At 41.9% G+C, this 144179-nt stretch overlaps 1 protein-coding gene across 3 annotated transcripts; it reads right to left on the reverse strand.

Moving 5' to 3' along the window:
• Positions 1 to 15696: 15696 nt before the first annotated feature.
• CDH11 (cadherin 11) lies at positions 15697 to 98628 on the reverse strand. Of its 3 annotated transcripts, none has more exons than XM_053952887.1 (14): positions 98602 to 98628; positions 97674 to 97825; positions 58326 to 58447; positions 36795 to 37190; positions 34612 to 34906; positions 33736 to 33855; positions 33168 to 33335; positions 30762 to 30949; positions 29035 to 29288; positions 27692 to 27828; positions 27356 to 27477; positions 26134 to 26251; positions 20005 to 20256; positions 15697 to 18684 (listed from the first exon to the last, which is right to left on the reverse strand). In XM_053952887.1, the coding sequence occupies exons 4-14, from the start codon at positions 37020 to 37022 to the stop codon at positions 18188 to 18190; spliced, it is 2379 nt and encodes a 792-aa protein (XP_053808862.1). In that variant the 5' UTR covers positions 37023 to 37190; positions 58326 to 58447; positions 97674 to 97825; positions 98602 to 98628; the 3' UTR covers positions 15697 to 18187. The 3 variants fall into 3 exon arrangements, with proteins under 3 accessions (XP_053808862.1, XP_053808860.1, XP_053808863.1); XM_053952885.1 differs by lacking the exon at positions 98602 to 98628 and adding an exon at positions 98154 to 98198; XM_053952888.1 differs by lacking the exons at positions 97674 to 97825; positions 98602 to 98628 and adding an exon at positions 85799 to 85854.
• Positions 98629 to 144179: the final 45551 nt, after the last annotated feature.

A 144179-nucleotide genomic window follows, 5' to 3' on the forward strand; every position in this document is an offset into this window, starting at 1 on the left:
TGGCTCACGGAACCGAGGGTGTGTCGTAGACTGAGCTAACCCAGGGTAAATACTGCGCACAGAGGATGAGTCAGGAACGTTCCCAGTCCCACAGCCACTTGCAGGGGAGGCTCAGAGAGGTCTGTTGGATGTAGAGCGAGCTGTGCTGGCGGCTGTGTGTGACATCCTCCAGCACAGCCTTCCCTGCTGCAGGAGCACTCCATTCCCTTGGCCTGGCTGCTTCAATCCTCTCCACAACACAGAAAATGAGTCTGACCAACAGCCAAGTGCATTCCAGAAATAATTGTTAATACAGCAAAGAGCATAGAAAACAACCAGAGTCTGAACAGCTTCCAGACCGCTTCAGGAGAGCATCACTGGAAGACCTTGGAAGATAGAAGAGCGTGAGCAAAAATCCTGACGTGGCCCCCTGTAGCTTTCCAAATCCAAAACAGACTTAGAACTCCAGGCTGCATCCAGGCCTTCACAAGTGTCACATCATTGCTGGAACTGATGCAAAAGTTTAAAAGCTTTTTAAGTAACTTTAGTCAGTTTTGCTCACGTTTGCTCCGTGGGAAGGGAATTGAGGTTTCTTTTCAGAGGACTGGTCCACCAGATGAGGTCTGACCTGAACATCTCAAGTAGCAAAAGATAACAACCATCAATGACCATCAGCTCCAAACATCGTTGGCGCGGTTGAAAAAGAGAGAAAAGTGGTCTGGGAAAGAGAAGAAAGAGGACCTAATTAGTATCAGAGGATCCATATGCAATAGGAAACCTAATACTAAGAACTGCGCAACTTGGGACCAATGAACATTGAACCAATGAATTTCTATGGATTTTGACTGTATAAAATATGTGAAAAATCTGCTTAAAATCATGTATCATGGTATGATTTTCTCTGCACAATGCAGGCCAAGTGTGGATAAAATTATTTCTGTTGCATGTCCTGGCCAGAACAACACCCTGGCCAGAATAAAGTAATGCCTAACACGAAAAATGTTTAGATTTTCTAACTCTAAAAATGTTGTTGGAGAGTTTTTTGTTTTCCTGCAGTTTTGGTGATACCATCAGACCTCATTGTAGCACAAGAAAACACTTGCTCTGGTGTTTTGCTCACCAAATAGAAGTTGCCTGAGGAGAGAAGACATAAAAATGACTGGTACAAATAATTTCATACATAATAGGTGACAAGACAGAGACCTTCATGAGACCTTGTGTAGCTTAATAAAAAGACTCTTTTCCATCTTTACTCAAGCCCAAATATTTTAAGATATTCAGGTCTTTCATAGGTATTTGGTAGGATGAGGAGGGAAAATAAATAGTCCCAACTCCATTCCTCTGATCTGAGTAATCTTGGTGCCTCTCTGGTGCCCCTTTGGAAATGTGGCTGGGTGTGGGGGTCTGTACTCAGAGTTAAAGTGGCTGTCTGAGGAAACAAAATGCTTACAGGATCTGCAAGACCCACAGCTGTCAGATGCACAACCAAAACACAGATTACTGGAGCTGTGTGACAAATACAGATTCTTGACATTGATGGGCATTTTCCAATCACATATTGCTTTCATCAAAGTATTCATGGCCCCCCAAAAAGCCAAACACAATGCTTTACAAAAATCAAAACATTTCTTTTTGACAGATTTTAAACATATCTCCCTGCTCTTATTTGCATGAGATTTCATTTGGAAGTTTATTTAAAATTCAGGTAAACTTTCCCTTTGAACTGTACAAAAGTATTGTTGAAATAGTGAAATCCGAAATGAAGTGTTCAGTGCGGATCAAAGTAAAGGCTTCAAATACATATTTGTCCACCTCCCAAACTTTAAAAATATTGTTCTTACAAACCTATTTTTTTTTTTTAATTAATGAAAAGCAAGGCAAAAACATAATCTGAAGGTGACATGGACAACCTCCTGATCAAACTCAGCCAGAAGCTCCCACTGCCACAGCACTGTATGAACATCTCGCACTTGAATGACTGTTAAAAATTACCTTGGAAATGCGAATTTTGGTAACTTAGCACAGTTAGGTGCTCAGAGGGCAGTTTTCCCTCTTGCTTCTCTGATGGTCGCTCTCCCAGGCTACCACCAGAGCCTCATTTGTCAAAACTCCAATTATCCAGTGTGTTAAGCGTTCCCATTCCTGCAGGTCTGTGGGGTGCAGAGCTTTGGCATGACTCGGAACCTCAGGAACAATAATGCTGCACTGTTTTAGAGCCACAGAGTGCTTTAGAGAGGAGCATTCTACCCTGCAACCCCCAGGTGATGTCAGCCTGGAATTGGCCCTTGGAGCAGCTATGGCAGAACTGGGAACACAATGAACGAGAGTCATTGGAACTGGTGCTGGAATAAAAGCACTTGTAACCAAGAATGTTCATTTTATTTATATATATATGTATAAAGCACCTCCACATTTTAAACTAATGATGACTTTTAGGCACAGTGTAATTACAGCACCAGTGCGAACCCATATGTCAGCCAGCTTTCAAATGGAAAGGTTGTGCCTACAAAATGAAGCCATATATTGCTATTAATTGAAGCAGTTGATTTCAGTTACACAATATTAGTTTTAATGGTGGGACTCAGAGAAAGTCCAAGGATTTTTTTCTATTGCTCTGTGGTGTTACGGTGGCACAATTTAAACTAAGCTGAGAGACACTGGTGCCAGCAGGGTTGTGAATATAAGTGACTTTCAGGGTGCTTGTCTGTGAGGTGACATCAGAATAACCTTGGAGGAATGGTCTGTCAGCACTGCTTGCACAGCCAGAGCAGAGAGGATTAGCAAGAGAAATTTTGATGAGGGTATTTACTACTAATGACTGCCTTCAAAATTGCCTTTTATCTGCAGCTTTTCAAAGCATTTTCCATTCATTAAGCCTTATAAAACCTTTGTAAAATTGGTAGAAGATATAGAAATTCAGATTTCTTTGTGCCAAAGCACACAGTAATACTTTGACAGAAAAGGGCAGCAGTACACACTGAACATTATTTAAAATAAGAATTGCACAATGTTACAGAGATGCTATCACTCTGTTAATTAGAGTTGGACCAGAACAGGGGAATAGTCCTGCTCTTAGGAAAATGATGTGGAATGATCAGTAAATAGTCGTCAGGGCTTCTGTTTTGTGTAGTAGCAGTGAGACAGATGTATGTTATGCAGTGATATTAAAAAAAGTTACGAATATGAATGTGACCTGTTCTTTTATTGTAATGAAATCTGCTTCCCGAACTGCCATCCCCAAGAGATAAAAGCAGTGAGTCAGACCTACTAAACCGCTGAGATGAAAACCCTGAGATTTAAAAAATTATAAAAGTAGGGTCTTTTTAAAGAGCCTTTAGAGTCAGTTTTTGTTTTCTCTGCAGCCAAGAAAGAAAGAAAGAAATAAAGAAAGAAAGAGAAATAGAGAAATCTGAAGACACATCCACAAAGATGTTCAGTCTGGTAGTGTTCAAGAGAGACCAGAACCAGTCAGCTGCTGTTTCAGAATGTGAGGGCTGGGAAGACAAATGGGTATTTGGACACTCTGTTATGGCAGTCAGGATAAACAAAGATTTAGATACTAGGTTTTTGGTAAGCTCTATTTTTCCTTCCTTCCTTCCTTCCTTCCTTCCTTCCTTCCTTCCTTCCTTCCTTCCTTCCTTCCTTCCTTCCTTCCTTCCTTCCTTCCTTCCTTCCTTCCTTCCTTCCTTCCTTCCTTCCTTCCTTCCTTCCTTCCTTCCTTCCTTCCTTCCTTCCTTCCTTCCTTCCTTCCTTCCTTCCTTCCTTCCTTCCTTCCTTCCTTCCTTCCTTCCTTCCTTCCTTCCTTCCTTCCTTCCTTCCTTCCTTCCTTCCTTCCTTCCTTCCTTCCTTCCTTCCTTCCCCCCTGCCCCCCCAAACATTCCCTCCGTTTCTCTCTGTTTCTCTCTACAGAAATTCAAACTTTTTCAATAACAGGTTAATTCTTGATGTTGAAATTCTTCCTTCCTTGGAGTACACCAAAAATTCAGCAGTTGCTATAGGAGCAATGTTTAAGGGCTACCAATAGCATTAGTCTATCCTATAAAAACACAAGCAGTTTAGTAGTTGAAGGCTGCCAAAAGATACAGTAATCTGTTGGAAACCTAAAGTTCTGTGCACGTGTCAGAGTGAGTCAATATACATTAAATTAAAAAAAAAAAAAAAAGAAAAGCAAATTTTTTACTTGAAATGACTTGTGGAAGGAGCCTCAGAGAATCTCTGAATATTTTTAAAGGGAAAGACGTAACAAATAATGCACAGGATGACTTGTAGATTCAGCCCTGCCTGCTCTGAGGGCCGCAGGAATTCTGTGCATCTCTGAGTGGCAGCTCCTCCCTGCAGGGCTCGGAAGAAGTGGTAAGAATGAAGGGTCATCATCACAGTGAGTAAAATGTTGCATCCAGCTTGGGTGGTTTCCAGAAAATTCTCTTCTTTGGTTCATTTGCTTATTGCTTCACCATTTCTGCTCATTAAAACATCCAGTGTGAAACTCAATATACAAATAAATAAATAAATAAACTGATAAATATTCCGTGATGCAGAAGGCTGGATAAGAGCTGGCACACTGAGAGTTGAAGAGGAGGGTGCAAGAAGGCTCTTTGCAGTTCTCCCCCATAGCTTTTTTAATGGCTGGTGGAGGCAACCTATAGAAATTTGCTCTTTGATTTTTGGACAGTGTGAAAATCCCCACTAAACTTGTGTAAAGGCCTGACTGTGTCCATAATGGTTGTAATAAGATTGCTATAAAAAATCACTGAAGTGTTTTCTAGATAAGTCAGTCTGTAAGCTTAGGAAAAAGTCAGATTTTTTTGTTTCTCAGGGATATAAAGCTGCAGAATTGTTGATTAAAGAATCACTTGGTGGGTGAGAAGTACCCTCATTCCTGAGTGCAGTTCAGTTTGGTCATCCTGATTAAAAAATTCCCATGCTGCAGTGTTAAACCAATATTTATTAGTTGATTGTTTCATATATATATTATATTAAATACTATTATGTATAAAATTAGGTCCTCCGGGGGTTCCCTGGGTTCCCAGCCAGTCTGGGGAGTGATCCTCGGCTGACCGGTCCGCAGGGAGGGGTAGATGTAACCCGGAAAGCTCCACCAAATAAAGACGAGACGTCTCCCGAGCAGCAGGATCCGAGAAGTTTATTGCAAGGAACAGCAACCTCTCGAAGGGAAGGCTGACTCTGGGAGCCCAGTACAAGGGCGGGACCGAGAATATAAGGGCAGAGGGATAGGAGTGGCTAGGGCACAAACCAACCAATGGGTAAAGGGTAGAGGGGAGGAGACGGGATGGGGTGACATGTAATGAACCAATCGGGATACAGGAGAGGAGTGGCATTCTAGCAGGGTCCAATGGGATTAACAGAACAGAAGAACTTTCTAGAACCGGGGAGTGTGTTAAGCTTTGACAGACAGCCTCAACTGGGGAGGGAAACAGCATGTGATTGACAACTTTTTGCTATATTGAAGTTGCCTCCCAAGGGAGGGCGGGGACCCCTCCCACAACATTAATAGTTAAACTACTATTAAAGAATAGCCTGGCCTTTGGCCATTGGAATTCACTGTAGGATTTTTTTTCACTCAGTTTATTTCACAGCATTTTGGATTATTTTGACACGAAACAAACAACCAAGCAAATAGAAAATTGCTTAATTTCACAAGAAGATGGAAACTTTCAGAAAGGTTCATGAAGCACAGATCCTTGTACAGGGAGGATCTCGAGAATTCCTTTGGGAAAAAAGGATACCAGATTTAGGCACCAAAGAGCTTTGAAGTCTTTAAAATGGTTCTTTCATAAGCCGCTGGCACCAAGCTCAGTTAAAGCATTGAGCTAATTTTTAATCAGATATATGAAAAAGCATAGAATAAGAACATGGATTTTTTTCTGAGGCTTGTTGGTTATCAGAGTAGTGCTGGAAAAAAGGCGGCTCTATTTCAGTGTTTAATGTGCCTTAATACTACATGACCACAAGCCATTAGGTTCTTCATCTCATAGGTGATTAATTTCCAGGGAACATATGTTAAGAGAATAAAATCTATCCCCAGATTCCCTCCCCAAAAGGTTCTCACCAGGCAATGTCAGTGTTTTGTATTTACTGACACAAAAATGAAAAAAAAGAAAAAAAAAACCAGATGAAAAATCAGAAGAATATTTTTTCAGCAAAACTAGTTTTAGTCATTAGAGGGAAAACAAATATTTCCCAAAGTTCTGTGAAGCAATATGGTGGTGATGAGGAAAAAAAAATATTGCAGCTAACTTAATGTGAGCATGAAATGCATCATCACTGTTCCCTGACTTCTGAAACTTGGTAATGCAAGTTCATAAAATGACTATAACTTCTTAGGCAAAATCCCTATGTAATCTCCTTTCAAATAAGCAGAAATGTCATTATGTTGCCCCTTTCCTGCTTTAAACAGACAGCTCAGTGCTCAGGCTCATCTGTGGGGGCTGATGCTGGGCCTGGGACAGGAGCAGGATGGGAAAATTGTCTCAGACTCCTGAGAGAATTTGGCTGCCAAGTGCTAACAGGTCTTCACTGACCATCTGTAAACTGAGTTTTATTCCCCTCCTCCCCACCCAGGCTCAGGCATCTTCTACACTGGGATGGGTTTTCTTAGGGCAGGATCAGTGATGAATGGACATGGTTATCCACAATCCTGCCAGCTCCCACAGCTCAGCCCCTGAGCAATGCTGACATTCCATAACAAAACTATTGCCAGGATTCTCTTCATCTTAGCTCTACCTTTTCGCTGAAACTTTTCACCTGCTTTATTTCTGCAAAACTTGATGTTCTTTGAAAAAAAACACAGAAAAATAGTCTAAATAGTTTATATTTGACAAATTATGGATGTTTGTGTTTGTGTCTGTCCAAGGCAGATCTTTAGTATGAGGTTTCAGTGCTATCTCCAGATATTGAGTAAGGACAGCCCAACAGGGCTTTCAAGTTATGCCAGTGCAATTGTTTGAAAAACTATGTACAGCTAAATCTGTCTTTAAAACTCCCTGTTTATTGTGTAAGCTTTCAACAGATGGACCTAAATATCAGTATTGAAGTAATCTATTTCACCTGTCTCATTAGAGAATTATATGTAAGAGCCATAGGAATGTAAGGGTTATATAAAATTGTATTCACTATTTATGTATTATTGTCTCCAACACATATGTCCTTTCCATATGGGATGTTCTCACTGTACAGAACATGGTCGCTTCCAAGTATAACTCAACAGAATCACTCAACCTTTGATTTTAAAACTGTGATCATCCCCACTTCAACAGCCCACACTGGGAGGAGATTCCAGATTGGGGAGGGGGGGTTGGGGGAATGGCTGCCAATCTGAATGAGGAGGAACGTTGTCAGATGGCAGGGAAGTATTTGTATGAGTTGTATTAACAGAAGCACTGACCTTTACATACTCCAAAACAAGCCAGATGGGCCTTGGATCACAACACCCATTTGTCAAGCAGAACTCCTGTATCTTCTCAGGCAGTGTTCAAATACGGCCAGGAGAAGTCTGAACTCAAAGATCTCCCCTAAAATGCAACCCTGATGCAGCAGAGGCACACCAGGTTTTGAGGTAAATGCTACTCAAACCATCAAATCCTAGGCAATATTTTGTTGCATAAATTTCAGTCTATCCATTGTCTGGTATGGAAAACAGATGGGTTGCAGTTTAGCTTTGCAGCAAGAATCCAAATTCAATTCTCTGGCTTGCTCTTAAGAGAGTTAATGCAAGTTGAATAATATGCACTGGCAGCCCCTATAACCCTCTGTGGTTTTCTTTTCCTTGGCAGGGCGCAGCCATTCTGCATTAAATTTGCACATGGCCACCTTTCTCCCTAGAGTAACTCCAGTGGTTCCTCTGACCATATTTCTAGTGGATAAGGACCCTACACTTCAGGAACTTTGCCCTCACAGACAATCTCCATGCTCCTTGCAGCTCCTGCAAGTGAACCAGAGTGACCTGCAGAAGTGAGCCATGATTTAGTATTTGCCCTGTTTATTCATTAAACTGATGAGGGTGATATTCTGCTCCTCTATGACAACACTGATCTTTAACTGAAACAAATTGAACTTTCTTAAGGGAGAGAATACACTGAGTTTTGGATGTTTGCGGCAGAGATATTAATAGAGTTCTCAGGGTGGCAAACAACACATTTTAAATGGAATCTAAAAGAGATCAAGAAAGAAAACACCATATTTCAGGAAAAACAGCAACAACAACAAAAAATCCAGACAAATTGAGCATGTAACCTTTGTTGTGAGTAGAATGAGTAGAGCAAAAAAATTACATTGGGTTTTGCTTGGAGAATCTGGAGGAGAGGAAGAGCTCATGTGTCAGAACTCAGAGCTAAGAAAACACCACAAACATTGCAGTCTTCTGAGTTTAAGTGATGATGGGATTCAACCTGACAGACTAATTTTGAAATCTGAGTTTCCATCTGAGAAAGATGGAAACTCTTTGCCAGATAAATAACTCTGAATTTGGCCAATCAGGAACAAGAGCCTTCTTCCAGCTGGACACTGCTGCCCTGCCATTCCACTGTGGGCACAGAAGCTTTCCTGAAGTAAGGACTGGAAAGATTTATCCTGCTTTTGGTTTTCTGACCTGCCTGACTCTCTGCTCAGACAGCAGTGATGTGCTGAGCCCCAGAGCACAAGAGGGTTGGGAAGGAACCCAGCAGAGAGGGGATGAAAGTTTTCAGGGGTCATTCTTAAAGATCAATGAAAGGGCTTGTGAGAGAAAGGGATTTTAAGAACTGCAAGGTAATATTTGAAGTCAGCAGGAATCTGGATTCTTTCAAATGTTGCACCCTCAACAGACCTGCAGGGCCTGTCAATGGAGCTGGTCCCACTCACCAGGGTGTAGAGCAGCCCTTTGCTGTGGTACAGAAACCAACCTACTACCCATGACTGTGTGTCCTCTCGGCTGTGCTCTGTAGCTGGGTCTCCATCATGGCCATGCATCAAAGTGGTGGCTGAGGTGAGCATGGAGGCCTGAGTCTCTCTCACTCCCTCACACATACTCAGATTATCTCGCGTGCCTTGTTGGCTTTGATTTCTGGCCCCATAGGACATTGAGCCAATGAGACCAAAAGCACTTTGCCTGAATCTTTCCTCCTCCCACTCTTTTCTGAAAGAGTTTTCAGACAAAGAGTAAAGCTCAGGGAGATCAGGATGGTTTAAGGTGAGCTCCTCCTATTTCCCCTGCTGTGTGGCATTTCCAGGCAGGCTCCCTTCCTTAGAAATGCTTCTATCCCTCTGTTTCCTGACTCCCCAGACGGAAAGATGCTTTTTCTGGCTGCAAGGTGGTGGTTTTGGTGGTGTGGTCACAGCACATCATTCTCTTGGAAGATGCAGCTCTGCATTGGTTCACCTCCACTGCTGCCAGGGCAGCCCAGGTGTCCCATCCACTGGGCAGGGAGCCCTGCATGTCTTGTCCATCAGTGGCTATTCCAGCTTGTGATTCCCAGGGATATTTCATAAATGTTGCCCTCAGAGTGTGCAGCCAGCACAAACTGGGAGCAGAGGACAATGACACCTGCAGGGTATGAGGGAGGTCACAGGAAAGGAAATAGCCTGGGCTGGTGGATTCCAGCAATCCCCACAGCACCAACAAACAGAGCAGCTAACTGCTCCTGGGTCTGGCTCACCTCTGAAACCCGTGGTGGGAAGGGGCCATGTCTGCAGTGAATCGCTGGCATCTGGCTTCCCACATTGCATGGGAAGGGTTGGTTTAGGCTCTGAGTTTTACAGGCACAATGTGTCTAATGCTCTTTTATTAGCACGACTCCATGCTGACCTCCATGCTAAAAAAAGCAGTGACTTTAATTTCATCTCATAATCCACCAAGGGCAAATAAACAGTCAGAAATTCTACTCTTTCTTTTTCCCCAACTCTCATTAAAACTGTGGTCTCTGTTATTACCATACAGACATTTTGCATTAGTTTTTTCTTACAGTCAAGTACAGATGCCCTTTTTATTTTGAGGCAGAGTTAATAGCAAAGGGTTTTTTTGCTAAAGTTTCTGATTATCTGCTATGGCTGAGAGCACTTTGCCAGCAATAACCTTCTTGGAATATTCAGGGTTATGCACAGCTTTTAATTCTTTAAAGAGTTTATCGGTAAATAGCTTGTGAACACTACGATATCACTTGAAAAACAGCCAGCAGACTTCTGAACCTGCCTGTCCACTTCTCCCTCACCCAGCCACTGGTCCAGCATCAGGAACCTGAAACTGCTGATGCAAAAGTCACATAATGGATTTAATTTAGGGGATTTTACAATGAACCATTGGACACATCACAAGCCATGCCCCATGTCCATGCTTTTGGTGCTGCTGTAGCTGTGTGTTCTGTAGGATATCTCTGTGCTCTGTAGGATATCTCTGTGCTCTGTAGGATGGCTCTGGGTTCTGCAGGATATCTCTGTGCTCTGTAGGATGGCTCTGTGTCTTGTGGGAAGGTGCTGGCCTTGCTGCTCTCACTTGGAGGTGGCATAAGAAAGTGGAGGTAAGAGCAGCAAGAAAGAAAAAGAGATCCTGTTTTATCTATGTGCTGGAAATGCCCAAGGCCAGGCTGGGCAGGGGCTCTGAGCAACCTGGTCTGGTGAAATGTGTCCCTGGCCACGGCACGAGGTGGGAATGGGATCATCCTCAAGGCCCCTTCAACCCCAATCATTCTATGATACTTTGATACAGTTGCTGGACAGTCAAGGCTGACCTTGCTGGAGATTTACAGTGTCTCTCAATACAACAAATTTCTGCTGATTTTTTCTTTTTTTTTCAAAATATTGTAAAGCAGCTCCTATGTTGTTTTTTGTTGTTGCTGTTTTGAGGTTTTTTGTGGTGTTTTTTTTTTGTTTGTTTGTTTGTTTTTACTCTTACTACAGTTGTGTGTATTTTTACTTAGATGAGTGAAATAGTCAGTTGTCTTTGGGTGGCCATGAGAAAAAATCTGCCTTTCTAGTGTTCTTAGTGGGGGACTTAGGTGTTATTGGAGGAATTTTCCTCATGAAAGGAATGGTTCTTGACACCAGGCACTCCAGAGTAGTGTGCAGTGCAGTGACAGCCTGGGTGGGCCCACAGAGTGTCCATATTGCTTCATTTATGATGTTTAAACACTGTGTGACACAGCAGCCTCCAGGAGTGTGGGAGCACTTGGATTCCAGCAGTGCTAGCTCATTACACTGACTGTCCTGAGTGCTACCATTTACTCACAGTAATAAACACTGTGCTAGAGCGTGTACACAGGATCCAGGCTCTACAAAATGATACAATTATGAGAACTGAACAATCCTGAGAGACTGTGCTTAGTGAAAAACATTTGCGGGAGCATTGTATAAAGCCACAGAAATGGGCAGTTCTTGGATGTCAGGAGACTTTCCAAGGCTTTTTACCCAGATAAAACTCTGATAGAAATTAAATATCTGAGATTAACTATGATTCATTAGTGAACAAAACTGCAGAACTTGGGGCCCATTTAGTACCTGAGCTCCTCTAAGACTCTTAACAAGGGTGAAGGATGGCTGGATGAGGACAGATCTTGAAGTGTAGATTTCTGCTAAATCAGTGGATGAGATTTATCAGATTTCCAGTCATTTCCCAGAGCTTCTGCCAGCCCCAGCAAACAGCTACCCTTTCATTCATTGTAGCACTAGGCACTAGAGACACATAACAGGAGAGCAAATCATGTTCTCTAGGGTTTTACACTTTAAGGCATCCAACTTCCCATTTTAGAAAGAAAAGAATGAAAACAAAAGTTTTGTTTCTATGTCTGACCAACATACAACAGGTCTAGAATCAATAACAGAAAATGTTCCTGAAAGGCCCAGCAGACGTCAAAGAGATAATGTGAATTGTCCATTAACAGTAAGTCATTATGGAACTTATTAAGTGAAGCCTTGGGACCGTCATAGAGCCTAAAAGTTGACATAAATTTTTTATACACATTGAACTTTGCTAAATGTGCTTGCATTTGATTAATGATGACTTTCTTCAGTGCACTAATAAGAAGAAGGAAAATGTGAGCTGGGGCTGCAGCAGGGAAAATGGGCTCCTGCAAGGAAGGGCAGTATTGGCAGCAGGAGAACAATGGGGCTTTCTAGAGATACCCTGCCAAGCAGGAGGGAGTTTATTACTCCCTGAAAAACTGCTCCTTAACACCCAGAGACAGGGTACTGAGCACAGCATGAAAGCCAATTTCGTAATTGTGGAAGTAAAAGCATCATAGGTCCAAAACACTGGTGGAAAAATCCACCTCCCAGCCCCCTAAAGCACTCATATATCGCAAAGAACAACAAAAAACCCCAACCTCAGCCCCTAAAACCCTCCATACATCACAAAGAACAACCAAAACCCCACCCTCAGCCCCTAAAGCCCTCATATATCACACAGAACAATGCAGAAGAGCTTCATATTCAGCAAGAGAGAGGATTGGCGTGTCTGCAAGTCCTGCTGGAAACAGAACTGTAGGAAATTTGCCTTGGTGCAGCCAATGCAGTGAGTCATGGACTCATATGGAATGATTTAGTTTGGAAAAGAAGACAACAACAACAAAACAAAGCCTTCACTTGCAGCTAGGTCTGTACAACAGCATATGGATTTGTTGAGTTAAAATAAACATGTTTTTCCCTTGTTTGGAAGTAGAACAAAAAGGGAAAGCAATCAGTAACCTCAGTCCAAAGCAGTCACAATGTCCGAGGCTCTTTCACTAACCACCAAAAATGCAAGGCATGCCCTAAAATTCAATTAAAATTGAATTCTTAAAAAACACTACAGGGTGAGTTTTTTGGGGATTATTTTTAACTTTTTAGTTTTAAAGTTGCTAAAGGCAAAACTTTTAAGCTTTCATTTTGTTTTATTTTAAAAGAGCAACCCTTTGAACAAGAGTCTGCCAAACAGCCTTAGCAAAGAGGACTCAAGATGAAGTCTTCTCCCAGCTTAGATAGCTGAGCAATCAGGTATTTGTCCTGATTTTACAAGCACAAAAGGAAGAAGAAATGCAGAAAACAAGAGATGCGGCTGGCTATTCCATCTCCTGGCAGCGTGGGGTAGAAGGCAATAATTGTTTCCCCATCACCACCAGCTATAAATTTGCCACTCCAGAGCAGTTTCCCCCCAGCCATGAAATGCTTTATCCACAAACCTGGTTGGTGTCTCAGGTGTTGCTCTTCTTGATGCAGTTATGAACTACTGCAAATGGACTAAACAAGTACAAAAAACAAAAGTGGGGGTAAAAGTATCAGGTTTTGAGTTTGGCAGTTAAGAGAACTCACAAGGACTTTGAAAATCTCAGGTTCAATTCCCTGCTCCGGATAATATTTATTTATAAAACACAAACCAGCTTCATTAGGAAATCTGAAAGACTCTTGAGAAAGACCTTCGCCTGACCTGGAAGGAGTTCTGAGAGTCACTCACAGTCCAAGCAAGTCTCTCCCTCTTTCTCATTTTCTTTCCATGAGGAAGGATGAACTGCTCCATACTCTCTGCAGAACACCCCCCCTGCCATGGATCAGGAGCTGTCCTGAACATCACATCCCCCCAGCAGGAGAAGGAGATCTGGGCCATCAGCAGAGTCCCCTGTGTGTACACACACATGAAGTTCCCTTGGCAGGTCTGCTGCAGCTTCTGCCCCTGCTCTGTGGGACAGAGCAGGACAGCCACAGTGGATATGGCATTTGCAGCTCATTAAGGGAGGGACTAGCAGAGACCTGGAGTTGGTGAGCAGCCAAGGCCCAAGATTTCATGCAGAAATACAAGAAAAAATTTTTCAAATGACTATGAATCCATGAATTGGAGTGGGTTAAAATTGCTCTATGGCTTGAGTAATTGTAGCCAGTCCATCTCAGTCAGGTTTGAAAAGGCCTTTCTTATCAAACACAGAGATCAATGATAATAAATAATGGAAAACTTGGGCACTTGCATGCAGGCAATGGAACTGGGTCAAGATGGTTGATCCCCAATTTCAGGCTATAAGAGTGAAACAATAATAGAGCTCCAGAGATCTGCAGCTCACTCCCTGAAAAGCTCACTCAGTCCCATTCCCAAGCCATTCATTTTGCTTTTCTCTTTCATCTTTTTCTTCTTTCTCTTTCTCTTTCTCTTTCTCTTTCTCTTTCTCTTTCTTCTCTTTCTCTCTTTTTCTTTTTTTTTTCTTTTTCTTTTTTCTTTTTCTTTTTCTTTTTCTTTTTCTTTTTCTTTTTCTTTTTCTTTTTCTTTTTCTTTTTCTTTTTCTTTTTCTTTTTCTTTTTCTTTTTCTTTTTTTTCTTCTTCTTTTTCTTTTTCTTTTTTTTTTCCTTTTTTTCTTTTTTTAGTTTTCTTTTTTTTCTTTTTTCCCCTTGATACAGAATGTGATTCTGATGCCAATTAATCAGTTTTGGTTAGTAGCTCAGTATTTGGTTCAAAGGGCAAAGGGAAAACTTGCGTAAGTCCTACCTGAATTTTTGCTTACTGACCCTTTAATTACAAAAGTAATTCTGACAATGCAGCTAGACGGGGAAGACATACAAGAATTCCATGCTTTTGGGTCCCTAAGATTGTCCCTTTGTGAGCCTTATTTAAAGTCCTACTGATAATTTTATCTCTGAGCTTATCAGCAGCAACATGGTAAATTTCAGCATTTTATTTTGCCAGTCAATCAAAAACATGGAGCCAACAGAACCTGCAAGCTCTTTAAAAAGCTTTTCTTATCTCAGTTGTAGCAGTCTCTGGGACAGGATCTTGCCCCAGATCACAGAAATGCTGGTGGTGAGCTCACAAGCTTGTACCCCTTAACATGTTACCAAAGACTGCTTGACATTGTGGCAGGAACACAGCAGAGGAGATCTGAGAATTCCCAAACAAACCCTCCCCTTCCCTATCAGTGCAAGCTAGGAGAGCTCCCTTAGCAACCAGCCCTGCACTTGCTTCCCTAATTGCTTCTTGCAGGAGGAGGAACAGCGTTACAAAGCACTGCAGAGACACCGTGGCACCTTGGCCTTCTGCTCTTCTGGTGACACCCAGCTAGACCAGGAGCTGAGCAGTTCTGCCAGTTGCAGCTCAGGATTTGCTCAGCTCACTAAAAAAATCCCTCTGGTAAGGTCAGGCTGTCTGTTACTGATGGTGTTTGGAGGGGTGTTGTTGTGGTCCCTCAAATGATCCTCAGGCAAGATTTGCAAGAGGCAAAACTGGCCAAAGCACCACCTTCACTTGCCACCATCCCCTGACTTACCTGGCTCAGCCGTGGTGATCCTCCTTGTGGTTTGGGTTTTCTCCAGACCCACTGAGGTTGTAATTAACCTTTCAGTTGTCTTCCATGGATGTGAGGCTTTGTCCTTGGGGAAGGCAGTGCCACTGCACTAAAGTAACTGGAGTGGGTGAATCCTTTCCCAGGTGGCCCAGATCTTTGGGAATGCTGCGACAACCTGTGGCCCACAGCCTTCTTGGGTGTGTCGGGACTAACTCGGAGCTGCCATGGTGGGCTGGGTTTTACCAAGCTCAGATTAAAGACCTAAGGCTCCCGCAAGTGCCGTGGTGAAGTTCAGCGCAAAGCAATGTCTTGTTGTGGTGCCAGAATGCATTGTTCATCCAAGGTGCTGCCGACAGTCTGGAGTGAAGGTAATTCCCAGCACTTCAGGGCTGGCCTTGGCTGAGATTAGCAAGCCTAACTTAAAAAAGCACTACCATAATTGCATGTTCACTGGGAAGGGGAAAAATAATCAAATGAAAAAGGACAAAACTAGCACAGAAAAAAAAATTTATTTCCAAGCATCTACGAGAGTGGTACAAACGATAGAGACTAAAACTCAAAGCATTTGAAACTATTAAAAAATGTAGCTGACAATGTCCTTCTTAAAAATTAAACATAAAGATGTAGAAAATGCAGTTATTAATTCTAAAACTTGCTCAAAAGTGAAATAAATCCAGATAGCATCAATGACGATGGAGTCCTACAAATTACCTTTTTTAAAATTTTATTTCAATTTGATAATTTGCAAAGTGATACTTATTTATTTTCTCTTTTTTTTTTAATGTTTATTTAAATTTATAATGGAGAAATGTGCAAATCTAGCAAAATATTCTTTGGATTATAAACAGAGAAAAATCAACAACCAAAGAAATTTGAACCAAGTTAATAATAAACTATAGAATTATATAGAATGCATACAGCTATAATAAAGTGAAATATTACAATAAACACTGTAGAGCAAATCTGCTAATTTAGCAAACTTTGCCTTATAAAACATAGGGATATAATGTGACAAGTGAATGCGTTATGGATATAGATCTGAAACATCAGTCATCCTTTTAAGGAGTTAAGTTTTAATCTAACTACATATATGGGGGGCGGTCTTCAGAAAAGCAACACACCAACAAATCAGTTTTCCTCTCAGATCAAGCAGTTTGGTACCTGACTGCAAATGAAGGACAGGGTCTGTAAAACAAATGTAGGAAAATCTAGTTAATAATTTTTTATTTATTGCCTCTTCCCATATTGCAGCTGCTGATTTCTGACCCTAAACAGCCAACTATATTAAATTCAGCAGAGGTACAGCTTGTACACAGATGCACAAAATGTTGATGTGCAGAACATATCCCATCCCTTGCTCCTTCTGAACTAATACTTAAAAGAAAAAAAAGTTATAGATCCCTTTTTGGATTAAAAACATGCATTACAAAGAACAATTCTGAAAGCAATTCTGTATTTCTGTTGTCACAAATTAAAATATCTCCCTATCTGCAGATGATGCTATTCTACTGCAAATTAGAAAAAAAAAAAAAAAACAGCCAAACAAACACCCCACCCCACCCCCAAAAAAAAAAAAAAAAGAAAAAAAAAGAAAAAAGGAATTAAGTACCAAAATCTTAATTACTACTCAGGTAAGGTAATTATCAGGTAGAACAGTCCTTAGGGAAGTCACAGCTAAACTGGGTCAGATTTCAGTCTCTAGAACCTGCAGAAGCTCAGCACAGATATGGAAACTCACAAGGATGGAGTAAAGTGTAAGCACAGAGTACTCCCGTCCACCCATAAAGTCACTCCTAAAGCCTCGGGAATCTCTAAGATATGAGATAAATGCATATTACATGGGAAATATTGAAAAGTATTACACTTAATCCAGAAAACACAGTAGGACTATATGATGATTCTTACTGTGTTCTGGGAGCAGCCACAAGCTGTAGATAGAGAGGGTACAAAATGTTCACCAGACATTACATTTGTTTTAATCTAAAAAACATTTGTAAAATGTACTTGATTTTTAAATAATCACTTAACAAGGCAACAAACCAACTACAAACACATAATAAATAAGGCTATTAAAAGGTCACAATTGTAGTAAATTAGTCAGAACTATAAATGGGACATTAGAAACACTATGTTTTTCCTTATATGCTTAATAACCAGAACAAGAATTAAAAAAGAATCAGTTTATTTCAAAGTCTGCTTCTTATATTGAAGCACATATTAAAGCAACAGTACAATGTTCATAAAATATAAGTGTGATGCTGTAACATTTCTTACATGTCAGAATACTGATATTTGTATGTATATATGTATACTAAAATAAGAATTTAAAAATTGTACAAATAGATACATTAAAAATGACATAGAAATAGGGCGCCTCCCACTGAACAGAGTTTTTATATCTGGCACGTATTAGTTTAAGATGAAAGAATAAGCAAAAAGATTTACAAGAATCAGCATTAACAAGTTTGATGCTCAAGAGACATAATAATTGTACATTGTACTGTACATACATCATATGGGTTTAAGCTGGCTGAATATTATATATTTCAAGTTTAAAAATGCACTACCATATAGAGTGTCCATAGTTTAAGGCGAAATTACAGCTCAGAACTGTTATCTTTTCTAATTTGTGGAAGCTTCTTTGACATAAAAGATTTAGATGTTCATAACACATAAAAGATTTCCCTTATTTGTAGATTCGCTTTTAGCATTTTCCTTCATTTAAATATTTCGCATTTCTTAAGTGGGTTTTTTCCTTCAGTGAAGCTGGCAGCCAACTTCAAGATTTGCCTTTTGTAAGAAAAGGTACTTCACAGTATTTACCACTTTCATGTCCTTTTTTATCAAAGGAAACCTCTCTGTCAAACTTAAATGTTTAAATGAGTTTTTTCTTGATTTTTAAAAAAATACCTGCTTACATTTCCTCTGGATTCTTCAGAACTTCGGACACAGTTCTTAAGGCCAAATCTTAAACTTTATTGTTAAGAATCATCATCGAAAGTGTCTTTGGAGCCATACAAGTCTGCAAGTTTCTTAAATCGAGGTCCCCAGTTTTGTAGATAATCGTAGTCCAAGTCAGAATCTGTTGTTGCTGATTCCAAGGAGCTGAGGGACCCAGCCACGGAGCCCCTACCCTCATAGCCATAGATCTGGATGGAGTCATAGGGAGGGGCAGTGGGGTCATTGTCAGCCTCCTGTATCCTGGTGTTGATGAAATCATCCACGTCCACACTGTTGGGCACGGGCCGCAGCCCCGGCCTGGGCAGGTACTGGTACTCGGGCTTGATGTCCTTGCGGGGGATGAAGCCGTTGATGCCGTCGGGATTCTGCAGTGTGGCGATGTCAAACGCCTCTGTGTCCTCCTCACCTCCGCCCTCATCATCGTACGTGATGATGTTCTCCCGCACGTCTTCCTCCTCAAACACAATCAGGGGCTCTTTCTTCTGCCTCTTCAGGGTTACAAACAGCACCACAATGACTGGGGAAAACAAAATGCGGGTTAGACCACACTGTCAAACAGCAGCCCCTTTGTAAGTAATTATTGCATCCCCGAGCCCTCGGCTTTCTGATGGATTGTTGCAAACTTCGGCATTTTTAGTGCTCCTTGCTAGGAAAAAACAGAGATGTTTGTATGCAGAACTAAACCCACTGATCTGAGGCTTTCTGTCTGAGCTGCATGCCAGTGCTCTTACTAATTGCTCATTACTGCAACACTAATTCAAGGGAAGTGCTTGTGGGGCCCCCAGTACTGCAGAACACTGTGACACTGCCTTTGAGCAGCCCAAGCACATGAATATCTGCAACAAACCAAAGATGAATCTTTATCCTCTCCCGTATGCCCAAAGATTAACTCTAATTCCAAAGTGTCATTTCCATTAAAATGGAATTTTTTTAAGCAACACCTCCAAAGACGTATTTGTTTTGCATTCTCACTTCAAATTTCTAAAAAATAAAGTATATGAGAAAGGAAACACTATGAAATATTACAGGGAAATTAGAAAATATTGTGTAATTTTTCTTCCAAATCATCAGGAAACATTTTGCAGCACTTTCTTAAAAGCAGGTCTTCCAAGCTACTCATCTGTCTTCAACACAAGATGGGTTTGAGGGAAATAGCTGGCAGGAGCCATTAATCCTGGCTGACGTCAATAAGGAACTTGTCATCCAGGGAAAATCACAAAACTTAGAACTGTATGCTATGACCTCCTTTAAGCAGTGTCCCTGATTAGTAGGCATCAGGCCACAGGAGGACATTCTCCAAGCACATCTACACAAATTCACTGGTGTTTGCTATCGAAGATATCACAGAAGCCCAGAATGGTTTAGGATGGAAGAGACCATAAAGCTCACCTCATTCCACCCCCTGCCATGGACACCTTCCACTGTCCCAGGCACTCCCAGCCCCAGTGTCCAACCTGGCCTTGGACACTGCCAGGGATCCAGGGGCAGCCACAGCTGCTCTGGACACCCTGTGCCAGGGCCTGCCCACCTTCCCAGAGAACAATTCCTAATTCCCAGTATCCCATCCAGCCCTGCCCTCTGGCAGTGGGAGCCATTCCCTGGGTCCTGTCCCTCCATCCCTTGTCAATTGTCTCTCTCCATCTTTCCTGCAGCTCCTTCAGGTCCTGCAAGGCCACAGTGAGCTCACCCTAGATCCTCTCACAGCCAGGCAGATCAGCACTCCCTATAAAAATAAAAGCTAAAAAATTCAGATTCATTTCTACATCTTGGAGCTGAGGGCAGGATATTTTTTTTTAACACAAGCCCAGACAAGCAGCAAGGAAGGAACATTTTTCACCTAAGAGAATGACGATGCAGGCCAGGATGGCGATGAGGGCGCCAGTGCTGAGCCCCGCGTTGAGGACGTAAGCCTCGGCGTTGCAGGACAGCAGGGAGCCACTGCCGTCGCAGCCGCACACACGGATGGTCAGTGTGTTGGTGCTGCTCAGCGGGGGCACGCCGCCGTCACTGATCACGATGGGCAGGAGGTACAAATCCTGCTTCTGGCGACTGAACCCTTCCCGTCTGACCAGCACACTTGCTGTGTTATCTGGTTGAAGAAGAGAGAGAATCGTTGTTAATTCTTCCACAGGGCTGTCCTCTTAGCCAATATTGAAAAGGAAATTATCTCGCTGCAAAGGCTCTCAATTTTCTGGGGCTTTAGCGTTATTTCTACAGTAAAACAGTAGAAAATGCTGCCTTTCTAACAACCCAAGAGCAATTACAGGATTATATTTAATTCATATAGCACCACACTCAGTTTTAATTCTTTAATTAACACAAGCAACTCAGGTAATCTCTGTCTGATAGTATGTTTTAGTATTTGTAACTTTCTGAGAAATGCACAATATTTTTTCAGCTACCCAAATGGCTGGACCTTCTTATTGCTGTCTGATCTGGTTTTAGTGTCTCTCCAGAATTAAAGCTTTCAGTGGAGGGGTAAAACCCATATCTCCCTCATGTGTTCTTGGCATCACATATAAAAGCGTGGTAGACGCTGTCCCCAAATGGGCTCTGATAATGAGACTTCCACCATAACAAAAGCCAATATTTGCTGTGTATGAGCAAATTTGAGCCTTGTTGTTTCAGTAAGAAATGCTGAAGGTAACAGCGCTTTATCAGAATCTGGTTTTCACCCAAACTTCCAAAGCCAGAATTCAGAGAGCTGGATCATACATGCACAGTATGTCTGGGCACATTTTGAATCACATGGATGTGAGGAAGAATTAAATCACAAAAACAAAAATGCCCTGAGTTGGAAGGGACCCACAGGGATCCAAGAGTCCAACTCCTGGCAGTATTGCTGTAACTCTATTCCCATTGTCCTCACAAGAAGTGACCTGCCATGGTGCAGGGGACAGAAAACGAGCTGCCATCTCAGCACAGGACATTTTGGATGGTCCTGCATACTTCCTCTGCCTTAAGCCTTGGAAAGGAGACAGTGTGAGATGACACCCTGGGCTGAGGCAGCCTGTGCTTCCCGCTCTCAGTGGAACACCAACAGGGCTCCCTTGCTGTGCCCCTCCTCTCTCTCTTAGCTCAGCCTAAACCAAAGTTTATAAAAGTTGTAAACATCCCAAAGTAAATAAAGTGAAGTAATCACATCTGTGGTTTTCAGCCCTTCAAAATCCAGTTTATATTGAAGATTTATTCCATACAACCTTTCCTGGCTTGCTATGTTCTTTATTTTTCACTGTATAACAGAAAGGGGGGAAAAAAAGAGCAGTTCTTTTGTCTGCTGAAGGAGGGCTGTTCACCTCCAAAGGTATTCACTTTACTGCTGCCTCAGGCTTCTGCAGATTAATCGTTTTCCTGTTGAAGAGTCAGCATAAATCCCAGAATTTAATAATGCAAACCATAAAACCTCTCCTAATGATCTAATCACTGTGATTCCCATGGAAATCTTTGAATAAATTATACCCAAAGAGAAGCATTCTTGCCTTGCATTAACCACCCTTGCAGGCAGTGCCTCTGATGTAGGACAAGGTCTGAAACTGACCCCAAATTTGGCCAATCTATGGGATGAGGAGGAAGTTTGCACAGCTTGACTCTCCCAGGAACTTCACCAGAAAAGATGAATATTTAAGGTGGAGCTGTTTGTTACACACCAAATGAATCTATCCCCCATATCTGCCCCTGTCCTGCCAGCCCACACCCCTGGTGCCCTGAATGGCCACCTGGGCTTGACAGAACTGCTGCTTTTTGGTGTTGAGCCTCACAAAAACAGCAACTGGGTAGAAAGGAGCTTGTCAACTTCTCCTTTGCACAATGTCACATTTGCTAAGGACAGAGACACTGATAAAGATCTGATTATTACTTGTGGCTCTTGGAGATGTCCCATGTCTCCCTCAGTGTCTTCATAATCTCCTGAAAGTTTACATGCACTATCTAAACTTTGAGGCACAATTTTTTACAGGAGCTTGGTGATATCAATGTCTGCATGACAAAAGCCTTATTTTAGGACTTTAGATTAATGGGCTTGTATCACTTTGGTACAAATAGGAATACAACATCTAATATCTATTAACCTATCAGCTAACTTAAACTAATATATTGATCCAGAATGAAATATTCCCCAGAGTCCTCTAAAATGCACTTAATAATTCATTTCCTCAATGGGAGAACCAAGATTTTCTCCATTAAATGAAAAACCACAACAGAGCATATTATCTTGTAGCAAAAAATATGAACATTAACAGGGGCCTGAGCTACAGCTGCCTCAAGGCTGCAAAGGCAATGTGCAAGGAATGACAATACCATATATTCATATATACAGTCTTTGGCTATGCATTTTTTAACATATATTTTACTTTTCTTGCCTTTTGTCAGCTGAAATAGCATTCCTAGTTAAAAATAAGAAAAGGCTGGCAAATTATTCAGCTGTTATACAGACTGGCCTGGTCCACTGGCCTGCAGTCACTTACACTAAAAAAACCTGATTTTGATCCAATGGCTGATTTATCTGTTTTAATGGGAAGTGATTTTTGGTTTAACATAATTTTTTAAAAAGAAAAATCCAATCAACATGCCTGGCTAAAGTGTAAAAAGAGCTACAATACATCAAGTCTAAAAGGTCATTTTTTAAACTTTTCCTGTTACTGTTTATATTCACTTCTCACATTTAGAAGAAACATAATATCCATAAGAGGAAAAAAAACCCCTTTCTTACCTAGAAAAAAGATAACATATAATCCCAGCTAATATTCTCATCCTTGCTTTTTTATTATTTTCAAGACCCAGGAGTAGAACTATAATCCTGGTAAAATGGCATTTTTTAAGCCAACAGAAGTTAAATGTCAATACCAGCTTAAAGCTATTACTTAACACATATGGGAGCTACTTGACTGTCAGTCCTAATGAACACAATGGGGGTTAACACAAGAAGGAAAAGAACAGTCATCTCAAGGCCATTCCCAAAATATCACATTTTTCCAGCTATTATTGCCTTGGCTATCCAGTATTCAAAGATGTTGCAGGCAAAGCTTCCCTGTGCTCTCCATGAAATCTTCACAATTAGTAGCTAAAATTGCATTATTCTTGGTGATACTTATACTGATCTCCCTGACCTTTGATTTTTGTCTTTTTCTCTAGTGATATTATTGATGATTTCCATTTTTTCCTGTGTGCATAGGCAAATATAGCTTAGTTTTTGGGGGCTTGTTAACACATAGATTGTGTAAGGAGGATTCTAGATTACAGGAGCTGACTGCAGTGTGAACTTTATCACTTATATGAGGTGTGAGAGCTGATTCAGCTAGAAAATGAAACAATTTCAGGGGTCCAGCTGTCTAAAATCTTTACCTTACCAGGAGTTGCAATCACTGTGTATAATCCATGGCAACATCCTATGACTTGATTGTTTGTGTGTTTCAAAATTTTCTTGTTGAAAAAGTGTGAAGCACATGTTTGAATTTGAAAAGTAGACTTTAGTCACTGATTTTCAGGAGCTCACAAATTTAATTTCAGGCTCTGTAAAGCTTTATCTTGTGAATTTGGGACTGCAGCCGTTCCAGTAATGCTGGGCTGAGGGAGCTCAAGGAAAGGGCATTTCAGCACAGGACCCAGCAGGGTAAAAGCAGGAAATCCATTCACTCAGAATCTGCCTCTTTGCTGTGAAGTGCCACGAGCCTCTGCTGCTGTTTTGAAGGCCTGACTTCAGTGGGAGCGGAACTGAGCAGAGCCCAGGCAGACAGTGCTGTTTGTTTATGAGCTATAATATAAGGAAACAGTGCAAAAGTAATTCTGTGTTTTATCCCAGCGTGGGCTAAGCCATTATCTCATGTTTTCCATGGGAGATGGGCTCAGCTGAAGACTTGGTAACACAGTGGGCTATTAATAGGATGTAGAATGTGATTATGCTTTTTTGGATTACTGCAATATGTGATTACTTTCAGGAGCTGGTAAAAAGAAACTCTATTAAATGATAATTATGGGACGGTATTCACTTTAAAGTTCTGTAATAGGCCCAAACACTGGAGTTTTCATTAACTGTTCTCCACAGTTAATAAAGCCATTTTTTCCCTGAAAGTAGCAATTCCCTCTGAAAGTTGTGGCATGGCTTAAAGAATACTCAAACTTACCACTGAAAAAAACAACTTTGAATGACCATGGACATTATTTGACTTGCAAATGGTAACACACTATCCCTAAGAAGTTTTTTTACATGGGAGTACACAGAATTTTAAATTTTTTACTTTGTTCTAGTATAACTTTTAAAAACTCACAAGAATTTGTAAATTAACAACATAATTGCACCGAGGATTGAACAAAATGAGGGAAAGAAAGGATAGAAATTAATGAATTTTCTCAGCCTATTCATTTCCCAAAAAGAAAATTATGTGGGAAGATTCAATCCCTTAATACTATCTTGAAATAACCTTTTGCATTATTGTCAGGTAGAAACCTTACATTAAACTGACACCATAATTTCAACTACAACACATTCTTATCTGGGTTAATTTTGTCAGTAACAAATTTCTGCTTATGGAAATGAAGGATGAATGGGATTGGCTGGAGTCAGAAACCATAATACCACTCAGAGTATCTCCACTCTGAGCTGTACTTCCTTTGCTAGATTATAAAATAGAATCTATATTCAGTTTGATGTGGTGACCATAAAATGTATTTTATAGTGAAACTTGGCCTCTGGGTCTCAAGCAAAGAATACATGCTTATTTACTCCTCTCTAAAAATACACCCATGAATTTTTCAAAACTTGTGTTTTACTGCTTTAAAGAGAAGAAATATATGCCCTGCACTGACTCCTTTATGAATTGGTTATGTATGTACAAATGTCAAGCACCAGGCAACAGTATTACTTTGATCAGTCAGGAATAACAGAGATTTTATTTGGGAACTCTAATGATAATTGCCCTCCCTTCAGATGTGAAGAGATATAAAGTGTGCCTCAACAGAATAGTTTTTACTGAAATCATGTATCTGGATTGTGTTGCCTTTTGTACTTCTGGCACTCTTGGATTCATTATTTAAGCCAGTTCAACCAAGTTTTACTTTTCAGAAAACAGTCAAGTTTCCCTCAAACATTAAAGCTTACTAATCAAAATCAGTTCCTTAGAAGCTGAAGCAGTTTTTGCCCTGTGAAGGGAAATAAAAAATGAACACTGAATCAGAATATAATGAAATAAATGGAATAAATATGTATAATGGCCAAACCTGTCTTTTTTTTTTTCAGTTTGCCCACTTCCTCTGGCTCTCTCAGCCTCTGACAAGTTCAGGTCACTCATGGTATTATGTTGTGATCAATTGAATTTTGACACTCACCCAGGCCTGAGGTTTTTTGCTTACAAATTTCTTATATCTTGCCATCAATCTGGATGCAAAGCTCTACTTTATTTCATGAATACCAAATTGGCAAAGGGATCAGGATATCCAGATCCTGAGACAACCAGTACAGGTATGTTCCACAGCACAAATCCCCATTTCATTTCCTGCACTGGGCAGTGATTTGATTCCATTGGGAATCTAGCCCACATCTCTTGTGATCCATAATTTACAAAAGCTGGCAGGCACAGTGGTGAACAAATACAAGCAGCCTAATAATTCATGCTGTCCCAGCTAATTTTAGGTTTGTCTAAATCAAGGACATCTGCCAGTTCCATTTACTGAGTGTTTGACAGTGGTTTTATCCTCTTCCTGGGAGATAAAATGGCAGTGGATTCTTCCTGTTGGGTATTATTATGTAATTTAAAATATGCATTCAAGAAAATTCAAGTGAGTTAACAAACATCCCACTTTCCCAGGAACATACTTGCAACTCAGCTGTATGCTTTTGCCTTCCTCCCCTAAATCTTGGAGAAAGACATTCTGCCAAAGTTAATGACGATGCTTTTGCATGACATTACATTGGCCATTAGTTCTACTTTGTCATTTCTTTGGATTCTGGTAGAGTGGGAATCTTCACACAAACCTCTGTTGTCTCTGAGTGTAAAATTTGGATTATGAATAATTTCAGGTGGTAAACTGAAGATAAATCTTGGTCCATTGGCCGAGTCATCCTTGTCATCAGCACTAATTGTAATAAATTGCTGTAAAAGAAAAGCACTCAGTAAACAAACAGCTCCTTCTCTGGGTACATCACATACAGGCAGCATTCTGAGACAGTCCTTGAGTAAGAATTGTAAAATAGCAGTAACCCCCTCAAATACAAACATAAGCAATTAGAAACACAGAGCCAACTCCAAACTACAACAGGCAATCTTTAATTACTATTGCATTAACCACCCCAGAACTACAACTGTAAAAGCACACACCTTCAACATTCTTATACACAAATATGTGTTAATGGTAACACAACAGATTAAATAAAATTCTGCAGCAAACTCAGCAGCTAAGAAAGTCTCTTACAAACTGCTGCTCTGACTGCAAAGGCACAGATCATGTGCAGAGCTGTATTTCCCTATGATCCTAACCCCTCTTCCTCACAGACTGCAAGGAATAAATCTGTTGGCTAAACTCTACAAGCACTGCACTAGGATTCTTCCTGTAAGACATTGAATATTTCTGTAATATCCAAACGAGTCTCACAACTGGGAAAGCTGCCCCCAGCTGCACTGGCCCTGTGCTGGTGGGTACTCCCACCCAACACCAATCCCACTCCATGCACAAAGCACTCCATGCACAAAGCACAACTGCTGATAGCAGAAATAAAGTGCCTTTCTGAGTGCTCAAAGCTTTCTGGTCAAAACCTCAAAGCAAATGTTCATCTATTCGCTCTCATTGGAGCTGACAGGACAAACCTGGGCTAATGCCCTGAGGGAAAAGCTGTGTGTGCAGGGAGGTGGAGGGAACAGGGAAGGTGGTGGGAAAAGGGAAGGTAATGGGAACAGGGAAGGGCCTGGAGGAAGTGGTGGGAACAGGACATGTTGGGAACAGTGAAGGTGTTGGGCACAGGAAGGTGGTAGGAACAGGAAGGTAGTTGGAACAGGAAGATGGTGCACACAAAGCCGTGGACAGAGGAAGACGGTGGGCACAGGGAAGGTGGGGCAGGGCAGGATGGTGGGCAGAAGAAGGTGGTGGCACAGGGAAGGTGGTGAGCACAGGGTGGTGGTGGGCAGAAGGAGGTGATGGGAAGAGGGAGGTGGTGAGAACAAGGAAGGTGCTGGGCACAGGATGTGCTGGGCAGGCCATACCTGGTTGCTTCGGGCATTCTCACACACGAAGGCTTCATAGGCAGCGGCAAACTTGGGAGCATTGTCATTGACGTCAATGACCTTGATTGCAACGGGAACTTTGGCTTCCTGGTGCTGTTTGTCTGCAGGAGAGGCAACACTGAGATGAGACAGAAGCAGGAAAACCCCTCAAAACAAAAAATTTCCCAGCTGCATCCAAGGAAAGATCAAATATTGGAAAGATCAAATAAGCTGAGGTATTTCTGCTGAGATTTCTTGCAGTTTATCAAACTGAGACAATTGGAGGATTACAAGATTCATGCCACTGATTCTAAAACACCTCAGTGAAATACTCACGGACTTCAACTGCGAAGACAGAGATATTATGCCAAGCCATTTCTTCCCTATCCAAAGCCTTTATTGTCTTGATATTGCCATCTTCTGCATTAATAACAAAATATCTTTCAAGGTCGGTGTGTCGATCAATTGAATATCTAAAGATTGAAAGCCAGTAATTAGAGAAAAGAAGGACTTAGGAGCTTCATGCATCCAGATTTGTGCAATATAATTATTATTTCTAAATATTTGTAAGTAGTACACCTATTGTCATCCTCAATATGATTGTCAAAAGGACGATATGTGTTATTTTAAAAGGAGAATCACCTGTTTGGTTTCTACATTTAGAAAAACAGTACATCAGAATGTTTGTAATAAGTGAAAATGCTGGTCTTTGAAGTCTCTATATCAAAGGCCTAATATACTCTTTATTTTCTTCTCTTATAAAGCATGATAAAAATATCTACTGAGATATTTTTTCTCTTCTGTTTCATATTAATCTTGTTGATCTTTTAAGTCTTCCAGTCTTTGGTTTACTCAGAATATTAATTGATCATACCAATTTATCAGCTGTTATCCACTCTCTGCACATTTGTACAGCTTTATTCAGCTCTGACTTTCATAACTTCACATTGAAATCCTTTGAAATGTTAAGTATACCCACAAAAGAGGTCTTCATAATTTCAGTTACACTGAGAACATGACAAATAAAATTAAACTAATAGAAGGGTATTATAATATAAGAATTCTTTACTATGAGGGTAGGGAGACCCTGTCACAGGTTGCCCCGAGAAGCTGTGGCTGCTCCTAGCAGTATCCAAGGCCAGGTTGGACACTGAGGCTTGGAACAACCTGGGGCAGTGGAAGGTGTCCCTGCCTATGGCAGGGGTTAGGAATGGATGAACCTTAAGGTCCTTCCAGCCCAAACCATTCCATGAGTCTGTGATTCCAAGACGATTCAACATAACTGCAGAAAGCAGGGGTCTCTGTGTGCTTCTCTTTAACAATTAACACTTAACAATTGCCCAGCCCAATCCATAATCTACATCTTAGACTTTGATGTGCTGTTATCACAGCATTGATTTTTCTCAACATATCAAAGTCTAAGATGTAGATTATGGATTGGGCTGGGCAATTTAGAATAGAGTCTACCAAAGATGCCCTTAAGTATATTTTAATTAGACATAGCTATAGTATGATACAGGCTTTGAGAAACTGGCAGCTTGTGGAACAGGCACAAAAACAATGCTGGATGGTTAAACTTTCAATATTCTGGGTGTCTGTAGATCTGTCACGCTGTCTTCAGAACTTGCCTAACAATTCCAAAAGCTAATGCTCAGAAGGAAACAGGAAATCCAGCAAACCTTATAGCACTGTTGGCAGCATCCGGGTCTTTGGCATGTACTTTTCCAACCACAGTACCAGATGCTGCATTTTCCTGTACTTCAAAAATGTAACTTGGCTTCAAAAACACTGGTGGTTCATCAGCATCTTCCACCGCTATTTTCACTGTCACCGTGTCCTTGAAGGGCCCGTTGCTGATGAACTTGGGGTCAATGTGGACATTGGCTGCCTCCACCTTCAGGCTGTAGGACTTTTTGGTTTCATAATCTAAGGTCTGTGAGAAACAAGAGGACAGTGCATTCCGGAGTCAGGGAAACCAGGCTGTAAGAGCAGCAGGCAGTGCCCCAGTGTTCAATGACATCAAACAAAGGTGAGCGTCTGTCAACGAGCTTGGACTGAAATGTGTGTATTTAAAAACATAAAGACTCAGATGGAAGGAGCTACATTCTATGTATGGAGCAGCATAGGAAGGCACACAAAATATCACCACAGAGTCCTGGTCCTGCTCTTTGCTTGCTGTATCACTGAGGAAATCATCTGTACTGGAAATACGAATTTTATCTCCATCCAGCCTTCCAGGCAGCACAAAAGTGCAACGGATGGGAAAGAAGCTCCCACATGAGCCCTGGCTTTATCCAGGCTGGCAGGCATTCCACGTGGATGTGGTTTGAAGTGCTCCTGGGTGCACCATGAGATAGCACACTGATAAGTTAAATTATTTAGGTAGTGGGGAAAATACGAAGATGGTTTGCAGTGCTTTCATTCCTGCAGTTCTTTCCAACCACAGAACTCATACGCTTTCCAAAGAGGAGGTGAAATAATATCCCATGGGACAAGTCCTTTTGGGAGTCTGATCAAAGCCACAGCACCTCTTCACCTGCATTGGCATGAAATGACTGCAGGGTTGCATCTCAAAATGATCACTCAGGTGCCAACCACAATTCACAAAGTATGTTAACACCAGTGGAGTGGAGTGACAGCTCACTCACATTTCAAAACACACAAAAAAATCCACTCCCACCTCTAGAACAGAGACAGAAATTGAACCAGGGAAGTTTTGAGCAGAGGAGACCTCTGGGTCCCTCTCTAAGGGTCTGCCCTAAAGGGCAGGGCAGGGTTGACCAGAAGTTGACCAGGTCTTCTCCTCTGAGTTCTGATTATCTTCAAGAGGGATAAATAGCTCAAAGATACAAAGGGCAAAATGATAATGCTTCCATAATAATAAGATTTATGTTCTGTAATTTCCAATTTAAAATTAATTTGATAACGTTTTCAAAGCTCCTGCTGACGGGCTGTGTGTGAAATCCCCTCTGCTGCTTTTCCCATAGCCTGTGACTCCTTCAGAACACTATTGTGGACAATGCACAGCTGAAGAATTCAAACTATAGGGCATGAGGCTTTTCAGACTGAACATAAAGCAACAGTGAATGTCTGCTACTTATCAGCACTAGGCAAAACTTCATTAACAATGAAGCTGATGGCATCATATTTTACCGTGACTTTTTATTATGAATTCATTTAGTTTGTGCAATTAATCCACTGTACAGTATTTATGTAACTCTTCTTGGTTATTTTCTTCCATTCCAATTCAGCTAATGGGGAAATGGAATATTAAGAGTTAATCACACCTTGAGAAATGAATTAAGTGAAATTTGCATTTACTAATTTTAGCTTAGGTAGTAATCCATTATTACCAAATATTTTTTTCAGCAACAAAAAACACTACATAGCAATAGGCATCACTCACCTTCTTAAGCTTCACAACCCCTTCCTGAGTCTCATAATCTGTGGTGATTTCAAACATGTCCATGCCATCTCCATCAATGATGCTGTAAGCCACCAAGCCATTCTCCCCAATGTCAGGATCTTTGGCCTTCACTCTCCCCACTTCCTCTCCTGGGACAGCTGCTTCCGACACTGACATCTGGTACACACCTGGGCCAGGGAGAACAGGGAGAACAGGCATGTGCCCCAAGTGAGCAAGCTGCTCCCCACTTGTGTGTTAACTCTTTGAACTTGAGAGTTCCAAAGAAACACAGTGATTTTTGGCATTTTCACTCCTCTGAAGGAATGTTGTGTTGTGTTGTGTTGTGTTGTGTTGTGTTGTGTTGTGTTGTGTTGTGTTGTGTTGTGTTCTGTTCTGTTCTAAAGAGCTTTGAGCAGCAAGTCAGCTGTGAAACCTTAACCCACATGGATAATGTGTAGAACATGACCTCCTCCCTGTTACCCCTCTGCTCAGGGAGTGACTTAAAAGGACAACTAACCACCCAGCATGCAGAAATTGTTGTGGCATCAAGGCTACCACCGATAGCAGAGAAGTTATTACAAAAATGGAAGGAAAACTCTCTCTCTCACGTGACTCATGGTAAAACCTTCACCTCCGTTTCTCATTTCTGCCCATTCATTCAAGAGGCGTAAATTATATACAGTGAATTGGATAAATCCTGTATGCTGTGCTGGCTAAAGTATAAATCTGCTGCTTTCGATGGCTTGAATTTGGAGTGTGAATATAGAGCAACAATGATTATTAAAATTTCACATCACAGAGAGTATGTACCAATTTGTATGTGATTTCATGGCAAACAAAAATGGCTTTCCCACAGGAAGTTCCAGTAGGAAAATCATCCCCAAACATCCCACAGGTATTTCCCTGGGTATTCAGGGACCCCAGAGGAGAGCAACACTGTTCCTGGATAAATATCTTTCCAACAGTTGTCTTTTAGGGACTACTGATTTCAGAACTTTCCCAACCCCCTCCAGAGTTCAGATAACATAACCTGATCCTAAATATATAAATCTATGTCAGCATATTCTGACACATCATCAGCAGTAATAAATTGGGGAGAAAAAAAAATTGATGCTAAAATAAAATAATCTAATTTATTCCCTTTTGTAATTGCTCCTATTTGCTCCATGGGCACCCTAGGAACATTAGGAGACTTACACCAGGCAGGGACTTGGCTCATTAACCATAAAAACAATTGCCACATGTCATTGAAATAGGTCATTAACTCCAGTTACAAAGAACCCAAAATTTAAGCATATACCTGATTAGCAGCTTGAGCAATGAACATTAAAAAAAAAAAAAAAAGTAAAATAAGAATGAAAATATCACTAATTTGGCTGTTTATACAGACCCTGCTTTTGAGTTACAAAGCATTCCCAAATCAGATTTAACCTGGGGGTGAATAATTAAGTAGAGGAACTGCTTTTGGTCATTTCTGATAATTTAACATGTTCTTGCAAAACACTCAGTGAAGGAGCTTGAATTCATAGAAAAATCTATAATTTGATTGAGTTAACAAAATATTGTATACTGGGGTCCCAGGTTATGATGTGGAGGGAAAAGGCTTGTTCGTAAGGTACATAAAACCTGATTTTTTATGATTTAATCCTTTTTTGAAGGGTAAATAACGCTGACACAGATTTTTGCATTCAGTTCTTGCATGAGAAGCCAGGGAGCTGCAGCACTGGAAGAAGAGCTGTTAAAGCTGTTAGAGGGATGGCCACGGCCAGGACATGTCAGGGTCAGAAGTGCTGCTCAGAGGAGAAACATGGGCTGAGACGGCTTTGAGTGAGTCTGCACTGCACTCAAAAAAACCCCAAAGCCATGCAGAGATGAGCTGCAGAACAGATGTGTGGGCCCACTAATGTACTGCCACCCAGCTGTGAAGGCTGGGTCTGGTAATGTCAGCCCTGATTAATTTTATATGTGAAAAGTAAATTGCTCAGGTATAAAAAAATTGCTGTATTTGACCTCCATTAATACACTTCAACAATTAAAAAATGTAATTGTGCTAAATTTAGTTTGTTTTGCAATGGTAAATATGAGTCTTGAAGAATATATGCATATGTCTCTCTGCTCATGTAAGTTATAGAGCATGGCCCAGTAGCTTCAAAAATGAAGTGTAGGGTCAGAAATCTTTGCAATTTAATGTTGGCCCTAAAAATGTCTCACTTTTCAACACAAAGCAAATAATCCAGACACTGAAGTTCCATATGTTACCAGCAAAAAATGAGTAACTAATACTTCTTTATTCACGTGTGGTACAATAATCCATCAGTTATTGCCTCTTCAAGCCTTGGGTGTGTCTGATACTTCACAAACATGGGTCCTGGCAGGAGATGGGAGAAGGATTTTGTTGATACTCACTCTGTGGGAACTTTGGTGGGTTGTCATTGACATCTGTAAGCGTAATTGTCACTTTGGTTGTCCCTGAGAGGCCTCCCATGTGTCCTCCCATGTCCTTGGCCTGTATCACTACATGGTACTCCTCCTTGGCTTCTCTGTCCATGTTGGGAAGGGCAGTTCGGATGATTCCTGAAGGCACAAACAAAGGTGGCATACACAGATTTAATGCAAACCTGGCTGCTGCATTTTGAGTGCATTAAACACAGCAATATTTGCAGTGATGGTGGATGTTTTGCTTTCCCTGAGCATTGCTGTGAGGAAAGCAGCCCTAATATTCCACACAGAGGACAGGCCTGGAGAATTACAGCTGAGTACAGAACCAGCCTTTTAATCATCACAGCATACAGAACACACAGAAACAACACCAGCTTTCTAGTGTAGAAGCTCCAGCAAATGCTAGGAGACCAAGCTGCAGCAGAGCAGGAAGCTTTGCTCAGACACAGCAGCAGCTGCGTCCCATCAGTACATTCAGTTCACTTTGATGTGCTCTGGTCACGAGGTGCCACTCAAAGAAACTGTTTAACAATACCTGTCTGAGCCTCCACCGAGAAGTAGGGTTGACCTTCAAGGATACTGTAAACCAATTTGGCACTGTTCCCATAGGTAGGGTCATCAGCATCTGAAGCTGTTACCTGAATAACTGATGTGCCTAAAAATGGAGAGCAAACACAGGAGGGAGAGTCAGAGGCAAACACATCTGGAAGGACCATGCAGAGATGCTTTCAGTCACACAGCAGAGCTGTTCTTAACATTTTTTTTTCCATGTTTGGTAAATGAAAATCAAAGTTACTTGACAATTTCTATATGACAAAATATACTCATATGATCCAAAAAGATCTGTCAGCAGCTGTGATGGGGATTAATGCTCTAACCAGTGAAGATATAAAAGTCAGCAGTCACCCTGCACCGTTATGGCTTTTCCCCTCAGTAGTTTAAGCCTTATATTGCTTTTGTCATTACACAGCCAAACAATAGAATTTTCCCTTACATTTTTCTCAGTAAGTTTCAGACAAATCATTCCTGTAGAAATCTCTGAGACAGACATAAGCTCAAATAGGAGATGAAAATGGAATAGATGGTGAGGCAGTAACTTCCCAGCTTTATTACACAGCTCTGCCAAAGGAATGATCTTTGTGTTTACCCCAGAGGATTCACAATCCATAAATTCCAGGGGATTCTTATGCTCCTTCCTAGGAGGAAAAATAGTTCTATTCTAGGAAGGTCTCCCAGTTAGGAGCTGTGCAGGGTTTGATTTGGCAGCAGATTAAATACATCAAGTGAATGATGGCTGAACACGAAAGTAAATTTTACTTCCCCAAATCCTTGACAATAAGAATGAAATAAAGCTAAGATGTCCTGACAGTGCAGCACCTTCCACAAGGGCAGTGCCCTCCTGAGCACTCACCTACATTGGATCTCTCGGGCACATTGGCATGGTAGTTTTCATGGAGAAACTCGGGTGGGTTGTCATTTATATCTTGAACTTTGACAATGAATTCAGAAGGGGGTTCCAAAGGTCTGTTTGTGTTCCTGTCCACAGCCTGAGCTGTCAGGGTATACTGAGCTCTCTCCTCCCGATCCAGTGTCTTGGTTGCATGAATGTTCCCTGATTTGTCATCAATAACAAAAATGATTCCTGCTCCTTCACCTGAGAGAATGTATTTAATGTTTCCATCTCCAGAATCAATATCTGAATGAAGCTACAAAAGGAGAAACAGACACATCTTAACAAGGGAAAACACATTTCCTGGATGTGCTTGTAAAACAAAGAAGTGCAGGAAATTGCTATCATTTCACAGTTTTCAACAATTGTGGCTTCCATCAGGCAATAATCGACATTCAGGGACATGCTGTGACCACAGGTACCCTGCATCCAGGGCAGTGCCAGCCCAGACATGCCTCCTGCCACATGCAGGACTCTGCTAAACGCAAAATTTCAGATTTAAGGAAGAGAATAGATAAAAAGATGCTTATAGCAGGTTCTTTATTCACATGAAGTTGGTGTGAGTAGTAATTTTTACAAAGATTTTGTACACTTCAGTGAACCATGTTCTAGTGGGATACATGTAAAAAGCTGTTAAATGTCAAATGGGATGAGTTAAGTGATAAATTAATGAGCCGAGCTGTGCCCAGCTGTGCAAGAAGGCCATGGGCATCCTGGCTTGGAGCAAGTACAATGAGGACAGCAGGACCAGGGAAGGGACTGTCTCCTGTACTGGGGGCACTGCTGAGGCCACCCCTCGGGGCTGTGGCCAGTTCTGGGTCTCCCCATTCAGGAAGGACATGGAGGGGCTGGAGCATGTCCAGGGAAGGGAACGGAGCTGGGGAAGGGGCTGGAGCCCCAGGAGCAGCTGAGGGAGCTGGAAAGGGGCTCAGCCTGGAGAAAAGAAGGCTCAGGGGGGCCCTTGTGGCTCTGCACAGCTCCTGACAGGAGGGGACAGCTGGGGGTTTGGGCTCTACTCCCAGGGAACAGGGACAGGAGGAGAGGGAACAGCCTCAGGCTGGGCCAGGGCAGGCTCAGGGTGGACATCAGCCGGAATTTCTTCATGGAAAGGGTGCTCAGGCCTTGACAGGGGCTGCTCAGGGAGGTTTGGAGTGCCCATCCCTGGAGGTGTCCCAGGAAGGGCTGGAGGTGGCACTCAGTGCTCTGGGCTGGGAACAGGGTGAACATCGGGCACAGCTGGGACTCCATGGGCTGGGAGAGCTTTTCCAACCTGAATGATTCTGGGATTCTGTGTTTGACAACTAATTTTTAATTACACCCTCTCTAATATAAAAGAGGCAACAAATGCTTACTAAACATTCTTAATTCCAAAACCAGTGCACATTTCAGTTTGATGAATGAGGGAAACATTGAGCCAAATTACAGATTTATTGATTTTGTATTGACAACTACAAATTGAACCATTTTAAACGAGAATACCCAGCATGGTATTTGCTGACATTGATCCTGTTTCTCAGGTCCTTTTGTGGTGGGGTTAAGTCAACACCGTTCTGCTGCCCATTTAGAAACTGGAAAATATACTGGTTTAGTTACCTGTTTATATTTTATTAGTGTTAGACAGTAGCAGAATAAAAAAAAAATCAGTCCAGGATATGTGTACATACACATGTGCACACAGATATTTACCTTCCTCTATACATAGCCCTCAATATATTTAACTGTACTGATAATTTGAAAATGAGAGGATAAAAAGATACCTATTTCACTGAGTTGCTGGGTTAGATATTCAATTTTTACTTGCTGTTTTTAAAGACCTGAGAATGGTATTCTTGAGACATATTTTTCCTCCTTTTGTTGGTGTGGTTCTTGGTGTTTTGCTGAGTAACAGCCTGCATAGCTTCATTCAAGGACTGCTGAGGTCAATGGAAATAATTGTATTGACTTAGGTTGTATTTTGCTTAGCATTTAAACTGAGCTACCAGAAAATGAAGAAGCAGCTTATACAGCACAAAGGCAACAACAACAACAACAGCAACAAAAAACCACAAAAAACACCCACAAAACTGTGGTAAGCACAAAATCACCTCAAAAATAATAAAAATTAAGACTATTAATCAATGGCTGAAAAAGGAATTCTTTCTTACCCTTCCTACCAGCACAGGATCTGGTCCTGTGTACTCCTCTATAACAAAGAACTGGTTCCACACCCAGCCTCTCTTGGAGCGGTGCAGGACTTGTCCTTCCTTGCCCTTCTCGTGGTGCCCGTGCAGCGAGGGCCGGGTGCGGCCAAGGCGCTCTGTGGTCAGGCCGTGGCTGTAGCACAGCACCCCCAGGCAGAGCAGAGCAGCCTGTAAACAATGGTCCTCCTTCATTTTTGGTTAGTGTGTAGGCGCAGGAGTATCCAAGATTCTACTCCTTCCACCTCGGAAGTCACAAAGTCTGGGGCCACTGAGGAGTTTCAGACCAACCCTTGTGCACATAGGATGGCACCACGCATTAAACACATCACCTTAATGCTCTGCAGCTTCCCAGCTCAGTTCCTGGAAGAAGGGAAAATGGAAAAAATCGTCAATTCTTTGAGGATCTAGTAGGGTTTTTTATTTAGCAAAACAAAACTAAGACTGCAAAATGGGTAAATATCAAGATAAGAAGATTAAAATAAATACATCAATGCTGATGAAATCCTGAGTAATGATCAGATTTGGTGTTTTGCTGCATGCAGCTGCCACCTTGCAGAATCTCCTGGCTGGCTGGTTTGGCCACTCAGTGACTGGAAGTTGAAAGACAGATAGGGAATCATATTTTCTCATGATCCTTTCAAATAGATTTAGCCCAAGATGCGAGGTAACTGTAGAAATACCTAATTTAGACCTAATCCCTCTTTAGAGCTTAGATATAAGTCTTAGATATAAGCTGCTAAGGTAGAGGTTCCAGATATAAGGGAGATCCCAAGACTTATCAGAAATGCAATATTTCTCCACCAGCCCTTTCATGATCAACACATCCTTGTGCTGAATGTAACCTGTTTTTTCTGGGCAGGAGCAGGGGCTGGCAGACCTCCAAGGAACTCCAGTTTGGATTTAAACCCGGGAAGCACCTCTGAGGATCAAGGCACCATCAGCATTGATTGCCAGTGTGATGCATTCAGATATTTTTAATAGTATAACAATTGATTTAACTATTTATTTCTACTTTCCCTGGATGTTAAATACCAGGATTACATTGATCTCCTACTTTCTTATACTTCTTAAAACACTTGGTCAGATTTAATATTTGAGGGAGAAAATGCATTATACAGTGGAACCCAAACTAACAGCCCTCAATCCATCACAAAGGCCACTTTCACTTATCTCTGGGGTATGTCCCAACATATTCTCCTTGAATCTTTACACAGCAAATTTTACAAGGTCCCTAAAATGTTTGGTTAATTTTTGGTGTGATTCACTTTACTCTTCTGCAAGATACTGATAAAAATCTTGACGTTATATTTATACAGGCAAATGTATAAATATGTACCACCATCAACTGTAAAACATAATGATTTTTAAATGTGAAGTAAGGAGATTTTAATGGCATTTTCAGCAGAGAAAATGTGAATATAGGCAAAAGCTTGAAGCTAAACACATTCTGTAACTCCAGCCAAAGACAAACATCTCACTAGTCCCAAACCCACTCATTTGGGGTTGTCTTTCTCACATCCTAAGCAGTCATGTCCTCCTTCCACATTCCATTTACAGTTACATAAAAATGCATTGGCTGACAGGGGTTCATGAATAAGGAATGACATATTTTGGTTGATTTCCTCAGAAAAGACCAGCTTTCAATTTTATTATACTGAAAACTGAAATCACCTCAATTACAGCACCAAACTAGCTCCAACATAATGAGTGAAATTACATTCTCACACATAGATGGAAATACAGTCTGGTTTTCCAAAGCATATTTATTAAATAGATTTGGTGTATCCATTTGACTTTTTCCTGTTGTTACATGATGACACATTACAGATTACTCACACCAGCATGGAACACATAGAAAGGAAAATAATCCCTATGATTTTGCTCAGGAAAATGCTTCTATTTTGACACAACGTATGCATGTGAAGTGTGGGGCATTAGGTCTGTGGTTTCTATTTCATGTCTCCATCTTGCTGAGGGGTAAAAACAACAAAAGGCTTAAATGGCGTGAAAACTGCGATTTCACCTATTTTGGAGGCTTGTTTTGCACCCAGTTTTGCATAGGAAAAAAAAAAAAAAGGTTGGGATTTCTGCTGTAGGGATCGCTCATCTGCAGTAGTTAGAAGGGATTGGGCTCCTAGAATGTTATAAAGAACCTACATGCTCTAAACATGGAATAGGAAGATATTCCTGCACAGCTGTACATTTCTAAACATGCTGTGGAAAAAAAAAAATCTGTAAATAAACTTCTTATGTTAATAGACTTGGGGTGCACTTGAAAATTAAACTCACTGATAGTCATTCATCATTAGCATCACAGAATGATGTCAGCTACAGAGACAAGTAAACAAATCTCCCCACTCTTCCCCAACTCCTCAATACTGTTATGTAAACCAGTGAACACTTTTTAAAGCTGCTTAACCAGAATGGCAGAACCAAGTTGATACACACACTGCTTATTATCAGCTCTTCAAGTGTGAAGTGCTGGAAACAAAATGTTAATCACAGATCCATGCTTATTTACTAACAAGGATTTAAAGCAAAAAAATGCTTGTTATCTTTTGTTTTATCCTGTCCATGTACAGAGATGAAGCAATAAGGCTCCACGTCTTCGTGCTAAAGAAAACTGTTCTCTCTTATCTATCACTTCAGAGAATGCCAGAATCTCAGCATGGTTTTAGCTGGAATGGACCTTAAAGCCCATCCAGTGCCACCCCTGCCATGGCAGGGACACCTTCCACTGTCCCAGGCTGCTCCCAGCCCCAGTGTCCAACCTGGCCTTGGACACTGCCAGGGATCCAGGGGCAGCCACAGCTGCTCTGGACACCCTGTGCCAGGGCCTGCCCACCCTCCCAGGGAACAACTCCTGATTCCCAATATCCCATCCGGCCCTGCCCTCTGGCACTGGGAGATATTCCCTGGGTCCTGTCCCTCCAGCCCTTGTCAATTGTCTCTCTCCATCTTTCCTGCAGCTCCTTCAGGCCCTGCAAGGCCACAGTGAGCTCACCCCAAAGCTTCTCCTGTCCAGGTGAACAATCCCAGCTCTGCCAGCCTTTCCTCCCAGCAGAGCTGCTCCATCCCTCTGCTCATCCTGCTGCCTCCTCTGGGCTCTCTGCAGCAGCTCCAGGTCCTGGCTGTGCTGGTCCCAGGGCTGGGGCAGCTCTGCAGGTGGGGTCTCACCTGAACACAGGGGCAGAGGGGCTGCCCTGCTGCCCATGCTGGGCTCAGCCCAGGGCAGGGGGTTCTGGCTGGGTCAGGTCCTTCTCAGGCTAAAAACAAGTCCCTCAGGCTGTTTGCAGCAATTGCTTCTGTTTTGGGTTGTAAAGGCAAAGGGCTCCATGCTAGCAGCAGTTCCAAGCTGGCTCTTTAGGCAGTGACCCCAGGTAAGACAGGCTGCCAGGAAAGCTGGAGCTGCAATGACGTGACCCTGGCCTCCTCAGGCCCCTTCTCCCCTCCTGGAATTCATGCTCTGCTCACTCACATCGTGTTCACTCCAGCAGTAAAACCTCTGACTCCTATCCTCAGAAAACCTAAAATAGCATAAATCAACAGGCTTCCACTGAAGGCTGTGAAATTACTTAAATTCAAGCCAGCTACAAGCTGGATTTTCATAAACTACTTGTATTCTAAAAGACAAGGTGCACAAGATGCTCTTAAGTTAAAGCTAAAATAAACGTCATTAAAAATGAAGCAATAGCTTTTACCAAAAAAAAAAAAAAAAATCCCAAATATCTTTTTTCCTTCCTTTATTTTCCAAACAATCTACTTAAAATATTTCAAATATTTCAACATTAACTCAACTGCTGAAAGCCTACAGTTTCCTTCTACTTCAAGCAGAAAACATGGAAAAACAGCTAAACAATTTATAAAGCAATTCCTTTTTCTCTTGGGGAAAAATACTTCATAATCCTGAGGCTTTGGAATACAGATGTGAGGATGGCAATTGTTGCAGCTGCTGGGCTGCTGCTCCAGTGAGCATCTGAAAATTCTGTGTGCAGCACTTGGATTCAGGCACTGCACAGATTTGTCAGACTGATTTCCCATGAATGGTTGCAGCCTTTTTGTAAGTCACAATCTTTGAGGCATTGGGGTATCTCTGCCCATAGGTTATAATCCCCAACTGCAGCAAAGCCAGTCTCAGTGAGCAGTTGACCAAACTGCAACACTGCTGCTTCTAGCTGGGACAGAGTTAACCTTCCTCCTGGTAGCTGCTCCATGGTGTGTTTTGGATTTAGGGACATGGTGCTGATAACACACTGAAGTTGGAGTTAGTGCTGAGCAGTGCTCCACACTGAGTCAAGGACTTTTCAGCTTTCAGCAGGCTGCACGGGAGGCACCAAGAGCTGGGAGTGGACACAGCTGGGATAACTGACCCAGCCTGCTCAGAGGGATATTCCAGACCATTCCACTGTGCTCGGCACATAAACTGGGAGGAGCTAGCCAGGTGTCTCTCAGGAGCTGGCTTGGCAGAAGTCTGTGAGTGGTGAGCAACTGCAGTGTGCATCACTTGTTCGGTATATTCAAATTCTTTCCTTGTTGTTATCACTATTTCCTTCCTTTTCTGTCCTATTAGAGTGTCTTTATCTCAACCCATGAGTGTTCTCACTTTTACTCTCCCAAATCTCTGCCCCATCCCTGGGGAGTAGCAGGGAGTGAGCAGTGCCTGTGTGGTGCTCAGTTGCTGGCTGAGGTTAATCGACAAACATCCTGATTTTTTTTTTTTTTTTTTTTACATTATTTAGAATTGCGCAAGATATCACTTTGAAATCCCAAATTTTCCTATCAAATCTGTAAGAAAAGCTGTTTCCCTCTTCCTTGAGCATAGTGGATCCCAAGTTTCATAGAAACATAGAATATCCTGAGTGGGAAGGGACCCACAGGGATCATCCGGTCCAGTTCGTGTCCCTGCCCAGACCCCCCAACAATCCCCCCAGGATCATGGATCCACCCCTGTCCCTGCCCAGACCCCCCAGCAATCCCCCCAGGATCATTGATCCAGCCCCTGTCCCTGCCCAGACCCCCCAACAATCCCCCCAGGATTATGGATCCAGCCCCTGTCCCTGTCCAGACCCCCAACAATCCCCCCTGTCCATCCCTGGTGTCCAAAGGCTCCTGGAGCTCCGGCATCCTCGGGGCTGTGCCCATTCCCTGGGGAGCCTGGGCAGTGCCAGCACCCTCTGGGGGAAGCAGAACCTTTCCCTGCTCTGCAGCCTGAGCCTGCCCTGGCCCAGCTCCAGCCACTCCCTGGCTGCTGTCCCTGGCCCAGAGCAGAGCTCAGAGCTGCCCCTGGGGAGGAAGTCTCAGACTGCTCTGGCTGAACCAAGATGGACTTAGACGCAAAAGCATGAATTCCATTGATATCTTTTAACTGTATACAGATGAATGTTGGCAATTTTGGTATTGAATAAGAGTGTTATCAGGGGTAAAGGGTGAACAAGAGTTAGTCAGCCACCACACAAGGTCTGATCTCATTAGCAATGCACATGAATGCAGTGAAATCCCTGAATATCATTGGATGCATGCAGAACAGAGAAATATTTTAAAAGTCTAGTCCACACTCTGAAAAAAAAACTTGCATGAGGAGGTGTATACCAATATGTCTGCATGGAAATAAAATGTGTCCCTAAACAATTGTGAGAACAGGCCTGCTGGGCATTTCTAGCTGCACAGACAGCGTGGCTGTGCTGTGTGCTTGTAGTTGTTAATGCAAACCTCACCAGTTTCAATTTTAACATAAGAAAAATCTGTTCTTTGACTGTTGGAAAATAACACCCATCAATATTCCTAATGGAAATATGCTGTTCATTTAAAAATTCAATAAAGAACACAACACCTAAAAAATAATATATCCATGTCCACGTGGAAACCATATTGCAAGAAGCCACTCTGCAAAGTCACTGTGCTCCACACAGCTTCACACAGATCTGAATGACTGCTCCAAGATACCAACACCGAAAAATGAAGAGGCGGCAGAGATAATTTCAATGACAAGAGCAGTGGCGGAAGTGAAGTCTAGCCAACTTTAAATTCCTTTCATTATTTTTATAGCAACAATAATCCCCAGCATTCATGATGATTTCCTGTGTGCTATTAAATGACCATATGCCAAATTATAATAGACTAAACAATTTTTTCTGATTTGTCTAGGCCATAACTTCTGGATGATGCATTAAAATAGCAATTGTTCTCAGGGATACACTTGGCAGAAGGCAGCCAAGATCACAGTGTTGCAGTATAATAATGGATGATTATGTTCTGAAATGTTTTGCAAAAGTGTCATGTAAATATAGCAAACTCCCAGTCTAAATGAGATTTTAGCTGTAATTAGAATTAGCTGAAAAGATGAAGGATTTATTCTACCATAATTTTATCATCAGACAAGGAAATGAATAGCTTTTTAATGACAGAATAAATATTGGATCATATTAGTTCTGGAGTTGAGAGTGCTTGAGTTTTGGGCAGAGAGGTGGAGGTAGGGCACAGCGGGAGGAGCTCTGAGAGGCAGGGAAGGACCTGCAGTGTCCAAGTGATGTCCCCAGCTGGGCAGGGACCTCTCCCCATGGGATCAGGCACTGCAAAGCTCCCCAGAACCTGGACAGATTCCTGCCTCTGGCAGTGGGGCTGTTCTGAGCAGCCCCAGGGCTCCCACTGCAGGGTTAAACCTCAGTGTTCAGCATGGAGTGTGTACCTCCCCTGGACACTGCAATTTCCATGGGCTCCTGGAAAACGAGCAGCTCCCATGGAAAGCAGGGGGGGAGCAGATCTCCAGATCCAATAATCAGTCGAGTCACACTGGTTAACCTTTAGGGTATATCATAAATGTAACTTTGGGAGTTTTTCATAAAACACACGAGGTGAGGGATGTGGAAGAGTTCTGTGCACAAGGGTTCCATTCCTCCTGTTCATTGATGAGTGTGGGAGGAGTTCAGCCTGTCACGGATCTTTATCCTCCTGCAGATTGCTCCATGCAAACCCTTGATGCCTACCAGTTTTCAAGAAATTTGGTGTATATTAATAAGAAAAGATTTTTGAAGGATAAAAGTTATTGTTGAAGAAAGCTATTCAGCCCTAACCAGTCAGTCTCCCACATTTAACATTTAATTTTATTTTTTTCCTCTTTAACAAAATGTTGTTCTCTTCCTTGAGTAATTTCAAGAAAATTACATAATAAAGTAAATTGATAGCATATTCCTTATTGTGTGTGGAACAAGAAAAACCAACAGGAATCACTACCTTGCACATTTAACTTAATTCTCTCCATTAATTTTTGATTTTAAACTGTTCTGCATTATCAGACCAATCTTTGAATAGTTTTTAGCTTGGACTTCATGATAAACTTATGCAAAAGAGGGTCTCTCATTTTATTTACACAAAATAACATTATGATATCAAGATCTGATTTGCAGCACATTCAGTTGCATGACACATATGGCACAGCCAGTTCTTCAAATAAAACCTTTAGTCCTTAAAACAACTGAAATTTTAAATTCTAGGTGTGCTAAATTTGGACAAGACTCAAATGAGGATTATTGCATTTTTCCACTGTAACTAGAAACCAGGCTGAATTTACCCTAAAGCAGAATTAAGGGAGGTGCAACACTGCTGTGACAAAATTTGCAAGGCATTCTTTAAAAGGACATCTGAACTGGGAGATGAGACAACATCAGCTGTCAGCTGTACCCCAGCAGTTTAGGGCTTCCTGTGTATTTCCAGTCAGGAAATCATCCCACTGGGTGGGATGAGTTTTGCTTCCTCAAATGAAGCCTCTATCCCAGGGCAGCACTGGGACACAGCACCAATACAGTTCCCTCTCTCAGTGCCAGCACCATGGGCCTCACTCATCATGTGTGAAACAGGAGAATTAAAAACTGAAGGACTCCCTCTGCATGAAACTGACTCCATGCCTGTGAGCAGCCCCAGAATCTGGTCATGTACATCTGTGTGTGCTGGGAATCAGGCACCAGCAGTATGGAATGACAGGACAACTGATAGAGAGAAGATTTAGAGCAGATATTAGGGAAAAAATAATTGTTCCCTGGGAGGTGGGCAGGCCCTGGCACAGGGTGCCCAGAGCAGCTGGGGCTGCCCCTGGATCCCTGGCAGTGCCCAAGGCCAGGCTGGACACTGGGGCTGGGAGCAGCCTGGGACAGTGGAAGGTGTCCCTGCCATGGCTGGGGCAGCACTGGAATTGGTTTAAGGCCCCTTCCAGCCAAAACCATCCTGGAATTTTTAAATAAAAGCCAATGTGCATTGGTCTCATGTAAAATGTTTTGTTTAGATGACAAGAGCTCTGATCTCTATACGTTCCTGCTGTATATGTAGCTGGTAAATTTCATTTTTCCCAGTGTGTGATTTCAAAGCAGACCAGCAGCCAGTAACTCCCTGTGAGCCCCTCTGCAGCTCTGGGTCCCTCTTGCTGGAGCACATTCCAGGCCTCACTGGAGAGAACAGCAAAAACCCCTCAGCTGAATGCAAATTAATATAAAGTTTTCTGTGCCATTCACAAAGCATAATTAGTCTTACGAGACAAAAGTATTTAGTCCAGAAAAGGAACTTCTTCATATTTAAGGATACCTGAGGGAAAAAAATTCACTTAATTATTGCACTGAATAATGAGAACCTCACACTCCCCCAGTTCACGTTCTATGTTTTGTATGGGAGCACTTTACACTGCAATGTAAAGGATTAGAATTTGAGGCTGCAGTTCTGCAGAGATAAGTGTATATATAACTTTATATTTGGTGAGGAAACAGCCAAGATTCTAGAGGTATCCCACCACAGAGGAATTCTAGGTCATGGCAAGATTTGTATGTACTAAATATAGAAGTGAAGTCTTTACAGAACTGGTGATTTGCATCTTGACAATAGAAGTCGCTTCAAAAATGCTAAGCAAGTTTTGTAGAATCCTATTCTGAGTTCCGTAGAATCCTATGAAAGGAAATCTTAATCCTTCGCATTTTTAAATTATGTTTTATAGCAGTGTATTGGATTACTGAGATGTTTAAAGCCAATAATCCCCAGTTGCTCCAAAGAAGAGTTTTTGAAATGTAACCACATTTTCCTGTAGCAGCATTGAGACTCAGCATTACAAAACCATAGACAAAGCCAGAAAATGATGGCCCTTTGAAAGCAGAAGTCATTGTGCAAGGAAGAGGAAGAGAAATAATCTCGTGAGCAGTGTGATGTGCTATCTGTTAGCACCCACCTCTGAATTCATCATGGAAGGAGGGCATTTTCCCCAAGCTTTGATTTAATTTGTGCTCATTAGGGAGGGGTGAGATTGCCTCTTGCTGTACCTCATATAAAGCAGGGGAAAGCAGGAAGACAACTTAGTACATTATGGAGTGAATGACACAGAAATAAGCCTGAGAGAGTGATATTAAAAGGATTGGGAAATGAAAAATGGCTGTAAACAGAGTTTTACATTTACTTGCTGCCCTGGGGAGATCCACTTAAGATAAATGTGACAGAGGCTGTCTGGTTTTAAGCATAAACTCTACAGGAACACAACCAGCATAAGAAAGGCAGTCTTATTAAAGAACATGGTGATTGATAGAGTCATTTCAAGTAATGACTAAGCTTTTGGTAGAGTTTATTTTAAATAGTAATTGTGTTCTTGTGCTTCTCAGACAAACTGGAATTCTCATAATTCCTGGCATGATCCAAGGCCAGCAAGGCTGAAGCCAAGCCCATGCTGGTCTCAGTCATTTTATTATTATGTAAGTGGCTATCAATGACAGCCTGAGGAGGACACAAATGACAACTAAAGTCAACTTACTTGCAACTACTAATTCTGTATTTACATGCTAAACCAACCCTGAATATTTTTCCCCTAAGAATTGATATGTATGAATATGTGAATAAAATTTGTGCTATGACTGATAGTCTCTTTGCTTAGTGCCAGAAATGAGACAGAAAGTCAAGATTAAATGGTAAAAACCTATCAAAAACTAACGTCTGCAGGCAGGTCTATTGAGCTCCCAAAACAAGGCAGACAGAATTCCAGCCAGCAATTCATTTCTGCTCAGATCCATAACCTCTTGCTGAAGGGCTGGCAGCCCCCTCAGGAGCAGAAATCTAAATTCATTCTGTGGTTCTGCACTTACAGCTTCATTTCCAGAGGCAGCTTCAGCAGTGCTGCCCAAAAGCTGGACTACTAAAGCATCCTGGGTGGTCTTTGTGTGGCCAGTGCGTTTCTCGACAAAACATTCTTCAACTTTGAATGTAATCCCACTGGACTCCTCAATCCCCTTGTCCCCTTCAGTTTGGTCTCCCTCATGCAGGAAAGTTCCTGATGAGACTTTCCCACCATGACTCATTTAGAGAGGTTCACATTACAGGCCCTGGAACATTTATCTTTACTCAACAAGTTAGGGAATTACTGAGAGTTCCCTTTACAAATACATTTGCTAAAAAGAGAACGGTGAGAACTAAATGACCAGTCAAAAGCCTTCTCCTTTCCCCAGCTTTCTTGGAGCTGCAGAAGGAAGAGCTCAGATCCTTTAGCCATGCCTGTGGAAGGTTCTTCTTTTGATAGCTTGCTTAAGTATTCCAGTTTAGTGCAGATTTCTTCCATAAAGAGCATAAAAGCCACTTTGAGATTTCTGAATGAAAAATTGAATCAATAATTAATTTTTGCCTAGGCAGAGATTGTCTGTGAGGAGACCAATTTTGGCTCAAAAGTATGAGATAACAACCTCAGAATATTCAAACACATTCCTAAAGCAGCCTCAGTGGCACTAATAAAGGAGACCATCACTGTTTAAATACCTAATGGAGGCTACAGCTGAAAAGACCAAATCTTCACATTTCTATTAATATTTGCAACCTATTAAATCACAAGATTATAATTAAAACAATGTTTGCATGAGTCTTTTCTGAGATGCCTTGCTGTAATTAATCACCATAGAATATTTCCATTTAACCTAAGAAACCCCAAGTACACAAACACAAAGAAAACACCACCTTCATTAAAACAACTTCCTTTTGGATTTCTGATCTGCTCTGAGCACAAATCAGAGGAATTATATGAATTTTTAGGGTTCATAGGCTGTAAGGCATAATTCCCAACTTATTATTGTAAACCCAAAAATCCAGCAACATGTGGTAGGATGATGCAATGAGATGCTAAGCATACAAATAAATACAATAATAGCACAAAAAAGACAGGCACAAAAAATAGCACAAAAAAGACAGACTGGTGTCAGCTTGCAATTAAAATTTGTTTTTCATTCAACTGATCCACTAAAAAAAAAGGGCAAATGATTCAGCATATTTTCCATAAGGATAACTCATTTCAAGTTAAACCTGTTCATCACATTTTTCTAAGTGATCACATGAACCACAAACACATCCCACACCTGGCCTGGAACTATTTCTGACCTGTAATTACAGATGATGGTGGCAAAACATTTCATTTCTGTTCCTGTGACAGAACCAGTAGCAACAACAGATTTAAGGCAGTGCCTTGCTTTAGCTGGAATGATGTTTGGTGTCATTGTTATCATGCAGAAAAGGCAAATTTTAAATACCCGAACTGATATTTCACACAGTTTGTCGTGGGAAATAGGCCAAAAATGGGCATTTTAAAAATTAGATTAGTGATATTCATAGCTGAATCTCTGAATTAACTTTATTAGAAGTCTTTTGGAAGTTCATTAGGGATTTTGAGGCTATAAATACCTTTTGTCACCCTTACTCTGGTGCCAAGGGCAAGCCTTGGCCTTAAGAGTACAATCACCAGGTGTGGTGGGGTGTGTCTGCAGGTCCTAGAACACCAAGCTCATGTCTGCATCTTGCACCAGCAATGTTTCCTTTAACCAACCGGAGATGATGAAAGTACTGGAGTGGGAATGAACCTGTGTCCAGTCAGGTAAAGCTTCACTTTCCACATCAATAACAATTTTCTCATTAATGAAAATCCCTGAAGTGCCCTTAAAAATGAATTTGGGGAAAAGAAGGAGGAAAACTGAACATTTGGTAGGACTGCTGGATTGAGAACAGTTTAATTTTTTTGATGAAATGACATTAATATGAGGCAAGTAGAAGGGAAAAAATTACACTTATAGAAGTGAAATAAATCCAAAACCCTAGTATTAAAAAATGACATGCATGTACAAATATACACATAAAAATACTGGAAGCTCCATTCACCAGAACAGCATTAAGGATTTTTTTTTTCTCCATGTTAAACATGCCCTTACATTCAGCTTATTTTCTACCAAAATGTTCTTTTCAAAATGTTGCCAGGGTGATATCACTATTTCAATCCAACCAATTTCCTTTGAAGTCTCCCATAACAGTAATTAAATAAATTGCTCTTGTAGTAATTATGGGGCTTTTTTTTTTTTTTTTTTTTTTTTTTTTTTGGAAAAGTAACTATTAGGTTAAAGAGAGATGAGAGAGTCTGTCACCAAACATAATCTTTCTAGAAACATTGGTGCTTGCTACATTTATTGGAAGAAGGATGGAAATGTCAACCTCCCAGCTGAAATAAGCACTAAGCTAAAATGACTGCTGACAGTCCTGGGAGTGCAGAGAGAAAGAAAATGGAAGTTGTGTCAATAGAAAGCTTTTAAATTCTATGTATTAAGCCCAAGAGGGCTGGTGAGAACTGGAAGGCCAAATTGCAGTGTTAAAGCAAGTGGATGGTGAACAAGATGAAGGGGATGGAGAGCTGAGGACTGATGATCCAGTGGAGGGCACAAAATGGAACAGTCCATAAATCCTTCGTTTTGGAGCCCCTGGGGACTGGGCTGCTGCAGTTGGGGAGGTTCTGTGTGCGGCCATCGTCAGCTCCAATGCCTCCCTTCTCTGCTCTGGGAATTTGATCAGTCCTGAGAGAGGCAAAAGAGGCTTTCACAGCTCCACAGTTTCCAAATGTATAACTTTATGTTCCAGCTGTACTTTGGCTTTGGCTCCAAGTCAGGCTAAAATTGCTAGGTGTAGCATGTCGAGCATCTCATGAATTTTTTTGGTTTGGTTGTTTTTTGTTTGTTTTTTTTTTTTTCCCAGAATAAGTTATTTTACCTTTGCTAGGGATTCCCTTTTATTTGTGGGGATTTGGCCTTCATCTGATAAGCAGCACTGATTTCAGAACAAACTTAGCTAACCCTCATCTTGTTCTCTGGCTTAGTCTGGTACCTCACACTTCATGGAATTTAAATTCTGGTGCTTGCTAGTATTGTTCACATTGCAAAGAACATGGAGCTTTCCATTTAAAGCTTTTCTTTTAATTCCTCAGCTCCGTTTTTCTTTATGTGTGATACTGAAACACCCATCCTCCCTTTCCTTTAAATCTCTCTGGGATATGAGATAATGTTGCATAAGAATAACCCACATGGATCAGTATCTGAATTTATTTATGGAGCCTTTACCATATCCCACCCAAGGACAGTGACACAGTGCTTGTCTGCAAGCTAAACCTCTGCTTTCTCACCACTTTGAAGACCCAAAGACAGTGTTTTCAACTTAAAAGCTCACAAGAGTGAGCAAAAGGACAATAAGAAATAGTTTCCTGGAAATCCAGTGGTCAGAGGGAATAAAGCACCAGACAGGCACCAGCTGGAGAAACTGGATCTGGGGATTCATCCAAGAACAGGGAACATCTTTCTGAGCAGACAGACATATTTCTTGTTCCAATGGATGGCTGACAGGGTAAACATTGCTATAAAAAACTTAACATGATTTTTTTTTTTTTTAAACTCTTTGTGCAAATTTTGTGAACCCCTTCTGGCTTAAGCTTCAGCAAGTGAGCTTAGACCCAAGGAATGGCAAATCCATATTATAAGCAGGAAGAATAATTAGGAAGGTCACGCACAGGCAGTTGTATTATGTTTGCAAACACAGCTTTAACTAAACCCAACAAATGATGGTGTAAGAATGAAATTGCCAATAGGAATGTTTACTAAATGCTTATTTAATAATGGGGCTTAAATAAATAGTGTAAAACATAATTTTCCACATGTTAATGTGAACTTTTTAAAATTTCAGCACCTTGTAAGCCCTTAGGACAGTGTCGCCGTTGTTTGTGACATGCCCAAGCTGGAATGAGCTGCCAGCACAGGCAGCAGGACCCAGCTGGATTCTTAGGCAGCATCAGCTTTTGGCCTGCCCAGGCCTTGGGTTTGGTTAATTTATTTGGCTGTAAGAAGTTATCTAAGGACCAAAGGGCTATTGCCTGTTTTGCTTGGGCTTTTTGCTTCACTCAGGATGACTCCATGCTGTAACACAGTGAGTTTTTGTGTATGTTTGAAATGAAAGGGTAAAAATAATAATGCTCTGGTCCATACACAGTGAACTACCTGTGCAGCCAGGAGACAGCAAAGGAGGAGAGAGGAGATCTGAAAACTGGAGAATAGTGGGGCTGGAAACTGCTCCCCACGGCTCAGCCGTGGAACCACTGCCGTCTGGGAGCTGCACAAAGCTCAGAGAGAGCACAGGGAGCAGAGGGTGCTGTTCAACACCCACAAAATCACCTTTCACAGCCACACCTGCTGCCATGTGCCCTACAGAGCTGAGGGGGAAGCGCAGCCTGAGGAGCAGGTTTGCAAACTTAACAGTGACTGGAAAAATAATGTTACAAAGAGAACAATGGCTCTGGGTCCAGGGAGAAGGATCCATCCCTGAGTTCTCTGTGATAAGGTCCCACACCCATCCTGCCTCAAGACCTCTGCTTGAGGCAGCTGATGGTTCCTTTCCATCAGGAAAAGGCAGGGACTGAGAAGCTCCTGTGCACCACTTTTAACTGTACATAACTTGTATAAGAGCTCAGTGTGGCAGAACTGATAATTCTTTGGTTAGACTCTTTAGAATTTAGGCCAGCAGAACGTTCTTGGCTTTTAATTTCTGTTCTTTTGGGTTAGATGAGCTCAACAAGCTGCAGCAGATTAAACTGGTGGCGACTTCAAGGACTCTGGACTGAGACCTGGATGTAACTCCACAACTGCTCAGAGGCAAAGCACTCAGCTGGACAAAGGGAATGTGTCAGCCCTGTGTGAGCTGTGCAGAGGAAACAGAGGGAGCAGCATGTGGGGAACAGAGGTAACCTGAGTAACCCTAACCCAACAGAGCACCAGCCCCTGCTTGGGAGAGTGGTTTTGACAGCTGTTAAAAAGTCATTACCATTCTATTCTTTGCTGGTAAGTTTTCCCACTTAAACAATCTCTGTATTTGTTAAATATAAAGCAAATCAAATTACTACAGACCTACAAGGAGAAAAGTGGTCATTCCATTTATTGAACACACAACTTTGGTGTCATTCTGCTGATGTTGGGAGCAGCAGAGGGGTGATAACCAGTGAGTCAGTGGCTTTACTGGGAGAGAGCACAGCACAGTCTCTGTTGAGCTGTCTTTGGGGTGAGCCTGTTCTTGGGATGGGGCTGTTCTCTCCTGGGCCTCACACATGGCAGAGGGGGACAGGAGACACAGGTGGCACCTTTGAGCTCATGAACAGGACAGCAGAGCAGTGAAGGTTGCAGCTGGCTCCCAGCCTTGGGATGAACAGCTCATTAGTGAGTGCTAAATGTTTGTGTGAGCACGTTTCCTGGATTAAATAGGGAATATCTTCTACCCAGCGTGCTGCAACTCACACATGCTGCCTGCAGTAAGAAAGCATGAGAACAGCTTGGGAGGTCAAGGCAGAGCCTTTGGCTTGGTTGGTTATTTTTGCTTCAGTGCAGCCCTGGTTCACAAAATACAGCTGATGGCACGAACCCGAGCCAGGACGGCCAGGAGGCCTCTCACAGTGGCCAGGCTGTGCAGCTTATGTAATCTGCTTTTCTGTTTTCGGGGGAGAGACGGGAGAGTTGGAGGCCAAATGGCCAAGTTCTCCTGTAAAAGAAGGGATAAAGCTGCAAAAGTACAGGGGGCCAGACCCCATGGCCATGAATATTCAGTATTTTAGGCTGTTGTTTCTAAAGGAAGATCATGTTCATAAACAGAACCAGAAAATACCCTTCAGGGTCAGTCCTGCTTTTGATTCCAAATGTTATGTTGGCTCAGACTTCCCCTTTCCTGGCCTCTCCCATTATCCCATTGAATTCATCAGGAGGCTGTGGCTACTGGCCAAAAGAAACGGGTAATGCATCCCAGAGCCCATATTCTTTGAAATATCTTCTGAGACAGGAATTTATAGCATCAATATAATGAAACTCAGATTACAGCATTAAAGTCTGAGTCTGTCTGCTTGCCACACATACCAGAATTATACAGAAAATTTGAGCCATGGAACCCTGAAGAAATTGGGGAAAATATGCACTCCCATCTAGAGGGAGGCTTTAGGACTTGGTTGCACCAAGTCAGAGAACGAGTTAAACCACATTAAAGAACAGCCTCAAGCAAGAGAGAAATCACGCATGATGCTACATAGGTAGCAGCAGCAGACCTGAAAGAATTGCCATGGAATGACAAACACTTTGGCTTTGGCACACTGAATTTAGCAAATTTAGCCTGGTCTAGAGCAGTTGCTACCTTAGATAAGAAAAAAATAGGATCAAGTCCTGACTCCATTCTCATTTTGTCCCTCCTGACTGTGACCAGCAGTGAGAGGGTTACTTTCTTGCTTTAAGGTATCTGTTTAGTGTGTTGTATTCTATGCCATTCTCTTTGATGTTATGTTTATTATTATGCATTCAATGATTATCAAATGGGTGCTTTCTATCCCAAAAAATCCACATTATTCTCCTGCAGTAATTACAAGTATTGCTTTTATAGACCAGAAACTGGACAGCTTTTTCCTGTAAAGGGAGACTTCACCTAAAACTTTGTAACAAACCTTCATTTATGAGAGACGGGAATCCTTTTTATTCCACTACATGAATTCAGTGGGCTGCCACGGGCCAGTCATAATCTGTTATTGTTTCCCTACAACCTTGTACTATTAATTTTTCTTTTTAATTAACTGTCCAGTCTAGTTTAGCTGTAGGAGTTATGATGGAGCTGCAATAGAAATGGTTTATGTCATGCCTTTGTCAAAAAGCTTTCCCCTACAGCAGCAGAATGTAATTGAAAAGCCATTTTAAAATAAAAGTAACTGAGTGGTTGCAAATGCAGGTTGTCAGGAATGGAGAGGGAAAAACCTTTGCATTGCATTAGATTTTACCAATCACTACTTGTGTGTCTTTATTAGTGTTTACACAGATGAGGAAAGCCACAGAAACTGCATTTGCTGCGTGGTTATATCAGCAAGTGTTCCTGCAAGATACATTCTTAAATTTTTCTTCAACTGTGACTAACAATGTAGTAATTGGCTGGGTTAAACGCTCAAAAGAATTAAATACACTAAATTTTGATTTATTTTATGGCATACAGAATATGTCAATTTTTGAGACAGCAAACTAACATCTGAGCAGAATTCAAATCGCTTTTATTGCATATGAAACCCTGAAAGGCTGAGTGCACAGTCATCTTTTCATATGTAATATATATGTGAAAGGCAAACTATGTAGTTTTTTCTTGGGTTTATTTTTCTAGCCCTGGCTATGTGTATTTTTTCTTGGAGACACTATAGTAGAAATTTTAAATATGCTATTATTTCCTCCTCACCATCACTATTAAAACACAAAGTGAGCAACTGTATATATATATATATATATATATATATATATATATATATATATATATATATGTATGTATGTATATAGGTATACATGTGTGTGTATATATACACACTGTATATTTATGTATTTATTGTTAAAGCTGACAACAGTTTTATCCAGAAATTCCCATTAAAATTGTTTCAGAAAGACTCTGATTTAGCTTTTAATTCTCACTTTTCACCTTTGAAGTAACTGTGGAACTTTTGCCAGTTCGTTGTATCAGAGCACAATTTCCAAGTATTTGAGGTTATTTTGACCCAGAAATGATTGGAGTTTTGGGGAGTTTTTCAGTCAATGGATCAATCTTTTACTGTCCTTTCTCCTCTACTGGCCAATCTCTACAGCCTGTGCAGTGCAAGTTCCTTTGGGAATCTCATCCTGGGGCGGGGATTTCAGGAGTTTCTGGTTCCTTAGCCCAGCCAGGCTGCTCCAGATCCTGCTCCAGAGCTGCACCCTGCAGCCCAGGCATGGCTGGGATTCCCCAGAAAGCTGGAAAATGCAGGGATGAGTCTCTGATGACTCAGTTATTTCAGGATTCAACCAGGAACAAACTTTTTTTGACACAAAAAGCTGAATTTCAGCTCAGGTACATGTTAATTGTTTTCAAAAACAAATCACTCATTTCAGCATTCTTCTACATTGAAGATTCTTTCAAGGCAACATGGAAATAATTGTCTATTAAAAAGCAGATAGGAAAACCTTAAATGTCCATGTTAGTAAGTACTGAGACCACAAGAGACAGGATAGTGTCAATGTATTTCCCCACTTGATGTCTTTGAAGCCTTTGTAATTTCTAACAAAATAATCATTCTTCTTTGGTATCTGTGACCAGAATATGTCTTATAATTATCCCAAAAATGTTTCCAAAGGTTTTTCAGCTCAAATAAGGTCTTGAAGAGAACCAAAAAGACAGAAGTAATAAATTCAGACTCCATCTCATTGCACAGACTATGTAAAATGACACTTACTCTTCTTAACAGTTCATTCTCAGGCATTTCTTTAAGAGCCACCTGGAGATTCCCTGTACTTTGGAGTGTCATCCTACTAAAATCAAAGCTTTTGCCCTCACATGTGAGTCTATTTCATTTAGAATACTAATATCCATCCTAAAATACATGTGATGAGCTAATCCTGCAGATACACTGAGTGTCTGTTCTCTGGGTTGACACTGAGAATTCAAAATTCAGGTTTTAAAAACCTACAGAAGTGGATATTTGTAGAGAAGCAAAGTGAAGATGTGAGACAGATAAAACAGGCAGCTGGAGGGGGAACACTCTGCTCTGACTTACAGGCCAGGTTCAACATGCAGGACAGGGATTCGAAGTGCAAATTAATTTTCTTTCCACGTGCCATCTGTGCAAAAACAAAACTATAGAGGAATTTCATTCCAAGACCTGCTCTGTGCATCAGGAACAGCCTGGTTTTCCCATTATGGTCTTTCTACATAAGAATGGAATATTACATATGAAAGAGGCAAAGTATGTATTATACAGCACTAATTTATATATTCAGGACGTGAACTTCAGTTTCTCATCCCATCTGATGAGCTCATCACAGCCTTCCAGGATCTGAGGGGGCTGCAGGAGTGTGGAGAGAGGCTCTGCACCAGGAGCTGCAGTGCCAGGGGCAAGGGCAAGGGCTTCACTCTCACAGAGGAGAAATTCAGTCAGGTGTTGGGAAGGAATTGTTCCCTGGGAGGGTGGGCAGGCCATGGCAGGGATGGCACTGGGTGGGCTTTTAGGTCCCTTCCAACCCATTCTGGGAGTCCCTGATTTTATGATTCTATGAGAGAATTCTTTTTTGGGGTCCTGAGGACCCTTTATTCATGTAGGATGCTTTACAGAATAATATCATCATAGGGAAGTGTATCTCTTATGCTTACCCTCAGTCTCTCTTGAAATTCAGTATCTAAAATCCAAGCAGCACAGGAGGAAAATGTCCAGTCAGGATATTCCCAGTTCCTGTAGCTCCCTGGTCACCTTCTGTAGTCACTGAGCCAAGGCTGTGTCACAGCCCCCAGCAGCTCAGCAGGGCCTTGCTGTCTGCCCCACTGCTCTTTGTTCCATGAACAATAGTTAAACATGAATATTTTACCTTCTCAACTCTTGTCATTATCCAGATACTGTAACAGGAAATTTGCATTCCTGAATAAGCACAGCTGGAAGTAATTTAAGAAAGATCCTTCAAAAGAAGGGAAGAGAATTTAGGAAGCATATGGAGTCATAGGTTTACATGATAATCAACAAAAGCAGCTCTTGTTCCTCCTCTTTTGCAGGGAGACACTTCACACTCCAAGCAGAGGGAACATCCCACAGTCTCTCTGCAGGAAGCTTTCTTTCACAAATTATTTGCTTTAACTCTGAAATGCAAAGAAGTCTATGAAAAAAAAAGACAACACTTTGTCAGATAAAACTGCGGTAGGAGCCCAGTTAAAATTCACTTATCTCACGCACTAGTGAGAGTGATGGGCTGTTTTCCTTTAAGCATATTCCTCACAGTCATTTAATTTCTAAAAATTAAGTCCGTTTAGAAGTAGCTCTGAAGTCAAGAACAAATGGAGTAGAAAGGGGCCTGAACTAAACCATGAACTGAAATATTAGAAAATGCTAAAAGAGGCAAAACAGTGGTGAAAAAATTCATGTAACTGTGCATGGAACAGAGACATGCAGAAGTAACTTCAGATATTTTTCTCTATGTCTTCTTGATACCCAGGAATGAATTTGAAACCTAGTCAGGAAGTCTTCAAACCAAACCCTCTTTAGAATCATTCTGTTGAGAAACTGGATCTGAACAAGGGCTGAGCACTGATGCAAAATATGGCTTTTGTGGTCAGACAGGACCAGAATCTGCCTCTGCCATTGCTCAGGAGTTAATTCAACCCAGTGCTGCTGGTGTCACCCAGCCTGACTGCTGCAGTCCCCTCTCCAAATCTGAGGACACCACACACACACATCCCATAGAGCTGCTCACAAGGATGTTGAAGTGTTGGTCCATTTGGCTGCCAGAAATAAGATCATTGTCATTTAAGGACATTTTCACAGAAATGGAGCATCTGTTAAGCAGGACCTGAGCAAATTGAATGTAGAAACTGTGAATGAGTCAGCAAGACAAAGAGCTTTAAAATCCTGGCATGGTACTTTTTATCCCACACAATTCAGGTGGGCTCATGTCTTTGATTCTGTAAAAATGATAGTGTTTAGCTATTTATTATCTATTACACCTAATCTGTTTCTGTGTTAAACTTAGAAACAAACAATGAACGCTCCTGTAAGTGAGCAATTCTCACCTCTGTGGAATCAGAGCAACAGCACAACTGAAAGTCACAGGGAATTTGAAAAATTAAAGGCATCAGAGCAGCAGATCCAACTATTTTTATGTCTAGAGTTTCCCACACTCTGTACTTCCACACTTACCACCTTCTCTGAAGCCTGAGGGTCACCACGAAGGTCCTTTCCCAACCCAAGTCTGAGCAGTTATACTGAGCTCAGAATATCAGAGTCCAAACGTGGAATTAAGCACTCACTAGAATAAGGAAAGTATGAACCTGTTTGACTGATTACTTCCAGCTGTAAACTAAATATCAGAAAAATTCTTACATTCCTGTTCTTCAGTGCTCCACTGCTGTGGATTTTCAAGTGATACTTTGATATTTAAAACAAGAAATTCAACAACAGGGATTCAAAACATGTCCCTTATCAAACTGTACTGTAGAGAGGGAGAAGGATGGTCTGTGTCCTACAGCTGACAGCTATCAGGAATTCTGGTTAAACTCTTTGAGGGATCAGTGCCTGCAGAAGTGTTCCTTATATTGCACAAACATTGTAGACACTGCAGAAGCAATGTCCCAGTCATGGATCCCTGACATCCCTCAGGAGATCACAGGGCTGGGTGCAGGACTTACCTTCACCCACTGGAAACCTGCTGCCAGTTGATGTAGCATATTCCACACATCTGAAATGCCACTTCAGGAGCTGTGACACCTGTCAGCCCTCTGCTGCCACTCAGCCACTACTTCAGCTCTGGCTGCAAAGAAGGAAAAAGGACATTTGAAATCCAAACCATTGGTGGGACCATAAAAAATGAAACTGAAGCCTGGCCTATAAATTACCACAGCAGTCTAAAGACAAGAAATTAAATACTACTTATAATTAATAAATAGCCTTTACCTAGAATCACAGAAGGCCAGGTTTGGAAAGGACCTTAAAGATAACCCAGTGCCACCCCTGCCATGGGCAGGGACACCTTCCACCATCCCAGCCCCGTCCAACCTGGAATATTTAAGACTCACTTTTGCTACAGTGTTCCCATAACTAAAATGCTTGAGGCCATATCAAAATTCTTTCACATATCTTTTGTGTTATCTATGGAAAAAATCTGTTCTGGTAACATTATCCAAGACCAGACACACTGTAGTGAAAAAAGGAACAGCTGCAGATGCCATTAACCAGCAAGATGTGCTTTGAACATTTCTAAGTGCTCTAAAGGCGTATTAGAAAATTAGTGGGTTTATCATTATGATGGCAAAGGGAGAAGATTATTTTAGGAAGTGGAACTGCCACTACAGTAGTGAAAAAAATACGTAGGAGAAAACATCTGAAGCAAAAACAAACAAACAAAAAAACCAAACCAAACAAAAAACAACAAAACAAAACAAACAAAAACAAACAAACAAACAAAACCACAAAACAAAACACCCCCCCCCAAAAAAAACAAACCCCAAACAAGTAAGAGGTGCCTCTGCCTGTAAGAAGTTCATCTACAGCTGTTTCAATGGTTACAATTCTTTCACAAATGGGGCAGGAAGTTGAATCAGCCTGGACAAAGGGAGCAAAAACAAAAAGAAACCTGCTGAATCATTTCTCATGGCAAGTCTTGAACTTAAATTGGTAAATTAATGATGGTCACCATTTCCCAGAGCAGTCATCCTCACACCTCATAATTTCACATCTCATCATCCCAGGTGTTTCTGACAATGTCCCCACACAAGTAAAATATAGATAAAATATAATTAATGTGACTGAATGCAAAGGAAATACTCAGTGTGATCTGTTGTTACCTACGGGTGCAGACACTGCATTCCTGAGGTTCATTTGAGACCTTGATAGATACTTAAACAGCCCTAACTGTATTCTAGGACTAAGATCCATTCCAGCCAAGGAAACCAGGCTAGATTCCCTAGTACCTCCAAATTTATTAACTGCAAATTTCTAGAACCAATTATTAAAAAATAGCCTCTGTAATTTGGGCTAATAGATCCAAGTCAGTAATTTTCTGTAGTGCTTAATTGTTGAAGATACATCATCTGTATCAATCCTTCATTTTATACCTACTTTTCACCCCTGTTAAACCAATCAAGTTTTAATTGCAAAAAACCCAGTTCAGCAGCACAGGTTGCATTTCAGAGTTCCCAGCACAAGTGTTGAAAAGGAAACAAGCATTGATTGGCTATTTTACATTCAGTATTGCACAAACATATTTCACTCTTGCTCCATCGAAGGAAGAAATAAAGTCATGTGGCTTCTGTGGCTTCTCAGGACTGCAAATACATTGAGTCCTTTGTAAAAATTTGGGATACACGTGCCATATAAGCACATTCCTTGACAGTGGATCTTGCTAAGGTTAAGCTCTGTGGAGTGATGATTTGTGTGATGACAGAGCCACTAATATAAAAGCACTTGGTTGCTAAAAGTAGTCCACACATTCATGCTATGAAGTACCTATGCCACTTTGAAATATATTCATTTTGCAATTTTTTTTTCATAAAGGACCCTTTTGAACTAATTCACAATTCATATGAATGACTGAAACAGAATAAACTCCCTCCTTTTGAGAATTGATTCAATATCTTTACAGAAAACAACATATTTATGGATGACTTTGCAGCTCAGGACTCCTTTATGCCTGAGACATTTGAATTTGCTTGGATAAGGACTTCTCAAAATATCCTCTTAAATATCCCTATCATCCAATTTTTTAAGCTCTTCTTTTGTTTTTAAAAGCTTCAGAGATTTGATGACAGACACTGCCACTCCCAACCTGGCCTGCAGCTCCATTAACTTCTCCCTGTGCATCCTCCTGGCCGCCAGTAAAGGGACCAATCAGGGGACCACGGAGTGGGCTGGGCTGCAAGCATCTTAAAGAATAATAGATACTAAATAACAAATAATCATTTCACTGCCAGTTACAGCCTCTATTCTGCAGTCACACTGCATTGCAACAAATATCAGGGGTTACAAACTGATACTTTTTGCAGCATTAACCAGTGTTAGAAGTAAATAAATCTTCATATTAACATCAAGCAGGGAGAAACTCCTCTAGATGTTAATTTTCATTAAAAACATGGTTTGAGACTATTTCCATCCTTGTGACTGTAGGCAGAACAGTTTAGCTGAGTAATTGATATTTAGGGGTCAGATACTATTTATTTCTTATTACCATTTAATTTATCAGATACCTATTACTTACTGTATAACATTTTTATCTTCCTATTTTCTCTGCAGCTAAATATGCCTTCAGGAGTTCTAATAATTTTACAACACTTACAAAAGGGTGAAAAGCCAAGGCCCCCCCCTCCCCGCAACTGCTGTATTTAAAGAAGGCTGTTTCAAAGTCCAATTACAATTACAAGAAAACTTAAAAAAAAAAAAAAATCCATTAAACAGTTCCAATGCTTCAAACAGATTTGCCACAGTGGTTCTTTAAACCACACGGCCCAACAAGACTTTATGGGGCAAAAGAAGCTGTGGCTTCAGGGCTGGTTGATGCAAAGTGACAGGCGGAGCAGTTTGGAAATGCGGCTGGGAGCGGGGCAGGAGCCCCGGCCCATTGTCACTCTGGCAATTATTGCACAACGCCTGATGGGAGACGGGCCTGGCCAGCAGCTGAATCCGGCATTGTCCTCGCACCATAAAAAGATTTGGGAGTCTGAAAAGCAGAGGAACGGAATCTCACAGCTTCTTAGAGTACCCTCTGAAAGGGCCATTGTAACATCATCATAAATCCTGGGCTCCCCAGGCACTTGACAACTAAAGCAGTGGACAATAGAATTCTTGTGCTGGACAAAACGCTCCTTGTCTGCCAAAGAGTTTATCTGCTTCATTTACAAATGTCTTTCATTGTACCCAAATAATTCCCTATTACCAAAACGATTAGGAACAGCACTAAATAAATATTCACAGCTTTGTGGGCCGTTTGGCAAAGTGAATAAACCAATACAATCGAGGTGCAGGCAAAATATGAGATTTATGCAGAGAAAACCCAAAACATCCCCAAACCTCTGTTTATTTTCATTTTCCCTTTTCCTGATGTGCTGCAAACACATTTGTCCCTCTAAAAAACACCCAGGTACATTACTCTTATCAAAAGAGATGAAAAATATTAGAAATCCACAAAGATCTCAAATTATATCCACTGTGCCCCTAAAATTAAATATTTACAGAAGAGCAGTTCCAGAAATAAACTTGGGAGCATATCTGAGAGTTTAATGAAATAGAGACAAATTGCTCACAATTTTAAAAGGATTTAAACTGTGGATTTCTAACTACATATGTTTAGGTCCCACTTACTGAGAAATCCAAAAGCATCAGGGATGAGTTTCTGAAATGAAATGGTGCCAGATTCTTGCAACTCCTTTCAAGCCCAATGAAAATTCTGGTAAATATCACATAAATTAATGAAAGATATTAAAATATTCCATATATATGACACTTCAAAAAGCATTTCTAGCACAGTCAGAACTCCATTGCCTCAGGTTTCCACATAAATGATTATTTGATTAAAATTTACTGGAGAAGTGCCTATGGAAACACAACTGACACCACACACAATGATTAAAGAAAAACCCTAATAATCTAAATTATTGCTCAAGCAAAGAGTGCTGATCATATTCAAAGTGCCAGAGACATCTGCATGGCTGAATTAAAACCTGGAGAAGTCAAAACTGCTTGACTGAATTATTGACCATAAACTACTTCTTGAAATCCAATACATGAACAAGGTTTTTTACATAGCCCAGGCCAATGGACTGAGTGGCTGAAGGGCTTTTTTTTCCCCCCTGTGATTAATTATTATAGGACCACAAAGAATGCAGGTATTCATAACCTATGAAACAGATTACTCATATTAAATATTCAGAATGTATGCAATAAACAACAACAATAGTGGTAAAATTAAAAAAAAAGAAAAAGAAAAAGAAAAAGAAAAAGAAAAAGAAAAAGAAAAAGAAAAAGAAAAAGAAAAAGAAAAGAAAAAGAAAGGAAGCCAATGTAATTTAAAATAAAAATGATCAGGTTTGAGCTCACAATCACAAAGGTTTAGGAATATGTGAGCTTTCCATGGTTCTGTCATGAATTTGCAGTCTGGACCTGCCACACGTCACTTAACCTTGGAGCCATTGCTGAAAGTGAGCAAAGGCACACTATAAAACATTTCACCTCTGAAAAATGCACTAATCCATATAAAACTCAGAGGAAAGAGGCTGGAACTCAGAGCTCCCACATGCCAGCTGAGGATCTCCGCTGTTTGGGTGCAGAGCTTCCTGATTTCTTCTCTCACGTCTCTCCTCACTGAATAATTAACTGTTCTAAAGATGTAGGTATAAGTTCTGTCTTAAAATAAAGTTTAAACTTGACTTCCCCAATGCTGTTTTTTGGTGTTTGCTGCTCTGTGCTAGGCACTGCCCAAACTCCCCTTTCTCCTGAAGCTGGATCATCTGTATAAATATAATTTGCATGAAATTATTATGATCATTTCTGCAATTTGCATTTTGAAGGAACACAGCTTCAACAAAATTTGCTTCCTGTCAGCTCTCTGAGTTTTATTCTAGGCCTACTATACCCCACAGCACAACACCGTATTTCTATATGGAGTCATCTCTGTTTAGGTATTAAAAAAATGGATCTGCACTGGGGTTTAAGTCTTAGTGTACAACAGGGATTACTTAATCCTTCTGGAGAACTCGGATCTGGGGGCCTTGACCAGGGTGAGCATCCTTGGCTGTGTAACAATTGCTCCTTTGCTAGTCATTATCTTAGTAACTAAATAAGCTCATGCTTGGAATCACCTTGCAGGAGAAACTGTTTTTCCCTCTGATTCCAGGCAGCTGAGCCAAGCAATGGGAATCCCACAGTTAGCAATCAACAGAGCAGCCCAGGATAATTCAGGTGGGAAGGGGCCCTGGAGGACTCCTTGTCCAACTGCACTACTGAAAGCAGCTCCAAATTCAAAGTTCATTTAGGTAATTAAGGCTGTCACTTAATTAATGTCCACAGCTGACACCAGCAGCACAACCAAGGTCTCTGTGTGGACATGGACACGTAAGGGTTCCCCATCTTGTGCTGAACGATGGTCAGGTGCAAACGTATGGAACAAAGCAAAGGGCAAGAACTGCAGCAGAAGGCATAGAAGAGCAATTTGGATAACCTGCCTTCCCCACACACACCTAGAGACACGCCTGTTGGCAGGGCAGGGTAAATAACTCTGATTTCAGAGCTGGGGGTGTTTTCCCTGCCCTGTGCTCACTCCTGAGCAGCAGGGACAGGAGCACACACTGTCCCTCTACCACCACAACCCTGCAGCCCCTGAGGTCAGTTCTGCTGCTTCTGCTTCCGAGGCAGGGAAGTGTTAATGCCTGTGTCCACACACAGGGCTCAGTCCTGCAGGAGCTGTTCTCAACCCAAGAAGCCTGACATAAAATGAGGATCAGAACCAGAATTTGACTCAAAAAGTTGTACAGCCCTGTACCTTTGTCCAGAAGGAAAGCATGTCTCCACTTGAGGGGGATGCCACAGGGGAGAAGGACAAAATGCAAGAGCTGCAGAGGTTTCGCACAAACAAGGTTCTGTTCTAAGCAGGTTAACAGCCTGTTTCGCTTTCTTATGAGCTATTCTGACTTTTTACTCTGCCCAAATATTTCCTCTGGTGCTCCTATCCCATGTCCACCCACACTGCTCTGGCACAGGCAGGGAACCAGGAGAGCAGAGCAGCTCTGCCAAACCTGCCACCTCAAAACCCAGCTGGGAGAGCACAAACCAGGCAGAAAGGAAGCTCCGGAGCAGAGCAGCTCTGTGCTCTCATAAGAGACAAAATCACATCTCAGTGCTTTGCAGAATGTTAACAGTCTGCAGACTAAAGCCCAAATCTCACCCATCTGAGGCCAAATTACCCAGCAGGACAGCAAAGGTTCGTATGGGCTCACAAGGAACAAATTAACCTCTCTCCAAAAGCCTTCTGCAAATCACATGAGTGCCCAGTCCTGTGCTCACCCATACAATATGACTTTATCAGCTTTTTCTTGCTTTTGGGTCACAAGGGCCTGGAGGCAAACGATGGGCCCTGGAGGGTGAAGTCTGTATTAATTATCCTCATGCTGCTGCAGTCCCATCCTACCCAGGTACCAGGGATACAAGTGGACTGGGAGACCTGCAGGCAGGTGTGTTCTGTCATTTTAAATATCATAAATCAAGCCCTCTGTTTCAATGTTTCCAATTTCCTTGTGCTTCCTCTAAAATCTAAATTTGGAAGCATTTTGGATCCACAGCAAGCAGCTACAGACTTTTTGTGCATACACACTTATACAGATGTATATGCATGTAAATAAATATGAATTAAAAATTATACAAGTTTTTCATGCTTAAATAAATATTTCTATGTACCACACTATGTAATTCAAATTACCTACATGTGGGAAAAGCACTTCATTTGTACTCTAAAAATTTGACTTTTTATTTTTGTTGTCTAACAGATTCTCTCAAACCTTTGTTCTTGAGCCGCTACCAGTAAAAGGCTCATATATATTCTCTCTTGGAAAAGCAAATTCTACATGCAGAGCATACCAAATCAGTTCCTGCCAGTGCAGCAGGCACACAGAGCTGCTCTGAAGCCTTCTGAGTCACACTGGAGCTCAGCTTCCACTGGCAGCAGATGTCAGACACCACGGATTGGGAGCTTGTCAGCACTGAAAAATTTTTATGGCAAATTTGCCCCTACAGTTTTGGGGTTTTTTCTGGTTTGTGTCCTCCCCTTGCCATTTTCCTATTCTTTGGTGCTTTTTTTCCACTAAACATGAATGGCCAGATCCTTCCTCTAGAGCAAATCCATAGCAGAGGCTGTTTTCACTAGCATTTGGTGCTCTATTTATATTAGCTTTCAGGAGGCCGTTCTCGATTTCTTTCCTCTGGCTTTCTTCTGCTCTCTTTTATCAATCTCTTCTAGTGACCTGAAAAGAAATCCTAAAAATTGAGAGCCACTGAAGTATATGCTGAATGCCCCCATTAGTCAAGCTGTAGGGGACACTCAGCACAGAAAATAAATTCAACTAACCTTTGGAAAAATCTTTATATAAATGTTCTACAAAATCATCCTGCTGGTTCCAGGTCCACTGGAGACGCCCAAGGAAGAATAATTCTGGGACATCAGAGATACCATAAAGGAGAATATCTAAGAGTCTGTCCAAGAGTCTCAAGAGAGACAGAATTCTTTGGTCTCAGGGACATTTTTTCCTACCTTCTTCCTTTTATTAATAAATAAAGAAAAGAGGAGTTGTTCAAAGCCACCCCAGAGATCTGATGTTTCTGAATTTCTGTGAGCCTCATTCAACTCACTGAATATCTCTGTCAGCCCAGGAAGATTCATTATTCATTCTGGGGACCCTATTGCAAACCCTGCAATGACTCTTCAAACATTTGTAAGGCTTTTAAAAAAGTTTCATTCAGTCTTATTTCTGGACCAAATATATCCCTTTGCCTATTCCTATTCCATTCTCCTCCCAGACTCCCAGAGGTCACAGCTTGTCTAGATCTAGGGAGGGTGGCAGGAAGGGAAAATGGATTGTAAATTCATTTTAGGGTCACCCAGAAGCCATTCTGTCTCTGTCCTTCATCACTGTCTTTTCCTCATTTCCTTTTGTGTTTCCTCAAAGGACATTACACACTTGGCTTCTCAATCAAGGACAAGGCAATGTCAAGCACATGAATTTGTCCATGAAACAGTCTTTAAATGATAACAAAAGAAAGCCTAAAGAAGTGCAGACAGACAAGATAAACATTACTGATTCAAAAAGGAAAACAACCCCAAATCCTCTTTAAACTGGTAATTTCAGTTTTCAGGACTGAACAATACTGAGCAACTGATACTTTGATACTGTCATAATATAATATATTTGTGTCTATATAATATATACAGATACATATATTTTTATGTATATTATATCTATGTATATATTTTTTAGGAAATATCTATTAAAAACAATATCAGTGAGTAAGAACTTGGGAGATGAGAAAGTACTAGGAGCATTTCTTGATGCCTGCTGTGCAGTTCCTACTCACAACTAATAGAGTTTTGCAGAATTTCAGCAATATTTATAGCAAGGATGACATGGTTTTCCACCACCCATCATTTCAGGATATCACTCCAGAAATTACAATACACTAATATTTTTTATGGAGTTACTTTGTTATTTGCTAACCTGCCTTCCCATCTATTCTTGGAGCTGTAACTTGAGCACATATCTGTATTTCAGCTGCAGCAGACAATGAAGTGTTCATAACACCAAAGTTCACAGCCAAAATGTACCAGAATAGTTGACAACATTAATATTTAACATTATGCTGCCCAAAGAGGACCAAGGCTTTAAATTTCTGTGGTGTAATTATAGCAAGCTACAAGCAAGTGCATTAGGAGGTTTCTTCCAAACGATGGTTGTGAAGTAGAAACACACACAGCCAAACAATAACAGAGCAAGTGCTCTGCATATTCCAGAGAAAATGCACAAGTAGGGAAAAATCCCTGCTGGTATTTGTCAGTGATATTGCCTGGTGGAGATAGTCCTAGGTGCTGTAGGCAGTTCTTTAAATAATAATAAATGAGCTCCAGGATACCCCTGGCAATCATGTGGTAAATTTATATTCAACCAACAAGAGGATATAATTAGGAAAATAAAAGCATCATATAAAAAAAAACAAAACAAAACAAAACAAAAACAATAGAAGACAACACTAACAAAGCAACAAACCCTCACTGGTCGAAAGCTGAGAACCTGTCTCCACTATTTCACCAGATTTCAGAAGCATAGATACTCCCTGAGTTTCAATGGCTTTTTTTTGGGACTGAGCAAGGAGTGCCCAGTGTTAACATCCCTAGAGAAAAAGGAAGACTGCATGGAAGTAACCTCACTGGGAGCTGGAAAGGGGCTCAGCCTGGAAAAAGGAGGCTCAGGGAGGACCTTGTGGCTCTGCACAACTCCTGACAGGAGGGGACAGCCAGGGCAGGTTGGGCTCTGCTCCCAGGGAACAGGGACAGGAGGAGAGGGAACGGCCTCAGGCTGGGCCAGGGCAGGCTCAGGGTGGGCAGCAGCAGGAATTTCTCCATGGAGAGGGTGCTCAGGCCTTGGCAGGGGCTGCTCAGGGAGGTTTGAAGTGCCCATCCCTGGAGGTGTCCCAGGAAAGGCTGGAGGTGGCACTCAGTGCCCTGGGCTGAGGACAGGGTGGACATCAGGCATAGCTGGGACTCCATGGGCTGGGAGAGCTTTTCCAACCTAAATAATTTTATGATTCCATGATTCTAATTACTAATAAAGTCAAAGATAACTTTATAATAAGGGAGTCACTTTACCTTCTGCAGAAATGTGACTCTCCCCAAAAGCACAGAAAAGCCTATTTGCTAAAAGCTTGTCTAAAATAGATAAGTCAAATAATTTTCATACAGCAGTAACATTTTTCCTTCTCAATTGAATTGGACAGGGGTGGAAGAATGTTCCAGGCCATAACTGAAGCCTTCTGGGTGGCCTTGGGCAGTTTTGCTGGGAGCGTCTACATGGTGCATTGCTGGCAGATGTGAGCTCTTCCTGCCCAAGCTGCAGGCTGAGCTGAAGCTGAATAAATGTGTTTAGCAGGGCACAGCGTGCCCAGCCCACAGGGCGCTGGGCAAGCCGAGGCGCAGGGCTGTGCTCAGAGCTGTTCATCCAGCCCTGGCACGGGAACAAGCACCGTGGTGGGGCTGGGCTGGGCTGAGGTGCCATCTGCCACCAGCAGGCTTTGTCAACACGGGCTCTGCGCCTCAGCTCCAGGAGCTGGAGACAGCAACTAACTCCCGGATCTGGGAATGGCCAGCAAGGGGAGGCAATTTACTCTCACAACCAATGCTGAGATACTCTAAACCCAGAATGAGATGGCCATATAATTATTTCTTCAGGGAGCCAACCTTTCTCCATATGTGTGCTGTGGAACCGAGCCAAACTGAGGCTGTCTGCACACTTAATGTTCAATTTGGTGAGCTCTCCACTTGGAGAACATAAACACACACTCGTGTCTGTGCTATCAGCTTCGAGTTCGTGAGACTTATGAGTACTTGACAGCTCAACATGGCTAAACAAACCTGTTATTTTGTTTTCAGATAGTGTCAACCTGAGTTATAGGGAAACAAGCCCCCTAAGGAGTTTACCTGAGAGTGTGGACAACTCAGCTTCAACACCTCGCTGGTTCTGCGGTCACAGAAATGATAATTACACTGCAGCCCTTTCTAACAGACAGCATTCTGCATGCTAAATTATGGCTGAACACTTCACAAAATTCATTTGAGAGGTTTCAAACAGCAATAAGCTTCCTCACTCCCTTTCAAAAAAAGAAATCTAATTATTCATTCTGTCAATCTCATGCAAGATGTTAATTGTTTTTACATAATTGTTTTCTTATTACTGTAATGGGAGTACCCAGAGAAAAAGAGAGCATGAGAAATAAGCCACAAAAAGTCCACTAAATGTCGGATTTTTCCTTTTTATAGTTTGCATTTTATTAAAAGGCTGGGTTTATGTTCTTACCTTTCAGGGCACAGAAACTGTCCCAGCCACACTGGAGAAAACAAACTTCACCAGTCCCCCCACTGGTGGGGACTGTGAAGTCAAGACAGTATAATTTTATGAGCAATTACATAAATTATCTTCCAAAATACTTTGTGAAGAAATATCTTGTGGTATTGAGAAACACCCACTGCTATAACTCAAAAGGTCAAGGTTTCAGTGTTTAAAGCACTGTACATCCACAAATCCAGTACAAAGGACTCAGACAAAAATGACCAAAAGTCGCAACTTGCAGAGCAAGACCTAGTATTTCATTGGAGAAAGAAATCTGGATAAGTACCCAAGGCACAGTCACACACCGCTCTTCCTTCTCTATGTGATAATCCACAATTTCACCCAGCCTGCCTGGGGCAGCCTCTGAGATGCAAAAACCTGCAGAGCTGGACTTATGGACACAGATGTCCCCAAGTGCCTTCGGAACAGGGAGGAAAATGCACATTATCAGGAAGATGAAGCACAGGCAGCTGGAAGTTGAGCTGTGGAGCTGGTTTCTGCCTTCTGGTTGCTTTGTGCCCTGGAGATTTCTAGGACTGGAGTTACTTCAGTACAGCACAGGAATATTTCAATTGATTAACAATAATAACTGGAGGAAAGGATATTTACAGGGAAGAAGAAAAGTGATCCAAGGCATCAAAGATTTTTTTGAGCACAAATTCTACTGGAAGTCTAATGGCTTTGTACAATTAAATCATTTTGACTTGGAAAAAACTTGAGATCCTGTACACTTAAAGATCTTCCCCCATATCAGCAAAGTCAAACCTTTTAGTTAAGTAGTAATAAACCCACATCTGCAATGAAAGTTAAGTGCAACTATTCAGCACTGTTCAGCAAATGTAACTTATTTTGATTGTCAAAACCAGAGCCTGCACGGGGTTAATGCTCTACAGAGAAAACCTTCCCAGCTACCCAAGCTCCTGGGTGTACACAACTGCCTGAAGATCCTTTGGGACATCCCCAGCTTGGAGCCACCACGTCTCACCCTCCCTGGATTTCCCCATCTGCCACTTTTAGGAACAACCTGGGGGCTCTCCCATGGCACAGCAGGGGCTGTGCAGGACCCCAGGCATCCCAAACTCAGCTCTGAGCAGAACAGAGCAACTCACCAAACAGAGAGACAAGTTTAGCTGTCTTGAGGAATTAAAAAAAAAGGATCCTTAAAAACGAAGCCAGCAATCTTGGAAGAGCCAGCAGGCTCCCATGTCAGCCATATGCCTTCATATGTCTGTTCTGGGGGAGTGTTACAGCTCCTGCTGTTCCATTCGTCACTTTTTAAAGGAAATGTTACAAGGCCACAAGGACTCACAAACATTTGTTGACATTTCTTCTGGGTCAGCCTTAGGAGGCCTGCAAGAATTTAAACATATGGCAGTATTTAGCTGCGTGAGGGAATGGGTTTTTTCAGAGAAAAGCAGTATTTAGTTGGAAAACAGTTTAATCCACCATAAAGGTTTTGAATTTTTTGGCCCAAATCCAAACCTTTTCTCCTTATAGTTTTCACATTATATTTTTAAAGCAACAGCAGCTTACCCACTGAGCTGGTATTGAGAAATACTGAGATACTTCACACTGTTTTCTACTGCCTTCCACGCAAATAATATCTTGATCTGGCATTGCAGATCAAACAGATTTGATATGTGTTTAGATTTAAAGAGGGGGAGACAAGAAGAGATAATTTGAGCACTGAAATGAAGGTTATTGCCCATACTTAAAGGACACAGAACCTTTGCATTTTGAACCACATGACGAAATTAACTGGGTTTTCAGCATGTTTCAGTGGCAGTACAGATGCATTTGCAAGGCAGAAAAATGGGATTTGCAAGGCTTTGTCGTGTTCTTCAGCTCTCATTGCTGTCAGTCAGCTGCTAGTAAAGGCACAGCGGCTCCCCGGCTGACACTTGTTAGGTCTTGCTGCTAAAAGAAATACGTTGCACATCAGGAGCTGAGCTGAGGTTTGTCTTAAATAATGTAAAAAGGGCAGCACACATATTAAACTTCCTCAAAACCGTACTGGGAACACACCTGACCCAGCTGCAGGCAGGGAAGGACCAAGGCAAGGTGTAGCCTCTTTTTCCTTCACTGCTGGTTTCCTGTAACACGAAGCTCAAGGAGGGCAGGGTTAGAGCAGATATGAGAGAGAAATTCTTCCCTTCCTCCCTGGGAGGGTGGGCAGGCCCTGGCACAGGGTGCCCAGAGCAGCTGGGGCTGCCCCTGGATCCCTGGCAGTGCCCAAGGCCAGGTTGGACACTGGGGCTGGGAGCAGCCTGGGACAGTGGAAGGTGTCCCTGCCATGGCAGGGGTGGCACTGGGTGGGCTTTATGATCCCAACCCAACCCATTCTGGGATTCTGTGGTTGCAGCTCACAGCCAAAAAAGCTCCTGCCACTCTTTTCCCTTCTACAATCTTGTCTGTTAATTATATAGCACAATATTTAAAATGAGCACTTTAAGCAGCTGAGACAGAAGATCTTGCACGGGAAACAAGGATGCAAGAGCCACTCTGTTTATTTTTTTTTTCCACGTCCCAAGCAGACTCTTCATTTTTAAAATGAAGAGTGGATCCAGAAATTATGCTCTCATAAAATGTTCCGTTAATTAACATCTACTCTAACACATGAACTAACATGAACCAGGAGGAGACAAACACCTCTGGTTTTGAACAACATTTTGGAGCCTCAGAAGGAACCCAAGGTTACTTTGCTGGAAACATTTATAAGAAATTAATATATGAATGACTGAGATGGATACAGAAATTTTATAGAAATTATGAGAGAACAGCAAAAATGTCTAATTCTAACAAGTAAATTGCACAAATAAATAAAACCTCTGGATAAGGAAGTTCAAAGAAGAGAGGCAGCACTTCCTTGGGGGTTCATCAGCTGGCAGCAGGCAGGGTCTGGGTGCATCACCTGTGCTGTCAGTCAGATGAAGGGAAGCTCCTTATAGGTCTTATTTTAACTCAGTTATAGGCTGGAAAATAATCAAACATTCTGAAATTTAAAATGAGTCAGAGGACAAACTTCTGTCATTACAAATTTGTGTGGACATAAAAATAATGTGCATAAAACTTCAAGGACAAGTTACTTTTATCCAACTTTCATAGTCTCAACCAAACTGTCATCCAAATTTGGTTAGAGAGGTCACTGTCAAAAATGCTGGAGATTGTGCAGCCCTTAAGAAACAGAGCACATCCCATCTTCTAAAGCTTTGCAAAAAAAAAGGTTTTATAATCTTGCTAAAATTAAGTTGACATTTCCTGAAAGTTAGCCGCTTACATTTAACCTTTATCCAAAATTACCTTTTATTCTAAACTCTTCAATAATAAAATGCATGAGGCGTTAAGGGAAGGTAAAAGCTGAATTTCAGAATCTAGTTATCAGCAGTGATCACAACCAGGAAAAGGAAAGTTACTCTGAGAAAGTTCCAGTAATTCCAGAGGAAACAAAATCAAAACCCCACTGATTTTTTGGTCACCACATAACAAATATTAAAACTTAGGAGAGATTTGTACTTAAAAGCTGAATTGGACAATGATGAAAAGTCCTGACTACAGAAGGGTATGAAGAATCTGGTGACCTTGGTGGAAATAACTGGAAAGTATTAATTAAATGCTCACATGAGTAGGTAAATAAAAATTAGAAAGTGAAAACAGTCTAAGGCTACATGCTTAACCTTGCAGCTGAATTACAAGCTTAAGAATTTGTGAGCCAGGTAGATCAAAAGATGTATCAGCAACACAGGAAAAATAACAAAACAATGAATAAAAGGCACTGTATGACTCATTCAGATGTCAGAGAGAAAATGGCATCAGAGACCTGAAAGCATCAGCTTGCAACAAATCAAGAAAAGGTTAAAAATAAGTTTCATGCATTAAAAAACCATCAGGAAGGCTTAGCTGCAAACTTTCTGATGCCTTTAATGGCAAGGGTGGACAGCTTTAATTAAAAGCTGGTAATTGTGAAAAAAATTTTATAATGAATTTTTCCTACAAGCACTTGATGTTAAATCCACATTTTCTCAACTTCATGACAGAAGGCAAGACCCACAAATCCGTTTTCATCTTGGGGTGAGGGAAACAATGTAACCATTTTAAGTGCCCCAGTGTGATGGAAAAAAGGCTTGTTAGATTCTTGAGTCCATTGACATTTTTTAAGTAGGAAAAAAAGAGACTGATTCATTTCTGGATCTGGAGACAACACAAACAAATGTAAAAGTAACTGTGAGCATGGAACAGCAAGGCTGAGTGGGGGACCCTACAGCAGTGGCAGTTTCTGGTGGGATGCTGAGGGTTTTCTCAGAGTGATGAACATGGTGGTGGTCCTGGTTGAGCTTCATAATCTTAAAGGGCTTTTCCAAACTTAATGGTTCTGTGATTTTATGACTAAAAGCAGAATCGTGGATTTCACTGCTCTGCCTTACAGAGACGAACAGCTATGCCTTGGGTTCCTGGATACCACTTCAGCCATCAGCTGTGATGAGAACCTCACTCCAACCCCCTGAGACCAAAGTTTGTCTTTATTTAGCTACTTGCCCCAAGTAATTAATTCTTTTTCCATGGTAAGGAAATGAAAACAGTCTGATACACCCATGAGCCATTATAAAAGCTATGCAAATATTGACAAAGCACTATAAATATTCATTTCAGATTAAAACATTTTGATCAAATTCACACACTTTCAGGTCCTATATCTGCAAATGCTTCCCTGAATCCAGGTTATCAAGTGCATTTTCTGAAAGAGCAGATTTTGTGTAACTATTCACAGCAGCCTTTCAAGTTGTCATTGCTAATATCCAGGATCCAAACTCCAAGAATTACACATCCATTTAGGAAACTGAAGGTTATCACACATCATTTATACATGATATCAACCCAGCTCAAAATGCACCAAACAGCCCACAAAAAAAAAAAAAAAAAAAAAAAAAAAAAAAAAAAAAACAACCAAATAAACACAATTCCACCAACAGTGAATGTCAGTGACCTTGTGCAAAGAGTCAAGTGAGGTGAGAAAAGATTATCACATACACAAGCCTTTGCTGAGTATTTTGCTGAGAATAACTAATTTTCAATTACTATGTTAGTATGTAATTATTGCATGAACATACTGCAAATGGAAAAGCAGGATGACCTTTACTAAATGAATTCCTGTAATAAATTAAGTAATGCTATTAAAATAATCGAAAAAAAATTACTGTATGTTCTTAATTACACCAAATCAGCATATTTTTCTTAGAATCATAGAATGACTGAATGGTTTGGGTGGGAAGGGACCTTAAAGCCCACCCATTTCCACCCCTGCCATGGCAGGGACACCTTCCACTGTCCCAGGCTGCTCTAAGTCCCAATGTCCAACCTGGCCTTGGGCACTGCCAGGGATCCAGGGGCAGCCCCAGCTGCTCTGGGCACCCTGTGCCAGGGCCTGCCCACCTCACAGGGAACAACTCCTAATTCCCAATATCCCATCCAGCCCTGCCCTCTGGCACTGGGAGCCATTCCCTGTGTCCTGTCACATCCACCTGTTTAATTTTAACACATAAATTCTGAGGAAAGGAGAATGCATGACCATGATTTTATGGCAAGGTAGGAGCATCTGTTTGGATAAACCATAATAATCACAGTTAGAATTTCTCATTAGCTCCATCCAGTTGAACACCCAACAGTTCTGCTGTCAAATCCAAACTAATTGTATCCCAATTTACAGGAATCATTAGCTCCAATTAGCAAACATGATGGCTGCCTCAATGACAAACAGTGAGGTTTTGTAATTCCCTCCACTTGGGCTGAAATGCAGGTTTGATCAACATTACTTCCATTGATATGAAGCCTAATAAGATATATCAGCTCTAGCATTATTTTTATTATTCAACAATATAAATGGCTTTGCTGCAGTGAAAAACAAATACCATGAGAGGCAATCAGGCAACTTCTGATTTATACTCAGATTTTAGGTCCACAAAATTAGGGAAAAGGAGACAAGCTGAGCACCAGTTCAGCTCATTAGAAGAATTATTAAGATCTTAAGCCATGCTGGTGTACTATTCTGCACTCCTGGTAAGATGTGAGCAGAAGCTCAGGCTGCTATTGGAGCATCTCTGCAGTATTTAGCAAGCACTCCATCCTCCTTCATCACCATTTAGTACCTCTCCAAATAAACAGCACACAGCTAAAGAGTAGATTCTTCCTGTTCTTGGGAAGGAAGAACAGCAATTCAGTAAATTGATGTTAACTTTTTTCTTGCCTTGCATTAAATATGTTTTCAGTACCAGTTTCAGGTCAGATTTTTAGCTGGAGGTAAAACATCCTGTAACTGCTCCCTGTTTAAGCAGGACTCAGGATGAACCAGCTCCAGATGGAGGGAAGGCAGGATGGGGCTCACAGTGTCTTTAGGAAGAGCACAGCTTTTTCTGGATGGCCAAAATGCCATTGCCAGGATCTCCTCAGTACAGCTGCTGTGCCAAGGCATCACTTGCCTTTCATCCCAAACTCAGCAAGTTTTAAATGCCTTAAAATTTCCATGTTCTTTTAATTCTCACAGCCTTAAGTATCTTCTGTGCCTCTGCACTGGTAACTCTTTTGTGTTGGCCTAACTCACTTCCTGTCCTAAATCCCAAAACCAAAGAACACATTTTGCTTAATTCATGTGACTTCTGTATGTAGAGAAGGTGATACAGCTAATAAAATCAAAAGCAGTCTGTGAAATACAGAGCAGTAAAGAAAATTGAATATAAAACATTGAGTCAGAACTCTCCTGTATCCACAAAGTAGAAACCAAAACTGCAGCCCATTTTCATTAAATGTAACTTTTGGAGAAAGAAGAACAAACAGAACAGAAAATAATGGTAAAGACAATATTGTCAAAAGAGTATATATTACTATATATACTATATAGTAAAATATACAATATATTAGGATATAAATTATGTGTTTGTCAAGCACTTTTCTCAACCTACCAGCAAAGAAATTATCTGGTGCCAGCTGAGCCTCACCCTGTATTTGTACTCCATCCCCCCAGTATAAACTCACAGTTTCATTGCTTATAAACCAAAAATGCTGAAAGGGAAATAGTCCCACAAAGGCTCCCATGGAAAGGAATGTTCCTGACATTTGTACCTCCCATCCCTTGCATCTTTCCTCCCCTTAAATATCTACTTTGGTGTCTCATCCCTGCTCAGCAGCTCGAGACTGTCCTAACCTACAGCGCCAGTCACAGCTCTGCCCTAAAGAAACACCGGGCAGCTGAGTCTGAAAGAAGCCTGGCAGATCCCTCAGCTAACAGCAATAATGAAGAGCTTTCTGCACAGCTGAGAGAGGCTCTAGAGCCATGTGTGTGTGCTGCTGGGAAATTTCTTGGTGGGTAAGAAGCAAGAGGGCGTAGCAGTACCCTCATGTGGGCAGACCCAGACATACACCTGGGAGAGAGGTTTGTGAACTTTCTTTACTTATTTTTGTCCTAATTCTCCATAAACAGTCCTGTCTTCAGAAGAACACCACAGGCCTGGAGTAAATACGTTCTGCACTTATGAGCTTATACAGAGGAAAATGGAAATGGTGCTTTGCACTAAGGATTGTATCACACAGTGCATGAGCAACACATTGTTCACCAGCAATTAGAAGCATTTCCAAGCTATGAAGTGCTTAATTTTGCTAATTTAATAATGATGTAGCTAGTGAGTTACAGCTCCTGCAGGTTCTGAACTGAAGGACACTGCTGGTCACTGTTACATCCACAGGTTTTGGGTTAGCACACAGCTTTTATGTAAGAAAAGTCTTCAGCCGTTTTAGATTACTTAGATTGGAAACTTCCTGGCTTGACAGAAGGACCTATCTCCCTAAAGCCTCTAGATTTCTAAAACCATGTGCAAACCTATTCCAAGAGATGGGCACAGCCACCTGGGATGGTAAAGACATGAATGGCCTCGATAAAGGCCATAAAACAAGTCACTAAAAGAATCCACAGTGGTAGGAAAAGAACCTACATTTTTTACTCAGATGTCTCTAGATTAGCAAATGTGACATTAACCATATAGTCTATCAATCTTTTCTGTCAGTTTTTACAAGACTTTAAATCCCTTTGCACTGACACCTCTCGGTGTTGGTGATAACAGTGTTTCTTGAAAATTGTGACTCTAGAAATAATGTCTAAAAAATAGCGGAAACTTTAGAGATGTCTAAATTAGCAGTGTCTCACTTTCTCTGGTTCCCTGAAAATTTGGGTTCAGCCTACATCAGAGATGCCTCAGCCCCTCCTGACGGTGTAAGACAAAAACTTGAGAAGTTTTTCATCTGGCGGAACCCGAGTCCTTTCTGCCATATGAGTTTTATCCACGAACCGATAATAACATTTCTTTGCCAGCACACGCTGTGCTTAAAATAAGGAGCGTTGTTGATACAGCTATCCTGGCAGAACTCTATCAGCAAACACTTTCTGCTGCAGAACAGGACCCGAAACATATCTTCCTCACGAGAAGTTTTTTTTTTCTTTTTAAAGTTTGAACCAAAAAAGAAGTCCAAACTTGGAGCAGACAGTTTGGTGAGAGTACATTTCTTTAAGAGGTAACATCTCAATTTGAAGAAAATTCTGTTTCCTGCCACTGTCCTGACCTATAACTAATTCCAAATAGTAATATTAAAAAAAGGAATAGTTTCAGACCTCTGACCTGTGAAGTCCATCTCTATTCCACAGCTCCATGAGTCTGTGCTAGTGGATTTTCTCTGTTCCCATCCCTCTGAACAGAGCTACTACTGCTGTTACACAAAGCAAAGGCTCTCTCACCAACTGCACACACATTTCCATGCTCCATGTGCCTTTCAAGATATCCACATATTCTCCTACAGAGAAATAAGAGGCAGACAAAAAAATAAATTTGGCAAGTAGTGTCAACTGAGTCCAACTGACACCATGTGGGCGTCAGCAGTTCCTCTGAAGTTCAATCTCATGTCTTACCCGAAGACAGATTTGCTGGTGCCTGAAAACTGTTACATGAGTCATTTACTAAGAATACTAAGGGATGGAATTAATTTTCCTCTGAATTAAAAATTCAAGTTTTTTTTCTTCCAGGAAATAAGTAGCTAAAATTACAGCAAGTCTGTCGCTTTATGATTTTTGCCTGTTTTAGCATCTGAGAAACCATCACTTCAAGGTAGAAAATGTCCTTTCTTTTCTGCATAAAGGATTGCAACTATTGGATTTATGAGCGAAATAGATACCTAAAATCATTATCCCAAAAGAAGCTGGAGAAAATAATAACAGTTCAAGAATAAGAAAAATAAATATTGCAATTCTATACCGTAGTATCTGAAGAAAATACTTCAAATAAATGACTATCCTGTATTAATTTAATGTTCTTTCTTTTCAAAAACTTAATGGTTCCTTGAGATATTATTACAGAGTTTAACCTGAATTTTGTCTCATTCTGTGGTACTCTCACACCTCCTCAAGGAACTTTTTACTACAGGAAAAAAATTGTTACATTTCCTCTGTTTAAAATGAAGAAACAAGTAATCAGAGCTGAAGTAGTCGGAAAAGAACAAATGAAATACAGGGAACATCTTGTGAACTGACACACTTTGAGGAATTTTTACAAAATTTATTCATAAACTGTAAGGACAAGACAATGGATTTCACTAGAGGTCCATTAGAGCCATAGAGGACCTTGGTTTTCCCAGGCTCTGTGGGAGTTTAACAAACATGCAATATTTAATTTGAAAGAGCACAATAGATATTTTATAAAGAAAAAATCACTGCAAATAGAATTTACCTTCTCTGATCCAAAAGATAGCAAATAAATCTGAAAAGGGTGATTATAAAAAATGAATTCCACTCTTTATTTTCATTTATCAGAATCTTTTAAGACAAGTTTTGGTCTTCCTTCACTCAAAGGTCCCCATTCCAGTGATGTTTCCTCCAAGTGACTTTGCAAGGAACAACTCACTGGGATGTTGTTTGGGGTGGGGCTCAGGACAACCTGGTTTGGAGGGGCCAGTGCAGGTTCAGGTAATGAAAGCCTGTGCAGCTGAGCTGGGGGGGCTGTGGCAGCTTCATTTTGATCATTCCTGAGGAGAAACTCCTCTGAGGAGCGCTTGGGCTGGTGCCACCTGTGAGTTGTGGCAGCAGAAATCCAACACTCCTCACTCAGCTACCTTGGGCAATCCACGGCCTCTTCAAAAGCCTGCTGACTCTATTTGGTTCTGAGGACTTAAACTGTCTGGTTTAGTGTTTTGCACAACATTTAGCACTCTCAAAATGTTGAAGTATGTAATTATGCTTGAAATAATTAGAATCACAGTTAAAAAAAGAAAGAAAGAAAAGAAATGCAAACCTAACAACAAAAGGAGAGCAAAAGGGGGATCCCTGTGGATCCCTGTAGTACGTGTGCTGGAAACCCTGAACTGAGGTTGGGAATCCACTGTATGTGGCACTGCAAACCCTCGCACCTGAGCCAGCTCAGCAGGAAGAATCTCATGGAGCTGAAGGAGATCAAGAATGTGAAAAGGGAATGTGAAAGAATGGCATGAGAATATTGAAAAATAGGCAGTAGAGACATAGGATAAAAGATCCAGGCACTGAAAAGGTGAAAGATGAAGCAACATTGGGGTGAAAATTTATAAATAAAGAATTAATTTTATATCGGTCTTTCATCTGAGAGAGGGCATATGGAGCAAAGAGTTCTTCTTGCCTCTAGCATTGCTCAGTCTATTTTATATTTCAGCTCTTATGATGGAGCCCATAAAGAGCTTCCTGCAGGGTCAAACTTTACATGAAACAAAGAATTTAGGTACAACACCTCCATTATATCTGCTTTTGCCTGCATTTAACCCTATTAACCATCCTCAAAAGTTCTAATGCCTTCCACACAAATATGTGCCAGGATTCCTTTGATATCCAAGAATATACAAAGTTGCTTATCATCCCCTATCCCAGTGCTGTAACCTGCCCAAAATTCACTGAAAGCATTTCAGAAAAGAGAAACAAGGAACTGGTATTGGTAATACCCCTGCATGAATCATGCATATATGGAGTGAGGGGTCCTTTTCCTCTCAAATCATAAGAAATCCTTGGGAAATTTCTGGAAGGAGCAGCGATGAACACGCTGTGCTCAGTGCCACAGAGCAGAGCCGAGAGATAATTACCCTGTGAGCACGGAGTCAGTGCGGTGTAAAAAAGGTGCCAAAAATCCCAGTGCTGTCATTAACAGCTGCTGGCTGCTTGTCAGCTGCTAGGGGAGCACAGCCTTGCCCTGCTGATGGGCAGATGAGAACACACCTGAACACAGCAGGATATTTATAAAATCTAATCAGGCAGGGGAAAAAAATACAGCCATTGCTTCACAAAGACTTGTAGCACTTATTTCAGGTGCAAGACATTTCATTTTTCCTCTCGAGCTGGCAGTGTCATATTGCTGATCTTTTCCCTGATTAAAAACTAAGTTTCCAAAAACCTATTAAATAGGTTTTAATAGGTCTAAGCCCACTGGTTATTTTGTATAGTCCCTGGATTGAAACAGGATCAAGGAGAGAAAGAACCATTAGTGGAACATTTTGTCTATATGCAGCAGATCTAGTTCCATTGAAAGCTACCAACACCAATATTTTTAAGAGTTTCAAAGCACCCTATAAATAATGGTACTTAAGACAAGGGGTTTCTACTTTCACTTCTATCTTATCATGTAAATTATCAAAGAAATTGCCTCTGTGCACTACCGAATAAAAAAGGAACACCAGGAATTTCTAGACTGACTCAGGCAGGCAAAGAAGGATATTGAAAAGGTGCAGCTCCTGAAACACCATCACATGTAAGCAGCATACAGGTTTGAGTATAGGAAACCGCAGATGTGCACTAGAAGATGAAAAACCTAAAGTGCCATAAGAACAGAGCTTGAGAAATCAAGAAGCACAGATTCTGGAGGAGGAACATATTTGCAATGTAAAAGCCCTGGATGATACTATTAAACATAAAAAATCCCATACCATGTTCCAAAAGAAGAAGAATACAAATTGAAAAACAACCCCAGCGAGTGGCCCAAGCCTGCCTAAGTCTTGTCCAAACCACATCTGAGTAAAAGATGAAGCATCCCCTTGAAGGAGGTGCAGTTGGTCTTTTAATTACCCTAATCTAGGCACTTCTCTAATTGGATTAGCTATAGCCTTTCACAAAAATAAAAGTGGTCATGTTTAATTGTACATAAATTTTACAGCATTTACAACAAATAGCTGCTATTTCAGCTGATTCATGTACATTTTGTTTTAGTGGCTGCCCAAGTTCTGTAGCCATTTCAAGAGACAACTCGCTAAACTTGTAAAACATTTTAACTTTATCTGATTTGGCTTTCATCTCTCACACTGAGTTGTAAAACACATTCTTCTTATTCGCTAAGTGTGCCACAGACAGAGATTTGGGCTGGAGCCTGATCTACATGACAGCTGCTGAAGCCATGGACAAGAAAAACTGTATCTGAAATTGCAGGGAGCGGGCTGGGAGCGATAGCACCTGCAGCAGCCAGGAGCTGCTGGGCTGGGTTAAGATATATTGCCCTGACTACTTGCATTTCATTCTCATGGCAGAAGCAGGCTGAGTGCACTGTTCAGACTTCAGCAGCTCTGATTCCCCTAGAAAGAGGACAGAGCCAGAGGTGCTGCTGCAGACTGAGACTACCCAAGCTGACCTGGCTGTTTTAAATCACTGTGTTAATACAAATGCAGGGCTGCTCGTGGTTCCCCCCTGGTCTAATTCCCTGTCTTAATACAAATACAGAGCTGTTCCTGGTTCCTCCAGCCTCCAGCTGCAGTTCCCCAGAGAGGGCATGTCCCTGGATGGAATGAATTGGTATTTCCCCTAATACATGCCCCTTCCCATATTTCAACTTTTCCTGTTTTTCCTTGGCCTTTAGGGGACAGCAATTCTCATCTGGACAGGTGGGCTCCCTGCTGGTGGCCAGCAGGAGCTCTGGGACATTCCAATTTTTTGGGTGTTTTTTCAGCTGGTGCTTAATCACCAGCAAGATGTGCTGATGTTTGAGCAGATTCCAGATCCTGGTGTGGTTCAAGAGAGATCTCAATCTGAATATTCAAATCTGAATGTTCTGCAAGGCTCCCAAGATCAGTCTGGGGTGCCTGCAACTGCCTACAATGGGTATGGAGTTGGGAAACAATTAAAAAAACTGTACACATTCCCTCACTCCCACCTCTGAAGCTCATCCAGGAGCACTCTAAGGATGTGAATCCTGAGCACAGACATCGTTTATCCCTGAGAATATGGCTGGGCAAAGAGACACCCAAGACTGACTTGCCCTTTCTATGTGTCTCTCTCTGTAAACCTTGGGAGATCCTTTCAGATTTTTAAACAGCATTTAATGGACGTGGAGAAATGGCAGGAAAATAAGTAAGCATGTAAAAAGATGGAAAGTAGGCAAGAGAGGTTTTGCCAGAGGAGCTGGAGAGCAGAGGGAGATGGCATTTTCAAAGACTGTGCAGCACATACAGCAACTTCTGTGAAAAGCTGGGGAAAAAATCGACCACTCTTAGGGCTTGAGAGTGTTACAGCTTAGTCACCTTAATAGGACCTTTTAGTGGTGAACCCAGTGCAAAATGAGCCTCCCCCTCCTTGGGATTTTCTTTTTCTCAAAGGCTAAGTGGCTTTACATTTGTCTTTTGCACCTCTCTAAACCAACTGAGCAACCTTCTCTCTAGGCATTATTCTTAAACTTTGGTAATGTGAACTCGGAGTGCTCCCTCTCCTTTTCCTGTGTGCAGTTGTTGCATCCACAGTGACAGAACTCTGTTTAAAAGCCTTTTGGCAGACTTTGGGTGCCAACGGCCTTGTCAAAGTTTCACTCCAGTTTCAAGCAGAAATTGAAAGATTCATGATTCAAATGTCAGATTTGTGTCTGCTCCTCTTCTTACATAACTTGCAAACACAAGTCATCATGCATGCACTACACCCACAGCCCCTTTTCTTAGCTAAAATAATACAATGCACTTTGGGAGTTTTGAACTCTTCACCTCAGATGAGGGATTTGAGGATGTGCTAACAAAATTATCTGTATGAATGTTTCCTAAAAGGACTGAAACACCTGTCCCTGTACTCTCTTACACAGAGTGTGGCTGTCATCTAAAGATGTTCTTCATTTCTGTCAGGAGCTTTGCTTTGATCAGAGGTAGATAAATCTTGTCCTATCTGAATTTCTGTTCATGTTAGTATATAGAAGATATTGTTTATACTGTTGGATTGTAAGATAGCTGGATAAAATGGAAATAAGTGTAAATTCCTACATTTTAGTCTGACTATCCTCAGGCAGCAAAAGGGAGAATGAAACTGCCACATCCAAAACTCACCAACTGAAGATCTAAATGAGAACTCTTATGCTCTGAGATGCTCCATGAGGGGCCTGGGTATCCAAACCAAAGGATGCATTACGTCCCTCATTAGATAATATTTTTAGCTCCTACATTTTCTTCTCTGTGTGCTAAAATATAATAATCTTCTATTTAAAAAATTAAGTTGTGCTAAGCACTTCATTTTCATAAAGCAATTGTTGGCCTTGGTAGACGTCTATGATGGAGGTTTTCATTTCCAGCACCTTAATTGCTTAATGGCTTTTTAGTCCCTAACTTAGACCTGAAATTTTCATAGGAAGGAGTCTATGTAGGAATTACCACTAAACAAACATAAAAGGCACCTTTCTATTCATCCTCTGTTCACCTTCACTCCACAGCAACAGCAATAATGGGTTTATATCAGCTTTCTCTCTAAATCAGGAAACACAGCCCAGTTTTCAAGGATTTCCCTTAGCCCTTGTCTTCTTTCAGGATGATATTTTATCCACTTTTTAATTTTTATAGGGATACTTATCCCCACTAAATATTCCAAGGGACTCAAAGTCTTGTGTAATTGAATTACCAGGTTTATAGAAAATCACTTATAGACAAAATTGCCAAGGTGGGTGTGGGGAAAGAAGGAACATTTCAGCAAGATGTGGCCCATTATGCAAATTTGTCACCACATGCCATACATAATGAATAAACCTTGCGCTCTTAACACTTTGATTATAGACTATACAGACAATGCAAATTAAAATTCCTGCTGCTCCATAAACGAAATGAGAGGAAATTATGTAAATTCTCACATATTAGATTGATTTGGTTGAAACAAAACCTGATCCACTTGATGTTTTAGGGGAAGAGCCACAATTACAATGATTGAGAAAGTGCAGCGTTAATGAAGTGTGTTATTGCTAATCAATTCCTCCTCCTCTGGTAATGGCACATCCATGAGCTCTGCCACTGCATCATCCACTGCCCACGGAGCCTCTGAGCTCTGGGGCTGCCAGAAACCCCTGCTGGCACCACGAACTCACAGGAACTCTGTGACTGACATCCAGGAGGGGTGTGTGTTCTCAAACAGGATCACTGAATGGTTTGGAGTGGAAAGGATCCTAAAAATCACCCCCTGCCACGGGCAGGGACAGGACAACTTCCACAAGATCAGGTTGCTTCAAACCCCGTCCAGCCTGGCCTGGAAAACTTCTTAACAATCCTGCCTGGCTGTCTTGGATGCTACTGGAAATCCTAACCAAGCAACTTCCCCTTAAGCGATTGAATCACCTTTCCGTGGTTGACTTCTCAGAAAATAAGGAATAAGATTTTCACCTGGTAACAAACTGACCATGTTTAGTTAATGGAAATTAAAAGCAAGATCTTTCAGCTTAAAAGTTCCCTGTCCAAATTAAAGAAACTGAAGAATGGGACCCAACAGTTTTAAAAGTTTCAAATGAAACAATCTTCCAATAACAGTTGCCTAGGCTTTGTTGTAGGAATTTGGAATGTGTCTAAAATGGAGCTCAGTTGATTAAATTCTGTGATCTGTAGGGCACTGATATGCACAGAGCTGATAGAAATGTTCTATAGTTAATCAATAGATGAAGGTTACACCTTTACACCAAGCAGAGGAACATCTCTCCAAGCATCCTCTCACCATTTTATACAAAATTCTCTGTAGAGCTTCTTACCAGTGAGCTGCAGAATACTGCATTGCTATCTTTATTATTCACTGTGTAGTATAAAATAATTAAGCAGTTTATTTATCATATTTTGCATTTTGAAGCCCTTCCTCTAAAATATTTCCATCGCATTTTTAAAGAAAAAATTTTCATTTGTAAAAGGATCTGCATCATTAGAAATTTGTGGCTCTTATCTCACAGGTAAATACAAGCAGGTGGAATGAGCCACTGTTTTATTTTCTATTTAGATAACTTTTATATCATTCTCAGAAACATTTGTCACTGCACATAGAGGCTGCATTTGTTTCCTCCCTCTGCTGATTTGTCTCCCACTAATTTATTTTGGCTCCTGCTGAGACACGAGGAAGCACAGAGACATCTCACTGCCTTCAGCAGCAGCTTCACACACAGGACTGGTGCAGGTTGGGAATAAAATGCATCCAACACCAAGGCAGCACAGGCAAGGAGAGGGCTTTTTTGCAGAAATGATGTGGCACATAAACACACAACACACACACCGAGGCTGGCACTTACCAGAAGAAATTCTAGTATTTTATGTTTGCTCCATGAACAAGGAAACAACAGGGGTCAGGCCCCAGCTGCAAAAGAAAATTTGGCAGACCGAGAAAAGAGAATGTTCAAATGAGAAGAGAAGGGAAAGATACAAAGGAGTTAATCTCTCCCAGAAATAAAGCGACATTTAGTTTTGCGGGTGGAGGATCCATTCTCGTGGCAGCACAAGCTCCTCTGCTACGGCTGGCTTTTCAAAAATGCCAGTCCATTTTCGCCTCATTCATTGTGAGCTATCGCTGCGCTGTGAGAGCTCAGGGAGCGCTCGGACTGAGCTGCGCTCCCCTCCCGGAATTTATTCCGGCTTTGGGCCGGGATGCTGCGGGAGCCGCCGCCCCCGCACAGGGGTGCCCAGTCTAATTGCGACGTGCTAATTGGAATTTCATAGCGTGACGTGGTCAGAGAGCCACTCAGAGCTTGGCACAGAGTGATTTGCAATCCAAAATGCGAAACATCGCCCAAAACTGAGGAACAGGGAAAACAACGGCAACTAAGTGGCTGTACAGGAGCGGGAGCTGAGCATTTCAGCGTGGGACAGATGTTTTCTTACATAAAACAAACACAAAGAATCACAGTGGTAAATATCTCACCCCACAGGAGTCATCTTAATTTCCAGCTCACAAAGACCTTAGAAAACAGAGTCTCTTCACATTAGCTTTTACTTGAATTCTTTGACTTCCCACTGCTTTGTTTATAGGAACAGGCTCTCTTTGATGTTGGAACATTAGAAGGAGTGCAACAATAAATTTCCCATATTCTAATATCCAGGCATCCCGAGCTTGTTCAAGGACCCCTTGATTCATGAAGGCAAATAATTAAATTACCTGAGCTTTGATCAAGGAGTCGCTGCAGTCCCTTTTTGATGTCGATTGAGGCTGTTTGCAGTTCCACACAGATAGCTGGCCCACACAGGGTTTAACCCTTTTGGCATCAGCAGCAGACTGCAGGCAGTGTTCTGGCATTCCTAAGTGAGCCCCACAGCATCATTTGGGAATGCTGCTCCAGAAGGAGCACAGGAGGCATGGCAGGTCCAGGAGGATCCCTGTATCAGACTTGATGGGATGTTCATTGAAAGTCTGAACCTCTTTCTTTTAAACAAGGTGAAATTATTTCCCAGTCAGGTCAACCTTTCTTAAAAGCATTATTTTGGGAGCTGCTCTTTGGATGGCATGGCACTGAGACATAAAAATGCTGCTGAGAAGCAAAAGGTTTGCCTTGGTAGTACAAGAGATTTCATCACATCCATGCTTCCCAACAATTCCTCCCACAAGAAATGGGAGTGGGCACAGACTTCCTTAGTCAGGTGAAAGAACACTCCTCAACAGGAAAATCAAGTAGATTTAAGCCTTCCCTCTCCTCAAATACAAGCACCTGGATTAATTAATCTGTGCCATGATCAAGTCAAAGCCCTGGTCATGCTGCCTGCAAAAAAACAGAAACTAGTCAGTGCAGATACTGTGCTCTCAGCTGATTTGCCATTCTGAATATGATTACTGAGAGAATTCCTTCACATAAATGAGGAATTAGGCTCCTCTTCATTCATTCTAAGATCTTCTGGGACATGAGGAGGTTACTAAAAGGACATAATTAGAAGTCATAATTAATATATAGCAATCTCTCACTCGGTTCCCTACACAGCTCCAACAACACAGCCATGGATACACCCCTAATTTTAGCAGCAGTTGCATGGATGATAGAAATGACCTCACCAGACTACTGAGATGTGGCAAAACCAGTTCTGCAACAGGACTTTTCTGGTCTTTCATGACAGGAAGGCATCTGTCCTTCACAGCACAGCTGGGGAAAGGATCCCTGTCATGCAGAGTGACATCTCAATTCGCAGGATACAGGCTGCAAAAAGCATAACGAGCGTGCCTGCCTTCCCCTAGATAACAGGCAAATTATTTTGGGGCATAAGGATGTAGATGGAAATTCATATATTTACATTAAAATGCTTGATAAGGTCTTAAAAATTTGGGATGTTTCTGATTTGTTGGAAAATAAAACTTGGGGCCTTCTGTAAAGCCCAGAGGGGAAATATGTATAATGAATTATAAGAATGAGAAAAGGAGTCAATGTACACACAATTTTATGCATTTTCCATTAAGCCAAAGGAGCTGCACATATAACTAACATGAGAAATGAGAAACCTTCCTCTTTGAGCAAACAGTCCTGGTAACACCAGTGAAAAAATGTTAAAGGAGGAGCTGCTGATCTCCAATTCAACAAGCAATTAGCATTCATTAACTCAGAGTAATAAAATGCCCAAAGCAATTATGGGTTAAATATAGTATTCTTTAAAGAACATGGAAACAGTTAAAACACAAGCTTTACTCCACTTTATTTTGAATGATTTAATTTCTAGTAAAAATGGATGTGATTTCCAGATGGGAGATGCCTCTAGGCAAAAACATTCTCCTTCTCTCCTCCAGTAGGCAAAATGACTAAATACAAATGGAAAAGTCTTTCATAGACATGATTAATTTCATTTACATTATTTTCTTAATAAAATATCAATGACCTTCTGTAAATATTGGGGGGAAAAAGTAAATAGAAGTTAAAAGTCCTATGTTTTGGTAGCTCTCCTATAATGTATAACTTCCAAGAAATTGCTTGCTGTTTACTCATTTCTGAAGGGAAATACCATAAAGGCTGAGCTGTTCCCTAGACTGTTTGTGGGGGTAGTTACAAGCAGGATTTTACAGCTCTGTGATCAAAATACAGAATTTCACACAGTGCCTCAGTGATGGGGGACACTGCACAGTCTGGTAGGAGTCCTCAGGATGCCTGGAAGGCAGAAATTCCAGGAGCACCCACCCTAATCTCCAGCTCATCCCGAAAAAGCCAAGGTCAGGACAACCAACAACTGCAAATCCTGGTAAATCTTGGTAGATCTGAGCACTTCCTCTGCAGAACTGGTTATTTCAGCCCAACTCATTTCAACTTGATTGGATAATTAAACACATATTAATGCAATTTCATCCCTTTGATAGGATATTGAGAGCATTCCTAACACTGGTAGGATCAAAACCTGGCTGAGCCCTGGGATGCACAACTCCATCTAAACTCAAACACAAACACAGTGTAACCACCAAAACTCCCTGAAATGCCACATCAAGGGTGCTGCTCAATAATCCCAGTGTCATTGAATAACCCCATAGACTCCAGCACCACTTCTCTCTTTAGATCAGGTTCACCAGTCTGAATTTAACCAGGAGGTACAGACATCAGATAAACAGCTTAAACTCACCTGCTCATAAAAATAATTTTAAAAGGCTGCTAACCACAATAACAAGTTCTGACCATGTATTAACCAAGGTGGATATTTCCAGTGCCTTCCAAAAGTACAAATCCACACTGAAGGGCACAATAAGGAGGAACTCAATGTTGAGTCCATGCCATGAGGAAAAAACCCAGCAATCTGACTTTTGACTTTCGATTTTCCTCATGTGTTTTGACTGCTCCTTTAAAGCCCAAGCCAGCAGCCATCACAAATTTGGTAATTTGTGATGCTCCAGAATGACAGTACATCACTGCAGCCTGGAGTGAATCCTTGTGCTACCTTTTCCATGGAGTTCATCATGTCCTAGTTCCATGTGACAGCTGCATATTGCACTTCTCTGATGAGCCAGTAGGGCTGGTTCCCACTTCCTCTCTCAGGAGAGTGCTCAGGTATTTCTCAGATCACGCTCTTGCCTCATTTCAATGTGGGGTTTTCTTTGTCATGAAGTAAATAATTATTGAAGTCACTGAATGTACCGAGACTTAATTTTAACTGCTCCCAGCACTTGGACATCTACTGAGACAAATACACAGACAAATGAGCTTTTGCTGTTGGATCCAGAAAGTGAAATACTGTCAGCAGAAGGTCACTGGATATCAGCTCCAAGGTCATAGTGAGGGGTGTGATTGCCCTGCAGGCTGGACATGGAAACCTTGCTTAATTCAGGGAGTAGGAAGTGTCAGAGGAGAAGGCAAATGTTGGATAAGCCTGACTCAAGGAAGTTGAGGAGAATCTCTCCACTTTTGAACACAAGTGGAGCTGGCTGAGTCAAGGAGAAATATGAAAATTAAAAAAGAAAGGTCAGAAGAGGCTGCTGTACCTGCTAAAGGTGAGGTTATGGCAGGGCAGAGCAAAGTTTGCATTGCAAAGTGGGAAAGTCTGGGGGTGAAATGTTCACTGAATATTAGATTTGAAGCTGCACAGGGAGAGCAGGATCTGACAAACTGAGGGGCAAGGAACCTCATACACACCTCAGCAAGGTGAGTGAACTCCAGCTGAAGGTGCAGAAACCTGAGAGACCTCAAGCCAAGGTCAGGAGCACAGGCAGGACTCCAAGGGCACAGAAACATCAGCCTCAGCTGCTGTGCATGGTTCCTTGTGAGCCAAGGCATGCAGATGCCCCAGTTAGCTCTGAATGCTCCAAATCAGCTTTGTTTGTCGAGGACAGTGGACTGTGACCTGCAGCACTGGGTTGGGAAGCACTGAGCAAGGGATCAGCTAAAACCAGTTTCACTCACAAGGCTGTAGCCAAAGCACCACAGAAAGCTAGAGATCTCTAAGAGGATTTGTAACTCAGTACTTGAAACATGAGCATAATGAATTGATGAGTATAGTTTTTTCATATAAATATTACAAAATTCCTAATCTTAAGGACAGAAAAAGCAATTATGACATACAGGCTGTCTGACCTATAGCCACAAGTATTGCTACCTAATCAGCCCTTTTGTATGTAAATGACAAATTGTTTGCATGCAAACGCCACTGCCTGCTCTGTTTTCTTCTTGCTTTAGAAAGAGAAATGCTATGGAAATTGCCACCATGTTAAAAAGAACTCAAATGCATACTAATCAACCATATTCTCCCAGCCATACCAGCTATAATTGGAACAGTAACAAATAAAAAGGCAACAATCAGCACTGGACAAAATTTTCTATTTGAATCAGAGCCCCAAGTAAAATTATTATTCAGCTGCTTTTCAAAATTTTGGAACCTCTTGCATCTGGAGAAATTGGTTTGAAACTGTGAATGAACAGTGACTTTTCACTAATGTGAAATATTGAAGATCTCTGGAATTTCAATTGCAAGAAAAAATATCCTGAAAGAGAATGGGAAGGAACCATTATCATAAAAAATGTCTGTTCTCTGTGTGCACTGGATAAATGTTGGAGTGATTCTCAGTTCCACCAAGCTGCTGATCCCTGTGGCTCATGCAATATGGAACGGGAGGGTTTGATCAGTGCTCTGGACCTGCTGAATTAACCTGGCAGCATTCAGCTGCTCAAGTATTGCTCCTTCCTGGAAAACAGCCATTCCTGCCTGATCAGGAAGTGCCCTGAAAGCAAGAAATGCACTAAAACCTTGTTTTGAATGATCTAGCATGAGCTGAGTGATGCTGAGAAATCCTTAACTGCACCAGTGTGAGGTCAGGTCTCTGAAGGGACCACTGCTCTGAGGAGGGTGAGATTGAATCCTACAATTGAATCCAACATTTCAACTGTGTTTTCTATTCTAATGAGACCTTTGTTAATCTCTAAATGCCATTCAAAGTCCTGTATTTGCCTCAGGACTCTCTTTATCAAATTAAACTCTGTCAAAAAATTAGGGATAAACTTTTTGAATGGAATTTTCTTTGAGCAGTATGAAGGTTGCAATTTTTACCTGTTGCTTCCAGCAAAGTTTTCCAGTCACCTCTATAAATGGTTCAAATGACAGCCAACTTGGCACAAGGTCTATCTATTTCTTTTGTTTCCCTTGCAATGTCTGCACACACACACACACACAAAAAAAAAAAAAACCAAAAAAAAAACACCAAAAACAAAACCCAAAAAACCTTAGTTGATAAAAGATGAAAGGAGTAACAGAGTTATTCGTTCAGCAGCCAAGATCTGTGAGATAATTACTTTAAAGAAGGGGCAGACAATTTAAATTTATTACTTAATGCTGACACATGCATGTATTAATAAAACAGTTAGCATTAATGGAAATAGGGTTTAGTCTCCTGATTCCAATAGAGCCATCACTTCTGCTTTCCACTGAACTAATGACTTAGCCTTGGCAGAATGATATGTATGCATGTATTTAACTATTTAACTTAACCACTGAGACCAATTAATATGTTTCTGAAGTTTGATTTTATTTAAAAGTATATATCAGCAACCTCACTGGGATCAAAATTATGTTGAAACAGAGTCTATATGGCAGCAGTTTAACCTTAAGCCTGACTCTCTCCCCTGGAATATCTGATGTAAAAGGAAGAGCACTGAAATGGGGGGCAGAAGAAGCAGCCCTTCAATGGGATTTGGCTTCCCAGGCCAGCACAGACTGTGTGATTAGAGGCTCACATGGGAGGGAGTGGGGCTGTGAGAGGGCACAGCACTGATTTACTGCCTGTCCAGGTTTGGAGGACAGGATCCAGGGACAAACCTGACCCAGCCAGGCTGAGCTCGAGCTGAGCTTGCTCACAGGGCACAAAAACCTGCACCAGTTGCACCATACAAAGACAGGGGAGCTAAATGCTCAGTGCTGTGCAGCTCACAAACACAAAAACTCTGTTTTTAAGGCTTTTTGAATAAAATTCCTCCTGCTCATCTTTCCATCATTTCCCTGCATGGTCTGGTGTCCCCACAGTATCACTGGGGGCTCACAGCAAGAGTGTCAGCCTGCAGCAACACCATTGAATGAAACCTTAATTGCAATTACTATCTAGTCAGGCATTTCCTACAACTGACATTCACATATCAAAGTCCTTCCAATTTTCTCTGCATTATCACGCTCCATGATCCACAATTTCTGTTAGTGTGTCTATAACGTAGCTACAGCCTACCTGTTGATGAACATTAAACATCATTGTAATAATATTTGGAAATCTCTTGCTGCACTGTTCACCAATCACTCTGCCTCCCTTTTTACATTCAGTTACTTAGTCCTTTTCTTTTAATCCATTTACATTGATTTCTACTACTCCAACTCTGCCTGCCATTGCATTCCAATTAAGAATTCTGATGAACTCTTGCTGATTCAGAAGGGAGAGGGCTCTCACTCATTGCCAAACTTTGGAGTGAAAAAAAAACAACCAACCACACACACAAAACCTCCTTAGAATTCACTTAAGCCAGCACTTCAAAACTGAGGAGCTAAATTACGGCTGGTGGAGCCAGCAGAGCTCGATGGGACGGGGATGCCTGGGAGCCACCGTACTCGAGCCGTGACGGAAGGAGCCTCGGTGCCTTTGCCAGGCAAAAAGAGCCTTAATGTCACCTTCCTTCGGGCACTGCTCAGCAGCACGGCTGCCGGCTCCACACTGGTAATTTCAGTCTCTGAAGTCCTGCTGGCTCCGCTGGGGGAGGCACTGGGAGACACTGCTGCTGTCCCTGCTGCTGTCCCTGCCATGCGGGATCTTCTCGGGAGGGTCTTGAGCAGCACTGGCAGCTCGACGTTTCCCTCCCAGCCTGAGCACAGGGAGCAGCTGAAGGGCTGTTCCCTGCCCTGTAGTACAGAGAAGGGGCACTGACAGGACTCCTGCGCAGGAAATATGCCCTCCTGTGCTGGAGCCACTGATGCTCTCGCCCTGATAATTCTTCATTGTCTCGCTGAGGCCGTTGACAGAAAATTGTACAGCTATCACGGCGCTGTGCTGCCTGGCTTTGTTGTAGGCAAGAACTTGGATTAGGAGCATAATGAACTTCTCTGACTGCACCCAGTGCATGTTCTGCAATTTTGTAGAGTTCTGCACTGTTATTTATGTTATATCCTTCTTACACAAAGCAATGTGGTTGGTCTGAGTCAAATCAAAGATCCAGTCTGTAGGAACACTCCAAAGAGGATGTCTAGAGGAACATCTGAATTAAGAAGGCAGCAGCAGCTGGAATAAGCCTCTTTCCATGCCTGCAACCATTCCAAATCTATATGATCATATATGGCCTTGCTGGTCAGCATCCAGCATGGATGGGCTTTGGAGCAGCCTGAGGTAGTGGAAGGTGTCCCTGCCCATGGCAGAGGGTGGAAGGAAATGAGCTTTAAGGTCCCTTCCCACCCAAACCATTCTGTAATTCTGTGGGTAGTAACAACTTCTTTTGTATTCCAGGGTGCTGCAGGATATATGGAAGTGATTTGGACTAATTTGCTTTTCTTAGGCCTTCAGCTGTAAGCTCCACTGACCTGGATATGAACAGATAAAAGTAGTCCAATTTGGCTTAATATGTGATTGTTTGACTGTTTTTTTTTTTTCTTTCTCTTGTCAAGGATGTCTTTATAGGAGCTCTCAAACCTGATAACATTTCTGAAAGAAATACATTTGTTTTGCTGAATAATTTTTTTCCGCCTTTGAACTCTTAGCATGGCATGAACCATCTCTGCCTTTGAAAAGGAACGAAAGAGCAAGCAAAACCCCTCCCGAGATGGGCCCGCGCTCTTATTCCACGCCCAGCCTCCAGCTGTGGAGTCAGCCTGTCTGCAGACAAGCCGCACTTCCAGCATCCCAAAGCTCCTCCGCCAGAGCCAAGACGGTGCCGCGCGGCCGCAGGTGAGGCGGACAGCGGCTGGAGGGCTGTAAAACCCCGGGGAGCGCGGGGCGTGATGCCGCGGGATGCTCCCGGTGCGGGCACAGAACCGGGAACGGCTCCGGGAACAGGCGGAGGGTCCGGCCCCGCATCCCGCGGGATGCTCCCGGTGCGGGCACAGCCGGGAGCTGCTCCGGGAACGCGCGGGGCAGCACTGCCCCCTGCTGCCCGCCCGCCGCAGCGCGGCCGCGCCAGCCCCGCGCCCCGCGGAGCGGCCGGAGCGATCCGAGCCCTCCTTCCGCGGGGATAACGCACCCACGGACCGCCTGTCTCACAGTCTGAGTCCTCAGCGTCAAAACCCGGCACGAGGCTGCTACATTTTCTCCTAAAATACCATAAAAAGGTTTTACTCCATATCCAGCGTGGATCAAAGCAAGGGGTACTGTGCTCCTCGACCGGTAAGAGATAATTTATCTGATGTACAAAGATACAGATGGCACAAAATGACCATAAAGTCCTCTTAGTTCACCCGGACAAAGTGCCCGACCCAATATCCATTTAAATCAATGGCCACCTTGTCATTTCTGTACCCAAGCCTTGGGCTGGCCCCAACACAGGAACAATGAAAGCTGAAATGCCATTAAAAACATAAAACTGGGTATGGCATAGGAAATTGTACAGAGATTTTAGCTTAAAATGCTGGTAGAAAAACTCACACACACACACAAAGTCCAGGAAGTATGTTGCTAAGCTGTTTCAAATTAACTGATTCCAGATGAGACCTCTGCTTCTCACACACTGAAGATATTTCGCTAAACATCCAGCTCACAAAATGGCTTCAAAATTCAGTTAGGGGGCTCACCAAAAAGAAGAGATGCCAGTTTTAAGTGTGAGATGATTTGAAATTTCTATGATGTCTGAGCTAGCAATAGCTTCTATTGTGGAATGCTCATCACTCAAAGGTTTGTTTGTCAAGTTATGCTGTTATGCTACAGCAGTTGCAGAAAATAAGAATGCTAGTCTCAGTCTACTGTAACTCTGAACTTCACATATGTTCCTTACACTAAATTAAATATGTCAGATGTTGTCAGAATAGCATATTAATTGAAGCTGAAATCACATGATACAGTTTAAAGCATTTTATCAGATAAATCACAGAAATCACTCCAATCTTCACAGTTTCCCCATATTTTTATGCAGAAGAAAAATTAATTTAGCTGCCCAATCTCTCAACCATTTCTATACATATTTTCCTCTGAAACTGCTGCTGAAAAATTGCAATGACTTATCCCATGGCATGTCCTATTGTAGCAGCATTTCTGCTAATGAAGTAATCTAGTTCTTACTGATTTCTTTGGACAGGCAACAATTAGAATTGTAGCAAAGTTAAAGCTGATGTGGAGAAGCCTATAAATAGCATTCTCTGACCATGCTTATTCTCTGATGTGCAAGGCTGAAGTGAAAAAAAATCCTATTTCAGGGCCTAAGAACAAGAGCCTGCCAAAGAAAGATGTCCTTTAGGTAAAATTTTCCTAAAGTATTTCCAGTTCTTTTACTGAATATCTTGTTCTTAGTTCTGTAACTTTATTTTGTTCTTCTGCAAGAGGCAGGAGAACTGCTTTTGAACTGCAGCCAGGAACTTCTGTTGTCTAGAGCACAGACTTTTCTAGACTCAGAAACCTGCTCCAAGAATGCCTGGTGTGTTGAGGCATGAGGCTCAGACCAGACTTCTGCTCCCCATTTCCCCTGCTCTCACTGCTCCTCTCCCGGCTGCAGGAACTGTGCAGCCCTGCCAGGGATCTGCTGCTCCCGAGCAAACATCTGCAGTTCCCCTGCCACGGACTCGCACATATCTCTGCTTATAAAACCAGCCCAAGGATCAAGCACAAGCATCGATTTCTGTTCCAAACCTCAGCGGACAGACCTGTCTGAGGCAGATGTCACGTTAATTATTGCAGGACTTCTACACTGAAAGGCATTGGGATCCGTTAGCCAGTGTGGAAAAAGAGAACAAAGTATTTACCTGGAGAATCACACAGACTTTGGAAACACTGAGGCAGACGGAATAGCAAGGTGGGGGGAGGAGACGGTCATCCATCAGCGCCTGAATGAGTGCTCCCCTGCCCCTGAGCCCGGCGGTGCCTCTTATTCAACAGTTCCATTATTAAATAATTCAAAACATTGAATTTCTTAACAGAGAGGCACGGAGTCTGTGAAAACCTTATCGTATCACCATCACAAATCAACAGGAAGAAAGTCTTTCCCAGGGACTTGCTAGTAATTGGAACGTGACAAAGAAATGAGCATTCTCCTCATAAACGGCCAATTTCTGAATTAGTGACCTCATTTACTGAAGAGATTCCTTTGTCACACATGTCTGGGTAGGTAAATACTGTGTTACACAGCCACTCCGTCCTTTGTAGCAGCCTCCAAAGAAGCTCTCCCAGCATATACTGATTCTCTCCTCACCAAATGAATATTTAAAAAGTAGACAATAAAGGGGGACTTCTATAGGAGGTGAATGCACTTGTATCATGATGTCAGACTGCTATATGTGCTCCCGGAGGGCTGCACAGGAAGCACTTTTATTCTGAACTTAATGGTATTTATGGGGACCCACAGCCTGATCTATTTTACCTTCCTTGGGGATGTGCTTATGCACGCATCACCCAGGAGTCTAATGCTTTTTGGACTAGCCCGTGTTGGAGACAGATACCATTTTGGTACCTTGTGAATAGTAATGCGTTTGGAAGCCAGCAAAATAATTAAATAAACAAATAAAGGGGGTGGGGGGGAGAGGCGGGGGGGGGAAGGTATAAATCAAAGTCTTTGCCTTTTTCATTCTGGCTAGAATATCCTTCATTTCATGCACTCCTAATTCCTGCATAACCATTTCGTGCCTGGGAGCTACGGCGCAAGTAAAAGATTTTCAGTTCGGGGCTTTCAGCATCTGCTTCCCCGGAGGAACATTTTAAAACGGCCAAACGCTCGCCTTCTCCCTCCCCGCCCCCGAGCAAGAACTGAAGGGAGGAAAAAAAAAAAAAATAAAGCAGCGTCTGCCAGAGCGTTTTCCTTCTCCCTCCGGAGAGCCGAGCGCGCCCCGGGGGCCCCGCGGCCGCCGCAGCGCCCGCAGCGCGCCCGGCCCCGCTCGCACACCTGCCCGGCCCCGCCAACTCCGAGGGGCCCGCGAGCATCCCCCTTTGCTTTCCTTTCCTTTCCGAGCTGCCCACACGCTCAGCCCCCGCCGCTTCCCTGCCCTTCCCTGCGCTGTCCCCTTCCCCTGGCGGGGCTCTCAGCGCTCCCCGCACCGCACGGCCCCCGCCGCTCCCCCGCTCACCTGCGGGTCCCGCGGGGCTGGCCGCGTCCCTCGGCCTCCTGCGGAGCGGGGACGCCAGGCAAGTCCCATTCACAAGTGGCCGCGGAGCGGGCTCGGCAGCATCTTCAGCCTATTACACTCCAGCGGCAGCGGCTGCTCAATGAGGCTCCGAGCTAGTGGCAGGAATTAGAAAGAGGGAGGGAGGGGAAAGGGGAGAGGGAGGGAGAGGGAGCAAGGGGAGTGAAGCAAGATTAGAGGAAGGGAAAAGCTGGAGGCTGTTGCTTCGTCTCGATTTTCCTGTCCCTTCCCCCCAGCCCAGGCGGAGCGCAGCCCCCGGCCCTGCCCTCCCGCAGGGCCCTGCTCCTGTGCTCCGCTGCTGCCTGCGGGGACCAGCGGGGGCTGGAGGGGCCAAACGAGCGGGGGAAGCAGCCCAGGGCAGCAAGTCCCTGTCCCTGTGCCCGGGCAGGGGCGGGTGTCCCCTCCCCACGGGTCGTTCCGCACCCTCTCGGTCACGCAGGCACCCACGGACACGGCTGCGAGGGGGCCGGGGACCCCCACCCATGCTGCGGCGCTGGTGCCCTGTCCCTGCGTAGTCCCTCCCTGCCGCCTCTCTGCAGGCTGCCCAGGGCCACCCCGCCGCGGAGCGCCGTGCGTGGAGACACAGACACGGGGCTCGGCTGGGCGGCAGGGACAGCGCCAGCATTTTATACCCAGTCCAGTTATGTTTCCTGTCACCAGCAGACATTTGTCCAGGAATAAAAAAATACAAAAAAAAAAAAAAAAAAAAAGTAGTTAAAGTTCCTCAAGCATTTCTGCATGTGGAAAAATCCTGGTCTCTTACAGCTCATAGCCAGAGGCTATGGCCAGGCCTGGATCTGGAGGGGGGCCCTTTCCTTCTCAACCACGCCTGCCCCATGGCTGCCCCTCTCCCACTCCCCGTTCTCCTCACCTACAGCGATTCCCAGGTGTGGCTGAGCTCCGTGAACGCAGGGAGCAGCACCCCGAGCCCATTCACCCATCCACACCCAGAAGCAGCTCACAGTCCCCCCGATGCCCACACAGGCACAGGTGAGCCTGCAAATCCCCTCTGATCCACCAGCATCCACCGTGCCCCACCCACATGAGCCTGTGAGCGCAGCCTGTGCCATCCGTGTGGCTGTGGAGCAGAGCAAGGAAGGATGCAACACGTGGCTCCTCCAGAATAAGAGTTGCATTCACTGCTGGAATAAACCTGGTACCTCTTTGTGAAGACATTCTGCCCATCCTCAGGCAGCCCATCCCTCTGCTCATTCCCCAGGGCAGGACTGATGCTGCTCTGGGACAGCACCACCCGGCCCTGGAGAACAAGGCTTTTATATTCTGTGGTTAATTAGCTCTGCCAATAACTCCAGGCAAAGGGGAAAAAAAATAGCACAAAAGCTGCTACTGTACAAACAAAGAATTTGTAAAGAGCAAAGCTGATAAACACTGCATCCTTAGGAGGCTGAGGGACACTGAATGTAGCACAGTGGAACACTAAGTCATAAAATTGTTTAGGTTGGAAAAGCCCTGTAAGATCATCAAGTCCAACTACTCTCCCAGCCCTGACAAATCTACCACTAAACCCTGTCCCCAACTGCCATATCCAGAAGTCTTTTAGTGCTTGAGTCACCACGTTCCTGAACAGGCCCTTGACAACCCTTTGAGTGAAGAAATTTTCTCTAATAGCCAATCTAAACCTCCCTTGGTGCAGCCTGAGGCCGTTTTCCCTTGTCCTGTTTCTTGTTACTTGGGAGCAGACTCTGATCCTCACCTGGCTATGACCTCCTGTCAGGGAATTGTAGAGAACTCTAAGGAGAGGGAGCCTCCTTTTCCCCAGGCTAAATAACCCCAACCTGGCCCATGGCAGCCTGGGGCAAACAGCAAGAACCTTCTGGCTCCAGGGCTGGGGCTTGGAGAATTAAGGACACAAACTGTTTCAGAGCATGGTTGAGAGTTGCCCTTTCAGCTGAGAAAGGCCCAGGGACAGGCCTGGGGGTGCCACGAGCCGGGAGGATGGGAGTGGAGCACAGACACAGCCCCATGGCCATGCCTGGGGACCTGGATGGCTGAACAGGGTGAGAAATGAGGGCCATGGCTGGGACAGCCCTGAGCAAACCCAGAAACACCCCAGGGACTGAGCTGAAAGCATGATGTAACAGCACTGCGAAGTAATTAGTACTGAAGGTCTAAGGGCTTTATTTTTGTAGGAATAGGGCTCTGGGACTAAGGCAACACATTTTAAGATTGAGTTTTGAGAGAGAATTCAAGGAGCAATAAAGCCCATCAAGAAATGAAACATGCAAAGGATTGTTTGACAACATCTTTAGGGAGATGTGGATGAGGAAGGAGGGTGGTACACATTACTTTGACAATAGTTTTTTCAATAAATTGGTTTTGGACAGAAAATACAAGTATGTCTCAAAATTGATTATGCAGACCCAGTCCAAGCAGGTTGCCTTCAATGGACACCAGTCAGTCTCTTGGTGATGATGAAAGAATTACCATTTGGGTAATTACCAACGGGTACATGGCAGTACAAGTGAGCTCTGCCATAACTGACACCAAGGTGAGACCTGAGAGCGGGCAGAGGAGCTTTTCCCTTTTCCCCTTCTCTTGCTGATTCCAGCACCATGGCAGAGAGGATGACTTTTGTAATTCCCTTTTTTAAACTGCTGAGATCAGATTGTTTTGAATATAAAGGAAATGTGAAAGCAATTTAAATCCAATTAAGCATATACAATAGGCACCCATAATATTCTCTAGTCAAAGAACATATTGATCTGTAATGAAAGGTTTCATTAATTCCATTCAAGGACGCACATTAACAAATGAGTGCAGTAACATCTGATCTGGAGAGAGCCTTGTATCTTCCCTTCCTTCTGCATTGAAATCTCAGCGTGAACTAATCAGATTCTGCTATTATTTTTTCTCATTTGTTCATCTTCCCGTAGGATCTATGGATGGATGGTCCTAATCTGCAAACAAAAATGAAGCAAAACTCCTGCTGGAATCTGTGTTTGCACCTCTGGCTAAGTCCCAAGGCTGATTACCTGAATAACCACTGTGGAATTAATTTCACCTAAATTTTAAAATTAAAACTCCATTTTAAAATTGAAACTCTAACAGGCTGTCTGTAGAAAAAGTCCAGTCAATGTCAACAAACAGTCCCTCAAACTGGGACAGGCTTTAGCTGGATATGCCTCTCTGTATCCCAAAGACAACCTCCTCACTAAAATCCTACCTACAGCCATCTGCCAGCCAGAGGAGAAGAGGCAGGACCTGCTTTTTCTGTTGGACACAGAAAAGAAGTGCTCAAATGAAAATCAGCCCGTGATGCTGATAAATGGCGACATTTGGGATATTCCCTTTAGCCACTGCAGTTCCCATTCCAGCAGCTCCAAACCACCGTGCCATCCTTCCAGGAGACCATTGCACAGGGAATGACAGCAGGCCACACAAAGGAGGTGTGGGCAGGGAGGAAGGGCAGCCTGGAGTGGCTGCAGAGCTGCCCCACAGATTTCTGCCAGTGTTTGTGAGTTCACAGCCTGCCCAGGCCACACCTTGCTATTCCTAGCACACATGGAGACAGGGAAAAGTGGATTTGCTATTCCCCATTTCTGCCTTTGGTGACTCCCCACCTCCACAGCCCTGGGCTGGTGGTCCCTCTGTGAATGGCACATTGAACCAAGCTAAACTCTGTGTCACACTCACTTCTGGGAAATCTTTCTAAATATAATTGTCATCTCTCTTCACAAAATGTTAGATGCACCCCCAAAAACCAGGCTGAGCTCTCCTGCTGCCAAGGAAGGCATGGGGAGCAGCAGGGGAGCACATTGAGCCCTGCAGTTTGCATTTCCAGCTGCTTGAAACCTGGAGTCAGAATAAAATCAGTGTCAGACATAAATAAAGGAAGTTTATACATATTTTTAAAAGTATTTGTTTTTGCATATCCATATATTTGGGTTAAGAACATCTGTGATAACAAATCTGTGAAACGAAAAAAAAAATGTTTATTTTCTACTGTGGGTTGACACAATCTGAAGTTTTTTAAAACCTATGCTTATTGCTGGGTAAGTTAACCCATTTTTTGTTTGAAGATAAGCTGGCTGCTTTGTTTTCTAAGCATCTGTAGGGATACATACACTTCTGCTAATTGAATTATTGTTCTAGGAAATTGTAAGTTTATAAATAAGAGTAAGAAAGCCGCAAGTTTAAATTGGACATTTGCATTGGGGTGCATAGAAAAGCTTGAACTGTGAACTTCAGGAACTGAACTGCAAAAAGCCTTTAGCAACTCAAAAGAATTTATCAGTACTCCATTTACTCACCAGCTTGAGCAGATTTACACAGAGAATAGGAAAGGAGAAACTTCTTACCATCTTTTTGACCCTGTTTTCTGGAGCGCCCCCCCCAGCCCTGTTTGGTTTTGCCAACACACACTCTTCCCTCTCAGCTCCCTTTAACAGACCTGCAATTTCCTTCACTTTTCTTCTCACCTGGAAAATATTAGAGATTTGAGAGGCACATGAGTAGCATATTGCTATCTGAAGGAGCTGGAAGCACAGGAAGGAGCAGGAGAGGCAGAGGAAAGGAAAGGATAGGAAAGGATATTCCACAAAACCATAACAAAGTTTTTTGTTCCAAGTGCCCTTCAATTTCAGTGTCATTTTGCTAATTAATCAAAGCACAATTTGAATCCTATGTGGAAACATGAAAGGTGGCCAGGATTGAAAGAGAGAAAAAACCTTGCTCTTAATAATGCCAAAAAAAGGGAAAACTAATTAAAGCCACAATGCCAGCCCAGTGAGAAGACAAGTGTGTAAAAAGAGTATAACTAACAAAAGTGTTTTTCTTGGGGCGAGGAAGAAAGGCTTTTACACCATAAATAATGAACAGCTCAAAGCAGCTGCTACCTAAAGCCATTTCTTCCAATAACAAATGTCTTCCTTGTTTACTTGAAAAAGGTTAAAACAAAGGCAAAACCACTGAGGTTAAAACAAATATCCACAAAACAACTGATACAGAATCTCCACAAAGTTCACAATGCAAACATTTTCCGGGGGTTAGACTTGAGACATTGAAACCTGGAGGGAAAAGGAAATTTTGAAGTGGGAAGAGGATCACAGTAAAAACAGACTGAACTATGGAAACAATGCAGTCATAGACAGAGGATTTGGGGGTGGTTTTAAATTTCAGATGTGCACATGGAGCATCTTGCAAGGCCGCAGGCTACACTGGTAAACCGTCAGCTGGAAATACCTATGCCAAGTGGAACAGCTGTTCCATGGAGATGAAAATCCCTCTTGTCAGCCAAAGCCAGGCATCCAGGCTCAGGCCACAGAACTAGCACCTTCCTGACCACAGAAGACAATAGAATGGAATCCAGTTCCATTTAGGCTGCAGTAGAAAACAGCTTATTTTTCTCCAGTGTTCAGATACCTTATAAAGCCAGGTCTGTTCGCGTTAAGGCTTTGCTGGGAGAGCTTCCCTCATGGCTTTGTTTTATAAAATCTGAGGCTGTTTGGCAATGTATGGACACTGAAACATTGCTGCCACATCTTTGAGATCATCTTACCCTCATACAATCCTCTGACTCTTCTGACCCCATTTTATTCAGTTTTATGATGTGGTAAGTGACTGTTGTGAACGCAGCAGCACTCTGGCCATCATCTCATTTCCTCATCTCTGCTGGGAGGCAGTGAAGGCCAGGCAGGACTGGGCTGGTCAGCTTTTCTGTCCTGAGGGTCTCTCGAGCCTGGGAGATTTCCAGGGACATTTTTGGTTGCCTTGAGTTACACACTTGGCCCATGCAGGGATCAAGCTCTAGCTGTGTGATTTTGACCACACTGAAGTAGATTATCACAGAGAACATTATTTGTAAGGACAGTAATTCAAAAATGCTCTATACAAAGGATCTGCTGACCAATGTAGATTCACAACTGTGAACTATTTATAGCTCCAACCCAGTATCCAAAAATTACAGCACAAAGAATCCAAGGGGGAAAAAAAGGCCTGCATGGGTGAGTCAGACCAACCTCATAAACTTTTTAATGTATAAATGTCTTCTGCTAATAAGTTCTTTAGAAATGCAGATACTAAAATTAATTTTCTCATTTAGACAAGGTATTATTTAGTTAGGAACTTGAGGCTCATTTATTTCTGACACTGTGCATTAAAAGAAAGAAATGCATTTTTTTATGTGTATGAACACATAATAAGGCTGGGAATGAGAGGCTGGGGAGAAGCCATGAGAAGGGACCTGGGGGTCCTGGTAGATGGGCAGGTGGATATGAGTCAGCAATGGAGGGACAAATGATCCTTGTGAGTCCCTTCCAATCCAGGATATTCCATAATTCCATGGTTCTGTGATTCCAACCATGTGTAAGGCACTGTCTGCGCAGGCTGCCAAGCAGGATAACACCTCTGAATATATTCCTCTAATGTAGTCAACTGATAGCTTAATAATTTATCTTGTTAGAAAACAAGTTAAAAAATCTTCCTAGAGAGCATGCACAGCTTGTACACACATCTGACAGTAAGACATAGCACAGCTAAATAGCTGCTAATAATTGTGTCTTTTCATTCCAGGTCTGAATGTCCGTTATTTTGTGCAGGATGTGCTGTACAATTAATGATTGACTATTTCTTCCAAAATCTAAGAAAAAACATATAATCTTCACAATGTTTCATTTTTGTCCATTTCCTGTTTTGTATGGAGAAATCACATTTGATTTGTTAGCATGTACTTCTGCTGGGAATATTCCGTGTGTATTGGGCACACCAACCATCAGTTTGTAAACAGCCCTGGCTGTGCTCAGGAAGATTTAAAGGAGAGTACTGTCCCTGTAATCTCCCTGCTCACCCCCCTGTGATGATGGACACCAGGCAGTCATGCTTATCTAGCACAAAGATCTTTCTTCACTGAATGCCCGCAGCTTGAGATAGTCAATCTCACCCAGCGAGTGCCTCGAGTATTTCAGATTGTTCTTGGTGATTTCTGTCCATGTCCCCTCGCTATTCCAGGCACCAGGAGCTGGGAGCTACTTATCTCTCCACACAAGGCCATAATCAAAGGCATTCTCACGTCTGTATATGAATAGCCATGATCCAAGAGACCAGCCACTCATGAGTTCAGTAAACAGCTATAAATTGTGCATAGACTAGCAAAATAATGGCAAAATTATGAAGTTTTTTTCATAAATCACGTGCTGTCACTGCATTCACATCTATCTGCTACTGGAAAAAACACGGTGGCTTTAATGAAGTAAAAAAGTTATAAAAAGAAATATGTTCGCTTCACTATTGAAAGTCCCCAAGATTATAATTCTTTATTATTGATTTTATCAGGAGATAAAAATATAACAGACTTTGGAATCTGTCAGATGAGTCACAACTGAAAACATCAGATGATTCACACAATAATCAATCATAAAACAAGAAAACAATCTCAGTTATTAAACTTGTTAAAAAAAATGAAATGGCACCTCTTTACTATAAATCTGCCACAAGGTTTAAAATCTCATTGATCACACAGTGCAATCTTTTTAAAATCCTGTGTCTAATATGGTATTATTTTTCTTGAGCCCAGATAATTATTTGAAGAGTGTGCTGGGTTTTTTTTCTCTATTTTCCAATAACATAAATGAAATATTGAATAGCATTTTTATTTCCATGTACAAGGAAGTCAGGGGTCATAAATCCCACTCAGAGAAGGGATGCCTGAAAATGACAGGCAGGAAACTCAGCCATCTATTTGCCTTTAATTCTCACCTAGATAGATCATCTAACAAGCTTCTGTGGAAAAACATGGTGTCTTTTGGACATCTATAAGAAATCATGAGAATGCCTTTCTGTTGCTTGGTCATTCGCTGATTTTGGGTTTTTGTTCCATATATGTGGTGATTTTTTTTAGTTTTTAAGGAAAAAAAAACCCAAAAAAAAAAAAAAAACCCAAAAAAAAAAAAAAAAAAAAAAAAAACCCAAAAAAACAAAAAAACAGCCTTCTGTCAATTCCACAGAAGAGATGTGTTGCTGTTTGCCTTCCATTTTTCAAAATCAGGAGGTAGATTAACACAGATGCTTAATGCATCAAACAATGTCAGGGCTTTTTCCAAGTGAAATATTGTGGGTGCAAAGAAATCGTGAAAAACAAGCCCAAGCTGTGCTGCCACACTCTCAAATGCAACCAGGAGACAAACACATTCCACCTGAGAATCCAATGCACCCTTCCTACTAATTTAATCAACAAAGGAAGCAAATCTATGTATTTAAAAAAGAAACAAATTGGTATTTCCACATGGACTATGCCTCTTCAGCCTCTGTTCAGGTTATACAACACAAAGCAATGCTTCACAGAAGCATTTCATAAATTTAACACAGCTGAATGGCTCTTTCCTAGGAGTATTGGAGAAAATTACATATGTTCTGGATCTGCAGAGCCCTTAATCCATGGAAAATGCTTTCATTTCCATAAGACCTACTCAGAGAAAGCCTCATCTTTCTCCATTTTCCACCGCTGCCACGTAGGAATGTGCAAGGAGCCCTCACTAAACTGTTTAGCATCTAGATGAACTCATTTCCAAGGAAAGCAGCACCTGCAATGCTCTCCCATGCAGAAACCTCTAAGAGGTTCTCTGTAGCTGCTTCAGCTTTAGGGATGTATTGATTACTGTGACTCTCCATAGCTTTCCCAAGCATCTTGGAGAGGGGTGGCCTCCTCCTGCAGCTTTTCAGGATCGAGTGGATGCTCTCTGCCATTGCTGCCTGTTCGATGTTCCACACCAGGCACTCCTGAAGGGACCCAGACACTGGCCCAGTTTCAAGAACATACCCACAGGATGTTAAGATGAGCCAGCGTCTACTTTCTAAAGCTTTTAAAAGTCAGTTATTTCAATATAGTCCCTTCCGGACTTGTGCAATGAAGTCACATACCTGTCAGCATGCCCTGGGCTGAGCCCAGCGTGGGCAGCAGGGCAGGGGATTGTGCCCCTCTGCCCCTGTGCTCAGGTGAGACCCCACCTGCAGACCTGCCCCAGCCCTGGGACCAGCAGCCAGGACCTGGAGCTGCTGCAGAGAGCCCAGAGGAGGCACCAGGATGAGCAGAGGATGGAGCAGCTCTGCTGGGAGGAAAGGCTGGCAGAGCTGGGATTGTTCACCTGGAGAGGAGAAGCTTTGGGGTGACCACACTGTGGCCTTGCAGGGCCTGAAGGAGCTGCAGGAAAGATGGAGAGAGACAATTGACAAGGGCTGGAGGGACAGGACACAGGGAATGGCTCCCAGTGCCAGAGGGCAGGGCTGGATGGGATATTGGGAATCAGGAGTTGTTCCCTGGGAGGGTGGGCAGGCCCTGGCACAGGGTGCCCAGAGCAGCTGGGGCTGCCCCTGGATCCCTGGCAGTGCCCAAGGCCAGGTTGGACACTGGGGCTTAGAGCAGCCTAGGACAGTGGAAGGTGTCCCTGCCATGGCAGGGGTGGCACTGGATGGGTTTTAATGTCCCTTCCAGCCCAAACCATTCTACCACTCAATTTTATGCTGTCATAATTAAGTACACAGATCTATATTATAGACCTACATGTTTTCTTTTTTGGCTTGATATAATGCAGCTTGGCAATTTTTTAAAGATCTGCTTGGACTGCACTGTTCGTGGTAGAATATAGTATTTGAAAGTTTGACTCAAGAATACCAGAAACAGAGAATTTAAATATAATATTGATAAATAACACTCCTGTGTCCCCAGGAGTTACACATATCAATACATTTAACGCCTGGATCTAGGGACATTTTTGATTTTTAATTGCAATGTTGAAATTAGTAACAATGATAGTTACAATTGTCCAACAAAACCAAGGTTAGAAAAATATGCCTGAATGTTTGAAGTTCCTGATCATGCAGTGAAAAGAGAGATTTTCTTTCATTGCAGTGATTCATGCAATTAAATTAATACTGTCCCCATACCATTTCAACATCTGTTCTGTTGAAAATGTAACTGAAAAAGACTCTATAGGAGAATTGCAAAATAACTAGGTAAAAGAAATGAAGCAAAGAAGTTAGATGTCCTGGGGTGACTTTGTGATGCTTGTATCCCCATTTGTCTGTTTAGCCCTGAAATAAGTTTTGCACCTTTAAGACTGGTTCTGAGAGCAAAGGGGGAAGAGAAGGTACACCCCACGAGCTGAGCTGTGGTTCTTCCTGCATGATTGTGGAGAAAACATGAGGAGATGGGACGGAAAATCTACTGCTGCTCTGGCACAATGGGTGCGTGAATTGAAGGAAGGCAAGACTCAGAGAAGAAGTTCCACCAAAAGGAAAGCAGCCCCAACTGCCCATAGCTGAACTGCCAGGTATGATGGTGATGATCCGATCATTTCCGATGATGGTGACGTCCGATCCCCTGGAAGGAGCCTCTAAGACATATGCCCAAGGAAAGAAGGATAAACAGGCTTAGAGGGGCCCTGCCTTTAGCCAGGCAGGGGCTAGGGAAAACTGTGTTTTTTGGATTCACTGGCCTGGCACATCCACAAAAATACAAGGCCTTGGTCAACACTGGTGCACAATGCACGCTAATCCCATCAGGACATGTGGGGGCAGAACCTGTTTCTATTGTTGGGGTGACAGTGGGACCATGGCAGTTGACTCTGTTGTCTGCTGAGGTGAGCCTGACTGGAAATGAGTGGAAGAAACATCCCATTGTGCCTGGCCCAGAGGCCCTGTGCATTTTGGGCATAGACTTCCTCCGAAGTGGGTGTTTCAAAGACCCAAAAGGACTCAGGTGGGCATTTGGGATAGCAGCTGTGGAGACAGAGGGTATCCAGCAATTGAACACCTTGCCTGGACTGTCCAAGAATCCATCTACAGTAGGACTTCTGAAGGGGAAAGAGCAATGAGTGCCAATTGCCACCTCGACAGTGCACCGTGAGCAGTATCGGATGAATCGGGATGCCGTAACCCCCATCCACTGAATGATTTGTGAGCTGGAGAGCCAAGGGGTGGTCAGCAAAACCCACTCACCCTTCAACAGCCCCACTTGGCCTCTGCACAAGTTGACAGAGAATGGAGATTGGCTGTGGACTATCGTGGCTGGAATGAAGTGGCACCACCACTGAGCGCTGCTGTGCCGGACATGCTGGAGCTCCATTATGAGCTGGAGTCCAAGGCAGCACAGTGGTACGCCACTATTGACATTGCTAATGCGTTTTTCTCCATTCCTCTGGCAGCAGAATGCAGCCCTCAGTTTGCCTTCACCTGGAAGGGAGTGCAGTACACCTGGAACCGACTGCCCCAGGGGTGGAAGCACAGCCCCGCCATCTGCCATGGACTGATCCAGGCTGCACTGGAAAAGGGTGAAGCTCCAGAACACCTGCAGTACATCGATGGCATCGTATGGGGGAACAAAGAAATGGAAGTATTTGAGAAGGGGGAAAGGATCGTCCAGATTCTTCTGGAAACTGGCTTTGCCATCAAAAAGGGCAAAGTGAAGAGATCCAGTTCTTGGGAGTGAAGTGCCAAGATGGACGGCGTCAGATTCCAAGTGAGGTCATCAACAAGATCACAGGTATGTCCCCACCAACCAATAAGAAGGAAACACAAGCTTTCTTAGGTGCTTTAGGCTTTTGGAGAATGCACATTCCTGAGTACAGTCAGATCCTGAGCCCTCTTTACCTGGTCACCTGCAAGAAGAACGATTTCCACTGGGGCCCTGAGCAGCAACAAGCCTTCACCCAGATCAAGCAGGAGATCGCTCATGCAGTAGCCCTTGGCCCAGTCTGCCTGGTTTTGAAACTGAAACCACCACATTAGAGAACATGATTCATTACTTATTGATATCACAAGTCTTCAGGTCAAGCTCAAAAAAAGGAAAACCAACGTTTTGACAGGCAAAGATGAAAAAACAAGACCACAGGATTCAGATTTCCTACTTGCTCCCTCAAGGAGCTAAAACATAAGGAAGCCATGCCAGGTTCTGTTCTCATGCCATAAATCTAAAATAACACTATTGGCTTACTTAGATTTTACATTGACTTCAGGAGAGTTACTTTAAATTTACATCACTGTAGGATCAGGATCAAACTGTGGAGAGGATATTAAAAGGAGATTAAACATGATCTTAAACAGTGATTTCCCAGGAGATCCAAGGATTTTCAATTTGCAAGATTTTACAACCATCTGAGAGTTGGATAAATTTCAAATGCAGTTGTTGATAAGAGCATTTGCAGCTGCCAGAAGAACCTGTTTTAAGGATGTGGAAGCTGGCAGAGGAGCTGAACATCCTGGGAGAGTGTAACAGAACAAGGGAGGCTGTGAGAGAAGGGAGAGCTGAGAGCATTTCTGGGTGCACAGGGGCCTTTCTGGATTAATTCTACTCAGATATTTGATGGGTTTATGCTCTGGTCACTTATTCAGTAAAACTCTGAGTCTCGGTTTAAAGTACAGATATCAGATTTTGATATCATTCAGCCTGTCTTCTGTTCAAGACAGACTCGTGCTGAAAGAACTCAGAAAACTTTTGAATACTTTGGTCTGGATTGTTTTGCTTTTTCCCAGGCAGAAGACTAATATTCAGCATTTCCATGTCTGAGTGTTGATTTCGACCTTGATGCCTCATCTAGCTTTTCCTTCATTCATTAAACAGGATTTCTACAGAATTTAATGGAAAAACAAATTTATTTCTGGAACCTGTGCTCTTGGGTCTCTCCAGATGCAATTTGCAGGAAGCTCTCAGAGCATCAGCGAGAGGAGTGCAACAATCCAATCTGTAATTCTTGAAACAGAGGATGAGTTTCATTTCACTCAAATTAATTTCTCATCTGCCATAAGAGGACATCATATCCATCTTCTCATACTTTGAAAGTCATAGGCTCCGTTGATAAATTTTCCTGAATAAATGAGAACCTTAAAGAACTGATAAACAAAGAATGAAGCCTGGTTTTGTGCTGGGTAAGAGATCTCTTTGGTAAGGTATTTCTTTGGGTAAGAGATATAAGAAGAAATTAATGCTCTACTCTCAAACTATGTGTGCAGTTCTGAGCATCGTATGTCCTTTAAATTTCCTTACGCACCCATCTACAAACTGCCCAGAAATCAAATTGAACAGATCCACAGATGCTTTTTGAGCCCAACTCTAATGGTTCTGTACACCAAAGAATTGAATAAAACATACACAAAGCAGATATACAAAATTTTTTGTACCTTTAACCCTGAAAATCAAGCGCTGTAAATCATCCTCTTCAGGGATGTGCTGTAGTAACTAAAGTATACAGATTTTAAAGATACCAAGAGAATAATTTAAAATAATCTAAACTGCATTACAGACATGATACATTAAACATGAAACATTATATAATGGGCTAATTTGAAGAAGTCCCTGAGTCCTACGGGCCTTACATTTGTCTGTGGAAAATCCTTAAGGAAAGCATCTTCTCTAATTTACAAGTGATTTTTTTACTGTTTGTGTTTTATGATGCAACAGTGACCTAGTTCAAATTTCATACAATTATGTAGTGTTTGTTCTGGAATAAAATGGAACTGAAATACACATACAAGTAAAATAGTTTAATTTTATTGCCCAGAGCAATTACAGTGTGAAATCAGACAAAAAAGGGGCAGAGCCTGCTGCAAAAGATCAAAGAGAGTATTCAGATGTCAATATAACTTAATTTCTAGAAATAAATCTACTAGGAAATAGAAAATGGATTTTTTTCCATTCATTATAATAAAAATCCCAACAAGAGTATGGCAGGTACTGGAGCATGTCCCACATGACATTCCTGAGTAATCCATTAAATGTCATTATTTCTTCATTACTTCCAGTTGTGTCCACGGACTCCATGCATTTCACCTCCCTGTCCCAAATCAAACAGCCCTCCTGGCACCCAGTGTCTCACCTCTCAAAGTATTCATCACTTCAGCTTTTCCAATTAAAACCCCAATTAACAACAGGGATGTTTCTTTTCAGCACAAAATATTCAGTGCCTTGTGCAATTTGGGCCTGAATTTGCATGTCCTTTTCTCAGCCTCTGTTTAAATTGTTCATTTCCATAATAGATTTACTTGTTTTCTTTGTTGCCAGTCAAAATATTAAACTGAAATTTTAGCAACAAACTATTGATAAATTGACATTAAATCCAATGTGCAAATGGGATTGAGACAAATGGAGAAGGGAAACATTTTAGAAAAGTCAAAACATTGTTTTTATATATTTTAAACAAAAGGTGTGAAAATGTTATTTATAAATGTAAACCAAAATGAAACGTAACAAAATTTCTCAAACCTAAATGTTTAAAACTGTCTTTGAGTAGATTCGAACATTTAGTTCAACTGTAAATATATTTTGGGAGTTTCATTTCAAACAGAAAAAAAATGTTTAAATTGTTCCATTGAGTGACCAAAGTAGGAAAAAAAACAGTTCTCAGTTTAAATAAGGTTTATGGGAACACCTATAAATGCTGGTAACAAGTAATATGCTAATGACACGCACAGAAATATTCCACTGAACTTGTAAATTATGAAATTCACTGGTTTGATAAAAAAGTATTTCCATGACCTTTGTTCCCCAGGATCTTATGGATAGGTTCTTATGTTAATGTACCCAGTATAAATACATTTTTATAATTTACATACTCCCAGAAATAAAAAAAAAAGAACAGCCTATTTTTACCTATCTCTATACATATTAAACAACTAAAAGGCAATGAAATGTAAAAATGCAGCAGCTAAAATGTGTGAAACCAAACATTCATAAAGATATATCAAGACTGAGCAGCAATGTCACCCTATTCATGGTGCAGATTACAAGGCATCTGAGGACTGATGAAGATGGCAAAGTGAGGGTCTATCAAAAGCAGTTCCATGTTCAAGATAACGAGGTCATCACTCCATTGTGCATTTTTGGGATGGAATTAACAGAAAAACTCATTGAGGGTCAAAATACTGTATTGCAATCCAAGTCCTTGAAAGAAGCTCTTTGAGAAACTGTGCATCCAAATGGCAAAGAGAGGGAGTTAGATAATCAGTTTTTACAAAATGATATATAATAAGCAAAGTAGAGAATTGTGTAAAAGTAAGAGGAAAATTTGAGTATTAAGCGTTGTTCATAACTACACGGTATGGTTCTTCCACAGAAAACAAAAGCACTGCATTGATTTGTAATATCCACAAGATGCACTCAGAAAAAAAAGAATTGATTCATTTGTTAAAAATAGAGCTTTCTCCAATGACAGAAATAGAAATTTCCTGCACAAAACCCGGACAGCCGTTAAATACAGGGCTGACCTGGGTGTGCTGATGGTGTGTGAGATGTGGGAAGGGACAACATCTCAGTGCATGGAAGAGAGACTGAAAGAGGGGAAGTTTAGATGGGATATTGGGAATTAGGAATTGTTCCCTGGGAGGGTGGACAGGCCCTGGCACAAGGTGCCCAGAGCAGCTGGGGCTGCCCCTGGATCCCTGGCAGTGCCCAAGGCCAGGTTGGACACTGGGGCTGGGAGCAGCCTGGGACAGTGGAAGGTGTCCCTGCCCATGGCAGGAGTGGCACTGGATGGGCTTTAAGGTCCCTTCAAACTCAAACCATTCTGTGGTTCTGTGAGTCTAAGAGTTACACATCTTCTTTCTAAAGGTGAAGACTTTTTGTCCAAAGAAAGAAATGTTTCCAAAGTATTTTTTTTAAATATTTTCAAATACTAGCAGTGGCAAGTGGAAAGAAAACTTGCAAGTCTTATCAGATTCCCATCCATTTTAATCTACAGAATGATGATCAACATCAAGGAAAGGGAAGAATGACTAATTTAATTTAAATTTAATCTAATGAATCCACAGGTTTGTCAATGTATTAAAAACTTATGCACTGCCACATCAACAAACAAAATGCCATAACTCCATTAAAACAAAACAAAACAAAAAAAAGCTAAAAATTGGCCTTGAAAACAAGGCGGTTCTAATGACACTTGTCATTCATCCCCTTCACACGAGCTGTGACTCATCACATTTGTAAAACGCTTTGAAACCCTGAGATGAAAGGTGCCAAAGCACCACCACGATGCTCCAGAGGGGTGTCATCATTGCCATCAGACACGGCGCCTCAGGAAAGGGCACTTTGCACAGCAATTCATTTGGGATTTTAATCCTCACTTAGTCCTGCGGGAAGCCGCTGCTGCCATCAGATCCAAACCTGTCTCCAGGGAGGGAAACTGTCAGGAATAAATCCTTCACTCACAGACCCAAGACTGCTAAACAGAGAATTGGATCTGAATTAGAGCTTAGCAGAGTGCAGCATCAATTCAGCATCCACCTCTGTGGACAGCAGCTCCAGCTCTGGAGCTCCCCTCCTGCAGGACACTGGGAAGGCAATTCCAGAGCTCCCCTCCTGCAGGACACGGCAGACAATTCCAGAGCTCTCCTCCTGCAGGACACTGGGCAAATCATCTGCCTCTTTTTAGTTCATGCAAATGGTGTTCTAAAGAATACTGCACAGAGAATGACAAGATAAAAATATATGCAAATGCATAATACGCAAAAGGGAAATTAATTTCTTTTTAATTTACTATTATTATATCATTTTTATTTACCATCCCCCTGAATATAGCAATAGTTTAACTTCACAGTTACACTGAATACCTTTAAAATTCTTCAGTATTAGCTGAGGATTGGGTAATTTTTTGCCATTCTAGGCAGCAACACAGTCTCACTTTGACATCTGTGTCATTAAAATAACAGGGCTGTGCTGCTATTGAAGGAGAGATTCTGGCTCCACACATCAACACCAACTCATCCCCTGTGAGACAGCATCAGGATTTCCACAGCCAGCATCTGCCCAGGCAAAGGAGTTTGTGGGAAGCTTTGCAGGAGTCCCCACGTGCCCAAGCTCTGCCATTTGCCACTGTTGTTTCTGCTGATGAAATATTAATGATTCTCTGCAAGGTTCAGCTTGGTGCCGGTAATCTGTCACTTTTACCCACTTATCTATAAGTAAGCAAATGACATCAATGGTTAAAAGGTTACATTTTTTACTGATCTTAAGCCTCCATCTGACAGATGTTACTTTCTTTCCATAGGGGCCTCTTTTTGGCAGCGCACCTTAGAGGAATTGCCCTGAAATTAAATTCCTGCTTTGGTTCATTAGAATATTCAACAAGTGAATACATTTATAAATCATAATTAACTTCTCCTTTCTGTTTTGTTTTTATCTTGAATTGCTTTGCATTTATTTGTTACAGTTTTGGGGCAGAGAGAAAATATGTCTATTAAAGGTTTTGGAAATCTCTTCAAAAATAAAAAAACTTTTATTGATTGCTGCTGAAGGAATTTGTTCCTGCTTGGAGAGGATCAAGCTGTCCTTGTCTTTCTCCAGTTAAACCCAAACCAATCTGCAAACCTCTGCAGCTGATCAGTCACATATGGGGTCTGGCCCAAATTGCACCTCTGGCTGTTAATTCTGCTGTTAACCCACAGAATACTTTTGAAGTTAATGGAGCTGTGCCAGTTTTCATGTGCAGAATATTATTTCTGACATCGCACAATTACAGAACAGCTCTGCCAGGCTCCTTGTTTTTATCAAGAAACAGTTTATTTAAATCAAGTGCATTGTGTTGTACAACTCTTTAAAAAAGGCTTAAAAAGCCAAGGGAGTAGAAAGAGTAGGTCGCTCTATTACTTACAATAAGGGATTGGAAGTGCTTAATTTTGATGTAAATTCCTCTAAGGAATGATGGGTTCATTTTGCCTTGATATCATTCGAGGTGTCAGTAATTCTTTGTGGAAACAACATATTAGATATACAGAGAAGCTTTCCATAAGAGTACACTGGAAACCAACAGGTTTGTTACTTTTAGTAGAGTAGCAGAATAATTTGGGAGCAGTTTCTTTTCCTTTTGCTTTTTTTTGATGGCTTGGGAAATAATGTTCAGCATTCTCATGTCTCAGCAGAGGATGGTTTGGGGAAATCAGAGGACACATGAGCCCTGAACAAAGGGTGGGGGCTGCTCTTCCTCCTGACCCTGCCTGGCCAGCAGAGCAAACTGCACAGAGCTGCTCATCATCCTGAGGGATGATCAGCATGGTGCTAATCCTGTCTGCTAAGTGGTGATCACACTGCTAAACCCCTCAGACCGAGGAAATCAAGGATTGTGCTCCTGGGGTCATTCGGTTCCACAGCTCCACACCGCAGACGTGCACCTGTCTGTCACAGTCTGCCTCTGCTGACCTGCTGAAGAGTCTGCTGACAGAAAAGCACAGGGTTAAAGCTTTCTAAACATGATTCCCAAAGACAATGCAAAATTTAAACATGCCTCAAATCTATCTACACCCTGCCTCCCTGGAATTAGGGCAAATCAGGGAACAGATCCATCTCCAGCCCTGCAGTGCGAACTCTGCTCCCCTCCCATGAGACCAGAGCACAATGCCTGGGACACACTCAATGGCTCAGGATCAGAGGAGACCACAGCACCAGTGTTGGGAAGCTCTGCCTGAGGTGCCAACTGCACGTAATTCCCATCCTTCTACCCGGGAATAGGAACCTGCTGTGGGTTCTTGGCGTGCAGACCACCAGCTCTCTATGGAAGGACCACAGGGTTCACAGGGAGAAGAATTTGATTTAGAGCACCATTTGCTCTCCCTGACTACTCATTTGGATCATTCCTCTGGTTCAGAATACAATTTCTCTTCCTGTGCTGCTATTCTTCAAGTCACCACTTAACTCATTTGCATTTTTGCCCCTGGCAAAGAGAAATGTTCTGGTTCTTTCTGTGTTGATCCTTTTCTGTCTCCAGTTCACAATGTGATTATAAAAAATCATTGTAAATAAGCGTTGATCCTCCCATAAAACTTCATCTGAAACATTGTCCAGGAAGCCCAAGAAAACAATGTAAAGTGAAAGGAAGGGTAGAGGGGGAAGATGCATATTGCTATTCAAAGCCCAGACTGCCTGAAAGGATCCAGTGTGAATATAACATTGAAGTGACCTACAGAAAACATAAACACTTGATGTTTGATTCACGAAAGAGAAGAAACCGAGGTAAGGCATCAAATACTGTAAAAAACATCAGAGAATAATAGCTACAAGGCAATGTACAAAGGTGAAAGAAGAGAGATATTACAAAAATCCTGAAACAAAAAGGTGCTAATTGCCATTCATCTTAAAAGTAGGCAATTTTCCAAGGCACTGTAACTAGCCCTCGTCTTCCTGTTAGATGAAAGAATAGTATTTCCGGTAGAACACTTCAAATCACCCAACTCAAACCTCAAGTAAGAAAAAAATTCGCCCAGAATTTTCTGCGTAAATTGCACCAAAACTCACTGGATTTATAAAAGCAAAACATGAGAGCCCAGTTCAGTGTTTAATCATTGCAGCATCCTGTCAGTAATGACTTAGTGAGCAGGTTAACATGATTGTTTGTACCATTTAGCACAACTGTCTGGAGATACAGAAAATATTATTTAAGGACTCCCAGGGCCTGTTCTGTTCTGGTTCACCTTACACTATCTCTTTGAAACAGAAAAGTTTGCTTTTAAACTAGGGTTTTTATTTACTGTTAAATTAAACACATGAGAATGCACTTTCTGCTTGATTTTTAGATCTCATGCTCACTCAGCCAACAGAAATTTGCAGGAATATCTATTCCCAGCTGTACAGCCATGGAAATATGGAGTGTGTGGAAGATTTAGAGCTCTTCCTCTACCTTTAGAGGCCTGAGTGGTTGAAATTGCTCCTTTGTCTCAGAAAACACTGGCTAGAATTCACTCTTGGTGGGTCATTAGAGAAGGTTTGGGGGGGCTGTGAAGCAGGAGTAACTCCACCCCACAGGCTCTTCCCAGTGGTCACACACTCCAACTTCTTCTGGCAGGAGAACTGGCTTGGCTTTCCACCACAGATGCTTTGAACACGGCAAGTGTACGTTTGGATAATGTTTAAAGTCAAGCATTGCAATAGGTCAAGGCCAGCAGAATTAATGATCTACATCAGTAAATCACACAATCATATCTGTGCTGGTTTTCCCTACGTGGATAATAAAGGTAATGGGGTGTGGAATGAAGAAATAAACACCAGATCCTTCTAGCATTTTTTTGTGTAAGCGTTTCACAGGATTTTGGGATAAATTCTTACACAGCCATTTCTCCTTTTGTTCTAATCTTTACTGAGTTCTCCATAGCACAAAAGGTGGGGATACTGGGCTCTGTTTTGGCTTTTTCACCTGATCTTCCTGCTTCAGGAATACTGAAGGAACTGATCTTCAACTTAAAATGTCAATCCCATTTCAGCAGAAATACTTATTCCAAACCAGATAAGTTTAAGTCACTTATCCAGGATTACAGAATTCCATTTTTCCTCCATCCTTTTGGCCAGGCCAGCTGGGACCAGAATTACACACAGCCTGCGGAGCTGGAAAAGCTGTGCCATGGCCACTTTCCTCCTCTGAATTCTCTTGTATAAAAGGACTTGTTTATGAGAATAAACAACCCCACAAGTCATGATTCAAACCTTTTACAGCATCTTGAGGGTTTGTACTCATTAAAGTCTTAGCACAGATTCCTCAGAGGAAGCCAAAAACGTCTCAAACTTTAACAGCACTAAGGGATTTATAAGGACTAAAATATACACCAGAACACACTCAAACATGCAGTGAAGGAATGTTTGGTTTTGACATTCTGATTAAAATCTCCTGTCAGTCTGACTCCATCTGTGATGTGTTGGTGTTGGCTTGCTCACCACAACACAGCAGCATGGACCAACCCAACCCCAAACCATCCACAGGGTACACACCTGGGACTTCTGCTGGACAGGACAGTGCTTCCATCGGGAAAATTCACTGGGAATAACAGCAGTGGAAATGTTGTGAAAAAATGAAATGTTTCCACATTTTTATATCTCAAATGAAGAATATGACAGAGAAATAAGTTGGATTGCATGTTCTAGATGCAGAGCTGGCTGTGAGAGTAGAGAAAAAGCTGTTCCAGTAGCAGGAGATAATTATGGACAATGACAGGATATCTCATAAAGTCTCCTGGGGAAAAAAATTGATCCAGGGTATCAATAAAATTATTTCACTTTATCTTTTCATATTTGTCTCAGCCTCTTTTCCTTCTTTCTTCTTTCTACTTTACGACTACTCTTATTTAACCTTCAGCTCATCATTAAAGTAACTATTGAGCAGCAGCAATAATTTTATAGTGTACTCTATAATCTTCTTGCTTTTGGTATTAATCTCAGGAGGTTTTCTTCTTTTTAATATCACTTCTTAACATTTCCAGCATGATAAGGATGTATTCTCTGCTATTTGAATTGCTTTCTATTCGTACTAATTATTTCCCAAAATTTGAACAACACTTCAGTGCCAGGCAGTGAGACCCACAGCTTCACTTCATCTTCCTGCCAAAGACTTATTTTGTATTTGTGCAGAACTCTAGACCTGGTTGCATGACAGCAACCCTCCAGTCCACTGTATTCTTCAACAAATAAATAGGAATTTCATAACAGTCCTTGGGCTTCTCACTGATAGGGTGACACAAATGTACCAGAACATTGGTGCTGATGTAGCCCTGGCAAAGAAGGGAACAAGTACAAGATTAAATTAAAAAATAACACACCTACTTCTCAGTTTTGTTGTAATTCTGGATATCCTATTATATTGCCTATTACCAGGGACTTTTATGATTTTAGTTCTGCAGAGCATAAGCATCACCTTAACAGAATTAATAACTCTAAGTATTATGGCTACTAAGAATGTACCAGCAAAAATGCCAGAAAGCATTAAAGATATTAACATTACCATTTAAAACAAACTGTGGGGAAATCAAACTGAAATTAAATAAGAATCTTTCTGCTGGCTCTTCATTTTAAGGAAATCCATGAATTTCACTCACAAGAATGCGATTAGGAAATTAAATTAAACTGTTCAACAAGCACTGATTGTGCTTGTTGAAAATGGTGTGAGCCCCAGAAGATGAGACAGAACAAAGAGGTGACTTGGGAGGCTTTATCCTGACCAACCCCTGCACAAAGACAGGGAAACACTGGAATTTAGGGGTTGCTTTGTAACTAGAACTGTACCACATCATCTCACCAAAATGCACAGAGGGGAGGTGCTGACAGCCTCACAAGGGACCTCTCTGCAAAATTTCTCTGAATTATATATTTATTAAGCTTTCTAAACAACTGTTCTTCATGTCACAGTGACAAAGGAGACTTCCAGTGACAACTGGAGGATGTGACAGGACAAATGCTGTTTTTTACAGTGTAAATTCTCTGGCAAACATGGTGAACTCAGACAGAAAACTTTCCTGTGGAAATCCAGAACAGACCCGGCACAAACCAAGCTGAAATCAGACAAATCCCAATGAGGCATGGGTTTGTGCAGGCTAATTGAACACAGCAGTAATGAGGGAAAGGAACTTCATCTTCTCCCACCGAGGTGCTGCTATTGTTCAAGTGCTGTTGCCTCCCTCACATCATGGGCCCATGGCAGAAAAGGAAAAGGGCAAGAGTGATTGCACATAAAAGGTCAAACAGATAATTGAATGGTTCCAGCCAATCCTGAAATTAAAACCACTTTTATTTACTTGCTCTCTGAACTCTATACACATGCATATCTTCATCAATGCCTGTGCTGCAGGAGGAATTTCCTTCATTTGGTCCATTACTCACCTTTCTTATTGTTCTCCAATTGATTTTCCTTTTTTTATTTTTTAATGGAGAAGAAAATTGATGGCAAAAGAGATCTGTTAATTACAAAAAAAATATAATATATTAAAATACATATTACATATGCTCCCTTATGACTTTATGGCTGATATTTTCAATATGAATATTCCAACAAAGGGGATGAATGGACTGGAGTAGTCAGTCAGAGGCCATTCATACTACAAAAGTGAATGCTGCTCAAAGGAAAGGTTTAGTTTATGTGTTTATATTAAAAATAACCCATTTTGACTTTTTTCCAATCCAAAACCACTTTATTTCCAAGCAAAAGAATGCACAAGAATGCATTCAAAGTGAGTTCTTTGAATTAACAAAACCAGGATTTATGCGCTGTCTACAGAAATCTCTAAGATGTGACTTGCTAAGATTACTTAATGTGGCATAAATACAAATGTAAGAAATCGAATCAACAAAACAAAACCCAGAAAAAACACCATACCAACAAATCGAATTTCTAAACATCCAGTGAATATCTTTATACAGCAGAAAAATGCATCAAACAATGCATGGATCCCTTCCACCCCAATTTTTATGGCTGGAAAACTGACAGAAAGAAGTAGGGAAAGGGCAATATTCCCAGCATAAGCATATGGAATAAATAATCACCAATACTATTTTTGTGTAAAAAAAGTTTGTGCAGTCAGAATGCATTTGAGTCTTTTTGTAGCTCTCCACCTGAGCACATGCTGAAAGAATGACAATTTGAGGGCAATAAAAATGTGTTCTAGATTAGAATTGCACATAACGAATGAAGAATTCCAGTCAAAATAGAACGATTCTCATGTTGCTTTCTTGGGTTCAAGAATCAGATACAGTTTCCTTTTTTTTTTTTTAAACTTATGAATTTGAAAAGTGTTTCCTCTTTAGGATATAATCAGGAACATGTGTGAGAAAGATCTAAACTGATGATAGTCTCACAAAGCACTGAAAGAAACAGATTTTCAGAGTAAGGATTCTGATTTGGTAATGTATGTACATAATTGCAACTAGGAAGGTGAAAGCACAAATTGCTACAGGCACCTGCACTCAATCCATTTTAAAAAGCAAATAGAAGAGCTCTAAAATTCCATATTTAACCCCTAAAATGTTTAAGTCCCAATCCAGCAGGGAACAAAATATCTTTAAAATATGTCTAAATAGCTAAATACTTCTTAATAACTCACTTAAGAAATCCCAATGGAAACAAACAAAAAAATCTCCACTGGATCTCTGATTCTCTAAAACACAGTTTAAGGATTTTACAACTCTTCCCTTTTAAAATTTAATTTGTGTGGTTTTCATCATTCACACAATGTTTATTGTTCTATCTAAAAGGCAATAACCAGAAATGGCCCAGAACCTATTTGTGTTGAGGACAACACGCAAGTGAGTTCGAATATATTTTAGGAAGATTTGATTTTGCAAGTCTTCAAAAAGATCTCTGCTGAGAAATATGGATGTCAGACATAAATTATCCTCCATGTAGCACCTGGAATCTGAGTGGAGCAGGTGAAATAACATCACGGAAATGAAACACAGACAAGAAATCAGGGAAGTGAGTAGCTCAACTCATTTCTGTTCATCTCCACCTGCATCACCTGCATTGAGTCACATTTTGTGGCCAAATACCAGTACTCAGAAGCTCTTTGAGGAAGCTGAGGTCAAGCACAAATACAAACTTCCTTCAATTTTTTCTCCAAGTTCTTCCCTGTGACATAAAAAGTTCTATCCTGGCCATTTTGCTCCTTTCATATACATATTAATTATCAGAGTTAATTATCATCTCCCTTATTCTCTTCACTCTTCTTGAGCAAACTTGGGGTTTGTAAACAAGTCAAGCAGAAGAGGTGAAAATATGGATACTGGGAAACTTGGATTTAACTAACTGCACTGAAAATAGGATTTTCCACCCTTCAATTTTTAGGGGATATTTATGAGATACAGAACAAAAACAGAGTCATGCATTGGGTAAAGCTTAAAAAATAATAATAAAAAAAACGCTTCAAAGCAGTTGGTATTAAGTAAGCTGATACTTTGGTTTTCTCGTTGGCCTAAATATTTCTGGGAATTTTCTGAGCATAAAGAAGACTGTTCTGGTGCAATTGGAAGACAGTAAATCTGAGCTGGATTCCTCCAGCAGATGATGTGCCCTTATAAGATGAACTTGAAAAACCATATAAAAACCAAGACTGAAGGAAGAACACAATTCCAAATGTAATGATACTGATTTAAAAACAAGCAATAGTTCTGTTGGAAACTGGCAGCATTCCCAATAATAATATTTAAACAAGCCAAGACAGAATACAATATGCACAGGCATACTCCCAACTATTTTTAACTGACACATTACTGTATACTTTCTGAGAAAAGTTCAACAAGATTTGTTAAATCACTCGAGGTCTGGCTATTCAAACCTCTCTGCACAGAACAATGGCCTTGTTTTGCATCCCATCAAAAATGTGCTGAGGAGCTCCAGCCCCAGGTGGCACCTTGGTAACAACAGGAACATCACACACCTTGTTCTGCACAGTTTCCTGTGACAAAAAGGGGGTTCAGTTACTGATGTGACACTCTGATTTACACACTGTGGACAAGCTGCTTCCTGCCTGCCCGTCTTCAGATATTTGGCTCTTCAGGGAGACAGTTTTGCTTTCCCAGGGAAAAAAAAACATCTCTGGTGACAATGCTCTGCTCCAGGATCTGGAAGCTTTCAGGGAAGCTGCTAAAGATTCTGAGCAATGTGTCCCAACAAAACTACCAGCAAAGCTCTCTGAGGCTTAACTCCTTGACACCCTTGGCATAATTGGAAATTTTTAGGTTGACACAGATTTTTAAGGTCTGTCTGATACTTACAGATGTCCAAGAGTTATGGCTCCACCCTAGGCTTTTCAAAGATTTCTTTATCAGCAAATGACCAAGGAAGCCATCAGTGCAGCCCCATGGACGAGATTAGATATGTTTTTAGGTTGCAAGCGAAAAGCTTGCTAATGCTTACAGGCATTCCTTGTCTAGGAATGTTTGTTAATTTGAACTCCCCTCCCTTGCTGGGTTTCTTTAATCTCCCAACCAGCTGTCTCCCATAAAAAGATATTTCTGGTTTTAGTTACAAATCTGTTTAGAGATAAACCTTGCTTATAAATACACAACTGCATACATGGTCGGGTTTCTGTTTTTTGTTGTTTTGTTTTTCTGACAGAAAACCAACTCCAGATGAAAAATATTGAACTTTTTTTAGAACACATTTCCTACTTGCTCAGAGCATGGTGCATGTGTAATAGATGCTCTCGATTTTAGGGCTGGCATGACACTGTGAAAGAGCTCATTGAAACAGCCATTTTTGTCACCTTTTCAGATTTAGAGCTCATGAGATGGGATAAATTGAAGCTCTCAGAGATTGGCAGTATTTTTACCTGCAGAACACCCAAATATATGAAATGGACTCAGTGTAAGCAACTGAAAACCTCCGCTGAGCCCAACAGTTTTTGCTTTTCTAATAACAGCAAAACCAGGAAATTTCTGACTTGTTTTCACTTCTCTTAGTTTCTAAATTTTAACTAAATAAATTGCACTTATTTCTTATTTGTATATTCACAACAGATACATCAATCCAGAGTTCAGCACTTCTGGGAACAGCTTTGAGCACAATTAAGGGCTATGAGTCAGAACCTCTGGTTAAAGCACACACATTTAGGGGTTTTTTAAGCATTTTCACTAGAATGTGATTAGAGTTCTTTAATTTACCCATACCATATTCCTCTTAAAGCAACCTCCATCTTCTGAATAATTCCAGGTTCCACTAAAATGATTGCCAGCTATTTTATTAGATATAAATTGAAATACCCCCTGTAATTCAAGCTAAGTGTAAAAGAGCAACAGAATTCTGGTGATGAATTTTAGTGCTGCAGAAAGTAACATTTCAGTGACACCCCAGCAACATTCTCAAAAATGCTTCTACCCATCACACCTCATGCCTACAGGAAAACATTTACTCTTCCAAACCTATCATTCTTCCAGTGGTCATTGGCTAATTGAGGCTCTGGAAATTTATCTTGCAGTATTAGTTTAGGATTTAGCCATGAATATCTTTGTGTATATAATATTCCATTACATCGTAATAATTAAAATACTATTTCAAATGTATTTTCATTAATATTTACTTTACTCCTGCTGCAGTTCAGCACACAATTCAGTAGAAAACTGATTAAAAATATAGTTGCATGAAATATATGAAAATTAAATTCTACTTGTCTCAAAATATCAAGATTTTATGGACATTGTGCCAAAACTCTGTGTTATAGTGCAGAGTATAAATATTTACAATTGACTTTGTACATTAGCAGTTAAATACTGTGGGATGAACTCATTGTCCCAAGTGAGTTCCCATCGGAGGACACCCAGCAGTTGTCAGTTCATTATTCCACAAATTTATCTAAGCTGTCTTCCATGGGAGGCCTGTGTCATTTAGATCCTGAGGTGATACGTGCCTTATAAATACCCTTAGCTGATAAAGGTGACTGACAGGAGCTAAAAGGAGGCAGAAAACTAAAGATGAAGAAGTCTTTCCTGCTCTTCACTTCAGGAATGTGTTCTGGGCACAGGAGCTGCCCTTGGCTCCTGTCAGGGCTGGTTCTTCAGGGGTTCCATCACAGCTGGGGCTCCAGGGATTTCCTTCTGTGCAATGGGAACCTAGCTCTGAGGGACAGAGCCAGGCATGAGCAACTTCAGCTCTGGAGGAGAGGGAAAATTACCTGAGGATAGGATCCCAGAGTGGGTTGGGTTGAGGGACCTTAAATCCCACCCAGTGCCACCCCTGCCATGGCAGGGACACTCCCACTGTCCCAGGCTGCTCCCAGCCCCAGTGTCCAACCTGGCCTTGGGCACTGCCAGGGATCCAGGGGCAGCTGCAGCTGCTCTGGGCACCCTGTGCCAGGGCCTGCCCACCCTGCCAGGGAACAATTCCTTCCCAATATCCCATCTAGCCTTGCCCTCAAGTGTGAAGCTATTCCCCCTTGTCCTGTCACTCCAATTCCTGATGAGAAGTTCCTTTCCAACTTCCTTCTGGAAGGTGCTGGGAGGTCTCCATGCAACCTTCTCTTCTCCAGGCTGAGCAGCCCCAAATTCAGGAAACTGGAACCTTGGAAAGTTTGAGGTCTCCTCACAATCCACCTTCACACAAACCATGGTCTCCTCACAATCCACCTTCACACAAACCATGGGATAACTCTGGGATTGCCTTGGCTCCAAGAAATCTTGAAAGCAACTGGAAGCTGAGCTAGTAGTCAGTAACAACAAAAGAAATTCCACTGGCTCCTACCGTCCCTCCAGTCCTGCTATGCTCACACCTAAACCAGAGCAGAGCCCTGTAACCCTCAGAGCTTCATAACAACAAGATTTTACCCAGTACAGAACAAACCCACCCATGAAAAAAAAGGAAACATTGGCAAAATGAAGACTTAGCCAAAATTTATTTTACAAGTAATAAAAATAGTAAGCAACAACGTGGAACTCCTCAGTGTCCCATCTATAAATTAATTAAAGAACTTGTTACAGGGAGAATGAATATCACACCCAGGCCTGTGTGGCACAGCTGAAAAATGATCTGACAAACATGATGTCTCCAGAGGAATGAGCTGGCAGTTAAAGCAGACAGGTTAATACCCTTCCTACAGCCACAAGACACTCACTGCTCCCTTGTAACTGCTGGGCCTTGGGACAAAAGCTTTAACCAATAAAAACCATTAAACCTAGGCAATAAAACAATGTCAGCTACAACAGACCACATGACTCTGGATCAATACATGGTATTTCCTCTAAAAATCATGGCATAATGGTTTCAGCCTGAAAACATTTAGAAATGCAGAGGGGGAAAAAATAAAAAGGAAATTTAGTCAGGTCTGTATTTAGAGAACCCAAACCAGAGGGCAACAAGTAGAAGAGATTCATGGTGAAATCACTCCCAAAATGTGAAAAATGAAACATGGACAGCTGTGGGGTGGTATGGACATGGATATGTCTTTGTAGGGCCAGTGGATTCATGGATTCCCCCACAGCTACACTTTGCCTTTAAATATATGTATACATATATATTAAATAACAATCCACCAGATATTTGACAGAGCTTCTTCCATTCTTATCTAGCATGCAGCAGGAAGATAGTTACTAATGAGAGCTGATACCAGGTAATTCCTCCCCAGGATTCAGGCACTGCACACACAGAATCACTCGGCCAGTACTAGGCAAAACCACTTTGCCATGAAGCAAAATTCTCCCAGGAATTGGGTGTTCTGGGTTCCCTGTGCTGTCAGCATAGAACTTTCTCTGCATGTGAGCCCTTCCACACCCCTGCACAGCCCATCAGAAATGAGGATTTTTATCCCTCACCAGATCTCCATCACTGTGGGGATTTGCATGCTCCCAACACATTATTTAACATATTCAGAAAGTATTCTTTATATTTATATACTCAGGTAATACTCTACAACAGAGAAGAGAGCTCAAGACAAAGGCCAAAGAACATCCAAAGAGGGTTAATTAAAAACTTATTTCTTTCCCATTTTTTATCCATCCCCATTCCCCCCTCATCCATGCCTATAATATATAACCAATTATTTTAAACATTAAAAGAAAGCTGAGGGTGAACTTGCCCCACAAGTCCTCTGTGCCAGGCCTCAGGGGGGGGCAGCTTCCCAGCTGTACTTGGGCTCCTGAGCACCCTGAGCTGCTCTGCAGCACGAGGATGAGCTGTGCTCACCCTTCATTTATGGGGCCTGGCAGAGACAAAGACAAAGCTGAGCCCCCACACTGCAGCCCCATGATTTTTCAGTGCCACCATCCTTCGTTTCCATGTCATTGCTGCAGACACAGGTTTTATATCCACACAGGCAGGACATTTATCTTCCCAAACTCTTGAGTCCAGCTAGGCAACACCACGCTTTGTTTCTTTATGAAAAATAATAATGAAAAAATGATATAAAACCATGATGAAACCTTAATTCTTAACTGAATGACCCCTTTGACATCAAATTACTCTGATATTTCAATGCCTTGTGCCTTAACAGGGCGGCAGCTTTATCTCTCTCTTTGCTAAAGGCCTTGGGAAGTAAGATCAGAAATCAAAGTAATAGAAAAAGCAATACAGAACGTATATAGAACTCAGCCAAATATCCGCAAACATTTCTCAGCATGTTGGCTGTTACAAGATCAGGTGCCTGGACAGTAAATTACTGGATTTTGATTTGTGTAACAGGTATTTTCTGTGTGGTTGCCAAATTAGCAGAAACAATCAAAAAAATTCCACACACTTAGTGGCGTCCACGTTCTGTTTTTGAAATGTCATTGCAAGTTTACTTGGGAAAGAGCTTTGAAGGGCAGTTTTCCAGACCTGACTTAAATACATTTTCAGGGTCAATTTCTAAAGAATATTATTGTTTCTATTATAAATTGTTTGACCTTCATGTTATAAAAATCAAAGTCATATAAAGCCTTTTTTATATAAACTAAAATTAGGAAAATGTCATTTCTTACATTGAAAAGGGAGGTTTCAGAAGGACACAAACACACATATACACACTGCATTTCAACTCCCAGCCAATTTTCTGTTCAAGTAAATAGAGAAAAAGGGAAGATTTATGGCAAGAATAGTTTCCATTTCTTTTTCCATTATTTGATTTTTTATCCTCCCTGTTATCCATGTATCAGAGAAAATATATTCAAGAAAAACAACCATAATAATAATAATAAAAAAAAAAAGTGAAACTTTCTTGAGTATAGGAACAAATCATCTGGAACTCCTACCTGCTTTTTATTTTTTCTTTGTAGATAAAGTATGGTTTGGGGGGGGCAGGGTGTGTAATTAGAGCACTCATTTTAGGCACACAGAAGAAAGCGAGGTGAGGAATTTCTCCTGCTGAGAGAAAGCATCAGGTTAGGAAGAGGAGAAGGCATGGGAGGAAAAATTCTCCTCCATGCCACCTTACCACTTCTTGTGGAATCTGAAAGATTTTCTTCTTCCAAGGCTCCAAGTCAATAGATGCAAGAACATAATGACCACCTGACCTTAATGAGAAATAAAACACTTGCATTGTTTTTCCTGTCACTAATACCACAAACCCTTTGTGCTTTGGTGTCCTCTCCCTCCTTCTGGAACTATCTTGAAGTGTAACTAAGGTCACCTTTATTAAAGACTGTTTCTGCCTATTTCCAGTTGAAAAATCAGAATTCAGCCACTGCATTAAAGCTCCCACTGCTGCTGTTTGTTCTGCTCCTATAGCCACAGACAAGTCGAACAGAATGACAAAGACAGAGGGAGAGGAGTGCACTAATATCTCCCAAAGCAGAGGTGAAGACAGCCAGGTACTTCAGGATGGCACAGGGACCTCACAGTGCATGTGGCTCTATCATTAAACCAGGCAAATGATTCATAACTATGGATTTTAGCCCTTTTTTTAAAGTATTTTAAATACTTACAGATTTGTAAGGCAGCATGACTGGAAATTGTGCTGACCTTGGAAAGGCAGAAATCTTTGTGTTTTTTACCAAATGAGCTGCAATAGCTCCAGGACCATTCCATGAACCTGGAAGAGACCCCGTAGTCTTGGATCACCCCAGGAATTCAACCCCAAACTCACCATCCCAGAACTGCACAGTGTCCAGGTGCTGGGGCTTGAGGAGGGAGGAGTAAATAGTACATCCAGGGAGAGGGAAAAAGTGCTTAGTGGTGGAGAAGAGAAGGTGGAGAAAGAAGTGTTCCTTCTTAGAAGAAGGTTTTTATTTCCATTGGCTTGATTAAAGGCCAAGGCTCAGATATGAGAGTTCAAAAGCACTCAAAGGACAGCAAAATTAGGGGTGAGAAATGCAGAAAATTCCAAACAAGTGCTGGTAAGACTTTTGTACCCTGAACCATCTCATATATTGTAAAAAAAAAAAGTATTTATTGAAAGATGGAAAGGAGTTTTAAAATAGATTTTTGAGACTATTTTTGCAGCCTGTGCCCATAAGCCCCTGTTCTCCAGTGAGTGCCAAGTCTGAGGGCTCAGAGGGAGAGGAAAAAATGTGAACTAATAAATTCAGCTTCACTTTTGTGAGTAAGGCCCCCCCTCCCAACCTCATGCTGATAAACCCTTTCTGCCTCTCTCTCGCATGTTCTCCCTCTCCCTCAATTTTAATTTGAGTTTTTCCCACATCATATGTGTAATACGCAGAATCCACGATGGTGCTGGGAATAAAGGTTTCATTAGCACTCATTTGGGATGCAGCAGAACTCCCTCCTGATTTCACAACATGGGAGCGAGTGAGCCATTCCAAATACCTCCTGCTGAAACATTTGTAATGCAACCAGCACTCTCCCACTTTGCCTTTCACTCCCATCCACTCTCCACCCACACACGCTGCCTGCCCCATTGCAAACTCAATTTTCTGTGGTTCCTAAGACCTGAAAAAACAGACCACAGCCATCTAAACGTGCATGCAGTCTCTATGTCTTCATGGAGATTAATCTAATTTTAACTTCTCTGCTTTGGTGGGATTTTGGTGATGGTTTGGGAGAAAATAACTAGAATTACTCTACTTAAAAGAAAAAAATTGATAACCCCCATCTTTATTGAAATATCCTTTCAAATTATTGGGGGTTTGGCTTCTTTTTTCACACAGAAATCCTGTTGAAAGCTCCTGCAAGAATTTAGTTAACATTTTCTCTTTAAATATCACACACATTCTGAGGAATCTGTATATTAGAAAAAGTTTCCCCTCCAAAAAAGCTAAAAAACAGCATTTTAGCAAGATGCAATTGTGGGTCTTTACTTTGCTGGCCATGGAAATGAGAAGGAAATGAGTATTTATTTTAGCTAATGGGTAAGTAAAACTCTCAGGATCATGTCTTTGAATGGATCTGTCATTTTAAAATTAGGTACTATACATAGTCCCTAATGGTACTGGGGAAACTGTGCTGGTATGAAAAGCTATTAGGAAGAGGAGGAAACTTTTGGGTGGAATGCAGTGTTAATAAGAGCTCATTATATTATTGCGAATTTTGACATAGTGCATGTTTTTCTCACAGCCTCAGCTTCCCCAAGTAAGGTAAGCCTTAGTTCTCGAAAAAAGTAAAATAAAATCACCCTTCCCCTCTGCCTCCAAAAATAAAAGCAGAATAAAAGGACCCATAATTTAGATCCCTATTATCTGAAGCTACCCTAATTACTCAGGACAAAGCAGTTTATGACTTCTAAAAAATATGAGTGGCAAAACAAAGAATATTTAATATCTGCCACCATAAAGAGCAGCGAGGAATTGCCTTTCAGGGAAGATGGATCTGCCACTCCCCAGCTCCAAGCCTCTGGCACGGCTTTGCCAACAGGAGCCATGAGCCTCATTTGTTCAGTGTTTGCTTTGCAGCTTTACCTACTGCAGGAAACATGAGACCATTACTTCTTCTGATTTCCAAACTAACAGTAATTTAAGAATGGAAGCTATTTTTATTAGTCTGAGACAATTTCTTAATGACATGATTTATAGAGGTTATTTCGGAAGGGTAGAATAATGCACACAGATCTCTGTATGTGGAGACCCTGCCCCTGAGGAGTTCTGTAGTCACAGGTTTTCCCAGAAGATGGGGTTTTCCCAGCAATTCAGTTATAATTTGAAGCATCTTAAATAAAAAGGGTGAATTTTCCTTATTCTTCTTAACTTTTCCTGTATTAGACAGCATTGGAGTAATCCAGACTTTCTGTTCCATTCAAGTGACTGCTTGAATTTGCTGCATTAAAAGGGGGCAAAATTGTGAAGAAAATAAAAATTATACTGAGACGACACTGCCTGATCTACATCTTTATCTATTGTGAGCCCTTACAGAAAATCAAATTAGCAATATAATAATAATTTTAAAAAATGAGTGCAGTGAACCCCACAAACAGCCAAAAAAGGTGGTGTGCCATCTGAGGCGTGTCTTTGAATGAGACTAGACTTCTCTCTTCACTTTCCAGAAAAATATTTTAGACTCTTTTGAGAGGAATACACAACGTTTTGCATCTGTTGGATGACTAAAGGAAACTGTTTCATTCTTATAGCAGGAGCATCACAGTGACACAGTCAAGACTGTATCAAATCTGATAAAAATTCTATTCTTCCCTTACAGCTGGACCAGAAATGAGATCAAGTCTGAATCTCGTCTTACAATAGGATTTTTCTGCCTATTTGTATTCTTTAGCATATTTTGCAGTCTTTTCCCACCAGAAAATTAGAAGTGATTTAGTCCATTTCTCTTTTCTTTCAATACTCAATTTAAGGCATTTTTGTGAGCCTAACTCCTGCACAAGTTTGTTTTGAAAACTTAAATTCACCACTCTGTACATTCTAAATTTAGTCTAATTAGTGTTGCTGTTGAGCAGATAATGCCCGACACAGAGAAGTGCCAAAGCAGCTCTGCCTCTGTGCTTCTGTGCTGTGCAGAGGTGAACCCAGCAGCAGAAACTAACACAGCCACAGATTCCAGAGCAGAATCACAAACACATTTCCTGGTTTGTCTCTATTTGGAATACAGCTCCTCTGCTGCAGTGCACTGACAAAGCATGTACAGCTGAGAAAAAGCTGGGAAATTCATTCTGGTTTTTATAGGGTCTAAAACAGGAGGGGTCCAATTCTAACTGGTCTTTTTGGACACCACCTGAATCAATAAAGAATGGCAATCCATACTTGTTCTCATCAGCCTTTACTGCTGCTGTTTATTTCTTGTGCCCTTTACCAAGAAAAGAAAAAAAACTTTATTTTTGCTTGTAAAGTTCTTTTTGTATTGCAAATCCTTAAGATGGGAGCTGCTGTTGACATTTCCTAAATTGAAATTCCTTCCTTCCCTCCCTCCCTCCCTCCCTCCCTTCCTTCCTTCCTCCCTTCCTCCCTTCCTTCCTATCATCCCCTTGGGATTCAGGTGATGACCCAGCTCATTGTCCCCTCTGGATACAGAATTCTTCCACATAAATATAGGAATTGCTGGTGCAACCAAGAAAAATGAAACCCCCAAATCAAACCCAAGAGAAGTCCCCACAGAATGCTTTGAACAAATGAGTTTCAGAATGTTGAACAAGAATTGCCTGCTAGGACTCTCTCCGAAGTGGTGTCACTATGCTGGCATCGCTTCAGCGGCCCTGCCAGGCCTGGAGAGGCAGCAGGAATTCCAGTCCTGGTGCTCCAAATGCCAGGTGTGCTCCTGCCACAGAAACAGAGACTGTTTGGGTAGAAAGCAACCCCCACCAAAGCAAAACACTCCACTGCACACTGTCAGGGACACTGTCCCTGCTCAGGGACAGAAAACTCATGGGACAGATGTAACTCAGGATGCTTATATTGCTCCTGAAGGCACTCGTAAAAAGCCTCTCAAACCAGAGTCATTTCCTCATTCTGCTCCTTTTTTTTTCTCCACCACAGCAATAACAACTAATTTTGAAACTGAAAATAAAATTTAGCACAATTACACTGAGCTCATGCCATGATGGAAAAATAAGAACCCAATGTTTTCTCATAGAGTCAGCGAATTCCCGGTCAAACAAAGCCATGCAAAGCCACAAGAGGTACACAAGGTCTGGTGTACCAGACCTTCAGAAGCAGAAACATGAGGCCTCCAATACCTCACACATTATATTCTGTTAAAGGAAGCCAGATTAATTTGAAGGAAATATCTTGGTTATGTTTTTGCACAAACACATCAAAGTTCTTATTTGCATAGCCTAAAGTATACACTAGCACACATTTACTTAAATAAGCATTACCTTTTAGCACAATTTTTCTTCATTTCTATATTTTTTCCCATGAATGAGCAGAGATGACAACAAAATAAGTGACTAATTTGACTTCAAGCCCATTTGCTTTGATGATAAAATATAGCACTGTACATATTAGCCAGTTTCACCTATAGCTAATACATTTTTAAAGTATATTTAAAAAATATCTCAGATGTACCTTGTCTAACTCTGAAAGCCACTTACTATTTCTACATAGCTGTTTACAAATAATCAAACTCTATTTTGGATGCTGTAGAGTAAATCTCAAACTCTTGGGCTTTTTCTAGGCTCAGAGTTTGATTTATAGCTCTGCAGGCTGGTAGAGCCAAGGGTGGAACCCGGGTTCTGCCCATCCATCACACATCAGGGCAGCTTTGGGAACATTCCCTGGCACTGGAGGAAAACCCAGGTGTAAGCTGCCATCCTGCAGGATGCAGGGCATTAAAGGCATGCCCTGCCCTCATTCCTGGCACCAGTTCCCTGCATTTGGCTCTCCATCTCCACATGAATAACCAAGACTCCTGTCATGAGGAGGTTTTAAAGGGACTCCCACATATTGACGTGTGCTACAGAATTTCAGCCTAAAAATGGAAAGTGTGGAGAGGAACAAAAGGAGCCAAACTATAATGAAAACAATATATAAATCAGCAAAGTTTCTGCTGCTAAATTCACTCATATTGTACTTTGATTTCTGCCAAGCTTCAAAATAATGTTTGCAAACATGGGATTATTGAAAATCATTGAGTGATTTGAGTTGAGAGGGACCTTAAAGATCTTCTTATTCCACCCCTGCCATGGCAGGGACACCTTCCACTGTCCCAGGAACTCCCAGCCCCAGTGTCCAGCCTGGCCTTGGGCACTGCCAGGGATCCAGGGGCAGCCACAGCTGCTCTGGGCACACTGTGCCAGGTCCTGCCCACCTTCCCAGGGAACAATTCCTTCCCAATATCCCATCTCACCCTACTCTCTCTCCCTATGCCATGGGAGCCAGAAATCCTCATTCACAGCATTATTTGGAGCACATGAGAAGAAAACCCAGTCCAGGAGCAACCCTTGTATTTTGCCCACAGAAGTAACATGAACTAATCCCTAAGGCGTGGGTTGGACAGTCACTGACTCTGATCCAGAAAACTGTGCACTTGCTCAAGCTGAGGAGTCAATTCCAGTTCCAGTGAACATTAACATGCTGCATAACATGCAAAATAAATTATGTGTTCTACCACCACAGTCAGTGCTATTGTGCTTTGTCTGTAAAAAAAGCCTTCCCTCATTTGTATTACATACAGGCAGGGCATTGTGTTAAAGACTTCTTGACTTAGGGATTAAAAGTGAGCCGTAGAGGAATGCAGAAATTTCTTCTGCAGAGAATTCTGGGTTTCTAAATACCTTAACATGCCTTTATTTCCTTCAGTGAGAAACCACAGGAATGGGTGAAAAACACTGGCATGTCTCTGAAAGCAGAAACTTCCCAATTTCATACCAGAAAGATATAGATGAGTGTTTTGTTGGCATGGCTCAGAGTTTTTCATAAACTTACATTGTCACTTTCCCTATGGCCGTCCTATGGGCAACCTGGGATTTGTCTTAATCATTAAAGAGATGATTTGCAGATTGTATCCCCTTCTCTCTCACATGTCTATTCTGATCTCAGAACAAATTTATCAGCAGGAACCTCCCATATCACACTGTATTCATCAAATAAACACAATTATTCACACTGAAACCACAAATCTGTATTGAAGTACAACAAGTTGAAGATCACTATTTCTTTTTCTTCCACTGCAAGATGTAGGTTTCTTGGGATGAAGGAAGATGAAGAAAAAAAAATTTCTTCCAGGGTACTTCAGAGTGGTAGTTCTAGATTTTGCAGAATCATAATCATAGAATCATAGAATTGTTTGGGTGGGAAGGGACCTTAAAGCCCATCCCATCCCACCCCTGCCATAGGCAGGGACACCTTCCACTGTCCCAGGCTGCTCCCAGCCCCAGTGTCCAACCTGGCCTTGGGCACTGCCAGGGATCCAGGGGCAGCCACAGCTGCTCTGGGCAGCCTGGGACAGGGCCTGCCCACCCTGCCAGGGAACAGTTCCTAATTCCCAATATCCCATCCAGCCCTGCCCTCTGGTACTGAGAGCCATTCTCTGTGTCCCGTCACTCCAGGCCTTTGTAAATAGTCTCTCTCAGATTTCTTAGGCCAGATGTCTCATGGGATTCTGTCTTGCCCAGCTGATAGAGAGAAAAACCTCAGGCCATGGCAATGAAACAGCACAGAGCAGAAACTAAAACTGGCTCCAGAAGAGCCTGACCCAGGTTTTCAAACAAAAATCAGTCTTGAACCCCCACATTTCTAACAGAAATGAGAATAAATTTTTAAAAAAGTAAATAGTCTGGACATTTCCATAAAGACCCCACCAGTTCCCGGACACAAGGAGCAGCAGTGACACAGGGATTGCTCTGCAGAAGGCCTCGCAATGAGGCCTCATTAAATGGGCAGGTAAATCCAGCTGTCAGTCATCACCATTGTGTCACATCCCCAGTGCAAAGCCTTGCTTCCAGCACTATCAGAAAGGTAAAGATGTCCTTAATCTGTCAGTCAGAATGGAGAAAATCTCCCCAGCTGCACTTCCTCAAAATATGCCACCACCCCTCCTGCCCCACAGAGATTTCAGGTCAGGTTCGGTGCCCACCGAGCAGCCAGAGCCCACATACAGCCCCAGCTACACTGGTCCTGCCCAGCTGGGCCCAGCCCAGGACAAGGCACCCCCAGTGCCACAGCAAACGCAGGAGCCCAAGCTGCTGCCCCCTCTGCTGAGCGGGCCATGGCTCACCGCGGCCACTGCGCCCCGAGGGGAGCACAGGGACAGCCTGGATGCTGCCCACCTGCCAAGGGATACTCCCGAAACACACCTGCCTCAGGAAGCTCAGGGAAATTCACACCATTCTGCCAGGCTGAGGCTTTTATACTGGTTTTATAAATGTCTTAAGGGACAGAAAATATATTCCACGAACTAGAGATTCACTGAATATGCTATGATGGTATATAGTGCACTTAGGCCCGGACTAAAATAAAAGAGCTATAATTGGTCTCTTGTCCATATTTAAGGTAAAATAAGTGCCTGGATTTCCAGAAGCACAGAGCTCAGATCATTCAGAGTGAATTTGGAAAGTGCTGAGCAATTTTGAAAATGAGGACAAACATTTTTTCAGCCTAAATGTGAATAAAATCTAACCAGAAGCTGCAGTTCTCTGAAAATCCTACTGCCCTATATTTGTTTTTCACTTCTCTTCTGGTTTTACACCCATACAGAGGAAAAAGTCTTCTGTTTCCTGCCTCCTTCCTGCTTTTTACCAATTCTTTTCCTAGTGGAAACTGAATATCAATATGAGTCAGCCTCCCAAAGCCGTAAGTTGAGTAAAAAATCTGTAACTACACTATGGGAGTTCACTCTTTTCTACCTAAAATACAGCTTGGATTTTGCTGAAAGAAAAAAGTCATGATAAAAGCAGGGCGCTCATATGAACTATACACATCCAGTAGTTACAGTTCAAAATTTAATTATCAGTTTTCCATTGGGAAGCACATCCTATTCTCCCAGCCTCTCACAGTAAATGTTTGCTATTTACTGCTAAAGGAAAAGACAAATACCTGCAATAAAGAATCAATAACATTATAGTTGCAACATATTTTCACTCTGAATTTAGACCAACATGGTTCACCAAGGAGTCTGAAGGGCTGCTTCCAGTCCTCCGAGGTGGGAATTCTAGAAACTTCAGTTTGCAATTAATAATTTCAGCTGAACAGGCACAGTAAGTGAGAACTCCACAGCTTTTTAAGCTTGCCTGACTATGATGACTTTATAATTGTTGGAAATAAAGATTTGTCTACATGGCAGATGAATCTGCAGCATTGCTGTGTTTCAAAAACTGTCAACATATTTCATATAATCTCCTAAGGACCTTTAAATGCACAGCTTGAGGGGGAAAGATGCAGCTCTCCAAGCTGTCTGTGCTCAAGAGCACATTCCCCTCTCCTTTCAAAGTGAAGATGCAAAACAGAGCAGAAATTTCCCTTCGCCACTTTTCAGAGCATAAATCTTTTCTTACAGTATTTATCAGAACTACCCTCAGATATCAAGTCCTGTAAAAATCCTCCATGACCAAAAGAACACAGTGACCAATTTTTATTCTTTTAACAAGACAGAGTATCATGGGCACAGGGTTGAGCTCCCTGCAGGCACAGGAGCACCTGGTACCACCTCACCTCCCAGTCCTGATCAGACCAGGCACATTTCTCACACTAAATCTTGAATTTGAAATGTTATATAGCCCATTACTATTACATTTTCTTCAGCATCTCCTCTGGCCAGGTTTTTGTGTTTGCTTACAAATCCTTCATGCTTGTATTTAAATTGAATTAAGAATGCAAATTACAGATGCAACTTGCTGGTTAGAAACACACAGGTTCTTATTTCCTGATATGACTTCCCTTAAGAGTGTGGAGCAGAACATTAAAAGTACCCCAGGAATTCAATAGGGAATGGAAATTACATTGGACTGAAGTGAAAGGCCACTTTAAATGACAGAATAATTAAACCACATTATTTCACCTCTGAAAGTGCAGAAACTTAACATCAAACTGATTGGAACTTCCAGGTTTTGTCCCACAGAAAATTATCATTTTTCAACCCCTCCCCAATGATATAAGAAGGTTAAATATCAAGAAATTACAGAATCAAATATTAATAAGGAAAGGTCAGTTCTAGTGTGGAATCTGATGTTCTAAAATCACTGACACGAGGTGCACTGCCCTGAACTCCAGGAGCCTGGATTTGCTCTGGTCACAGACCTGGGAATATTTTTCCAAGCTCATGTAGCACCAAGGATTACTCAGGTAACAAAGGCAGGCAAATCCTGTGAAGTTCTGGACAATTACAAACCTTGGAGCGTGAAGAGTTTAAAAACAAAACACAAATGTTGCATGACCCTGAAGCAAACTTCTAATTATGTGTTTTTTCAGTACAGCTCAAGATACATATAATTACCTTTAAACATTTCAAAATCCAAAGTGACAAGCATTGTTCAATATAGACTAGCAAGCATATATCAGTCTCTTAAAAAATATAATTTTACTATTTTAAAGAATTATCCCAAATTACAATAAGAACATGACAGATATTATGCCTGGGAAATCCTTAGAACTCTTCAAGCATCTTGGTTATTATAAAATAACCAGTAATGTTCCTTATACTTGGAGGTCTTGGTCTAATTAAAAGATTGTATTTAATACAGTAAGAGAAATTAATGTTGTAAGAGTATAAGTATATATGTAAAACCTTCATTGGTTCCAATTCAACTACTTATTTAGCAACTAAATATTCACAGGTTGAAGCTATTTGCTCCAAAATTCTAAATCTATTTAATTTGTGAGTGATTTAAACACCTTTGCTGCTCAATATGATTGTTGATCTCTACCAAGGCCTGTAGACTGCAATTAAAAATGTATTGATCTATAGTTTCTTTATTAAGGTTGCTAATATTTAAGTGGGATTTGGGTTTAAAATGTCAGGTAGGATTTTGAGGAGGGTTGAAGAGGAGAGGAGGAAGGAAAGTTATACAAAGACAGCTGATAAGACAATATTAAATTAAATTCTCTGGTGATAAGTGAACTCCAACAAGCTCAGAGTTGCAGTTTGGGCATTCAGAAGTCCAAGGGCTTATCTAGGCTTATCAGAAACAGCTAAATCCTCTGGGTCTGCAGAACTGAGCTGAAATCTTGCAAGAGAGCTCTGCTTCTGCTTAGAAACACTTGATAGACATTATTTCACTGCATTTCAACATTTTAATTATCACTCTGACTGGGACTTGGTAGGCTTATGAAAATGAAAAGAAAAATGAGGATGCTGTTCTTAGAACTTCCATAAAGATTCCTCAGTCAAAGTTCAAATTATCTACCAGAAAAAAAAAAAAAAAAAAAAAAAAAAAAAAGCCAAACCAATCCACTTGTAATTTTGGGATTGGATCTGGGAAGAAATGCAGGGATTTGTTTGCTTTTTTTGATTTTGCAGCTCCATTTATTATCCAGACTTAGTCAAACTAATGAACCATGGAAAGGGATATTCATTTTAGAACTCACCTAGCATTGTTCTGGGATCTGCTGGAAATGTCATCAATAATAGAGAACATACCTAGCGTGAAGGCAGCTTGTCAACAAGATGACTGAGTCCTGCACTCTTAAATTGGTTATTTTAGCTCACAGAAGTTCTTATTGACATGGATATATCTGAAACAATCCTCCCAGACACAGTCATGAGCTTTGGCAAGTTCTGAAGCCAAGATAAACTATTGAGCCACATATTTCCAAAGGTCAATATTATTTATCTCCTTCAAGAGAGGAGCCAGTGATGAACAGGAGCCCGCAGCAATGGTTGTCCTGGACATAGAAACACCAGCTACCCAAGAAGACAATTTCTTATTTGCCACAGCCAACATTTTGAAATTTTAGTTGCTATTTGTTAATGTTCCACTTTATTACTGAAGGGATTTCTCTGGGATAAAACAGGGCTTCCCAGCTACAGCATCAGCTTTTAGAGCAGACTGCCTTTGAAACCCGAGAGCTCAGCTGAGGCACAGCTACTGCTCTGCCCTGCCCTGCTCCACCAGGCTCTGCAGGACACACCTGGACCTGCCCTCTCACTGCCAGCACGGCCTCTTGCAGGAATTTCCTGTCTAGAGAGAGATCCTGGGATTGCTGGAAGATGCAAAGCCCCGCCAGTGCTTTCTCTCAGTTTGAGGCTCTTCTATGGCCCTGTTGCTGCTTCCTTTCTCCTACAAGCTCCTCACTTGGTTTTGCTTTTCCACGAGCAGCAATGCAGAGCTGTAGTACTCATCTTGCCTTTCCCATCTTCTCCCCATGTGAAGAAAGACAAACATTGTGGGTTCGTAGTGAGATGTCATTTTAGCAGCTGCCTCAACATTCTCTGAAGCCAACAGAAAGTTTCCATTGAGCTTGGCACACTTTGGTGGGATTTTAAAATTTATTCTGCAGCACAACAGAGTTCCACAGGGAATGGTGGAAGATTCACCTTTGTTATTAGTCTTTTTAAAGACACAGCAAAGACTGAAGTGTAACCATTACTTCCTAAATCTGATATACTCTGTAATCTCTTGTGCAGTTTGCTATCTACACACAAGAGCACAACTGCAAATATCTGGTACCTGCCACTAACTTTAACTGTCTTCAAGCAAATGCCTTCAGGTGCCTGAACACGTGGATGAACCTCAGGAATTTCTTGTCCCAAGCTTGGTCAGTGGAAGCCTGGAGGAAGGGACCAGTCCACTCAAAACACTCCTAACACTCCCAGTGCAAAAAGAGCTTTTTTACTGCCACATTCCACCAAATGCTCTTGGGGTTATCACAGAATCCCAGAATAGTTAGGGTTGGCACCTCAAAGCTCATCTTGTTCCACCATGGCCTTCAATACTTCCAGGGATGCAGCTTCTTTGGGAAACCTGTCCCAGTATTCTAGAGAGGAAAAGCAAAACTAAAACAATTTTTAGACACAAGGGGATTATTTTAGGGAGCAGTCTACCGTGAATGTCTTGGTACTCAGTACCCCAATGACCAATCCCCCAGTACAAAATCCAGGGCTGATTTCAGATCACAGCACCAAGTGCTACGTTCAGAAAGCTCTGACACTTTCATTTTTCAATACAGGAGAAACCACTGAACTGACTCTGCGCTTATGTGCAGGTGTTTAAATGTTCCATCTTTCAGCACTTTTCTGGCAATGAAGCTCAGCCAGGACTTTGAGGTCACTCTGGCATGCAAAAACAATTCACATAAAATCATCATCGCTCATTTGAAGACAAGTGATTGTACAGAACTGTGCTTCCCATAGAAATCCAAAAGGCACAGAATATGGGCTGAAATGTCCAACTCTGGATGACTCATTCCTGATCCTATTCCATTTTCAAGATACTAATTATACATTAAGCTAAAAAGTCAAACCCATTGGACTTTCTGGCTATGAAGATTTGCAAACAGCACATTAATATCACGTGTAGATTTCGTTTTCATTATTAAAAGACAGCTCTTGCAGTGATGTAAGCAACATTAGACGTTTACTTTCCGAGTCACAGCCAGGTGGTGTTTTCCCCCATATGAGGTAACTGTGGGAGGAGTATTTTACTTTTATATGTGTGTATATATATATATGCATATGTATATACACACACACTTATACACACATATATATGTATGTATATATAATATGTATACATATATATGCATCTATATGCATACACAATTGTGCTCATGAATATATACATAAAAATTAATGTAATGTCACAAAGCAAAGTTCACCCGGGCTGGGGCAGCCACCGGGATCAGTCCAGGCTGGGGCTGAGCAGCTGTAGCAGCCCTGGGAGAAGCTCTGGGGGAGCTGTGGGGCAGAGCTGCCCCTGCCCCGGCCGTGTGCTGGGACCCCAAACCCTGCCCTGGGCTGAGCCCAGCGTGGGCAGCAGGGCAGGGGATTGTGCCCCTCTGCCCCTGTGCTCAGGTGAGACCCCACCTGCAGAGCTGCCCCAGCCCTGGGACCAGCACAGCCAGGACCTGGAGCTGCTGCAGAGAGCCCAGAGGAGGCAGCAGGAGGAGAAGAGGGATGGAGCAGCTCTGCTGGGAGGAAAGGCTGGAAGAGCTGGGATTGTTCACCTGGAGAGAAGAAGCTTTGGGGTGAGCTCAGTGTGGCCTTGCAGGGCCTGAAGGAGCTGCAGGAAAGATGGAGAGAGACAATTGCCAAGGGATGGAGGGACAGGACACAGGGAATGTCTCCCACTGCCAGAGGGCAGGGCTGGATGGGATATTGGGAGTTAGGAATTGTTCCCTGGGAGGGTGGGCAGGCCCTGGCACAGGGTGTCCAGAGCAGCTGTGGCTGCCCCTGGATCCCTGGCAGTGCCCAAGGCCAGGCTGGACACTGGGGCTTGGAGCAGCCTGGGACAGTGGAAGGTGTCCCTGCCATGGCAGGGGTGGCACTGGGTGTGATTTAAGGTCCCTCCTTACCCAACCCACTCTGGGATTCTGTCATGTCATTGGAAAGCCCAAGCACTGAAGCCACACTTTGTCTATCAAGCAGAGCCCTGCAGGCATGTGAGCAGGCACAGGACTGGCTGCCCTGCAGCAGCCCAGTGAAGGCTGCCCTGGAGACACTTTCTGTAGGAGTGGGGGTAATCCTGCTTCTATATTAACTTCATCTTTGGCCTTTCTCAAGGCAGGGATTTCTTTGCCAGGCTAAATTTTTTTACAGTTAATATCTTCACAGGAGGAATACTGTTCCAGAAGTACTAAGATGAAACCACCAAACAGATTTCACACTGGGTTGGACCACCAGTTAGATGGAAACTTCAGTCCCATGGCACAATTTTAGTGCTTTATTCATTCTCCTGTATCTTTTATTTATCAGCAAGGAGAGACTGAAGAAGAAATGGAGAGAAAGCAAAATCCTGCAGTTCAATGCAAAGTCTTGATCTCTCAGATATGGGAATTGAAAAGAAGCCAAAATGAGTGAGTGAAATGTGGTCAGTCACTTCACTGCAGCCCTCACTGGACAGCGGGGTGACAAGGAACTCCTTTTCCCTCTGAGGATTACATAACTGGTGGCACATGGAAAATGGATTAGTGCCTTCTCAGGGAAGCATAGGCTACAGGGCACAGCCCAGGCCCACTGAAGAGACAGTGTGGGCAAAACAGAACTTCAAAAGATTTGTTAGGCAGAAAATCTATCTTGTTTTTACCTTGTCTTAACAAAGACCTTGTGAAAAAATAAGCAAAATCGGTTTAGTTTGAAAGCTTCCTCACCTGGAAGGAGAAGCAGGTCAGAGAAGAAGCAACAGACAGGCAGCTTTCAGGCTGAAGAGGGAACAATCACTGTGCAGAGCTGATGACACCTCAATATTAGTATTCAAAGATGCATGAAAGGCCTAAGATTCCAATAAAAAATCCAGGGTCCCATTACCTGCACCTATTGCTCCTGCTCTGCTACATAAACAGCCTGACTGTTCTACTGGCTGGGAGTGTGAAATTATTTCACTCACTGGAGTGAAGCTTTGTGCACTGTTCCCCTGATAACCCAACAATGGAACTCCCAGGATGGCCCCAAAGTTTCCTCCAGGTGCCTGGGGTGCTCAGCTCTCGATGGATGTCCTGAATTACACATTGGAAGCAAATGGAAGGACATCCCAGTCCTCCAGCTAGTGCAGTGTATGCACATCAAACCAGCCCACCAAGCACACTGGCAGCCTTACTTTGCAGTGAGAGAACTCCGAGTGAATTTCCAGGTTGAGAGCAGCAAGGTAATTGGACTTGTCCTAAGGAAGCCATAGATCCACATGCAGAGGGGAGATTTAATGGAGGATCTGTAATTACCTTGCTACATGCAAATGATGGCACATTTCCCCCAGGCTACAGCTGCTGGCTATCTAATCTCAGCCACAGGGCAGATACAGAGATCCCACTGTTCCTGTTCCCCAGACTTCCTGGGAGAGGCATGTAACCTTTTTTTCCCTCCCTTAGCACAGCTTTTCTCCAAATAAATCTAGTCCAATGGTTAGAGTCAGCACAGACTTTAGCATGCAAACATCTCTTCATCTGAAATTAATTCCAAGTCCTACCCAACACTTCAATCCCTCCCCACCCAAAAGAGTTTATTGCCCTCCCCATCTGGCTTAGGAAGCACAAACCAAACTAATTTGTCTCAAATGAAAAAAGTTTTCAGTGGTTTCTCAGCACCATAAGGAACCCTGCAAACCACAGTCCTTCTGGATGACAGGAATATGTGTTTGTCACCCAGAGAGGATGTGGGTATCCATTATTCTTGAGAAGATACATCCATGTATTTATGCCCCAGAACCCTTCTGAGTTCACCAGGAATAGTGGCAAAGCAGAGAATGATCATGATCTAATCCATGGCAATCCATAAATTTAATCTGAGGAGACAATCAGTGACCTCCTCTGCTTTTTTCCTTGCTCTGGATGCATTTACTCTGCATCTCACACTCTCCACAAGTCCCTAGGAGAGCTTG

This window comes from Vidua chalybeata, chromosome 11 (genome assembly GCF_026979565.1).
Source record: "Vidua chalybeata isolate OUT-0048 chromosome 11, bVidCha1 merged haplotype, whole genome shotgun sequence".
NCBI lineage: Eukaryota > Metazoa > Chordata > Aves > Passeriformes > Viduidae > Vidua > Vidua chalybeata.

Bases quoted from the DNA above. Each gene is read 5' to 3' on its own strand.
- CDH11 (XM_053952887.1), bottom strand. From the start codon at position 37,022: ATGAAGGAGGACCATTGTTTACAGGCTGCTCTGCTCTGCCTGGGGGTG. The intron at 34,907-36,794 runs GTAAGAAAGAAT...CTCCTTTTGTAG, and splicing joins ATCCTGTGCTGGTAGGAAGG to CTTCATTCAGATATTGATTC. The intron at 29,289-30,761 runs GTGAGTGATGCC...TGTTTCTCACAG, and splicing joins GGGTTGTGAAGCTTAAGAAG to ACCTTAGATTATGAAACCAA.